General features: G+C 44.3%; 1 protein-coding gene and 1 non-coding gene across 3 annotated transcripts; one reads left to right on the top strand and one right to left on the bottom strand.

Annotated features, from left to right (window-relative positions):
• The first annotated feature begins 5,358 nt into the window (after positions 1–5,358).
• Positions 5,359–5,434, top strand: trnav-uac (transfer RNA valine (anticodon UAC)). Its single transcript has one exon. It is a non-coding gene; the product is annotated as a tRNA-Val (tRNA).
• A 34,960-nt stretch (positions 5,435–40,394) lies between these two features.
• On the bottom strand, positions 40,395–104,579 carry LOC106574325 (neuropilin-2). Of its 2 annotated transcripts, XM_014150167.3 has the most exons (17): positions 103,771–104,579; positions 94,995–95,172; positions 87,341–87,522; positions 81,316–81,546; positions 79,474–79,629; positions 78,984–79,153; positions 78,052–78,207; positions 66,530–66,674; positions 64,753–65,102; positions 64,446–64,590; positions 55,992–56,072; positions 55,690–55,851; positions 50,771–51,036; positions 49,817–49,913; positions 48,380–48,412; positions 42,976–43,035; positions 40,395–42,792 (listed from the first exon to the last, which is right to left on the bottom strand). In XM_014150167.3, exons 1-17 carry the CDS (start codon positions 103,841–103,843, stop codon positions 42,476–42,478), a joined length of 2,802 nt encoding a protein of 933 aa, XP_014005642.1. In that variant the 5' UTR covers positions 103,844–104,579; the 3' UTR covers positions 40,395–42,475. The 2 variants fall into 2 exon arrangements, with proteins under 2 accessions (XP_014005642.1, XP_014005643.1); XM_014150168.3 differs by lacking the exons at positions 40,395–42,792; positions 42,976–43,035 and adding an exon at positions 43,245–46,423.
• Between the last annotated feature and the right edge of the window lie 14,521 nt (positions 104,580–119,100).

Below are 119,100 nucleotides of genomic sequence, written 5' to 3'. Positions count from 1 at the left end.
GCATCGGTACTGCTTACGACATTTTTAGGGCCTTCCTCTGACACAGCCTGGTATAGAGGACATGGATGGGCCGTATTCACTACCCTCTGTAGCGCCTTGCGGTTGCCATCACAAGCGGTGATGCAGCCATTCAAGATGCTCTCACTGGTGCAGCTGTAGAACTTTTTGAGGATCTGAGGGCCCATGCCAAATCTTTTCAGCCTCCTGAGGGGGAAGAGGTGTCGTCGTGCCCTCTTCACGACTGTGTTGGTGTGTATGGACCATGATAGATCCTTAGTGATGTGGACACCGAGGAACTTTAAGCTCTCGACCCACTCCACTACAGCCCGTTCGATGTGACTGGGGCGTCCTCGGCCCTTCGTGTCCTGTAGTCCACGATCAGCTCCTTTATCTTGCTGATGTGGAGGGAGAGGTTGTTGTCCTGGCACTACACTGCCAGGTTTCTGACTTCCTCCTTATAAGCGGTCTCATTGTCATCAGTGATCAGGCCTGCCACTGTCGTGTCATCAGCACTCTTAATGATGGTGTTGGAGTCATGCGCAGCCACGTAGACGTGGGTGAACGGGGAGTACAGGAAGAGACTAAACCACACCCCTAAGAGGCACCAGTGTTGAGGTTCTGCATAGTGGATGTGTTGTTGCCTACCCTCACCACCTGGGGGCAGCCCATCAGGAAGTCCAGAATCTAGTTGCAGAAGGCTGTGTTCAGTCCCAGGGTCCTTACCTTAGTGAAGAGCATGGATGGCACTGTGGTATTGAACGCTGAGCTGTGAATGAACAGAATTCTCACATAGGTGTTCCTCTTGTGCAGGTGAGAGAGGGCAGTGTGGAGTGTAATAGAGATTGCGTCATGTGTGGATCTGTTTGGACGGTATGCGAAATGGAGTGGATCCATGGTATCTAGGATGGTGGTGTTAATGTGAGCCCTGACCAGCCTTTCAAAACCTTTTTATGAATACAGATGTGAGTACTAGTTACAGTGCTGTGAAAAAGTATTTGCCCACTTTCAAATGTTTTCTACTTTTACGTATTTTTGATATTGAATGTTGTCAGATTTTCAACCAAAACCTAATATTAGATAAAGGGAACCTGAATGAACAAATAACACAACAATTACATACTTATTCCATAAACAAAGTTATGCAACATCCAATGCCCTTGTGTGAGAAAAGTAATTGCCCCTTTACAATCAGTAATTGGTTGTGCCACCTTTAGCTGCAATGACTCCAAACAAACACTTCCTGTAGTTGTTGATCAGTCGCTCACATCGCAGTGGGGGAATTTTAGCCCACTCTTTCATGCAGAAATACTTTAACTCATCGACATTTTGGGTTTTTAAGCATGAACTGCTCGTTTCAAGTCCTGCCACATCTCAATTGGGATTATGTCTGGACTTTGTCTAGGCCGTTCCAAAACCTCAAATTTGTTGCTTTTTAGCTATTTTCATATAGACTTGATTGTGTGTTTTGGATCATTGTCTTATTTCTTAAATATTTTTATATATATAATTATTTATTACAAAAAACACAAGGAAGGGGTAACATTAAAGTATTAGAACATGAAGGACAAACAATACAGCATCAAGACACTATCAAACATGTATCAGTTTTTCCGCAACAGAGCCATCCTTATGTGTGAGGGTGCGTGTGTCACGTCCTGACCAGTAAAAGGGGTTGTTTGTTATTGTAGTTTGGTCAGGGCGTGGCAGGGGGTGTTTGTTTAGTGTGTTTCGGGGATTTTTGGTTAATGTTCTATGTTAGTATGTTTCTATGTTCGTTCCAGTTTTTCTATTTCTATGTTTAGTTTATTGGGTTGACCTTCAATTGGAGGCAGCTGTTCCTCGTTGCCTCTAATTGAAGGTCCTATTTAGTAGGGGTGTTTTTCCATGGGTTTTGTGGGTAGTTGTTCCGTGTTTAGCTGTGTGCCTTACAGGACTGGTTTTCGTCGTTGTTTTTGATTAAGTGTTTGTTTTGATTTTCTTCGTAATAAAGAAGATGAGTATTCACATTCCCGCTGCGTTTTGGTCCCATCCTTACGACGAACGTGACAGTGTGCATGATAGTGATATAAAATATATGTCATAGTTTCCTTTTTCATGATCACAATCTTGTGAAACCCGAACCCTCCAAGTTCCCCAATAGCTGTCCCTCAACCATTCGAGACCCCTCCCACAGTCCCCCCCCCGGAAGAAAATAAATAAAAAATACAATTAATTCCATTCCCCACCCCCAAGAACCCCCCAATGCACCAACAACCAAGAGAATGAACTAAAGAGAAAAAAGGAAAAGACAGAAGAAAACAGCAAACAACAATGCACTTTTTTTATAATAAATTTAAAACAAAGGACATCAAGGACAACTGAAATCATACAGCAATGCCTACTTGATATGTTTGTGTGCATGTCTGGCACTATTACATGTATGTGTGTGTTCTTGTATGTGTTTATTTGAATGAGAGTGTGTGTATATGCATGTGTACAAACACCTGCATGTCATCAGCCTCATTAGTTGTAAAAACACTGCCACTTAGTGTCATTCAAATGTACTTTTATTATGTTTTATTTGGACTTTTTCCCCCTTTATCTTTTGCCCATCATTCTCTCTCACACACAGCAACTCCACTCCCACTTGTCTCCAATTTCACATACCAACCCTCAGCTTCCCTCAGCCCATCCCATCTATCTCTGCTGGCCACCCACTTCGTGTTTCTACGCAACACATATCTTTCAACTATGCTATGATGTTTAACGTACAATTTCAATCTATCTAATCGAATAGAATCTACAGATTGATTGTTGAAGATAAATACTTCTACTAAGAGTATTAGTATATTAGTAACTGACTGACCCGGTCTCTCCAGATCTCCTAACAGTACTATTTCTATTTCTAACAATACCTGGTAAAACCCTTTTAATTCTGAATGCTATGCATTTTGCTAGTATTTCTGCATCACAACATTGAAGTGTAAGGGGCCTCCAGTTTTTTAGATAGTGTCACGATTCCCACCAACGGTGGCACCCCCTCCTGCTCGGGTGGCGCTCGACGGTCGTCGTCACCGGCCTATTAGCTACCACTGATTCCCTTTTTTGGTTTTCCCTTTTTTTTGGTTTTGTGCACCTGTGGTTAGTTTGGGTAATTAGCGGGGCTATTTATTTTAGCTGGTCCGCTTCCGTGTTGTGCGGGATTATTTCGGTACTGACGGCTCATGTTCGTGTCGGCGCTGTTTTACGCCGTGTGTGTTTTCTCCCCTGTGTTTGGGAATATTTGTTTTATGTGTGAGTGTAAATTAAATACGCCACTAGCCTGTGCTCGCTGCTTCCTGTGCCTCATTCCTTCACCACGACTACCAACCCGTTACAGATAGCCCGGGTCTTTATATTTGCCATCTGGGTCTTGTTTTAATAATAGAGAAATCAGACCTACCTGCTGAGTACCTGACAGACTACCATTTCTATAGGAGTAGTTAAAACAATCTAACAATGGAGCTTTTAGTATATAAAAAAATACTTGATATACCTCTACTGGTATGCCATCAAGCCCTGGGGTTTTTCCAGACTGAAAGGATTTAATAGCCTCAAAAAGTTCTTCCTCTGTAATTTGGCCTTCGCACTGATCTTTCTGTACATTTGTTAATTTTCCATTTTTTAGATTATTTGGAAAGAATTCCTTATCGTAATTTTCATTCAGTGCGAGAGGATGAGAAGGAAAAGAGAACATCTGCCTAAAATAATTAGCTTCCTCTTTTAAAATATAATTCGGAGAATCATAGATGACTCCGTCTTCAGTAACGAGTTTGTGAAAATATTTTTGTTAGTGTTCCTGTATTGGAGATTCAGGAAGAATTTTGTGCATTTTTCTCCATATTCCATCCAGTTTGATTTATTTTTGTAATAGATTACATTAGATAATTCTTGAATAAGTTTGTCAAGTTCTTTTTGTTTTTCCTATGACTTATTTTGTATCTCTGTAGTATCATTTTTATTGCTATCTACCTGTACTATTAGTTCATGGATTTCCCTTGTTAGTCTTGTTTCTTTAGCCAGAAACTGCTTTTTATTATTGATGAATATTGAATTGAATGACCCCTGAAGGTACATTTAAAGGCATCCCAAACAATAAGGGGATTTGCTGAACCTATATTATACTGGAAAAATTCAGTTCTAAATTATTTTTGTCTTAGTTAAAAATAAGTTGTCCTCCAGTAAACTTTGATTCAATTTCCAATATCCCCGTCCACGTGGAAAATCTATAAGAGTTTTATGTGAATGCCAATTAGATGATGATCCGATCGCATTCTGTCTCCTATTAAAACTTTTTTAACCTTTGATGCAAAAGTGAAAGAGACAAAAAAGTAGTCAAGACGACTAGCTTGATTAAGTCTCCTCCATGTATATCTCACTAGGTCGGGGTTTTTTAGTCTCCAAATATCCACTATTTCTAATGTGCCCATAATATTTGTGATTTCCTTAAGGGCACGGTGATGATAGTTTGTAGAGTGATTACCTTTACGGTCCAGAGGTACTTAACACTGTGTTATAGTCTCCTACCATAATGATTAGATCATTTGTTGCCTGTAAGTTCAATAAATTGGTATAAGTGTTTTCGAAGAAGTGTGGATCATCCTGATTTGGACCATATAGATTAATGAGCCAAATCTCTTTTTCGTCCACTTTCATATTCAAAAGGATCCACCTTCCTTGCGAATCATTCCTGATTATTTCCACATTCAGATCAAAATGTTTGTTAATTAATATCATCACACCCTTTGAGTTCCTTTGTCCATGACAGAAAATTATTTAATCTAAGGATGTAGAGTGAGTTTCCTGTAAATAGTATATGTTATATGACTTTTCTTTTAGCCAAGTAAAGACTGATCTTCTTTTTTTATAATCTGCCAAACCGTTACAATTATAACTAGCTATACTTATTTCACCCCTTACCATAACTAGATACTATTCTCAGGCTAAATTGACCACAATTACTGCTTGTAAAGTTACTGCCATCAGAGGTATTATCAAGGTCAAATGTCTGATATTTAGAATTCAAGAAATAGGTTCTAGCATTATTTTTTTGTATTCCCTTCCCTGTTTGCCTGTTTGCATTGAGCCAATGCCACAGATGTTAGAAAATTGAGACAAATTATGTGTGTAACAAATCTGAGTAGGTTGATGTGTATGATATTGGATATGATATAATGAGAGTGTGTATGATGTCTAAATAAGAGTAAGACTATAATGTGTGATGTCCAAATAAATAATAACTCTGCCAATTTGCATGTTTGAGTGTCTATGTGTGTAACATGTAGTGCGTATAGCCTTAATATTCATAATTGTAATCCATATCGTATCACCATCATAGTAGCCTTCCCTGTAGCTCAGTTGGTAGAGCATGGTGTTTACAACACCAGGGTTGTGGGTTCGATTCCCACGGGGGGCCAGCACAGAAAAAAAATTGTATGCATTCACTACTGTAAGTCGCTCTGGATAAGAGCGTCTGCTAAATGACTAAAATGTAAAATGTAAATCATAATTACCTTTAACATAATTGAAAAACACATCCCAGCATTTCCATAGCAATTGACATTTCACATGATCATGAAAGAGACCTTGCATTACTCTAGAGACGGCTTCACTACAGTACAAATATATTCCGTACAATATGTTATTATTCCCCAATGCCCCTATTTTGATGTCTTCCCCTTGCTTGTTGTAAACATATATAAACTTGTAGACAAATACATAAAAAAGATAGACAAACAATAAACACATTAAATTATAAAACAGTTCTTGACAATAGAGAGAGAGGGAGAGAGGAGAAGAGAAGAGAAAAGAGAGAAAGAGAGAGTGAGAGAAGAGAGCGAGATCAGGTGTGTGTGTGTGTATGTATAAGTCCGTATGTGTAAGCAAGCATGTAGTTCAGTACGTGTGTGTTCATATCCACTTCATAGTGTTCAGATATTTTAAACAGTTCCCATAGCTTATTTTTTTTCGTAACCTGAAGTCCCTGTAGAATTTAGTACAGCCACGGTGTTATGGAGCTGTCTCGGAATAGCTGTCCATCTATAAGGAGTTTGTCCACAATGATAAAGACACGCTTACCATTCTCCCTTTGTTGTCTTTTTACCGGATACAGTCTCTTACGACGTTCGTTTATCTCCCTTGGAAATTGGTCATTGAGACAGAATTTAGTCCCTTTAAGCTCGCTTCCCCTGCTTTTGATCAGCTCCTTTTGTTGGTAGTGTTCAAATTTTGCGATGATCGGTCGGAGACCCTTGGTCTTGTCGCTCCGAGCTCCAAGTCTGTGTACTCGGTGGAAAGCCGCCTTGTTTACAGTCTCTATTGGAAGTTTCAAGGCGGATTGCATGAATTCTCTGATCGCGCCCTCTGGATTATTGGATGCGTCTCAGGAATCCCAGAAGAAAATTGATTTTCACACATGCTACGACTTTGTATGTCTAGTAGCGTCTCCTTCATCACCCTGTTTTCCCTGAGTAGACAATCCATGTTGGAATCGTGGATTTTTACCTTGGCTGTGAGTGTCTCGTTTTCTCTTTGGAGCGTGAGAATTTCACTCTGGCTGAACTCCAAGCTCCCCCTCAGCCCTGCCACCTCCTCACACAACTTTTCCAGTGTTGCATGAATTCCAACCAGAGCACTAGCCATACCTCAATGGTAAGTAAATCGTCCGTGTCTGTAGATGAATCTGTTTTTCTTTTTTTTGTCGGGTTAAAGTTATTTTGTGAGGTGGTCGGATCTTTCCACGAAGGAGTATGTTGTTCCTCCATACCGTAAAGCTGTTGGTACTCGTCAATTTCCCTCAGGATCTGCTTGGTATCCAGATTGGCTCTATACTGCAATCAGTTGTTTTACAAAAAGATAACAATGAGTCTTTCCCACGATGACGACAGGTGTCTGTAGTACAGCCAGCTAGCACTCGCGGAATCCATGCAAAAAAAATGGAAAATTGCAGTCCCAGCCGTAAAGGCTAAGCGCGTTGTGGAATAACCAAACTTTAGTTCAGATTAAAATCAATTTAATTAAAAAGTTTTAATGTAAACAACAAACCGAGTGTAGACAGTACAGTGTCCTGTTGTGCGCTCTGATGATGTCGCTCTCTCGTAACATAACGTAGCGTTCTTGATTTGGATCTAAAAGGCCAAACTAGATCAGCACTCCAACTGAGAATGTGAATACAGCTCACTTAAACAAACCTGATGGTCTACTTCCATGTATAAAAACAAATCTTCAAACGGTAGTGGAATGGGATAATGTGTCACGCCTTGATCTGTTTCACCTGTTCCTGTGATTGTCTCCATCCCCTATTCTCAAGACCAACTCCAGGTATCGTCGACAAGCAGACCGTTGCCGGATCCCAGCTCCCCACTACCGCATTGGGCAGAGGGTATGGCTTTACACTCGGGATCTGCCCCTTCGGGTAGAGTCCCACAAGCTGTCTCCCCAGTTCATTGGTCTTTTTCCCATCTCCAGAGTCCTGAGTTCCACTGCTGTCCGTCTTGTGTTACCTCGTACCCTCCATATTCACCCTACCTTCCATGTGTCTAGGATTAAGCCTGTGTCTCACTGTCCTTTGTCTTCTGTCTCCAGGCCCATCCCTCCCTCCCGGGTCATTGGTGGCCAGCCAGCGTATACAGTGAGACACCTCCTGAAGTTTTGACCACGGGGCAGGGGATCCAATACCTGGTTGACTGGGAGGGTTATGGCCCGGAAGAGAGGTGCTGGGTCCCTGCTAAAGACATCTTGGACCCGGCCCCCATCGCCCGATTTCCACGCCGACACCCCAGTCAGCCAGGTATGTCCCCAGGTATGACGCCAGGTGGTGGGTGGGGGGGTTGCGGTACTGTCATGCCCTGATCTGTTTCACCTTTTCCTGTGATTGTCTCCACCCTCTCCAGGTGTCGCTTATTTTCCCCAGTGTATTCATCCCTGTGTTTCCTGTCTCTCTGTGCCAGTTCGTCTTGTATGTTTCACCGTACGCCTTTTGCTATTCTCTTTTTGATAGTCTTCCGGTTTTGACCCCTGCCTGACTCTGGACTACTTTCCCACCCGCCTGATCATCCTGCCTACCCTGACCTTGATTCTGCTTGCCCTTCGGTACCTTTTGAACTCTGAACTGGTTTTGTCCCTTTTGCCTGTCCACGACCATTCTCTTGCCTTACCCTATTGGATTAATAAATATTGTAAGACACCAACCTTCTGCCTCCTGTGTCTGCATCTGGGTCTTGCCTTGTGCACTTATATAATGTCTTAGTGTGGTGTGTGAAGAAACCATTTGCGTGCGGTACAAATCCCATTACTGTGAATTAGGCAGTTTTTTTGTCTTTAATAACCTTATAGTTTGGGTTATGATGATAGGGTAAGAAAGTTGTACTAAGCTTATGAGGCATTATATTCAATTAGCTGGGTATATAACATTAATTGAAATGACAAATCAAATGAAGGACATCTTCTAGATTGTGGCTGTAGCAAAATTCCTTAAAATAAACTTAACATAGAACTATTAACAAAATCCTTGAACGCAATTTTACATAGAAGTAACACATTATTAAGGTAAAGCAACATTTTTGTGGAGCTATTTTTAATGAGTGGACCTATCGAAACTTACTCAATATCAATGCTTTATGTCTAAAAAAACAAACGGTGTACATTCATATATCCAAACTCCTAGACAAAGTCACTGTACAGGTTATTTTGGAAATACTTAAAAGGATTATTATATATCTTTTTTGCGCTAAGGTATAACTGCCCTACACAATTACATTAGCTTTGTTACATGCACAAAAATACTGTCCATTTTTTTTTTAAGCCGAATGTGCACTTTAAACCTATCTGGATCGATTGAGCAAGTGAAAAAACAGATAAAATGTTAAAGTCCTCTCTTTATTCTTCACTTTCTTTTCTCTTCAGTATCCTCTCTCTCTCTTCCCTTTATTCACTCTCCTCTTCCACTCTGCTGTTCTGCTGCCCAGCGTCTTGGCTGCAGACTTCATGATCTTCAGGGGAAGCCTGGTAACTTCTCCTGGTCTTTATGGAAGCCTGGTCTCTTCTCCTGGTCTTAAGGTTCACAGTGATCACAGAAAAGTCCATCCCCATAGCACAGCCCAGCAGTGAAGAGTACACAGCATAGAATGTGGAGTCGATGCCAAACGGGTCTCTCTACCCTTCAATCAAGAAGGTTGTAGTTATTGATAAACAGACCATGTTCTTCTGGTCAGAGATGGGAGCACACCAGTGTCCCACTGTCCTCTGGTGAGAGGTTAGAGAGGACCAGAGAGACCTAAGGGTGAAATACATTCATTCTGCCCTCCAAAACATCAGGGAATTGTTTATACTTAGCCATACATATTGTGTCCAGAATAACATTGCCCACCTTTGTAGTCTTCCTCTACCACTTCACCCTGTCATACTGTAGGACATCAGCTGCATGTGAGGGCAACCTCTCCTCCCTCTGAGAAGAACTCTTCGAGGGGCTCAGACTTAGGGCACACCATTAGACAATATGATATGATGACTCTTGATGGCGGCTTCTTCTGGCAATCATAAAACCCTGAGTGGTTGAGCATCAGTGATGGGATGACTAGGGAGTAATTTCCTTACAATCTTTCATTCACGACGTACGATGTCTGCTTCCCTTGATGACTGAGGATTCTCCCCCACCATGTCTTTGTCCCATTGGGGTCAGGGTTGAAACAGGGAAGCACAGCCTTTTTTCCAACATAATGGTGACTTAACACTGCCTTATACAGTAGATCGTTAACATGGTTTGACTGTAAACACAACGCTGTCTCTCCACTACCCGGCATTAAATGTGAAGTTGGTCATATGGAGAGAGGATCCGTTGTCAGGCAGCAGCACCCGGCCCCTTACTTCCTCCATGAAGGGCTTTGCGGATTTGTTCATGTCCCAAAAGTGCTTGCGGAGCCATCTGACTGTAAAGTTACCATCCCTCCAAGAATCCCCACACTGCAGGTCCAATTTCCCTCCCAAATGAGCATACATACGTATAAACTGATTATACAGCTTCAGTAGTGCAGACACTGAGGTTGATGCTTTTCTGGAGTTTCACCTTGCCAGCTGTCCAGCACTCGGCCCAATATAGTCCAGTGTCTGACAGCGATGTTCTGGATCAGGATAGTTGAAATGTTATGAATCAATTTCGATCCCTTAATTCGGCATTCACTGTGGAATTTTCAGATGAAGTGTTAGAAGAGTTCCACAAAAACAGGCTCTCTTCAGCTTCGGATTTAAAGATCAAACAGTTGTAAAAAGCAAGATTGTTGTAAAAAGCATAATTTTAATCTAATAGATTTCTTAGACATCATGGATGTTTTCCATCAGAACAGCCAGTAGAATGTTCAGCTTTGTGACAGAAGTCATTGTACACGTTCTGTCTCTGCTAATGTGTTGTGACAAACGACTAGCTTTATATCTGCTTTTGCTCAGTTATCGTATGAGAGGAGAGAACAGAGTGCAGTGGAAAGGTCACTGATAGGTTAAAAGATCAGAGATTGAAAATGCTGATGTGAACTATGATTGCATCATGGGCCTGTTTCTTGCTTCAGTAGCACGTTTCATTTACATATCTAGAACAGCCAGTAGCACTTTTCATATCTGCTTTTGGGTCGTTTCTCGAACAGAGTACGTTTTGTGTTCCTTTGTTATTTAAATTTAAATAATTTCTCTGAAATGCTGAGTGCTTGTGATGAGAGAGCAGAGTGCAGTGGTAAAGGTCACTGATTAAAACATAACAGATTGAAAATACTGATGTGAACCATTATTGCATCATGGGCCTGTTTCTTGCTTCTTGACAACTGAAGGTTTCCACATACATTTTTTGATGTTCTAATGTGAAAATGCTCTTTCTTACTTCTAACCTGACTAGGTGCTTCTTTATCCACTCCATCCCTGTCACAGAGACATCATTGTAACAATATGTGTTTTTGTGCATTCACATTACCCAAGAGCATTATTTAGCAGATGCTCTCATCCAGACCAATTTACAGTAAGTGGGTGTGCAGGCTTATGTTCTTGCCCATCACTAACACACCTGATTCAGGTATTGTACTGAGCAAAGTACAATACTTCTCTCTGGACCATAAAACACAATCAGGTGTGTTACTGCAGATCTGGACCTAAAGCCTGCACACCCAGTAGCCCAGGAGTGAAGTTATACAATTTTTTGAATAATTGTAATAATTTACAACCTTATATTTTGGGTTATGATAGGATAAGACAGATGTAATAAACTCATGAGGCATTTAGTAGTAGTTATATTCTCCAAGAATCAATGGGTACTGTTGCAGAGCAGTAGGTTAGGTCCATAAGGTGTCAACAATTTACTGTTAGTGGTGTTGAGGATTGGAAAAAAAGTAAATTCAATGTGGCAGAAGAACAACACATGATATTACATTTATTGGCAGTTTTATGCTTTTTAAGAAGATACCTGCAATTAGATATTTCTGATGTGTAAGTATGCTTTATATTCTACAGAATGCAGCAGAATGCACCTAATCCTGGAGGATATCGGAGTATATCGACTTTTTCATGATGAGGGCCACACTTTAAGCCCTATAGCCTATCACCAGTATCCTGCTTTCAATTCAGCCAAGGGACAAAGGAGACCAGAGATTAAATGAAAAGGCAGCTGTCACATCTGAGCTGCTTAAAAAGAAGGGGAATAAAAGAACCTTTAAAAAAACTTATGTCCATCGCCATGCAGCATACACACATAAGTAGGAATCGAAAAGGGAAATCTTATCATTTGGCCCGCTCACAAAAGGTCTAGAGAGTGGCTTATCTGCTTCATCTCTCCAGTCTTTTGTGCGAGTGGAAATGGGCCCTCTGTCAATCAGCTGCCTCTCACACGTCTCCTTTGTCCCCAATGAATTCGATGGCTGCCATGGCCTGTCTGTCACAATGTGCGTCCCAAATGTCAACCTATGGGCTCTGGTCAAAAGTAGTGCACTACATAGGGAAAAAGGTGCTATTTGGGACACACACTCACAGTGCTCATATCTCCTGTTCATTGTGGGGGCTGGCTCAACCTCACTGTGCAGCACAGCAGGACCGTAAAGGCCTCTTTTAGGTCCATATTTTATTTATTTCATTCTTCTCCCTTTTCTTTTTCCCTCTCCATGTTGTTGCTTTCCGTCTGAACTGAAGTGGGTTGACTGACAGTTTGATGGGCAGAGTGAGAGAAGGATAGGGGGTGTATCAATCTAAAGCTTTGGCACAGCGGTAAAATGGTAGGCCTATATTCTTGCACTTTGGAGCATGGAGAAATGTTACATTCAGATCTCAACAGGGACCAAAGGGATAACAGTTTATAAACCCATTCAACTTTGTGTTATATCTTTCTTTGGAGGGGAGGGTTGTTTTGTTTTCAGATCATGTCCTCAGTTGAATCAGTTGAGATTGTGATATTAACACCTTTGGTTGTTCTCATTGTACACAGTTTGTGTAGATGTTCCATCCCAAAAATGGCAATGTCAAATTTCAGAATCTCAGAAAGAGCAGGACATCATGTTTAGCACCACAAATGCCACAGGCTTTTATAAATCTACCCAGAAAATATGGAAAAATCTTTTTCTACTTCTATCTTTGAATAAGTACGGTAGGAGAGCACTCCAAATGTCTTTCTTAATATTTACTTGAACTCCTCCAGAAGAGACAAGCCAGTCTGCCAGCATCAACTCTCTGTAAGATCATAATAAACATCATTGCCTTGACAAACCAACTTAGATAATGTCGGTTTCCACTGTGAGGGTAATCTACTATCTTGTTTTAAACACAATATCCTGTCTAAAATTCTTAAAGTATTTGTTAATATTTTTATTGGACAGGAGACAAAGGGAATAATAGGAATAGAGTGTTTCATAGGAAGTGGGTCGGAACGTGAATCGTAGACACTGGTACATGAGTGGTGTAGGTACGGCACTAACCACTATACCACATCCTTTAGGTATTCAATAGACTTTACACCCAGGTGAAATGGTTTAGAAGGACACGTCATTGGTCCCTGTAAGCACTGTCCTCTTAATTGAGGAGTGTGAGAGGAAGGGAAAGGAGGAGAGAGGAGAGGAAGAAAGAGGAGGGGTGAAAAGAGGAGATGGGAGCGGAGGAGAAGAGGAAAGGATGGGGTGAAGAGGGGAGAAGAGGAAAGGAAGGAGAAGAGGGAAGTGGGAGAAGATCTCTCTGTCAGTCAGGCTGTCGCTGACAAACACAGACACTTTCTGCAAACACTAAACCTTTACCACACTTCTTGTAAATAAGAATTTGTTCTTAACTGACTTGCTGAGTTAAATAAAGGTTTAATACATTCTCAAGAGAGAGTAAGAGAGGGGGGAGAGGAAGAGAGAGATAGAAGGGGGAGTTGGTGAGAGAGACTCACATAGACAAAGAGCCAGAAAGGGAGATATGAAGAGAGAGAAGAAGGGAAGAGTGAGAGATAGTGCCACAGTTAAGACAAGCTTAATGAACACGTCAGTGAGCGTGGCTGTGAGAGAGACAAAAATAAAAGTAGCTTGAACGAGCGATGCATTAACTCCACTGTATATGAGTGGGTGGGTAGCACAGTAAGGTAGTATGCCATGGACTTCTTCTTGACAAGCAGCAGCTTTCGTACATCTTTACTCATTTGAGTACTATGTCTATCATGCAACAGTGCGTTTTGGTCACCAGGGGCAGTCTCGTATCATAGCTAGAGTGACTCCGAGGCTTTCTGTAACCAAAGGTCTGAAAGCACTGGCAGCTGGCAAGGGAAAGAATACATTTGCAGGACTCCTCTGTCAGAATGACAACCTTTCTGTCTGCCTGCCATTGACCTGCTATGGGCCTATAGTTTTGGTGAAATATTGAAAACAATCACACTTATGACAAGCAGCAGTGGTAACTATACTGTTTTGTTGACTGTCATCTTGGGTGTTGTCATACGACATTGTATTCAAAACATTTATGTTCCAGTAGTTACAGTGTAGGAGTATCACAGATTCTTTTATTATTAAAAAGGGACATCCCACCAGAATTTCTGCGAACAGAATACAGTGTTTTCAGAAAGTAGTCACACCCCTTACATTTGTCCACATTGTGCTGTGTTACAGCCTGAATTTAAAACGGATTAAACTGAGATTTGTCACTGGCTGGACAAATTGCTGGAAAGGAAAGAAACCGCTCACCATGAGGCCAATCGTGACTTTAAGTAAAACAGTTACAAAATGTAACGGCTGGGATGGGAGAAAACTGAGGATGGATCAACAACATTCTAGTTACTAATAATAATAACCTAACTGACAGAGTGAAAAGAAGGAAACTATACAGAATAAAAAATATTCTACAACATGCATCCTGTTGGCAACAAAGCACTAAAGTAATACTGCAAGAAATGTGGCAAAGCAATTCACTTTTTTCCCTGAATACAAAGTGTTATGTTTGGGGCAAACCCAGTACAACACATTAGTAAGTACCAAAAAAATTCCCACAATAAGTTGGGTGAATTTTGACCCATTCCTCCTGACAGAGCTGGTGTAACTGAGTCAGGTTTGTAGGCCTCCTTGCTCGCACACACACACTAATTTTCTATAGGATTGAGGTCAGGGCTTTGTGATGGACTCTCCAATACCTTGACCTTGTTGTCCTTAAGCCATTTTGCCACAAATTTGGAAGTATGCTTGGGGTCATTGTCCATTTGGCAGACCCATTTGCGACCAAGCCTTAACTTCCTGACTTATGTCTTGAGATGTTGCTTCAATATATCCACATAATTTCCCCCCCTCATGATGCCATCTATTTTGTGACATGCACCAGTCCCTCCTGCAGCAAAGCACCCCCACAACATGATGCTGCTACCCCCATGCTTCACGGTTGGGATGGTGTTCTTCGGCTTGCAAGCCTCCCCCTTTTTCCTCCAAACATAACGATGGTCATTATGGCCAAACAGTTATATTTTTGTTTCATCAGACCAGAGGACATTTCTCCAAAAAGTACAATCTTTGTCCTCATGTGCAGTTGCAAACCGTAGTCTGGCTTTTTTTATGGCGATTTTAGAGCAGTGGCTTCTTCCTTGCTGAGCGGCCTTTCAGGTTATGTCGATATAGGACTCGTTTTACTGTGGATATAGATACTTTTGTACATGTTTCCTCCAGCATCTTCACAAGATCTTTTGCTGTTGTTCTGGGATTGATTTGCACTTTTCGCACCATCTCTAGGAGACAGAATGCGTCTCCTTCCTGCGCGGTATGACGGCTGCGCAGTCCCATGGTGTTTACACTTGCATACTATTGTTTGTACAGATGAACGTGGTACCTTCAGGCATTTGGAAATTGCTTCCAAGGATGAACCAGACTTGTGGAGGTCTACAAATGTATTTCTGAGGTCTTGGCTCAGTGAGCTATAACTGTAAAGTCTTTGAAATTGTTGCTTGTTGCGTTTATATTGTTGTTCAGTGTAGATGTATAGGCTACAGCATCTTGATGATCACATTGGTGGCCTCTCCAACCCCTCAAGAAGGCTAGCATGTGAGCTAGCATAGCACACCACTACGGTCTGACTTTGCCTTGATGTACTGGGTTGCCTTGAACATTACTTTCATTTCTATCATTATGCGCTTTTACAGATACAGCCTACATCTAGTAGTAGTTCAGAATATAATAATATATGCCATTTTGCGGATGCTTTTATTCAAAACAATTTACAATGGCTCGTGCATGCATTTTCAGTTGAGGGATTTTAACGCACAATCATGACATTGAAGAGTCATGCTTTACCAACTGAGCCACACAGTTCAGGGTCCTCAAAGTGAGCATACAGTGGGGGAAAAAAGTATTTGATCCCCTGCTGATTTTGTACGTTTGCCCACTGTCAAAGAAAGGATCAGTCTATAATTTTAATGGTAGGTTTATTTGAACAGTGAGAGACAGAATAACAACAAAAGAATCCAGAAAAATGCATGCTAGAAATGTTAGAAATTGATTTGCATTTTAATGAGGGAAATAAGTATTTGACCCCCTCTCAATCAGAAAGATTTCTGGCTCCCAGTGTCACAGTTGTCGTAGGGTTGAGACCAAGATGCAGCGGGAAAATGTACACTCATCTTCTTTTATTTATGTGAAGAAGGAAAAAACACCAAAAACGTATACAAAACACAAAACGAACTTGACAGTCTTGTCAGGCTCACATAGCTAAACAAGAACAATCTCCCACAAAATACTAACACAAGCACATACCTATTTATAGGACCCTCAATCAGAGGCAACTAGAAAACACCTGCCTCCAATTGAGAGTCCAACCCCCAATTACCTAAACATAGAAATACAAATGACTAGACTAAACATAGAAATCCATTAACATAGAACAGTGCACAAAACCCGGAATAATAAATCAAACACCCAACTACTAACACAACCAGCCCGAACCACATAAAACAAATACCCCCTGCCACGTCCTGACCAAACTACAATAACAAATAACCCCCTTTACTGGTCAGGACGTGACACCCAGGTGTCTTTTATACAGGTAACGAGCTAAGATTAGGAGCACACTCTTAAAGGGAGTGCTCCTAACCGCAGCTTGTTACCTGTAAAAAAGACACCTGTCCACAGAAGCAATCAATCAATCAGATTCCAAACTCTCCACCATGGCCAAGACCAAAGAGCTCTCCAAGGATGTCAGGGACAAGATTGTAGACCTACACAAGGCTGGAATTGGCTGCAAGACCATCGCCAAGCAGCTTGGTGAGAAGGTGACAACAGTTGGTGCGATTATTCGCAACTGGAAGAAACACAAAAGAACTGTCAATATCCCTTGGCCTGGGGCTCCATGCAAGATCTCACCTCGTGGAGTTGCAATGATCATGAGAACGGTGAGGAATCAGCCCAGAACTACACGGGAGGATCTTGTCAATGATCTCAAGGCAGCTGGGACCATAGTCACCAAGAAAACAATTGGTAACACACTACGCCGTGAAGGACTGAAATCCTGCAGCGCCCGCAAGGTCCCCCTGCTCAAGAATACATATACATGCCTGTCTGAAGTTTGCCAGTAAATATCTGAATGACTCAGAGGACAACTGGTGAAAGTGTTGTGGTCAGATGAGACCAAAATGGAGCTCTTTGACATCAACTCAACTCGCCGTGTTTGGATGAGGAGGAATGCTGCCTATGACTCCAAGAACACCATCTGTGGAGGGAGCTGAAGGTTCGAGTTGCCAAACGTCAGCCTTGAAACCTTAATGACTTGGAGAAGATCTGCAAAGAGGAGTGGGACAAAATCCCTCCTGAGATGTGTGCAAACCTGGTGGCCAACTACAAGAAACGTCTGACCTCTGTGATTGCCAACAAGGGTTTATCACCAAGTACTAAGTAATGTTTTGCAGAGGGGTCAAATACTTATTTCCCTCATTAAAATGCAAATCATTTTATAACATTTTTGACATGCGTTTTTCTGGATTTTTGTTGTTGTTATTCTGTCTCTCACTGTTCAAATAAACCTACTATTAAAATTATAGACTGATCATTTCTTTGTAAGTGGGCAAACGTACAAAATCAGCAGGGGATCAAATATTCCCCCCCCCCCCCCCCCCCCCACTGTACATTGTCCCAATCATAGCAACTATGAATAATGAACTATAAGAACTGTAGGAAGTGTTCAATTAAGTATAAGGGTTGTGATCTGGCACCCGGGGAGCACTCGGAGGAGGGGTATCTTCTTTCCGCAAGAGTGGGTCCTACTCCCAGTCTGGCAGGTGGCTGGAGAAACTGCCGGAAAGTAAGTGTAAAACATTTAGTCACATATATTGTTTGTCTGTATGTTTTTGGATAAAGACAGAGGTGAAAGAGAGATAGAGAGATTGCTGAAAGTGCAGTGCGCTGGATTTAAACCCATGCTGGCAGTTCGCTAGGCCACCCCAGGCCACGTAAGCGTCAATTTTAAAAAGAGCTACTACCTCTGCCTCGGGACAGACCGTGACAGATATTGCATTTATGCATTACCGAGTCAGGATAGCCATCCATCATGTTGGTGTGTGATCATTTGCAGGCAATGCGATCCCCCTCTGGGTGTCTGTCTGTGGGGTTGGTGGGGATGGGGAGGCCTTGTGTAGTGCAGATGGATACAAGACAGACAGGCAGGCGTGTGTGTGTGTGTGTGTGTGTGTGTGTGTGTGTGTGTGTGTGTGTGTGTGTGTGTGTGTGTGTGTGTGTGTGTGTGTGTGTGTGTGTGTGACACGCCAGGTCAGAGCATCTGGAGACAAGGGGCTCTCACTCTGTCAAACAGGGCCGATTATTTATTTGGTTGGGGGCTTGGGAATTTGGGAAACATCTACTGTTTGATGAATAACGGTGTGTCCGGCTGGCATGTTCCCCTGCCAATATGTTTCATGTTACGGTACCACACGAACATACATGGAATCACCCAAGTACATGTACACATACACACAATCACGCAGTACATAGATGATGTCACACGGACAAGAATGCACACACACTGATCTTATTTGCCCGTACTCTTTCTTACAAACATTGAATGCAGCAGATTTCATGAGTCATATTCGTAGGGATAATTTTTCTATGGTACGTCTCTGAGTTTTCGACACCCTCGCCCAGACTAAGCCCAGCAGGGAGCCAGTGTCTGGAGTAGAGCGAAACTGAGTTTCTTTCCTAGTCTGTTGGGGAATGATCTGTTGTTTCCACTACTATGTGAAAATCACCTTGAATAGCTCAAAGGGCTATTGATGTTTTACACAAATATGCACATATTTAACTCAGCAGTTACAATTTGTGTATTCAAAGAGTTGGAACATCTGGAAGAAATATATATATTTTTTGTACTAATGTTGCATGCCAGATGGGCCATTTCTGGGCACACATTTCTTCTTTAAATGTGATACTGATGGTTAAGCTTGACTCACCACTGACCTCTGTTCTTATGTTATTTTGTTCATAGGAAATCACAGTGTCCCTTTCTTTCCTACTGTACAACTGCATTCATTATAACAGCCATTGTTGTTTCTACAAGTACAGGTTGGACGGCTCCCACTCAAAATACAGAGCTCAGGATATCACTGAATATGCACGAATGAACACACGTGTGTGTGCGCATATACACGTGCACACACATACAGTCCCCCCAGATACAACCCCCGCTCACACACACACACGTGTGAAGTCTGTGTTTCCCCCCCACATTTGTTTGCAGGACAGGCCAGGCAGTTGGTGGCGAGTCCAAGGGTCCCTTCACTGGGCATTCACACAAATAAGCCTAGGGTGACGCCTTTTTAAACAGTTTCAAAAATAAAGACCGGATATTGATGCATTATGTGGTATTTGGGGAGATATATTTTGCCCGGCGCCGGGGTGGGGGGGGGGGCGGTGCGCCTCTTTGTGTGCGGTCTATTCATGAGAGGAAGGCCTTTTGTGAGGCTTGCTTATCCTACAGAGAACTGTTTACAGCTAGTGTCCCACTGTCCCAGTGCTGTTTTGTCTTTGTCCTAAATGGCACCCTATTCCCTACACTCTTAGAAAAAAGGGTTCCAAAGGGGTTCTTTGGCTGTACCCATAGGGAAAAACGTTTTGGGTTCCATGTAGAACCCTCTGTGGAAATGGTTCTACATTGAACCTAAAAGGGTTCTACCTGGAACAGAAAAGGGTTCTTCAAAGGGTTCTCCTATGGGGACAGCCGAAGAACACTTTCAGGTTCTATTTTTTATTTTTTTTACCAGTGCCAATATTGAATAGGGTGCCATTTGGGATGAAAACTTTGTCTCAGAGGCCCTGCAAAATAAAATCTTGAGAGAGACTGATAACAGCATTGGGCCCTATTTCCTATCAATTATATTTTACTTTATTACAAAAATTAAACAAGACTTTATGACCTTTCCTCTGTCTTCTCTCTCCGTTACTTTCATCCCCAGCTATTTCTTTCATCCTTGCACCGTCTTCTAGCTATCTTCAACCCCCTCCTCTCTTAGTGTGTGCGCTTCTATGTATTTGTGTGTGTGTGTGTGTGTGTGTGTGTGTGTGTGTGTGTGCGTGTGTGTGTGTGTGTGTGCGGAGTCTCACCACACTGTGCCTAGAGATTCCTTTCTCCTGTACTGGGCATAATCATCTTCTCGCTAAAACAATACCATGCAGGAACATTCCTGGGATTTGCAAAGATAAATTCTACATTCCATATGTCTTCCATAAATTCCTCATGACCACTTCCATATCATCATTCATAAGTGATTGAAAGAGGTTCTGATTTGGGTGCACGTATGCGTGCGTATGCTTACCTGTGTGAGTGCACGTGTAGGTGCATGCTTTCATGTGTATGTGCGTACCTGAGTGTGTTTAAGTGCACGTGTGTGCACGTAGGAGGCAGTTGTTTGAATGACGCTAAGCTTAGTCTTTGAGCAGCTGACGGGTTGTAAATCCTCTCTCCCCTGGGTGCTGTTACTTAGAGCAGCACAGAACTATCAGCCGAGAGGGGTATCATCACGGTCATTACATAAAGTACACTCACACACGGGCAAACACACACGCGGGCACTTGTCCACGTGGACAAAAGTGTGCGTGTTTATGTGCGCGCACGCATGCAGGCACGCAGACACACACTGTCAAGGTCTGTGAACATACCTCCTACAAGGCATGGGAACGTCCGTCAACAAAACCCCTGCTCACTCAGTGAGCGAAAATGAACAGAACAAACCATCAGTCAACATTAAAAGAGTACATAAAGTAAACATTTTTACATTTTAGTCATTTAGCAGACGCTCTTATCCAGAGCGACTTACAGTAGTGAATGCATACATTTCATACATTTTTTCCTGTATTGGTCCCCCGCGGGAATCAAACCCACAACCTTGGCGTTGCAAACACCATGCTCTACCAACTGAGCCACACGGGACCACGTTCGCTTCTGTCGGCATGGCTAGACAGCACCTGCATAGGCACCACTAGTCTGCCCGTGGCTCCCCATCGCTGCTTGCTGGTCTCGCAATTCTTGTTCTCGCTGTCTCAACTCCTCTTCACTGTATTCCGGCTCAAATGATGTTAGTATGTAAAAGAACATTACAAATATCTAGAGAAAATGATAAAGCGCTTTCTTCTGAAACTCATCAGTCTATTCTTGTTCTGAGAATTGAATTTCTCAATGCGAGAAATTGCCAAGAATCTGAAGATCTCGTACAGCGCAGTGTAATACTCCCTTCAAAGAACAGCGCAAACTGGCTCTACCAGAATAGAAAGAGGAGTGGTAGGCCCCGGTGCACAACTGAGCAAGAGGACAAGTACATTAGAGTGTCTAGTTTGAGAAACAGATGCCCCACAAGTCCTCAACTGGCAGCCCCACCAAACAGCACCCGCAAAACACCAGTCCCAACGCCAACAGCGAAACGTACCCATACCAGCCCCTTCATACTGCAGAAACATATTCACCCAAGCTTCTCACTCTAAAAATTATTAAACCGTTGGAATATGACTAGATTGGCTAAATAATGCAGATTGGGTAAATCATTTGTTGAAGAAGAGTGAATTCAGATGCAGATTATTTATGGGCAAACTTTATAGGCTCAAAAAAAAAAATGTTGTAACAACATTGTCAATTATTCTGAAACATATTGAAGTGCTATTGAATTTTATTATCGCTTCAATGGAGTCTGTAATGAAAGAGAAGTAATTTGAGGGAAATTATGAGAAGGCCATTTGAATTATTATTCACAAAACAAAAGACAAAAATTTGCCTGCCACATAATACAAACAAAAGAAAGATCTTGAGAACAATTGGCTGAATGATGGGCCTCAAGTTGTGTTCAGTGCATTCCGTTGTTTAGGCTGACTCATTTCTATTGAATGTAAAGGATTTTCGTTTTTTACATACTTGATTGCTGGTTTTCAATATGAAATACAGTATGTCACTTTGTTTTTCACCCAGATTCATACTGACTCACTCCCTTTTAAATAATTGGATAATAATATGGCAACCAGACCTGGACAGAAAATAGTTGTATTTTGTGGTTTATTAAAAAATACCAACTTTCAAATACTCAAAGTAGTCAAATATACAGTACCAGTCAAAAGTTTAGACACACCGACTTATTCAAGGGTTTTCCTTTATTTGTACTATTTTCTACATTGTAGAATAATAGTGAAGACAACAAAAACCCCCCACCACCTGCCAACCCCTCTTTTACGCTACTGCTACTCTCTGTTCATCATATATGCATAGTCACTTTAACCATATCTACATGTACAGACTACCTCAATCAGCCTGACTAACCGGTGTCTGTATGTAGCCTCGCTACTTTTATATCCTCGCTACTGTATATAGCCTGTCTTTTTACTGTTGTTTTATTTCTTTACCTACCTATTGTTCACCTAATACCTTTTTTGCACTATTGGTTAGAGCCTGTAAGTAAGCATTTCACTGTAAGGTCTACACCTGTTGTATTCGGCGCACGTGACAAATACACTTTGATTTGATTAAAACTATGAAATAACACATATGGAAGCAAAAAGGCAGTAACTGCTCATAGCGCGGAACTGAGAAAAATGTCTTCAAAGTTTTTTAATTGTCCAGACAAATTAATTCTAGGGAGATCATTGGAGATGTAATGATCTGTTGCCTTACTATGAGTAAATGTTTTATGAATGTTGACCCTGACCTCTGACATGACCTTTGACCCTTAAACGGCAGTTACTGCCTTCTTCCTTGGCATGACATGTTATAAATTGCAGGGTAATACCAAAGCAAAGAGCAATATCTGCCATTTTCATTTGTTAGTTTACTATACTTCTCATTTATGCTATTAATACAAGAGCAGTGTAATTACTGACAGTGTAACAGAGTTGAAACTGCATCCTTTGTGTGTCTTCCACTAAGATACCAGTTGCATTTACATACACGTAGAGATGTAGGTTTTGCGTCAGTCACATTACATGCTGTGTTTGACAAGTAGCCCATGTCTTGTTATAAGAATGAATATGAAAATCAGCAATGGAATTGTTTGAATTACATGAAATGATTACCTGTCTTGTAATATATAATGATGGAACGTGATAGAAGTATGACGTAGGGTAATACTAATTTAAAAAAATTACCATGAGATTGCTAATAAAAACATTTTATTTGTATTTTTTCAAATGACACTTTTGAATGAATAAATAACAGCTTTAAGAATACATTTTAAACATATTTACATGTTCATATTCATAAGAGGACACAAATGACATTTAGCTACAATTGATAAAATGCTGAATAGTTACATTTCATTTTTAAGTAACATTTCATTTAAGTAAAACAACTTCAGCGCTATTCCATATCCCTCCTCATCCTCAGCAATGCTGTTCACAGCTAAGGCATTCAAGAACTGCCTTCGATTTGCAGGCATCAGAGGACATAGCTTGGTGATTATGTCCATCTTCTTGGACTCGTCTATCCCTCTATCCTGTGTACGTAGCGTCGAGGCTGTCTCTAGAGTGACTTTCTTCGTGGTAAAGTCAAGCTCTGTGAAGTCCTTTTCTTCATGGGAGACTTTGTAGACGAGGCTCCTGGATCCACGCCTCAACTGGATCTCAGCCATCTCTGCCAGCTTTGGTGCTGCTGCCTTCTTCAGCTTGACGAAGGAATGGCCAGCTTTCCATGCCAGGATGTTTTCCTTTTCATTTCGACCACCTCCACCTTGCCTGCATTGGAAGTGGCGACCACATGGAGGAAGTCCCTGAAGTCATACACCACACCTCCAGGTCGAGCTTTCATTTCCTGTTCCACACCATGGTGGAAACTGTCTGCACTCATGAAGGTGTGTCCCGGCTTGAAGAACTTGAGGGTGATGTCTTCCATCAAGGTTGAGTCAGCATTGACAACACTCACCAGTGATGTTAGGAGGCACCAGTTTTTGTTTTGAGAAGTGCAGTTATCCACCCAATACACTGCATGCTTGACATCGCTCTCCCCCTCTCTTCATCTTCAATCTTCAGATTGTTTTCTTCTTCTTTTGAGACTTCTTTCCAATGGTGGCGAATGTCTCATGATAGGCAACAATTCTTCTTGTGAACAATGCTGTTTTCACACCTGGCATGCGAGGGCGCATGATGACTTTTTGCATATCAACACTCCTCACAGACCAGTCCTCAGGACAATCTTTCTGTGCATCAGCCTGGTAATGGCTTCTGCTCTTCCCTGCATACTTCTTATGTTCCTCATATTTCCTACATTGCATGCAGTCTGGGTTGGTGATGGTGAATTCAGGTGCTGCATGGCTGTTGTCTTGGCAGGTTTGGGTTTCCATGGCCTCATTCTCCCTGTGCTCCATCTTCAGATGATGACCCTGCACCAAACAGAGCTCGCTCTCCTCCTCTCCAAGCTTCACAAAGCAGATGTTCCTTCCTTTTACCGCCTTGCGATAGGTCTCGTAACCGCAGTTAGCATCTTTGTAGTCATTATGCTTGAACCGAATATTGACGTCACTCGGGAGGTAGAGGCGATGTGAGGCATGCTCTCGTCTGTTGTGGCTGATTTGGGGATGGAAGGACTCAATGTGTTGCAGGATTGGAATCATGTTCAATTTGCTTGCTGAAGCTTTCCCCTCTGATGCTTTGGTGGAATCAGTTTGGTGGTGATTGACTTGCCCATCATTGTGACAATCAGCTTGTCATTTTTGGGGTGGTAGCCCAATGTTGTCAGAAAAAACACTTTGCACACCTGTTGTGCAGAACCACTCTGGTTTGGAAGATGGTACAGAAACGACCTGCAGCGTTGACTGTCAGCGCCAACAGTGATATTCTTCTTAGATTGCTGTGCCACCATGAAGAAGATCCATGTCCTCTTCTTCTTATACTTCATCTCCCAATACTTTTCCCATATTTCCCTTTGCCTACCCTCTGAAATATTCTGAGTACATTACCGCTTGCATTTGTGTCACGGATGTCGTAGGGTGTAGACCAAAACGCAGCGGGAAAATGTATACTCATCTTCTTTTTATTTAGTGAAGAAGGAAAACACAAACAACGTATACAAAAAACAAACGAACTGGACAGTCTCGTCAGGCACACAGCTAAACAAGAAACAATCTCCCACAATTCCCAAAACAAACACACTCCTAAATATAGGACCTTCAATCAGAGGCAACGATAGACAGCTGCCTCCAATTGAAGGCCCCAATCCCCATTACCAAAACATAGAAATACAAACGCCTAGACAGAACATAGAAATAAACTAACATAGAATGATAACCCAAAAACCCCGGAATACATATATCAAATACCCCTCTACATACACAACCACCCTGAACCATATAAACCAAATACCCCCTCTACATGAACACATACACAAACACACCCTGAACCACATAAAACAAATACCCCCTGCCGGTCCTGACCAAACTATAAGAACAAATAACCCCTTTACTGGTCAGGACATGACAATTTGGGACCACATGGCTTACTCATTGGTGAAATCTTGGATTTCTTGTTTGTTGGGTTGTCTGGAGTTGTGTCCACGGGCTCAGCTGCGACTTGTGCTGGAACATCCAACTCTGAAGGTGGATGATAATCTTCATCATAATCATCATTGGCAGTTGATTTCTCATCTGATAGACTGATGGCTAAGGAGTCAGACACCACCAAATGGTTCTCTATTTCATCAAATAGTGTTGACACTGTGACTTCAGTTAAAGGGGGTAGGTCAGCAATTACATTTTACATTTTAGTCATTTAGCAGACGCTCTTATCCAGAGCGACTTACAGTAGTGAATGCATACATTTCATACATTTTTTTTCTCCGTACTTGTTCCCCGTGGGAATCAAACCCACAACCCTGGCGTTGCAAACACCATGCTCTACCAACTGAGCCACACATTCCAATCTTTGTTGGAATGTGGCCCTCAAACTCAACTGAAATAAATAGAGCAAATAATCATGGACGTGCATCCTAATGATTCTATTCTGTCATGGATGATAATAATTGATAATGACATGTGGTGTGCAAACATGATCATAATCCTTTTCAGTTATTCTATAATATAGGATATAATCAACGTTGATTTTACCTTGTGCAAACATTATCATAATCATTTTCACTGTCATAACTCAGTTCATCTATTCATTTCTTACCTGCTCCATAAAAGGCTCTTAAATTTGCATCTTTATTTACAAATACAAAACAATTGCATGGATGGACATTGACAGGAATAAAACCTAGTACTGACGTGGTTGTACTGTCCTAATACACCCTCACATTGCAACTTTGATCCGCATAGATGCCAATCATCTAGACCACAGGGATTGGTTGAAGTCATTTTGGCAAAACAGTTTTTTCCGCATTCATGTAATGATGGCACTGAAGCAGACACATTGAGCACACATTTGGCATGTCAAAGCTTGTTGTACTAATTACATATGCCACCAAAAAAGGTTATGGATACAATTTGGGATTTTAACTTTCCTGACCGGTACAGTCACGCAATACTGGAATATAAAAGAAAACCAGAAACATGTGAGTAGCTATATTATTAATGAGCTAGCAATGCTGTGTGTGTCCCCACCCGGAAAACGAGTGTGCATGGCTTTTGACAATTCAGTATGGGGTGCACGTCCAACTGACTGTCAGCTGGCTAGAGATCGTGTGTGTGGTGTAACGTTACTGATTCAAATAACTCATTAAATGTCACAATACAACTATAGGGATTGTAGTCATTCCAGATATAATAGATTGAAGCTAGTATAAACTGCTGATCACCTCTTATGGGAGCATGTAGCACAAATCTGTTGCTTCAAGCTAATGCTAGCTAGGTAGGTTTTGACATTTTGGTAGGGGAGCGTCAGTTTTAGCTAGGTGGCTGTCACGGGCTAGAAATCGTGTGTATGGTGTACTGATTCAAAGAAACCATCAGATGAAATTTCTGAAAGTAATTCATTATATGGCTAATAGATTGAAGTTATTATCAATTGCAGATCTCCTCTTATGAGAGCAGGTAGCATTGGTCTATGCTCACTAGCTAGTTAGCTAGCTTGCTAGCTAATTAATTTTGATCTCAGATTTACTTAGCAAGCTAAAAGAAGAAGAAGAAAGAAATTCTACTTAGCTAGCTAGTTCTTACCAGTGTCTGAATGTCGCCGTTTCAGAGCAAGTTCAAACATAATTTTCCCCCTGGAATGCTGTGCCATCGTGTTGTATCCCAGAGGTTTACATACACCTTAGCCAAAGACATTTAAACTGAGTTTTTCACAATTCCTGACATTTAATCCTAGTAAAAATGCAGTGTTTAGGTCAGTTAGGAAAGATAAAATATACATTGCTCAAAAAAATAAAGGGAACACTTAAACAACACATCCTAGATCTGAATGAAAGAAATAATCTTATTAAATACTTTTTTCTTTACATAGTTGAATGTGCTGACAACAAAATCACACAAAAATAATCAATGGAAATCCAATTTATCAACCCATGGAGGTCTGGATTTGGAGTCACACTCAAAATTAAAGTGGAAAACCACACTACAGGGTGATCCAACTTTGATGTAATGTCCTTAAAACAAGTCAAAATGAGGCTCAGTAGTGTGTGTGGCCTCCACTTGCCTGTATGACCTCCCTACAACGCCTTGGCATGCTCCTGATGAGGTGGCGGATGGTCTCCTGAGGGATCTCCTCCCAGACCTGGACTAAAGCATCCGCCAACTCCTGGACAGTCTGTGGTGCAACGTGGCGTTGGTGGATGGAGCGAGACATGATGTCCCAGATGTGCTCAATTGGATTCAGGTCTGGGGAACGGGCGGGCCAGTCCATAGCATCAATGCCTTCCTCTTGCAGGAACTGCTGACACACTCCAGCCACATGAGGTCTAGCATTGTCTTGCATTAGGAGGAACCCAAGGCCAACCGCACCAGCATATGGTCTCACAAGGGGTCTGAGGATCTCATCTCGGTACCTAATGGCAGTCAGGCTACCTCTGGCGAGCACATGGAGGGCTGTGCGGCCCCCCAAAGAAATGCCACCCCACACCATGACTGACCCACCGCCAAACCGGTCAAGCTGGAGGATGTTGCAGGCAGCAGAACGTTCTCCAGACTCTGTCACGTCTGTCATGTGCTCAGTTTGAACCTGCTTTCATCTGTGAAGAGCACAGGGCACCAGTGGCGAATTTGCCAGTCTTGGTGTTCTCTGGCAAATGCCAAACGTCCTGCACAGTGTTGGGCTGTAAGCACAACCCCCACCTGTGGACGTCGGGCCCTCATACCACCCTCATGGAGTCTGTTTCTGACCGTTTGAGCAGACACATGCACATTTGTGGCCTGCTGGAGGTCATTTTGCAGGGCTCTGGCAGTGCTCCTCCTGCTCCTCCTTGCACAAAGGCGGAGGTAGCAGTCCTGCTGCTGGGTTGTTGCCCTCCTACGGCCTCCTCCACGTCTCCTGATGTACTGGCCTGTCTCCTGGTAGCGCCTCCATGCTCTGGACACTACGCTGACAGACACAGCAAACCTTCTTGCCACAGCTCGCATTGATGTGCTATCCTGGATGAGCTGCACTACCTGAGCCACTTGTGTGGGTTGTAGACTCCGTCTCATGCTACCACTAGATTGAAAGCACCACCAGCATTCAAAAGTGACCAAAACATCAGCCAGGAAGCATAGGAACTGAGAAGTGGTCTGTGGTCACCCCCTGCAGAACCACTCCTTTATTGGGGGTGTCTTGCTTATTGCCTATAATTTCCACCTGTTGTCTATTCCATTTGCACAACACCATGTGAAATGTATTGTCAATCAGTGTTGCTTCCTAAGTGGACAGTTTGATTTCACAGAAGTGTGATTAACTTGGAGTTACATTGTGTTGTTTAAGTGTTCCCTTTATTTTTTTGAGCAGTATATTTTGATTTGTTTAACAATTTTTGGTTACTACATGATTCCATATGTGTTATTTCATAGTTTTGATGTCTTCACTATTATTCTACAAAGTAGAAAACAGTAAAAATAAAGAAAAACCCTTCAATGAGTTGGTACTATACAGTCGTGGCCAAAGGTATTGAGAATGACACAAATATTACTTCACAAAGTCTACTGCCTCAGTTTGTATGATGGCAATTTGCATATACGCCAGAATGTTATGAAGAGTGATCAGATGAATTGCAATTAATTGCAAAGTCCCTCAAATTAACTGAATCCCCAAAAAACATTTCCACTGCATTTCAGCCCTGCCACAAAAGGACCAGCTGACATCATGTCAGTGATTCTCTCGTTAACACAGGTGTGAGTGTTGACGAAGACAAGGCTGGAGATCCCTCTGTCATGCTGATTGAATTCGAATAATAGACTGGAAGCTTCAGAAGGAGGGTGGTGCTTGGAATCATTGTTCTTCCTCTGTCAAACATGGTTACCTGCAAGGAAACATGTGCCGTTATCATTGCTTTGCACAAAAAGGGCTTCACAGGCAAAGATATTGCTGCCAGTAAGATTGCACCTAAATCAACCATTTATCAGATCATCAAGATCTTCAAGGAGAGCGGTTCAAATGTTGTGAAGAAGGCTTCAGGGCACCCAAGAAAGTCCAGCAAGTGTCAGGACTGTCTCCTAAAGTTGATTCAGCTGCGGGATCGGGGCACCACCAGTACAGAGCTTGCTCAGGAATGGCAGCAGGCAGGTGTGAGTGCATCTGCACGCACAGTGAGGCAAAGACTTTTGGAGGATGGCCTGGTGTCAAGAAGGGCAGCAAAGAAGCTACTTCTCTCCAGGAAAAACATCAGGCTGATATTCTGCAAAAGGTACAGGGATTGGACTGCTGAGGACTGTGGTAAAGTCATTTTCTCTGATGAATCCCCTTTCCGATTGTTTGGGGCATCCCGAAAAAAGCTTGTCCGGAGAAGACAAGGTGAGCGCTACCATCAGTCCTATGTTATGCCAACAGTAAAGCATCCTGAGACCATTCATGTGTGGGGTTGCTTCTCAGCCAAAGGAGTGGGCTCACTCACAATTTGGCCTAAGAACACAGCCATGAATAAAGAATGGTACCAACACATCCTCCGAGAGCAACTTCTCCCAACCATCCAGGAACAGTTTGGTGACGAACAATGCCTTTTCCAGGATGATGGAGCACCTTGCCATAAGGCAAAAGTAAAAACTAAGTGGCTCGGGGAACAAAATATCGATATTTTGGGTCCATGGCCAGGAAACCCCCCAGACCTTAATCCCATTGAGAACTTGTGGTCAATCCTCAAATAAAAAAACCAAAATTCTGACAAACTCCAAGCATTGATTATGCAAGAACGGGCTGCCATCAGTCAGGATGTGGACCAGAAGTTAATTGACAGCATGCCAGGGTGGATTGCAGAGGTCTTGAAAAAAGCCAGAGGCCAGTGCGTAGCTGGTGTGGAGGAGTCAGGTTGCAGGACAGCAGAAATGAGTAAGGAATGTAATTTACTCAAGGAATCAAAAAATACAACACAATAAACTAGCCCACAATAACGGACCGTATACATACAAACAATCACTCACAAAAAACCATGGGGGAACAGAGGGTTAAATAATGAACAAGTAATTGGGTAAGTGAAACCAGGTGTGTAAAACAAAGACAAAACAAATGGAAAATGAAAAGTGGATCGGCGATGGCTAGAAGGCCGGTGACGTCGACCGCTGAACGCCGCCCGAACAAGGAGAGGGACCGACTTCGGCGGAAGTCGTGACACAACACTGCAAATATTGACTCTTTGCATCAACTTCATGTAATTGTCAATAAAAGCCATTGACACTTATGAAATGCTTGTACTTATATACTCCATAGTAACATCTGACAAAAATATCTAAAGACACTGAAGCAGCAAACTTTGTGAAAATTTATATTTGTGTCATTCTCAAATCTTTTGGCCATGACTGTACATACTGTAGTTTATATAGAGTTTCAACTAAAAGGCAACTATTTTATTCGATATTCAAATAGAGGTCTCAGAAAAACAAATAATACTTGAAAGTATTTTGAATACCTCTCAGAAAACCAAATAATATTTGAAGGTATTTGAATGTATGCAAAACTATTTGATGGCTGCCAAATGTTTGATGAAGAACCAAAAACTACAACAGTTAGTTGAATTTGTCTAAATATATTATCATAAGCACATGGTTTGGAAGGCCCTTAGATATGAATCTTAATAATATTAGAATTAAATACATGAAGGACATGGAATCACTGCAACACACCTCAACCACTTTTGCAGCATCAAAATTACTATCAAGTATTTTCTTAATGAGTAAGACATGAAGTAATACAGTAACACTTGACATCAAGTTCTTACACATTGGTAGTAACTTTGTGATTATTACAGTAGCAACATTGTCGTTACATAGGATTTTGGAAATTGCTTTATATTTGCATATTAATGGAGTTAATACATAAATCGAATAAAAAACATTCCTCGTGTACAGTAGTTACAAAAACTCTCAGCTCATTATGTATGCAATTAAATGTAATTAGAAAAGTATTATGTAACAATATCCTAATAAAACATGCTCCAAAAGTAATTGCAATTTTATTACACAGGCACAAGAACAGTTTAATGTTAAGTGTTACTGAGAATACTAACAGTAACAAAATATGGCTATTAAGTGTCTAAACGAAACCAAATATCCCAAAACTGCATTCTTGAATCAACTACAGCCAAGGTAGGTGGGAAATCATGTTAGTTTGTGTTCTGGGTAAATTATCCATTTAAATATAGTGTAGTGTGTGTTTGAAACAAGAACACTTACCCTCAGATGGAAAAAGATGCTCAAAGTTGATTGCAGCTTTCAACCTCTTCAGTGGCATGTTGAGAGTCATACAGTATTTGAGCATAACGTATTTCTACTTATCTGTACAAAATATAATTGGTTTGACTTTATAATGTACACCTGGGACAATGGACATTCAGAATGGACATTTACAGAATGTTTCGATAGAAATGTATTGTGTCGACCAAATATGACTGTCAGATAGATTGGAATAATATAGGAGATTGTGTGTACTCTATTCTATCTATTTCGATCTTCATCATGCGTTTCCAGATACAGCCTTGCCATTAGTTGAATGCAGCGAATCCAATAGTTTCTCAAAAGTTACTTTCTGAGATCAGTGTTCAAATCAGGGGTTGGAACCAGTTCAAGGAACAGAACCGAAAACTGGAAAAATTGTATTTTAATTCTGGTGCCGCTCTGCACACACAAGCTTGTTAGCTAGCTTGGTAGTCCAAAGTCAAGCCAACTCGAAATTCTTTCATAGAAGCCGCTCCTCCGTAGGTATGATTCTGTGGGCCTAATCGGATGATTGGGACGCTAGCGTCCCGCCTCGACAACATCCAGTGAAATTGCAGAGCGCGAAATTCAAAAAACAAAAGTAGTAATATTAAACATTCATAAAAATACAAGTGTTATACACCATACTTTAGCTTAGAATCTTGGTAATCGAACCGCTTTACGGCGAAAGCATAGCATTTGATTGTCTGAGGACAGCACCTCACCCACTTCCTGCATTAACATGAATTCATAACCTGCACAGGTGTCACAAAACTCAAAAATAGCGATAAAATAAATCACTTACTTTTGAAGATCTTCATCTTTTTGCAATCCAAAGGGTCCCAATTACACAATGAATGGTCATTTTGTTCAATAAAGTCCTTTTTTATATCCCCAAAAATTAAGTTTAGTTGGTGCGCTTCATTCAATAATCCATCAGTTTCCCCTCGTTCAAAATGCATACAAAATGAATCCCAAACGTTACCAATATACCTCATCCAAACAAGTCAAACAATGTTCCTAATCAATCCTCAGGTACCCTAATATGTAAATAAACAATCAAATTTAAGACGGAAAATAGTATGTTCATTCCCAGAGATAAATAACGAAGTGCGCGCCCTCACTGGAGCGCGCCACAAACATTTTCCAACCAAGCAGAGGCATAACGAAAGTCAGAAATAGCGATAAAATAAATCACTTACTTCTGAAGATCTTCATCTTTTTGCAATCCAAAGGGTCCCAGTTACACAATGAATGGTTGTTTTGTTCGATAAAGTCCTTCTTTATATCCCAAAAATGTCCATTTATTTGGCTCGTTTGATTCAGAAATACACCTGTTCCAACTCGCCCAACATGCCTACAAAGGAATCTAAAAAGTTCCCTGTAAACTTCGTCAAAACAATGAAAACATTGTTTCTAATCCAATTTCAGGTACTCTAATATGTAAATATTCGATAAAATTTAAGACGGAATAAACTGTGTTCAATACCGGAGAAAAAGAACGAGGAGCGCGCACTCATTCACGCGCGCCAAAAGACTAGAGTCCTTCTGAGGGATACTTCGAAAGAATACGAATACTTCTTCATTTTTCAAAAAACAAGCCTGAAACAATTTCTAAAGACTGTTGACATCTAGTGGAAGCCATAGGAACTGCAATCTGGGTCCTAATTATTAGACTTTCCCATAGAAAAGCATTGAAAAGTCCAATGACCTCAAAGAAAATAGAGTGTTTTCTATCCAATACTACCATACATATGAATATCCTAGCTTCTGGGCACCAGTTTACTTTGGGCACCTCAGTCATCCAAACTTCCGAATACTGCACCCTAGCCTTAAAAAGTTTTAAGATAATCCATGTCTTAATAACAACAAGTTGCCCAGTGTTTCAATTATATCTGTCACGTCCTGACCAGTATAAGGGTTAATTGGTATTGTAGTTTGGTCAGGACGTGGCAGAGGGTATTTGTTTTATGGTATTCGGGGTGGTGTGTTTGTTGTAGGGGATTTGATTTGTGTATTCCGGGGTTTTTGGGCACTGTTCCTTGTTATGTATGTCTATGATTGATCTAGCTGTTGTATATCTATGTGTGGTCAATTGGGGTTGGGACTCTCAATTGAAGGCAGGTGTTGTCCATTTGCCTTTGATTGAAAGTCCCATATATTAGGGTGTGTTTGTATGTGTCTTTTGTGGGAGATTGTTGTGTGCACTGCGTTTGTTTGAGCCTGCCACACTGTTGCCGTTGTGAGTATTGTTTATTGTTTTGTTTTTCTTCAAGTGGATACCTTACCTGTTTTTATCAGGAATAAACATGAGTGTCCACAATCCCGCTGCATTTTGGTCCTCCTTTCCTCAACACAACGAAATACGTGACAATATCTTCCTCCTCCACTCTCTCTCTCTCTCTCTCTCTCTCTCTCTCTCTCTCTCTCTCTCTCTCTCTCTCTCTCTCCCCCCACCCACCCGGTAAATGACCGAGGTAAAGACAGTTTCAAGTTGGATATTCGAAGGATATTCACGCTTTCAAACCTCAATAGCTTTCAAACCACTTGAGCCACAGACTCCAAACAAGTGTCATGTTGGAAAAATTGCGCACAACATTGCACAGGTCTTATTTTCACGATTTGGACATTAATTCGCTTTCCAAAGCTAATAAACATGTGGAAATGTGAGCAGCATTTTGTATTCCTAGTTGAATTAGTTAGGGAGCGTAAACAAAGTACAAACTTTTTTTACATTGAAATTTCAATAGCTCCTTGGTCATGTGACCTAATGACTTCAAACAAGGTTCAGTATGTCCACTGACTAGCCTTCTATATTGCACACCCTTTAGTTTGTCAATTTTCATATCACATGGTTTTACATTAATTTTTCCAAATGTATAATTTCAATAGCTCCTTGGTCATGTGACCTAGTGACTTCAAACAAGGTTCAGAATGTCCACTCAGTAGGCCTACATATTGCACACCCTTTAGTTTGTCCATTTTCATCTCATATGGTTTTACATGAATTGTTCAACATTTTGAATTTCAATAGTTCCTTAGTCATGTGACCTGGTGACTTGAAACAAGGTTCAGAATGTTTTTTTTTTGAATGGACCATTATCATGTAACTGTCTCGAAACAGGCAGCAGAAAAAATACATGTCATCTGTGCACTTAAATAGCGAATGGAGGACGCTTTTCCCTGTGGTTTATTTTCATGCCAGCCAGGTAGGCTATACTCCTGTTGTAAAGATAAGCAATGTGCTTAATATTAGCAAAGTTGAGAAGTAAATATAGTAGGCCTAGCCTATAGAAAGCTGATGGGAACCTCCTCTTTTTAATAGAGGCCATCACTCTGTTTTCTCACGCAATTGCATAGCCTATAGAAATGTTGTGCAACATGAGCTCATGGGCTCTCATGAAGTGTTTGATTAGATTAGAGGGACAATAGAGTGCTGAGTACCAGGCAGTTAGCAAGTTTGGTAGGCTACTAATGACCATCAGCAGCATCAGAGCTTGGAGAAGCTTAATTACCGTGACTAAATGGTCACGTGGAATTTGACTACTGTTATGACTCGTGACTGCTGGTGTGACGGTAATATGGTCACTGTAACAGCCCTAATCACAACCAGTGTATCAAATGGTTTGTACATCAGTTGTACAACATGAGTGTGTATGGGGCCAGAGTGAAATATTGTCTGTGGTGGCAGCTGACATGTTGCATTGAGAAGAGGAGCACATTAAGCTGGTGACTTTGTGCAGACAACTGAGGACCGATTTTTTTTGTCACAAACAGACAGTGAATGTAGCGACAAAAGGTTATCTCAAATCTATGTAATCCCAAAAATGTATTTATCATGAGGGGCATAAACAATTTCTAGTATTGCTGCATACTTCAATAAAGGTTAAAATCTCACCTTTCTGGTGAAAATAGTCATACAATGCTGAGGTGTAATCACCTTTGAGGACACAAGCTCAAGTACACAGTGCAAATATGATACACAGTGCAAATATATCATATTTTAATATTTTTTATTTCCTATTCAACAAAACTGTATGAATAAATGTGCATATTTTCTAAATCCTTGACTTGGTCATTTACAAAATACACTCGACTCAGCAAACTGGATGCAGCCTATCACAGTGCCATCTGTTTTGTCACCAAAGCCCCATATACTACCCACCACTGCAACCTGTATGCTCTCGTTGGCTGGCCCTCACTACATATCCGTTGTCAAACCCACTGGATCCAAGTCATCTATAAGTCATTGTTAGGTAAAGCCCCGCCTTATCTCAGCTCACTGGTCACCATAGCAGCACCCACCCATAGCATGCGCTCCAGCAGGTATATCTCACCCCCAAAGCCAATTCCTCCGCCTTTCCTTTCAGTTCTCTGCAGCCAATGACTGGAACGAACTGCAAAAATCACTGAAGCTGGAGACTAATTTCTTCCTCACTAACTTTAAGCACAGCTATCAGAGCAGCTCACAGATCACTGCACCTGTACTGTACATAACCCATCTGTAAATAGCCCATCCAACTACCTCATCCCCCATACTGTTATTTATTTTATTAATTTTGCTCCTTTGCACCCCAGTATCTCTACTTGCACACTCATCTTCTGCACATCTATCACTCCAGTGTTTAATTGCTATATTGTAATTATTTCGCCACTATGGCCTATTTATTGCCTTAACTCCCTTATCCTACCTCATTTGCACACACTGTATATAGACTTTTTCTATTGTATTATTGACTGCATGTTTGTTTATTCCATCTGTAACTCCGTGTTGTTGTTTGTGTCGCACTACTTTGCTTCATCTTGGCCAGGTCGCAGTTGTAAATGAGAACTTGTTCTCAACTAGCCTACATGGTTAAATAAAGGTGAAATAAATAAATAAAAATAAAAAGGTCTCTCTTAAACAAAAGTCTTCCCCCACCGCTGTGAACGTCACACAGAGCTCCAGCTTGGCTTCCTGAACTCGTTAGGAACTTGCCTTTCATCTCATATTAATCATGTCCATCTATGACAAACAGAACATGTTTTTTGTTTAAAATCTCTGAATTATTTTAGATTACTTGGCTTTAAATCAGTCTCTGAATGTGCTAGAGTGACCAAAGCACTCTCCCCTGCTGCTCTATGATGTAATGGTGCTTTCAAGACAACTGGAAACTCTGGAAAAAAAACTTTGTCAAATCATGATGTCTGTGATATCCAGGTCAGAAATTCGGAGCTCTAGAAAGATGCCAGTGTTTCCGACTTGGAATTCCGAGTTGGATGACCCTTCAAAACGATTTATCTCAGTCGGAGCTAGTATTTTTCCCAGTTGTCTTGAATGCACTGAAGTCGGAGTTCCCAGTTGCTTTGAATGTGGCATAAGGATTGCAGGCATGTGCTTAATCAGTGGCTTTAATGTAGCCAGAAGTTGATGGACAGTCATAAGAGCGAATTAAATGGTTGGAGGGAAATCCCAGCTTCAAGTGGTGTCAGATTTCACATCCTACGTGACACAGGCGGAAGAGATATACTTCTGTGTCCGTGAGAACCAGGGCTACCGCTTCGATCTACAGTGTCCACAGATCTATGTACAAGCAATAATGTTGGTCGGAACCAGTACCAAAACCACACAGGTCTCTAAACAGTGGACTTTATATCTATGAGGTTGTTTTTATTTTTTAAATGTAACCTTTATTTAACTAGGCAAGTCAGTTAAGAACAAATTCTTACTTACAATGACGGCCTACCCCGGCCAAACCTGGACGACGCTGGGCCAATTGTGCGCCGCCCTATGGGACTCCCAATCACAACCAGATGTGTTGCAGCCTGGATTCAAACCAGGAACTGCATTGACGCCTGAGATACAGTGTCTTAGCCCACTGCGCCACTCGGGAGCCCCATAGATATTAGATCTTTATGAAAAACATTTGACCTCAAAGGTCAACTAATAACTTGAGAAATTACCATCTGAATGGTAATCACAAACAGAGCAATACATTGACAATTGAAGGTTTCCTCTTGGAGTGCTGTCAGCTTTAAGAGCGCATCATTCAATCAGCTCACAGGGAATATGTATATTGAGTGAATTTCCTCCATGATGACCTTCCATGACAGGGGAGCGAGAACCAGGTTGCGTCCCAAATGGCAATCTATTCCCTATATAGTGGTGTACTTACACTACTACAAAGTTGTGCACTATGCAGGGAATAGGGTTACATTTGGGACACAGTCCCACATTGAGTCTGGCCTAGTTTGAGCTCACAAACAGAGATAGTCTATGTTCTTGTTCTAATATTTCCTCCATTTATTTGTTTTCAGAAGCCATATCCTGTAGTGGCAGAGACGAGAATGAATCGTCAGGAAAGAGGGACAGCCCGTCTTTCTGTAAATGTTTAGATAGGTGGCTGTGGATGTCACTGGGTTTGGGCGATAGCAGTCATAGAAATATAATTACTAGAAGGGAAGTAATTAGGTTAGTCCATGGAAATACTCCTATGGGTACACTCAATGTGGCCGTCGGTCCACCCATCACAGAACATTGACTTGAATGGGATAATCTATTCTAGAATCTAATTCCATTTCTATGGCAGCAGCTGCCCGGATCCCCTGTACACCCCTCTTCTGACCCAGATATAAGCTTTGAACCATTGGCACACAGGACATGACAGGCAGGGATGTGACTGGGCTGACTTCCCAGCGAGCCTTGTGAGACAGGGGAGCTGCTCAGTGGAAGGGAGAAGGAGTGTGTGTGGGGGAGGGAGGGAGTGATGTGAAGGTTCTGGATACTGCTGAAAGGGATACTGGGTCAGTCTCTTGGTGCTTCTCTGGGATCTGCTCCTGTTCATCACTGATGGGGAGAATGGACTGTCACTCCATCTCGATCAGATCCAACTCGCCCAGACTGTCAATAGGTCTATGTCTCATCTGTCGATTCAGTCACAGAGAAGATCCACTCAAACCAACTAACCTACATTCAACAAATACACCAACAACCAACAAAATATACAGCAACACCCGATCACACCACACAACACTCTCCTCTCTACATATAATCAAGATACAAATAAATGATTGGACCTACAAAGTCCCGCAGCATAATCGCAAAACTTTTAGTGGAGCAACCACTGTAGCCCTCACGCAGACACTGTGATTACAGAATGAGTAATGAGCTGTGCGTCCACTACTGGCGCTGCCGCTCTTAATCTGGCCCTATCAGTTTACAGATGCTTTGAAGGCTGGTCTGGCCGGGTGCAACGTTAGAAGCGAGACGTCTCTCTGATGTCAGGAAAGGAAAAAGCTCATGTGGAGTATTCCATTTCCAACTCAAAGACAAAAGGGAAAAAACATAATTTGGCAAAACATTATTTTCTTTTTTATAATTTGAGTCTTAAGAACAGAGACCCCCCCCCCCCCCCTCCTGCACAGAACAACGACAATCAGGCTTCTTTGGTAATTTCTTGTTGACGGTTCGGTCATGGTTTGTGTCTGGTGTGCTCGTTTCTGCTGGGATCAATCACACTTGCTCGCTAGCTAACAGATGGTGGTGTGCTCCTCTGTTGGTTCGGGTGTTGCGTTTAGGGACCATAATTGGGCTGTTATGTTGCACCGCAGAGCGTGCTAACAGCCGCGCACCCACTTTGACTGGGTAACAACATGTGTCGAGGCTCTGAATCACTGGTTGTGGAGCAGTGGGTATTACACCGTCAGTAAAGAGCCCACTCAAAGCTGAGCCACGGTTCCCAGGAAGTAGCTAACAGTGAATGTTGTCAATCCATTGTGAGGGTTAAGATATGAGACAATTACCTTTTTGGTCTGTTGTGAGACAAATTTCTCCCTTCAAGGGATAGTTTAGCAAATTAACGTAATTGAATTAAAACTTCCCTTTAAATTCAATACACAGTCTATTCATATTATGACTGTATCCATTTCCTCCCTCTTACCAATGCCAGCCAGAGAAATCCTTGAAATCACGGATATGTTACAGGCCATACCTTCTGGTTGTGTTAGTGTTTAGGTATGAGGGCTGACATGGCCAAACAAAACCATGTGTAGGAGATGGGGAGCCATGTAAATGGAGGAAGCAGAGTAATCGTGTGTGTGTGTGTGTGTGTGTGTGTGTGTGTGTGTGTGTGTGTGTGTGTGTGTGTGTGTGTGTGTGTGTGTGTGTGTGTGTGTGTGTGTGTGTGTGTGTGTGTGTGTGTGTGTGTGTGTGTGTGTGTGTGTGTGTGTGTGTGTGTGTGTGTGTGTGTGTGTGTGTGTGTGTGTGTGAGAGAGACGCTGGGCTCTTCAAAGCTTTGATGTTGGAGCTCCTGAACAAGGGCGACTAGAGGTCTGGGCTAATGGGAGGCCATGGAGAGATGAGAGGAAAACTATGGCTGGCTGACACTGTGTGTATGCATGTCTGTTTTCATGTTTGTGTTTGAAAGCCTGTGTGTGTGACCTATACAGAGAGTTTATGAATACAAACGGTGTACAGTGTGTGAATAGAAATGTGCCTGTAAGGGTGTTTGTTAGAGTGTACAAGTGTGTACATGGCTATGGACGATACAATGTACTGTGTGTGCGTGCGGGTGTGTATAAGCCGAGGTTACCTCAGTGTCCTCATACTAACAAACCCATCTGAAACTCACACAAAGCAAGACAAATGACCACATCCAGTGATGACCACCAACATTCTCTGTATGGTATAAATCCTTTATTAAATAATCATAATAACAATATTAATAACAATCATAAAAAGCAAATTTCTGTACAAAGCCCCCAAGCAACAATTAGGTCTGACCAGCGTCAGGGTCGTCCTTGTGAGGTTTAGCCCCTCTCTTGCCCAGAGGGGTGAGTTTGACTCATTCTTGCCCAGGGAGGTGTGTTTTAGCCCCTCCTGCCCAGACAGATTGGGCTACTGTTCTGTATCTGTAATCTGATATGGGCTACAAAGGCAAGCTGGATCACAGAAGCTCCAAGGCACTTGGAAGAGAGTCAGTGGGGTCCAGTGATGGGAGCCTCTGGGATAGGAGAGGGAATGTGGGTTGGTGGGGGTGGAGGGGAGAAGGGGATAGACTCTACCTCACGGCCCAGCGACCCCCCCCAACAACCTGGGCCTCTCGGTCAGCACAAGCCTGGGTCCACTCCAGCGCATCCAGACGCACACAGCCCTATACATGCCCATCATTGCATCACAATGACCAGGATACTCTTTCTTCGGTGTGTGTGTGTGTGTGTGTGCTAGCATGTGCACGCTGTGTATGCATGTGTGTGTGTGTAAGTGAGAAGTCTGAGGTACAGTGGAAAGATTTACTGTTCTCTTTCCCACTCCTCCTTCACAAGGATCGAGAGTCCAGAGGGAGCAGATGTGTGTGTAAATCCTCCTGATTTACCTCTCCCCATAAACCTGTTTCCTGTTAAAACGCCAGCCTCACCGTGACAACGCAAAATGGAGTCAAAGTGTGAAAAAAAGAGCAACAAACATCAAACGAGGAGAGCACAAGTGAAGAACCATGACACCAAGACCGCATTGGTCCACTCTGAGGAAATGGTGTCCTTCCATTGGTGTTTCCTCTACCAATCGCTGACTTCAAGCTCAGATGTGTGTCCACTGTCAAGTAATGACCTAGAATATATATCTTTTTTTTTTGTAACCCACTTTGCGTTTTATCGTCGATTCTTTCCTGATCCAACACACAGAGTATATTGTCCCCAGAGAGGTTGATTTAGGACTTTGTGCTCCATTGATTCATATTTTAGTTTTTTTATTCTCTCTTCGTCAGTTCTCATTTGTAGACGGCTATTCAGTCTCTGCCTGGATTTCCCAGCAATCCATAGGTTGCACTGACCAAAACCATCTTCACCTTAACCTTTTACTTCACCTAGCCACAGTTTACTGTAAACACGACCGTCAACCTTCTTTTCGATACAAACCCACCGGCAACAACAGCCTGAAACTAAATCTAACAATAAACTCCCTCGCTTTCTATCTTCAAACAGAACACGTTTAGAAGAGAACATGATTAGAACCTCCCCTTCTCTCCCCATTCCCTCCTTTCTTTATCAGCATTCACAGGCTGGCAACGGGCCAAAACCAGAAAGAAAACAGAGAAGAATTGAACAAATAACAAAAAGACACACGGTGATTAGTCTAAAAATACCCCGGACCTGTCAGAAAATGGGGTGGAGAACTGAGGCTGATGTGTTACAGAGACGCAAGAGTCTAACTCAACAAAAACACTTCATAAAGAATTCACTTCACTAGGTTCTAGGCCACTGGGTCCACGTGATAGAGAAATACTATCTAAGCACTGCATGAACACCTGCCTAAGGCGTTTTCTGTGTCAAGGAGTTTAGCATAACATCTTTCCAGTTTAAAAACTAGACCTAGAAAACTATGATGTATTTATATGGAATTCTCAATTTTGGGGGGGATAGTAGGTATTGATATGTGTTGATATTTGAACTCCCCTGGCAATGGAACAGTCCGCTACAGGGACCACTTTGGGAAATACCCAGTCCTTCCCTCATTGGTTTTGGTCCAGAAAACCCCACCCTGGACTGCACCACTTTGATTGAAGCAGGGTGGAGGGGTCTCAAGATCAGTCTAAAAAGTGTTTTTTCCCCAAAATGTCCTTCCATCTGGCAGGTGTAGTCCTTCAGCTCAGAAAGGAAATTCACGTTCCAAGCAAAGGAGAGAAAACAAAGGAGAAGATAATCTCCTCAAAATGGCCGCCTCTCTCCTTTCCTCTACCCCTCTCCTCTCTCTCCTCTTTCTCCTCATGCCTCGGTGCAGCAGCGCTGCTGGTTGAGCTTCACCTTGTGCTTGAGGCCATCATACAGCTCAAAGTTGTAGTTCTCCAGCGTGGTAGAACTACGCGATGACAGGCCACTGTAGGAGCACGTGCAGTAGAGCAGCATGCCGGCGCACACAGCGCCCAGCAGCACGCCCAGGGAGCTCATAACGATGATGGTGACCAGGATGGGGTCCAGCGTGTACAGCCACGAGTTGTCCTTGTCTGCTGAGGAGGAGACGCGCGTCTCCAGTGGCTCGGAGGACGGGGCCGCCGTACTCAACTCCTCGGGGAACACCCAGCCTGGACGACAGGAGAAAAAGGGAGGGAGAGGGAGGAGAGAGAGAAGAGAGAGGGGAGATGAGAGAGAGAGGAGAGGAGGGAGAGAGAGAGAAAGGAGTAGAGAAGGAGAGATGCTTATTAGAAACTAGGTGTTTTTTCAGTAATGGACACATGAAATACATTCTAGTTGATGGAAGCACTTACCTCCATCTAGCTGGTCCCTGCCATTAAAAAGTCTGCTGTCTCCAAACTCTGGTCTCTTATCTATGAGAGAAGAAGATACAAAAGAACAATTGCACAAAGTATGTACAACGCCAAGCATCCATCCATACAGTACATTTTGGTTTCATGCAATAATGTAAGCTGTCTATGTCAAATCTTCCTTCACTGTAATTAATAATTACAGTAATGAATTACTATAATATGTGTTGGGGCTGCTAAAGTCCAATGGCATACAGACACATACCACAACGTAGAAAAATATCACTTTATTATCACAGATCATACTATATTCACATTCATTTAACTATTTCAAACACACTTTCGACATAGCTCACAAAGAGGTGCAAAGCCCAAGTAAAGTATCAGCAAACAATTTTACCATCATCATCATCATCATCATCCAAATAGATTATGCATTGAGCGCTAAACAGACAGAGATAATCAAACACAGTTCCCTCCTGGCTTCCACCCACTGCATTGTGATGTGGTGTGATCATCCTGAGATACCAATGAGTATCAGCACTGAGAGTGGTCCTTAAGAGTGCATAAGCCTAGCCCTCCGTTCAACGCCCCAAAATCCACCCCGACGCTGTTTTTGAAAACGGCACTTTAACTTCAGGTTGATTTTCATCTTGAGAGGTGTGTGCGCAACACTTGGCATGTGGACAGAGGTTGGGAGTAAGTGCTTGGCAGGAACACCTTAACTGGAGCCCTCAACGAGAATCATTAATATTGTCTCCAGGGGCAACTGCTGTTGGCTGCTGGTGTGTGTGTGTGTGTGTGTGGGGGGGGGGGGGGGGGGGGGGTGCAGTGTGTGTCGGGGGAGGGGTGCATGTGTGAGAGAGACTGCATGTGGGCGTGTGTGTCTGCGTGAGAGATTGTGTCTGTGTTGTGCAGGAGATGGGGAAAAGAGAAAAGTGCTTACTACAGCCTAAATAAATGTTATCGCTCCATTACCTAATTAGAGATATTAAGAGCTTGGAGCGGACCTACGGTGAGGTGGACAGAGTGGGGTGCCCAACCCCCAGTTGATTTAAAAGCACATAGTGAGTGGATGCCAAAAAACTCCTCTTCACTCTGAGAAAAGTAAAAAGCCTGATTGCCACACACATTCACCCAACTCAATGGGAAGACTATGGTCCTTATAGCCTTCTTCAAAACCCCCCAGATAACATGGTGGCTTCCATAGAAATGCTCTATTTAATTCCGCGGAGGCATCACTCTAACCCAAACACGGTTGTCCTACTTAAAGGGACAGTTCATTCCAAACTCAAAGTTTGTCAGATGCTTTCAGACCTGGGAATTGGTCTTATGTTGAGATAAGTTCACAATCCCAGGCCACCGGTTGTAAATGGAAGCACCATCATTTGCTGATTTTATTTGGTGTTTATCTTTTCCACTCATTCGGGTTTGAGGCATATAGCTGGATCTACACAACTATGGGACGTGGACTCATCTCATAGACTACTTTTGAGATCGGAAAACACCTTTGACATATTTGGTGGTTAAATGGGTTAAATGGGCAGGTATTGAACTAAACTACCCCTGGATGTACAATAATGGTGAGATAGATAACTGTTTATCATTAAAGGGATAGTTCACCCAAACTACACAATTAATTTAAAAAATCTTCCCCTGAAAGCAGTCTATAGAAACCATGCTTAGGCTTTGTTTACATGGCCACTGTTTTGTAATTTGGGTGAACCTCCCCTTTAAGGGACATCTGATTCTCAGAGCTCTACATAATCCCTAACAAACCAACCAACTTAAATATGTGCTAACTATTATCATAATTGGGCCTGGTCCCATTTTAAACATATTTCCAATTCTCTTGGCCACCGGTTGTTATACCATTACATTCTTTTCCATTTTGTTTATACCCTCAGTGTTCTAATGAGGGATGCATCCCGCCAGCATCCACCTTAAGTTATAGAGAAGCATCGTTTTGTAGTTTGTCTCTGGTTTCCATGATGTTTTGGTGCATTCTCAACTAAGAGCACACGCAACAGATTTTTTGTTGTTGCCTTACAGCTGTTTGAGAGTATTGCATAGAGTTGGATGTGGGGCTTACCAGCCACATGTTTTCACATGGGTGACGCCATTGAGGACCTTCCAAGATAGAACACAAACAATGTGGGAATGAGCATTAATCACTGATGATGATGATGATGATGATATTATAAAGACAGGGACTCTGCTCACAGACTGACTGAGGGGTCATATTCAATCAAAAGCTTGATGCAGGGTTTCCGGTGTGGGACTACTAAAATATTATTCTTGAGCTGCGTGGATGAGATTGATTCCTCAGGTCAATAAGAGTGACACAAAAATGCTCAACTTCATATTCAAACATGCTTTAAGTCTTACACTGGAATACCCAATAACCCGGCCCACTCATAATAAACAAAACACACATAATCGTTACAGTGTATATATTTAACATCTCCTTCAGTAATAGTAACACTAACATCTTAGCAGCCTGTCCTGAAGCGCTATCTTGATAATGAAGCCGCTCCTGTGGCACATCCATTGTCTCTGACTCTAACATTCCCCCTCCTCTCGCTCTTCTCTCTTCTCAGAGTGTTCCAGTGGAGCTGTCAGTAAGACAGTATCTCTCGCTTGTCTGTTTGTGGTCTGACAGCGCTGGAGGTTTTACATGGCTGAACTACTACACCCACACCGGGCCGGGAGGTTAGCCCACACTGAGTGTGTCCGTGCTGGTGTGATTTCAGGAAGCCCCGGGGAGTAGGAACCAGAACTAGAACCAATAGTCCTGTAAAGGCTGGGTTTGAAACGGGCCACTCACATAGATCGCTTCATCTCTCTCTGAATCACATCACCGCAGCTTGAAGTGTGAAATGTCAACGACCGACTCCCCCATAAACACAGTGAGCAAAACTACATCCATAGTCCGTAGACAGATTCAAATGATAGAAATAGTGTTCGAAGAGTTAGTCTGTGAACAACAACATCCGCTGCTGATGAAAGCAGGACCCAACAGAAAATGTCACTGTCAATACCACTCCGATCCTTGTCCCCCGTTGCATCATCCATGATCCATGCCATCAAAAGGGGAGGTGTTTAGCTGTAAGCCCCACCGCTTCCTTTCAGCAGAGGGCATATGTTTGGTGGCCGTGGTTGTCTAGCCTCACGGTGAGCACGGGCTCCGTCCCTGGAGCGGCCGTTACCGGGTTACTGGCTGAGCACTGGGAGTACTGAAAGTACTGGGATTGGCTGTGGTAGGCCACAGAGAGCTGGCTCTTCTTCGCTGCCAGCCTTCGTCGATGGCAACAGAGCGCCCGTACCAAGATGGCCACTGCGAGGAGTATCAGGGCACCCCCGGCGGCCACGAGGTAGTACCAGAGGGTGGGTATGAGTGGCAGCGCCAACGTGTCTACTGTGGGGTCACTCCCGCCAGGAACACCTCCCCCTGGTGGAGAGATAAGGAATATGTTGGCTCAGGGGGGGAGTAGAGAGGAGGCAAGCTAAGCACATCCAATGGACTGCTTTGTTTTGGTGTTTATTTCTCCCCTGTGGCTTTCCATCACATGAACAGCAGGCGTACGAGCACATGGGCATGCACAAGCATGCCAGCTCAAACGGGGAAAAAAAGTTATTCATCACAGATAATGGCTAAAACAAATCAAATGCATCAGGGTTTTTTTATTTTTATCTGAGGATTGAAGCTTGGGTTGCAGTCGATGGTGAGAGAGGTGATTTTCACACTAAGAGCAGTGAAGTATAGCTACAGATTTTAAATGAGTCTGTGGGACTGAATTGATCCAATGCTCCAATGAATAAAGGTCTCATGTAATAACTTGGGTGTGAAACAAAGGGTGTGATAATTAGCTGTAACAGAACGGACGCACGCACGCACACGCACACACTGAGAGACCCACTGGACAGAGACATCTGAACCATATGAATTGATACCTAATTAACTTGACAACAAACATCAATTCGGTTTGAAAGAAATGAAACCACAGAGGTTTCAAGCCCTGTGGTTGATTTATGATTGAAACCTGGTTTGGATCAAGACACAAACTGTGTAAGTTGTTGACTTTTTGTACATTCAATTGAAAAGTCACTGATGCAATGTTACGTGACTGCGCTGATGAAGTCAAATCTATTTTTCCCCCAATGAGGAGCCACTACTTTCTGTTGGTACAGGAAATTCCAGTGCTCCACTGACCAATCATTAAGACCCCATGGAGCCTTCATAGGAATGTTCTGGATTGTTGTCTCTTTAATTTGGAGACAGTGATGGAATTTGTTTGGCAGGTTGAAATGGATTTATTTGGAAGACACATTGCTGTTCTGTTCTAGTCTTTGTTGCTCTCTTGGTCAGTTCTTTCCTCTTCAAGCCAAGAAGTATCTCAGTGGAGACCCTCCTCTACTAACACAGCTCCTCTACTTCAATCCTATGAACCCCTCTCACATTCTTTGCGCAATCGTCCTAACAACGTCTTCCTATTCATACAGGTCTGTGAAATCATACGCCGACAACAGTTTCCAAGCACCCTTAGGTCTAAGCTAAGAAAATTGACCAAAACCAGCAGTTTAAGGGCCCGAGAGAGAGGGAGAGAGAGAAAGTGAGAGATCGCTGAGAGACTCCATGTACGGTGTAGAGTTGAAGCCACCCGGAGTATGCGACCATGTCACATAATTACAGAGGGATATGGTGCGTGTACCTGCCACTGCACTGTGCACACGCTCATTAGACAGAGCTGAGAGGATGAGAGAGACACCGGCGTCGCAGCTGAGTCACTCTATTTGATTACGTTTCACTAGGAAGTGTGTATGTGTGAGTTTTTGTATGTGTGGTTTTGTGTGTCTGTGTGGGTGTACGTGCATGTGTGTGTGGTTGTGTATATGAGTCTGTGTGTGTCTGTGTGTATGTTTGCGTGCGTCACGGTGGAGGAAGAAATTGCACACATCACACACACAAATTCCCAAGCTCTTATCTTATTGGAATCAGCAGCCAAAAACGCTATATCAAGCAATAACATCAATCCCCTATAGCTCTCCCAATATTTCTATTGAGGCAGACAGTTATTTTAAAACCATGGATGTCAAAGCAATAGTATGAAGTTCTCTGCAATAAACTGGATTCTGCTGGATTCAGTGGGCTCTGATGTCGTTTGATGATGTCTGGATGCTGATGATGATGATTTTGGGAATCGTTTGTCACCAAGGCAGCATTAATCAAGTGGCGAACACAGCTCTTGCACACCCATTTCTTTTGATTGGACTGGGCTTGTCACATGGGTGCCATCAAGCAAAGCTCCCATTAGCCAAAGCTGTACAGTGCAGTGCAGCGAGCAGGAAGCGGAAACATTTGCACAGGAAGTGACATCATTACACGGCTAAAGGGGCGCAAACTCACCTGTCATGTCGGGAGGGACGGAAGCAAAGGGTTCTGAAAGAGAGAAACAAGACTTTATAACCTGAACAATAGCTAGGAAAGTAAGCCAAAAACATTTAAACAAATTTAATTCGGATTCAATTTCTGTTGGCACTGATATCAGCCTATTGACAACTTTCTCAGTACTGCAACTCAAAATAAATAGAATGAAAGAGCCTGTAGGTATGTATGTTCTTGGGGTAGAATGCAATGTCAAAGAGTGTGTTATTGTGAGTTGGGAGACTTGGAGGGCGACTGTGTGAAGTTTGAGTCATTCAAAGTTGTGGAGTCCAGTTGAGCTGGGGAAGGTTGCTGTCTGGCTGGCTGACTGCACACACAACGTTCAGTCTGATTGACTTGGAATGGCAACAAAAAGAATTGGGGCCTGCGAGAGGGGTGACTTGGGAAGTGGAGCCTTTTTGGCTGTAACACCAATGTGCTGTGAACAAACTCGACTGCGCTGGTTGATAAGAGCACTCCCAGCATGCCTTGGGAATGAGGAAGAAGGAGAAAATGGGTAGAGAGGGGGAGAGGCACTTCCACACCGGTTGACAGAGGGAGGACGGGTTTTCATCTTTCGTCTCACAACCACACTACCGTACACACGCACTAACCCCCCCACCCCACCCACCCACACACACAGCCCAACTCTATGAAGTCAAACTCGATGATGGCAGGTTTTTGGCTCAGAACCCACGGTCTGTCTGTGATCTGTTTAAGACCCACTCCTAAACCCCCCTGCTCTGGCTAGATTAAAAAGCCCAGCACACACACACACTCACACACACACCTGTGCCGGATCTATTGCTTTGACGGCTCTGGAAAGCTCTGTTTACATATACGAGAGGAGAAGAAGAAATCTAACGAAACATAGATTAGCATCGCGGGGGCCCACGGGGCGTTTCTGGCCTACTTTCTATTCTTCCTTTCTTTTTCTGGCAGAGGAATAACACTCCACTCTTTCGTTCATTCTCTCTCCTTTCATCTCTTCGCCCCAGCTTTCAGAAGTACCAGTCAGTCTATCCCCGAGATTCTGATGAAGGAACTTGGGGTGTGTGTTTGTGTGTGTGTGTGTGTGTGTGTGTGTGTGTGTGTGTGTGTGTGGTGTGTGTGTGGTGTGGTGTGTGTGTGTGTGTGTGTGGGGGGGGGGTGTTTAAAGCACAACTGGAGTGACAGGTCGGGGACCCCAAGGGAGGAGAGGAGGAGGAGGAGGAGACGGAGGTAGAGAAGGAATGAGAGAGAGAGAGATAGAGGGGGGAACAGAAGTTGAGTGGTGTGGTGGTGGGATGACGGAGGAAAATAACTGGGCACTGGAGGGTCAGGTGTGTGTATATACATGTATGTATGTGTGTGTATGCACATGTATGTATATGTGGCAGTGAGTGTGTGTACACATGTTTGTATAATCTGCAGACTTACGTGTGCACTCCTCCAAAGGTGTACCAGAACTCATGCGGATGTTGTCGATCATGATATGGCCCTTGGTTCCGTGGTCAAAGAAGCCTTCCATAACCACCTGAGAGGAGGAGGAAGAGTAGGGGAAGGGGGAGGAGGAGGAGGAAGAGTAGGGGAAGGAGGAGGAAGAGGAGGAAGAGTAGGGGAAGGAGGAGGAGGAAGAGTAAGGGAAGGAGGAGGAGGAAGAGTAAGGGAAGGAGGAGGAGGAAGAGTAAGGGAAGGAGGAGGAGGAAGAGTAAGGGAATGAGGAGGAGGAAGAGTAAGGGAATGAGGAGGAGGAAGAATAGGGGAAGGAGGAGGAGGAAGAGGAAGGGAATGAGGAGGAGGAAGATTAGGGGAAGGAGGAGGAAGAAGGAAATTACCTACATGTAGATGCAGGGATACATCTTATACATGGAATCAATAACCATGAATATGGACCACTGCAACACATAACCACTAGTAATATACTTCTAGTTGTTTCTCCAGCTAACTCTTCTCCAGCTAACTCTTCATTAGCTAACTCTTCTCCAGCTAACTCTTCTCCAGCTAACTCTTCATTAGCTAACTCTTCTCCAACTAACTCTTCATTAGCTAACTCTTCTCCAGCTAACGCTTCTCCAGCTAACTCTTCTCCAGCTAACTCTTCATTAGCTAACTCTTCATTAGCTAACTCTTCATTAGCTAACTCTTCTCCAGCTAACTCTTCATTAGCTAACTCTCCATTAGCTAACTCTTCTCCAGCTAACTCTTCTCCAGCTAACTCTTCTCCAACTAACTCTTCTCCAACTAACTCTTCATTAGCTAACTCTTCATTAGCTAACTCTTCATTAGCTAACTCTTCTCCAGCTAACTCTTCTCCAGCTAACTCTTCTCCAGCTAACTCCAACAGACCATTTTTATGGAAGGGGAGAGGGGAGCATGCTGACGCCCGAATACCTGGAACTCTTTGGGGGATCGGGGCAGGATGGTGCGACCCTCCTTCCAAACGGGGCCCTGGTCGCCGCGGAGTGCCCAGAGAAGGGTCTCCTTGTGATGGGCATCGCGGAGAAGGATGCGCAGGGTGCCCTGGGCCTCTCCCCACAGCTGGTAGGAGAAGAGCAGGCAGAGAGGCCCCGTGTCGGGTCCCACCATGGGGCTTAGGATCCTGGCTCGCTGCCGCTCCGTCTTGGGGTTGGCTTCGATGTACAGGTAGCTATTCAGGTCTGTGTGGGGCAGGGAGACAATGCAGTGGTGGGTTTACAGACTTGAGATGTTGCAGTGAGGGGAACACAGTATGTATAGACACGTATGGGAAATACATACACATAGGCACACGTGCACACACACGAGGGAGTGTACACACACACACACACACACGTGCGCACATCAGCGCATCTGCACACACAAGAATAAAACCACACAATACCACAACTACAAGGTCAGACTTACAATAGCACAGGGATATGATACATACCAAAACACGCCTAACAGAAGAATAGGGTCAGTGAGAGAGTCAAGCACTAAGGGAAGGTGATGCATTCACAGCCAACCCAAGGGAGCCATTCCCATTGGTATTCAGGTAGACCCATTACATAATAGCATTGGGTTCAACACAGACAGTTGTTCATAGAAGAGGATGTTTAGTTAGTAAATTGGATGTGGACTTTGGAATCCTTTGTGGGAATGAACCTGACAGGGTGTGGGTGTGTGTGTGTGTAGAGTTAAGTGGGCTACGGACCAGTATCAACACATTGCTGACAAGATCACCTGTGCTTTATCGCAGTGTGTGTTAGAGCAGTTAGGTGAGGGAACTACAGATAAAAATCATTTTGTGTGTGTGTGTGTGTGTGTGTGTGTGTGTGTGTGTGTGTGTGTGTGTGTGTGTGTGTGTGTGTGTGTGTGTGTGTGTGTGCGTGTGTGTGTGTGTGTGTGTGTGTGTGAGTGAATATTGTCCAAGAGGCACTAGGTACAATGAAGTTATGGATATTAGCATCACCATATTCCAGCTGAATGTTCATGTATAAACCGTTATATATTACAAACTGACATGGAATTATGTAATATATATAAATAGTATATGTTATGCCCCGTGTACTCAGGCAACAGGTGTAAATTGAAAACAATGTCTATCTTCAAAATATGATTAAAATGATCATTTTGACCCAATGGACTTTCAGTCCGTGCATCTATAGCTCCGTATACGAATTGTTTGGTGATTACGTTTCGCCAGCTTCATAGAAAACATTTATTTTATCTATTTCATAGAAAACACATTTTTATTAAGGAATGGCCTTCATTGCTTTTTAGTTGAAGCTGGACCATAGAAATAGAATTCGAAGAACTTGAGAACAGTGCACAATGTCATAGTCCTCGATTGTGATGCATCTGTGATGTCATCAGAACACCTGTGAAGCAACGTTCTAGAGGTCAACCAAATCATTTAGGCACTTGAAAGCATTGCCTATCACATTGCTATCTGCTCTGAACAATTAAAAAATATATAATTACTCCCAAATTCTTTCAATAATGGACTATCTCCAATATCTGAGCCAGTTTGGGCCCCTCCATCCCTTCCCTTTGGACCAGTTCATCTGGTTAGTGTTGAGGATGGACCTTCTCGCCTCATGGCTGATCACACAGATGACTGGAGGACCTCCCGTGCCTGGAGTGGCTACCTACCAGGACCTGAACCAGGTTTGTTTGGCCTAGATTATAGTGAGTAGTCTGAAATGGCAACTTATCCCCTATATAGCTAGTGAAATACTTTTGACCAGAGCCCTGGGCCTAGGCCGGGTTACTCTAAAACACGTTGTGACAAATGTTGATGTAAAAAGGGCTTTATAAGTACAATGTGATTTATTGATTGATTCGTTGCAGGGACAATGGCAAAGTGGATTTTTGAATACCCAACCTGCATGCCCGTTCCAGCCCAACTCAGCCCCTGCCACCTTCCAGCTAAACTCCAGCTATGGACAAGACCAGGAAACTTTTATGGACTGGAAAGAGGGGCCCCAGATCAACAACAACAATCAAGTGCATTGTCATCAGGATGTGGAGCCAATGGATGTCAATGTTGCTGTGGAGGTGAAAGACAACAGCCAATCAGTAGCCACTTGGCAGGCAACAGTCTGGCCCAGCCAATCAGCAGCCACTACCAAGACAACAGTCTGGCCCAGCCAATCAGCAGCCACTACCAAGACAACAGTCTGGCCCAGCCAATCAGCAGCCACTACCAAGACAACAGTCTGGCCCAGCCAATCAGCAGCCACTACCAAGACAACAGTCTGGCCCAGCCAATCAGCAGCCGCTACATTTTGGTCATCTAGCCAGCAGAATGCCGCTATATTTTGGCCATCGAGCCAGACAACCACTAAACAATTATCCACTAGCCAGACAGCAGTCTCCAACAGCCAATCAGCAGCCTTCACTAAGAGACATGGTGGCGACATGAGGAGCAGCAGCACTTGCCAGGTGTTTGACCCCAAGAGGAGGAGGATGTAAATGTGAGAGACTCTTAAGGGTCATTTTTCCCGAAAATGGAGGGTCTGTGTCACAGCCAAAAGACTCAGTCCATCACAGAGACTTTGATGTGTGGATCACAGCATAAGAAGCTGTAGAACCACAAGCTTGACTATTTTTCATAGAAAAATAAATGTTGGATTGATTGCAAACTAAATTCAGCATGGCTCTTTTGTGTCCAAGTTATGGTGGTTACTGTGGCTACATGTTCGTCGTAAAAGAATGTGCTGTCGTGGAGGGAACTAAATCATTTATTTGATTATATTAAAGGTTTAGACCACCTGTATAAGGACAGCAATCAGTATCCATGATGTAAATGCAGATAACTCACTTGTAATGAATTTAACACTTTATCAAGGAAATGTACACTCTACAATTTGTACCTAACTTAAATCTGGGGGACGACTGAAGTTTGTATTGTATGTGAGAGGGAGAGAAAGCTTGAGTACATTCAAGTGTGTATTATACTGTGCAGTATGTGCATGTGTGTGTAGCCACCCTAATAGTCTGTCACGATGACAGCCCCCCTCTGCTCTCTAGTGTGTGTGTCACATCAGTGTGTGTGTGTTTGTAAGGAGCCCTCCCATGCAGCACCATACAGCACTGTCTATTGGTGTCTGTGTGTGAGTGTGTGCGTGCGCGAGTGTGTGAATGCAAGTGTGTGTGTGTGACTGTGTGTATATGTGTGTACGAGTGTGTGTGCGCGAGTGCGTGCATGCGTCCGTACGTCTGCACGTGTGTATGTGTGTGTCTTCACCACACAGAAAACATCCCCACTTTATCAAACGGATCTTAATGCGTTCGCAGAGGCCCCCCTCTCCCTACACCTCGGGTGAACCCGGCGTCTCTGAAAGCTCCCCCCATTGTTCCGCAGCTTGTTCAGCAGACAGCTCATAATCGAGAGGGGCGCATTCACGTGATATGATGCAACAGCATTATTAATCCATTTTCTCAGCAGTCTCCTGCAGCGAGCGAAGACAAAAATAACTCAATCTACAAACACAGGCCTCATTATCGACGCCGCAGGCACCACGCGTTGATATGCTACGGGGCTAGTTCTCCAGCTGTTATGTTTTTACATTTTAGAGAGAGAGATCAAGAGGTTACTGGGTCTGGGTTTTCTGGATCACGAGAGAGACAAAGGAAGGGAGGGAGGGAGAGAGGGGGAGGGAGAGAGAGAAAGGGGGGGGAGTGTGGGACAGTGAGAGAGAGAGAGAGAATGGGAGAATGAGAGAGATAGAAAGGGAAATGAGAGCGATAGAAAGGGAAATGAGAGAGATAGAAAGGGAAATGAGAGCGAAAGAAAGGGAGAATGAGTGATAGAGAGAGAGAGAACCTCTCTCTTAGGCTAACCACTAACAGAGCGATCCGATTGGATGATTTGGCTACAATCCTCGACCTACATACCCAGGGATCCCCCGATCTAAAGCCCAGGTGACATCAGAGATTCCGAACCACTTTGAGCGCGAGCAGGTCCTGAAACTCCCCCTTTAATTCTTCACAGCTGCAGCTTGTTAAATATTTCATGGGCCCCATTCGAAATATAGCAAAACCAATGAATTTTAAAACAAGGTCAGGATAACAATCCCTTTAACCCCCATTTGGCGGAGTCCCAAATGGCCCCCTATTCCCTATTATAGTGCACTACTTTTGACCAGGACCCATAGGACCGGCTCATAGGGACCTGGTCAAGAGTAGTGCCCTATATAGGGAATAGGATGCCATTTATAGCACGGTCAGTGTAAGAAAACCTAAAAGAAAAACTCCAAACTGCTCATATCTTTAATTAATATGCCAAAAGCTTCACTCTTTTTTGATCTGCGGGGTATGTATAAAGGGAACTTAATAATTGCTCTAAGTACATGGGAGGCTACTTAGGGAGCCAGAGATTTGCCTGCAAGGTAATCGAGGGGCAGGAATGCGCGGCTGGGAATATGGTTTTCCTGGTTTTTCCTCTGGAATCTCTTGCCTCTGTAGTTAATAAGTGCTACCGGTTCTTTTTCCTGCCCAGAACGCTACCGGAACAACCCGTTAGCATCACAGAGTTGTCGCGCAGTCACATAGAGCAGAGTGGATGAGTTACACGTCATAAGTGTGTGCGTGTGTGTGTGTGTAGGTCTATGTGGTTGTGTGTGTTTATAAGTCACAAAATCAGCCTCGGCTGGGGCTCAAACAGAGTTTTTGTACATCCACATGTTTACAAACACCAAGCAAGTTCTTTACTGTACATCAAGCTAAATGAGGCCAAGTGGCTATATAACCTCTTTCTTGCCTTCTGAACATGGTCGTTGTGAACCACCATTGCCAACCCTGACTTATGGGGGGAAGCTAGCTGTGCTATGCTCAGGGAGACTCACCGGTGGGGGGCAGAGCGAGGTCCAGGCTGGGGCCCTGGGCTGGGGCTTTGGAGCTGCTGTGGAGGGACCAATGGAGCGGGGCGCTGAGGTCGTGAGTCCAGCCACACAGACTCTGCTCAAAGTCACACACACCACCCATTGACGGAGGGGAGGAGCTAGCTCCTGGAGAGAACGGGTGGGAGAGGGACGGAGAAAGACACAGAGAGAGAGAGAGACATCAATCATCAAACATTCTATAATATTATACAAACATAAAGTATCTATATGCAACATTTCCACACAGCATGCTTACAGACACTCACCTCTGCCCGCCCGCTGGGCAGTGCTACTCTCCATTGGACCAGACAAAGTCGGCGTGGCTGTGTCAGCCAGCGTGCTGGTTTCTATGGAGGCACAACACATAAGTGTTGTCAGTTACATCCAAGACGCTCAAAATTAAACACACTCAATGAAGCATACTCAATGAAACAACACCGCACTGTGAATGTGACCACAGCTTTCTGCCTAATCAACAGTTTGCCCATGAATACATTTTCTCAATCTCTGCTTCTCATAGACTAGTGCTTACTCCACATACCTAGATAAGAGTCTGAGGTCATCTCCCACGCTCCTTCCCTCCCTCCCTCCCTCCCTCCCTCCCAGACGAAGTGACTGGCTCATCTCCCTCCCTCCATGGGTCTGTTAGCCCAGACATCTCCCTCCCTCCATGGGTCTGTTAGCCCAGACATCTCCCTCCCTCCATGGGTCTGTTAGCCCAGACATCTCCCTCCTTCCATGGGTCTGTTAGCCCAGACATCTCCCTCCTTCCATGGGTCTGTTAGCCCAGACATCTCCCTCCCTCCATGGGTCTGTTAGCCCAGACATCTCCCTCCTTCCATGGGTCTGTTAGCCCAGACATCTCCCTCCTTCCATGGGTCTGTTAGCCCAGACATCTCCCTCCTTCCATGGGTCTGTTAGCCCAGACATCTCCCTCCCTCCATGGGTCTGTTAGCCCAGACATCTCCCTCCCTCCATGGGTCTGTTAGCCCAGACATCTCCCTCCCTCCATGGGTCTCTTAGCCCAGACATCTCCCTCCCTCCATGGGTCTGTTAGCCCAGACATCTCCCTCCCTCCATGGGTCTGTTAGCCCAGACATCTCCCTCCCTCCATGGGTCTGTTAGCCCAGACATCTCCCTCCTTCCATGGGTCTGTTAGCCCAGACATCTCCCTCCTTCCATGGGTCTGTTAGCCCAGACATCTCCCTCCCTCCATGGGTCTGTTAGCCCAGACATCTCCCTCCCTCCATGGGTCTCGACCGTCTCCACTGTCTCCACCTCCATCCACAGCCCAGTCAGACCATTGGCTGGGGCCCAGTCAGGACAGGCCAGACACCACTGGCTCCATGGGTGATGAATGGGCCTAGCTAGTTCACCTTCGAATGGATGATCACACACACACACACACACACACACACACACACACACACACACACACGAGCATGCACGTACACACACACACACACACACACACACACACACACACACACACACACACACACACACACACACACACACACACACACACACACACACACACCACACACACACACACACACACACACACACACACACACACACACACACCTTCCAGCGGCACATGGTCTACAGACTGCAATAGGAATGTTATTGTGATAAGTGGCCATGCTATTGGGACCAGATGGGACAACCCTGGTTCCGTTATGCAATGACAGAGGGGAAAGGTTTGTGTCATCTCTGCTTTCTAACCACAATCTAACCAAGGTCCTAATCATATTATCATGCATCATGGAAATGTGTGGAAACTCTATTCCAGACTCTGTTCCAGAAGTCTGGGAACCTCTGCCTTAGAGTATAATGTACGTTCAACTTGTGCTTTCTGTTCATTTCTATGTAAAAATCTGTATCCAAGATGGCAAAACCTTTTTTTCCCCCCCAAGCATTCATACTTTCCCCAAGATGTCATTTAGGAGAGTGCAATGACTAGAGAGACACACCAAACTCGAACATCTGGAAAGCAACACTGCTAGCGCAGAATCTGGATGCATCTGCAGTCCAAAAACATAGCTGCTAGCTAATTGCTACGTCAGTGTGATGATGCTTCCTGGGCATGGCTATTAGCGTTTAGCGGCGTTTGAGAAACACAGACGTCAACAAACACGGAGGGAAGTTGATGACGTTGTCCATATCAGGACAGGTTGAAACGAGTCCTGCTGGGACTGAGGCTGTCCTAATACGGACACCATAGTTGACTGATCCTTTGACATTTTACCGTGACACAACCGCTTGTGAGGAAAAAAACACAGCTAAAATAGCGCAACATGAAAGAATAGCGCCCAGCTGTTGAGGTCTCTGACTGCGTGACATTAGGCTAACATTAATGTCACACCCTTTACTGAGGCAATTAGTTGGCCGATCAGATTTTAATCACCAAGGAGCTATGGGGACCCCACCGGAAATACGTTAACCCCCTACTCCTCCCTAACCTTTTTCACATCCGAGGACCGTGTATCCTGTTATTTTATCTCTCTTAGTGCAAGCCTTTCCTCCAAGCCATTGCATCTCTGTGCTTTCAAAGGTCAGGCCTTGTCACAGTGGAAACGGCTTGACCTTTGTGGGGTGTGACAGGGGTGTGTGTGTTTCTCTGTGTCTGTGTGTGCGTGTATGACAGAGGTGTCAGGGGTAACGGGAGAGAGACGAGGAGCTATGACCTGCCTGCCTCTCCCCGAGGGCTCGCCACTCCTTGACACGTGTGAGGAAACAGCTACAGAGCTGCACCGAGAGGCCGGCCCTTATACAGTACCACTGTCCTTTCTCCTTGTGCAGAAGGCCTCCTCGTGCAGGACGGCCTCCTCATGCAGCAGAAGCAGGAGAAGGACTAATTGTGCAGGGAGAGGATCCCCTCATGCGGGAGAAGGCCTCCTTATTCAGGTAGAGAGTCCCCTCATGCATCAGAAGGCCTCCTCATGCAGGGAGAGGGACCCTCATGTAGGAACAGCCCCTTCAAATCAAATGTGATTTGTCACATGCGCCGAATACAACAGGTGACCTTACAGTGAAATGCTTACTTACAAGCCCTTAACCAACAATGCTTTAAGTAGTTCTTAAGGAAAAAGTGTTAAGTAAAAAAAATGTTTTTTAAGTAACAAATAATTAAACAGCATTAGTAAAATAACAATAGGGAAGCCATATACAGGGGGTACTGCGCAGTCGAGGAGGATGAGGAAGCGACTTTTTTTTTAGGATCTACTCAGCCCTCAAACTATGTTATGTCATTTACTGTGATCTAAAATGAAAAACCCGATCCTAAATCAGCAGTCCTACAGATACAAACGGCACCAGGGGAACTGTCATGTTACAGAGAATACAGTGAACAACGCTCCACCCCCTTCCCCTTTCTCACTGTTCTCAATCCCCCCCAGCCCCCTACTCTGCTCCTTCTCTTCTGGAAAACAGCCATAGCTCTCTCTGAACAATCTGACTCAACAAAATTTGAGCAAGAAAAAAAAAAAGTCAATTATGTAAAGAGCCTCTGTAAAACACACACACACACACACACACACGCACGCACACGCACACACACACGCACGCACGCACGCATTAAACCAGCGCAATTGTCAAACGCACGCTCTTTTGCAATTTCGACCTGATAAAGCCGGCGCTCTTCTATTTTCAAACCCTAGCGCCAGGATTGGTCATTTACCTGGTTTATATGAGCTTGCTTGTGCTGAGGTGGGAGGGGTGTCAATATTTTAGCTGTGTCCTTAAAAACGTGCGCCAAAGTGCCAATTTCAGGCGGCGTTCGTGGGGATATTTAAGACCAACCAAAAGCTGGTTTTAGCAATAACACGATTGTTTATGGCATGGATTTTGACAGCAGAAATGCAGCCATGACGCACAGTACCCATATGCGTATGGAAAACAAGATATATGTACTTTTTGTGCCCGTAAGCGTTTTTTTCCCCATTTAATTTTATTAAAAACCAAGCATAGCCTCAGGTTTTTTTTTGTCCTGCCCAATCCATTCGCTCACTTTTAAATAAATCTTAATCACCAAAGCTTTATTAAAACATCAAGTTTGGGAGCAGCAAAACAGTGAGCAGACATCCCCTTTTTAATCTATGTACTATTGTACATTATTTTAGCCAGCTCCTGTTATTATTTTGGATGTGCGTAAAAACCCCTCCACGCAGGCTACATACCCATCATGGAAAGATAGATTATATAATCCGAAGACAATCATATTTAGAAACACTTAAATTAGGTTCCTGTAACAATTGCTTGTTTTCTGTTTAGTTTGATTAAAAAACAAGCCCTTATAGGCCAACTTTACCCTACTATAACGAAAGCTGGTCCTACAGCAATTTGTCTGGTGTCTTTCTTATCCTGGCCATGCATTAGCCAAGTAGCCTATCCATAAAAGGTTTCTAAATGTTTTTTAATTTTTTTTATTTAACCTTTATTTAACTAGGCAAGTCAGTTAAGAACAAAATGTTATTTACAATGTCGGCCTACATTGCTGTTTCGTTATAGTAGGGTAAGGGTAGCCTATATGGGCTTGTTTTTTAATCAAACTAAACAGAAAACAAGCAATTGTTACAGGAATCTGTTTCTAAATACGATTGTCACCGGATTATCTAATCTATCTTTCCATGATGGGCATATAGCCTGCGTGGACGGTTAACTGTCTGGTTCAGGGGCAGAAGGACAGATTTTTTACCTTGTCAGCTCGGGGATTTGATCCAGCAACCTTTCGGTTAATGGCCCAACGCTTTAACCGTTAGGCTACCTGCTGCCCCTGAAATGTTTCACTCTTAGTCATCTTGCTTTTGCATTATTCCCAATTCACATAGGCCTACCTGTAGTGCATAGACAACTCTGTTCGGCTTATATACATCCCCATTCCAAAGAGCACATCTTGTCCAGTTAGCAAAGATGCACTCCTCCAAACATATTCAAATGATTCAGTCCTATAACGCCATATCAACGGTAGGCCCAGGCGACATATTGCTTATTGAGAACGTGCCTCACACACACAAGACAATTCACAGGAGCCTAATATTACTATTTTTTTGAAGTGCGATGCGTAAAGGCCTTTATTCATTGACGCCAATTACAACAATTATGACCGTCAACACTCCAAACATATTGAGCAAACACCAGCTGTTTTTTTGTTTTTTTTTACTGTTGCTATTACTCATTACTGTAGCCTATGCTATTCAATCCACAAACGGACTAGGAAAATAATATTCCGTGCCACCTGCCTAATTGTAGTTGATGACAAGGCAACCGGAGACAACAGCATGCAGTATTAAGCCATGAAATGTGTTGACAGGCCAATTTATTTATTCATCAAAACCCAGAATGTTATTCATATATTTCAGAAATTCATAATTAATCAACATTATTTTTTTTTAAATGCCCCAAAATATGTCCAACTTTTTTTTCTTCTTGTGATGTATATAAAGTGTAAATAAATCGAATACATTTCAACTTTATATCTGACATGGTGTCTTCTTTTACAGGGGGCTTTTTTTGAAAGCCCATAACCATGTGTGTGAGGTGGGGGGGGGGGATGAGAAACAGCAGAGGAGAGTGGAGGAAATAAGAAGAAGAAAAACATTTACAGACCCACGCACTATGCCTAAGGGTGGGAACAGAGAGGAGAGGAGAGAACAGAGCCATGTGTGGGATTTAACAGCGAGAGAGAGAGAGAGAGAGAGAGAGAGAGAGAGAGAGAGGAGAGAGAGAGAAAAGGAGGGGTGACAAAAGATTTACAATCCTCCCTCCTGTGTTACGAGGCACAGCACTCCAACCCTCCCACTCAAGCACTGTGAACACTTGTGGACCAAATGCTCTGTTGAACGCCAGTGTGGTGTTAAACTCCTCCATCTCTCTGGGATATCCTCCATGTCCAATAAAGAGAAGCCTGTGACGGATTGCTTTAACACAGGGCTTTCACCTGGTCTCAATGCCTTTTACATGTGGCAGGGTTAACATCGGGATGGCTGTGGCCTCAAGGTGAAGGGTTGCCGGTTTGAATCCCAGGGCCTATGTGTAGACCCCACTGGGGGCAGCAGCAGGAAGTGATGGGGTGAGGAGGGAGTGACATAGGACAGCAAGGCGAGAGAGATGTAGGGAGGGGAGGAAAGCAGCTCATTGGTCAGTCATTCATGTAGGCCAATCATAGGTGTGGTACTGAGGGTCCCTAACAAAAGGCACTAGCCTGTTATTCTGACAGAGAGAGAGCGTGTGTGTGTTTGTGTCCTCTTGTTCTGTGTTAATGGAGGGTTCCGGTCTTGTTTCTCCTCTCTAATGGCATAGTGAGTGAGTCAGAGAAGAGTGGGATGAAATATTAAGAGGTCCACATCCTCCTTACACCACCGAACAGGGCTTGTGTACCTTACGCACAGACGCGCAAGTACGCACACACAAGCTCTCCCCTAACACTGATTACAGTGTGCAGGTGTAGGTGTTGAGACTCCAGCACAGACGTCCTGTGTAGGCCCATTAGGAGCCATTACAGTGTCTGTCTGTGTGTGTTTATGCGTATGTGTTGAACATCCTAGTCAGGGTGGGAACAGAGAGAGGAGCCTAGAACCAGCTCAGGGGAGATGAGGTGTGTGTGAGTGTGTGTGTGTGTGTGTGTGTGTGTGTGTGTGTGTGTGTGTGTGTGTGTGTGTGTGTGTGTGTGTGTGTGTGTGTGTACTGTATGCTTGCAGTGAGGGTGTGTGTGTTTGTGTGATAGGTGGAGCCAAGGTGTTGTGTTGTGTGTGTGTGTGTGTGTGTGTGTGTGTGTGTGTGTGTGTGTGTGTGTGTGTGTGTGTGTGTGTGTGTGTGTGTGCGTGTGTGTGCGTGTGTGCGCTGAGCCCACTGTCTGGTGCTGCAGCTCAGGTGTCCTGCGTAGGCCCAGTGGGAGCAGTGAGCAGTGAGAGACCAGATGTGTCTACTACCTCACATCTGGATAGCAGACCATACCAGCAGTGTGTGCGTGCATGGTACCCTTGAGACAGATTGCTCAAAACCCGTCCAACCCTTTCTCCACTCCCTGTAACTTTAACCTTCACTCTTTCCAAGACTCCCCTGATTTTTCCACTTCCACTTGCTTTCCAACTCCCTAATTGTGTATCCAGTAGACTCACAGATGATATATAGTACACGCACGCACACACACTTTTTAAAAATATACCCTACCGTTCAAAAGTTTGGGGTCACTTAGAAATGTCCTTGATTTTGAAAGAAAAGCACATTTTTTGTCCATTAAAATAACATCAGATTGATCAGAAATACAGTGTAGACATTGTTCATGTTGTAAATGACTATTGTAGCTGGAAACAGCAGATTAAAGAAGCAATAAAACTGGACTTCTTTAGACTAGTTGAGTATCTGGAGCATCAGTTTTTGTGGGTTTGATTACAGGCTCAAAATGGCCAGAAACAAAGACCTTTCTTCTGAAACTCGTCAGTCTATTCTTGTTCTGAGAAATTAAGGCTATTCCATGCGAGAAATTGCCAAGAAACTGAAGATCTCGTACAACACTGTGTACTACTCTATTCACAGAACAGTGCAAACTGTCTTTAACCAGAATAGAAAGAGGAGTGGGAGGCCCCGGTGCACAACTGAGCAAGAGGACAAGTACATTAGAGTGTCTAGTTTGAGAAACAGACGCCTCACAAGTCCTCAACTGGCAGCTTCATTAAATAGTACCCGCAAAACACCAGTCTGAACATCAACAGTGAAGAGGCGACTCCGGGATGCTGGATTTCTAGGCAGAGTTCCTCTGTCCAGTCTCTGTGTTCTTTTGCCCATCTTAATCTTTTCTTTTTATTGGCCAGTCTGAGATATGGCTTTTTCTTTGCAACTCTGCTTAGAAGGCCAGCATCCCGGAGTCGCCTCTTCACTGTTGACGTTGCAGGTACTATTTAATGAAGCTGCCAGTTGAGGACTTGTGAGGCATTTATTTCTCAAACTAGACACTCTAATGTACTTGTACTCTTGCTCAGTTGTGCACCGGGGCCTCCCACTCCTCTTTCTATTCTGGTTAGAGCTGTTCTGTGAATTGAGAAGTACACAGCGTTGTACGAGATCTTCAGTTTCTTGGCAATTTCTCGCATGGAATAGCCTTCCTTTCTCAGAACAAGAATAGACTGACGAGTTTCAGAAGGAAGGTCTTTGTTTCTGGCCATTTTGAGCCTGTAATCGAACCCACAAATGCTGATGCTCCAGATACTCAACTAGTCTAAAGAAGGCAAGTTTTATTGCTTCTTTAATCAGATCAACAGTTTTCAGCTGTGCTAACATAATTGCAAAAGGGTTTTCTACTGATCAATTAGCCTTTTAAAATGATAAACTTGGATTAGCTAACACAACGTGCCATTGGAACACAGGAGTGATGGTTGCTGATAATGAGCCTCTGTACGCCTAAGTCGATATCCATTAAAAAAAAAATCAGCCGTTTCCAGCTAATTTAGTTATTTACAACATTAACAATGTCTACATTGCATTTCTGATCAATTTGATGTTATTTGAATGGAAATTGTTTTGTTGCTTTTCTTTCAAAAACAAGGACATTTCTAAAGTGACCCCAAACTTTTGAACGGTAGTGTATATTTGTAGGATATTTTGGCAGTTATGAGAAACAGATTGAACGTTTGGAGCGGGGATTGAACCCCGGTCTCCGGTGGGGAGAGGAGTGTACATGTGTCTAAGCCGGGAATGTTAATAGAATACCGCGGGCTTACCTGGCACATCACAGCCCAATATTTCCACTCTCATCCCGATCCCGGCCGGAGACCACCTCTCTGGATAGATCCTGATGAACTGGGCCAGGGTCTCCTCAAAACGCCGTAGCTCAGGGGTGTCGTAGTGGGTATTCCCCTCAAATATCTGCAACACACACACAGAAATAAAGCAGAAATATTGAAATGTACTGTGGCAAAAATCTGTATGTAGATTATTTAAATGAGTATAATCCATACTTTACACTGACACACACACAACCCCAACATCACCCCCACCCCTACACACGTCCCCCTCCCCCACACCCACCTTGGGCAGGCTGGTCTTGCTGTCCATAACGAACCCCCAGTCCTTCCCATCTAGACTGTGAGCCACGCGGTACTTCCTCACAAAGGCCCTGTTGTCCGTGCTGCTTGTCCCCTCTCCGCCCCTCGCCCCCTGGGTGATCATCCCCCCGACAGTCTTGGGGACACCCAGGTCCACTTGGAGCCACTCCTCCCCAGCCAGGGGCTGAGCGGGGCCGGGGAACCAGCCTGAGTGGCTGCCCACCAGGCGGGCATTCCCTGGGGACCACAGCATGTCTCGAGCTGACGAGGCTGAGATCTGGGCGTCGGGGAGCAGGCCAGAGAGGAGGCCCTGCATCTCTGAACACGGAGCATCTGAAGTTAGGGAAGAAGATGAGTGGGGAGAGGGACGGGGAAGGGAGGGGGAGTGGGGAGGGAAATTATTTATCAAAATCCCCTTTATTGGGTCAATGTCATACATTACACAAAACTATCACATTTCAACCCTCACATATTATCTGTAAAAGAAGCAATGAGAGAGAAGGTGGGAGAGAAGGGGAGGGGTTACAGGAGATGATACAATAAAATAAAAAATAAAAAAAGGAGGAGGAGAGAGAGGTGGAACTAGGAGAGAGAAGAAAGAAAGAGCGAGGGAGAATGGTAGGGGAAAGAGAGAGAGAAAGAGGACAGTAGAGGAGATTAGCGAGGAAGAGACCCGAGGGAGAAACAGGGGAGAGAAGACCAGAGACAAGACGAGACAGAGGGAGTGAGACCGAGAGAGGAGAAAGCGAGAGAGGAGGAGAAGAGAGGAGAGCATTAGTAGGGTTGACGGTTTAAGAGCACACAGATCAAAGTTTCATGCTGTTATGTCACAGCACTCGCAACGAATGTAAATTATGGATAAATGGCAACAGAAATGTATGTGTGTGTGTGTATGCATCGACGTGAGGTCATCATGCTTGTCTTCAAGTGACTATGTGTGCACCTGAACGGTGAGAGCCAGTCTAACATGCACTTGCAATACTAGCTAACGCGTGGTACTCTCTCTCCCTCTGTGAATCACAGTTCAAGATTTACAAGTGAACAAGAGTGTCATGAATGATTGATTGTGACCCTTTCTTGTGACATACTGCATCTGCGAGATTGTAGGGGTTGAGAGAAAGTAGGTTGATATCCTGAAGTCAAAAACAGTTTAAAGGGCAGGAGAGGGAGCGGAGGAGGGAAAAGGGGAGAGACGGAGAATTATTCAGAGGGAAAGAAAGGCTATTGATAGAGAGAATTGGAGTAGGTGGAGAGGGAGCGAGAGAGGGAGAAAGAGTGAAAAGCAAGAACAGAGTATGGAATGAGAGAGAAAATGAAAGTGAGAGAAAATAATGATTACGAGGGAGAAATTTAGGAGGGGGAAGGAGAGCAGAATCATAGTGGAAAGATCGAGAGAATGAGAGCGAGGGAAAAGATGAAGTGATTGGAGATGTGCTGGCTGGCTGAGAACAGAGTAAAACTTTGATTAGACTAATGCTCTGGTTGCTGTCGGAAGTTCTTATGTATGCGTGTGTGTGTGTGTGTGTGTGCGCTCATGTTACTGCGTAGTTAATGCATAAACTGGCTGGCATTTCTTCTAAGGGGATTTTATTAAGTTTCTTCACTGACAGAGCAAGAGATGCTGGAACACATTTTGTCTCTCAAAAAGACTCTGTTTTGACGTGCAGTGGGACAGAGGATAGAATGTAAAGGATGCCTCAAGTATCTGAGGCAAAATAACTGAAACATCTCTTTTCCCCGTGGCTCCCTCTCACACACACCTATGATCTGGCAGCCGTAGAGCTCGAAACGCAGGGCAATGCCGTTCTTCCAGGTCTGAGGCCGGATGCGTACGAAGCGGGCTAAGACGGGCTGGGGTATGCGGTTCAACACCACCTCAGATGGGTCTGTGTTCGCATGGAACATCTGGAGAACACACAGAGAGAGGTATATGGTTAGACGTTTATACCAATCCGTAGATACCACGCACATTTTATACCACACACACACACACACACACACACACACACACACACACACACACACACACACACACACACACACACACACACACACACACACACACACACACACACACACACACACACACACACACACACACACCGAGCAGTGCTAGGGCACAGTGTTGAAGATGGCCAAGCACCAACAGAAGTGGGTAGCCTTTGTTGCTGCCCGATGCATCAGCCGGCGCGATGGGGATGAGTGAATGAGTGAGTGACACAGTGAAAGGAGATGATTGCTGCGCTCAATTTCTTGACCGTAAATCGCTCTGGATAAGAGCATCTGCTAAATTACCAACATGTAAATGTAAACTAAATCTGCAGGTGCGTGGAGCTATGAGCTGTGCGTGTCAAAAAGAGGGGATTTTTGTCTTCACATTCCAAACAACAATCTTGGGACTTTATTCTTTACAAAAAGTGAAAAAGTGTGCGACCAAGTTTTCAGTTCTCTCTTCCTCGCAATCTCTCTCTACCTCACACATCCATAGCCCGCAGTGAGTCTCGCTTCGCTGCACACACACAGAGCCCCAGCTAAGCACAGACAACCTAAACACAGATCCAATGACACCCACCCAGCTGTCTGTCTGTGTTTGTGGGGCAAAAGGTGAGGGATGGTAGGGGTTTGGAAGGGCAGACACACACACGCAACGAACACACACACATCCCAAACACACACCCACAACCGCACGCACGCACGCACGCACGCACGCACGCACGCACGCACGCACGCACGCACGCACGCACCACGCACGCACGCACACACACACACACACACACACACACACACCACACACACACACACACACACACACACACACACACACTCCCCTTCCCACACCGCCCACACACACTACCACCCTGGGGGGACTGAACAGTGGACAGAAATGCTTGATGGACATGACAGGGCAAGGTCGGACAGGATTGGGCGTTCTGTAACAATAACAGGAAGTCTCCGCAGGAGGGCAGGACAAGACCAGGGATTACTTCCTGTGGCATGCGTCCTGAACGTCCACCCCACTCCTTACACCTCCCTTCCTCTCTTGACCCCTCAGGGAGAGAGGTTAGAGGTCAGAGGGTAAATGTGACTGTAGGAGAGTTTAGGGGAAGGACACAGACAGACAACAGACGTCCCCTCATGCTCGTGGAAGGAACCAATGGTGAGAGACGTCTGACCCACCTCATGTCCTATCCCTCTATCCGGTCTGGAGGTCTTCCACCAATCACACCCCATCAAAACATCTCTCTCTCTCTCTCTCTCTCTCTCTCTACTCTCTCTCTACTCTCTCTCTACTCGCTCTCCATTCTCTGTCCACCTCCCCCTCTTTCTCTCCGGTGAGGCTCATTGCCAGTCTGAAACCACAGAGAGACACAGGAAACCACAAGACCGTCCTCTGGGATGCGATAACACACCCAGACCCCCCAGTTTGGACGGTCCAGCTCCAGATATAAGAGGAACTCAGAGGAAGAAAGGACCACAGGCAAAAGCTTAATATCAGTTAAAGCAGACACTGACTGTGTTCCAAATGGGACTCTATGTCCTATGTAGTGCACTACATTTGACCAGGGCCCTACAAAGGCAATAGAGTGCCATTTGGGACACAGACACTGTAGAAACATGTATTGTGGCCTAAAATGCACCAGATTGACAGCCATGGAGAGTCGTTACACCATCTGACCACAGAGGGCGCCAGAGCAAGAGGTTTTAATAAGTCTTATTTAAAGCCATGTTTTTGCATGAAATGCCGGCCTATTGCCATATGCAATGCAGGCCTATAGTCAAATACTTGAATGTGCTTTCAATGCGTCTCTTTCGCTCTTCTCCTTTGTGTCTGTGTCTATGGCAATTCTCTCGCTTTCCCTCTCTATAACCTTCCTTGTCTTTTCTTCTCTCTGACTATTTGTAATATATTTTCCTCTCCTCTCTTTTCTCTTCTCTCTATGTATCTGAGGCTATAATCATTCTACCAACCTTTCCTTCACTCTCTCTTCCTCCATCTCTCTTCCTCATTACAGTCTTTTCACTCTCTCTATCTCTTCCGATCTTCCTCTCCCTGTGTCCGAGGCCACTCTGTCCCCCGGTATTTTGTTTGGCCCTGTGTACTGTGTATGCTCATACGCATGTGTGTGTGTGTGTTAACCTAACACCCATGAGTCCAAACCACAAACCGCCCTCCAGAAGTAAACATAGCCAGTTCTCACCTACTGCCAGATGGTATAGAGATAATGTCCCTTGTCTTTTAACGGCCCAAACCACCATTCGCCACACAGATTTGTCCTCAGACTTAAAACTACATTTTAGAACTTCATTTTGTGATGTCAGACACATTCAACATTATTTTTGTATTTTTTTTTGGGGGGGGGGGGCATGAGGGCGAGTTTTTAGAAAATAAAGAAGGATATGAGAGAGGGAGAAACACACACAGAGAGAGAGAGAGAGAGAGAGAGAGAGAGAGAGAGAGAGAGAGAGAGAGAGAGAGAGAGAGAGAGAGAGAGCAGAGAGAGAGAGAGAGAGAGAGAGAGAGAGAGAGAGAGAGAGAGAGAGAGAGAGAGAGAGAGAGAGAGAGAGAGAGAGAGAGAGAGAGAGAGAGAGAGAGAGAGAGGAGAGACAGAGAGAGAGAGAGAGAGAGAGAGAGACAGAGAGAGAGAGAGAGAGACAGAGAGACAGAGAGACAGAGAGAGAGAGGAGAGAGAGAGAGAGAGACAGAGAGAGAGAGAGAGAGAGAGAGAGAGAGAGAGAGAGAGGAGAGAGAGAGAGAGATAGGAGAAGGAGAGTCGTGCTGCAGACATCCCCAGTCCCCTCTGTTTCCTCTTCCTCTCTCTAGTTACATCCTTACCCCTGACCTCAATTACCCTATCAGCAGGGTCAAAGGTCATTCAGCTCATTAGACACCTGGACATTTGCTGGAAACAGGTGAAGGGTCATAAAGTTTTGTGTGTGTGTGTGTGTGTGTGTGTGTGTGTGTGTGTGTGTGTGTGTGTGTGTGTGTGTGTGTGTGTGTGTGTGGGTTAGAGTTGATGTTTGGGTATATGAGTGTGCATGAGTTTTTGTTAGAGCATGTGTATGCTCTATGCACATCATATGTGTTCATGCAAATGACATGAGTGTGTTATTGTATGTGATGGTATGGGATGTGCCATTGTTGCTCTGGCAGACTGTGGGTGTCATTCAGCCAGTCGTCTGGGCAAACCTTGTAATCTGCCTGACGACGGGAAGGAATAGGGGGGGTAACCAGTCTAGCTCCGCCCCTACTCAGCACACAGGGCAAAGAGGGCTAAATAATTAACATCGCATGTTGTCTCCTCGTGTGGCAGGTCATGAAATTATAACGAACCCCCCGAACGAACCCCTTGACCCACCCTACCCTAGCCCTACTGCACCACTTCACACATATACACACCCCGGAACCCCTCCCACATTTATGTGACGGTCAAAATGCCTGGAGCGGATGGACACCGGCGGGACAGAGGCACCATGGATATTTAACTATTGATGACCCTCCGGAGAAGAATGGGGTCACCGCGAAAGAGAGGGAGTGTGTGTGAGTGTGTGCAGAGCAGTGGAAGGAGATAGCGTCAGACTGGGCTGAGTCTCCCAGATGAAAAACACTTCTCTAAAAACAAGATGGAGAGAAAACAAAGAATAACAAATGGAGACCTACTGTAGAGAGAGAGAGAGAGAGAGAGAGAGAGAGAGAGAGAGAGAGAAAGAGAAAAAGTAGCGAGAGAAGCTCAACTCATCCTGAGATGATCCATTTGCCTTCTCTCTGTCCCTCTCTCTCTCTGTCCCGGTGCTTGTGCTTTTGGCACAACGCTGCCGTCTCTGCTGTGTTTCCCTTGAAGCTGATGGCACCACAGGGAGATGTGTCCGAGCTCTGCACAAGACATTCTCTCTGTCTTTCTATCCATCCCCCTCCCTCCCTCCTGCCTTCCGTTTCTCGCTCCGTATGAAGATGTTGACAATTGGTTCCAACTGGCTGCTTTCCACTAGTGGCTTGAAGAGGGGGCCAGCAGGGCTGTGGAGTGTGAGTGTGTGTGTGTGTGTGTGTGTGCTGAGGTACAGCACTCCTTTGAAATGGTCTCCCACCCCCTCACACAGTTGTTTTTGTCAATGTCTCCCACTCTGCCCCACTTCCCTCATTTCTCTCTCATCACACTGCAAGTGTGTGCGTGGGCTAGTGTGTGGGTGAGTGTGTGTGTGTTAGGTGTATGTGTGTCTACATGCCTATGTGTGTATGTCTATGTGCTTGAGTGTGTAGACATGCCTGCGTATATGTTTGTGTGTGTGTGTGTGTGTCTACGTGCCTGTGTAAATGCGTGTGTTTTTCCTTTCGAGTGTGTGTGTGTGTGTGTGTTTGACACAGCTAGTGTGTGTGACTGAGAGTAACAGGCTGTAACTGCAGAGTGGGCTGTTTTCTCCCAGGTTACAGAGTGGCAGATTTAGCACAGTAAGACAATGCATTTCCGCGAAAACACCACGTCTGTTTATTATTTGGGCTAATGTGATTCCCCCATTTAGGCACAATGTGTGTGTGCGCGCGAATGTGAATGCATGTGTGTATGTGAGAGAGCTGTGTCAAGTAACGATGTGCATGTGTGAGAAGCATGATGCCTATTTAATAAATCACACATGCTCCAATAATAAACTGCCAGTCACACACAGAGGAAGAGGAATAGCAATTTGGCACAAAAGGAACTCTATGCTATGATGGAATTTCAGTCAAAATCATAGACATGGGGTGTATTTACTAGGAACCAAACTGAAGCAAACAGGCTGAAAAGGGGAGGGAGCCTACTGAATTTGTCCAATAAGAATTGCTTATTTTCGTTTTTCTGTTTGCGACGGTGTGCACTAATGAACAAGACCCTGGTGTTACTTGCGTGATTCTTCAGATTCGCTTTATGAGAACTGCTGATGTTTCCAACCTTCTTTCGCTCAATAAGGAACAATGACTAGAGACCTCCAGCTGCTGTATCCGTGTGTCGGCACCCTGCTCCCACACATACTTTGACACACGCACACGCACACACACAAACCAACACACACAGGCACACATACAAACCAACACACACAGGCACACATACAAACCAACACACACAGACACACATACAGCTCTGGAAATAATTACAAGACATATTGCAAAATTATCAGTTTCTCTGGTTTTACCATTTATAGGTACAGTTGAAGTCAGAAGTTTACATACACCTTAGGCAAATACATTTAAACTCAGTTTTTCACAATCCCTGACATTTAATCCTAGTAAAAAATTCCATGTCTTAGGTCAGTTAGGATCACCACTTTATTTTAAGAATGTGAAATGTCAGAATAATAGTAGAGAAGGATTTATTTCAGCTTTTATTTCTTTCATCACATTCCCAGTGGGTCAGAAGATTACATACACTCAATTAGCATTTGGCAGCATTGCCTTTCAATTGTTTAACTTGGGTCCAACATTTCGGGTAGCCTTCCACAAGCTTCCCACAATAAGTTGGGTGAATTTTGGCCCATTCCTCCTGACTGAGCTGGTGTAACTGAGTCAGGTTCGTAGGCCTCCTGGCTCGCACACGCTTTCTCAGTTCTGCCCAAACATTTTCTATAGGATTGAGGTCAGGGCATTGTGATGGCCACTCCAATACCTTGACTTTGTTGTCCTTAAGCCATTTTGCCACAACTTTGGAAGTATGCTTGGGGTCATTGTCCATTTGAAAGACCCATTTGCGAACAAGCTTTAACTTCCTGACTGATGTCTTGAGATGTTTCCTAAATATATCCACATAATTTTCCCTCCCTCATGATGCCATCTATTTTGTGAAGTGCACCAGTCCCTCCTGCAGCAAAGCACCCCCACAACATGATGCTGCCACCCCCGTGCTTCACGGTTGGGATGATGTTCTTCGCTTGAAAGCCTCCCCCTTTTTCCTCCAAACATAATGATGGTCATTATGGCCAAACAGTTCTATTTTTGTTTCATCAGACCAGAGGACATTTCTCCAAAAAGTACAATCTTTGTCCCCATGTGCAGTTGCAAACCGTAGGCTGGCTTTTTTATTGGCGGTTTTGGAGCAGTGGCTTCTTCCTTGCTGAGCGGCCTTTCGGGTTATGTTCGATATAGGACTCGTTTTACTGTGGATATAGATACTTTTGTACCCGTTTCCTCCAGCATCTTCACAAGGTCCGTTGCTGTTGTTCTGGGATTGATTTGCACTTTTTGCACCAAAGTACATTCATCTCTAGGAGACAGAACGCGTCTCCTTCCTGAGCGGTATGACGACTGCGTGGTCCCATGGTGTTTATACTTGCGTACTATTGTTTGTACAGATGAACGTGGTACCTTCAGGCGTTTGGAAATTGCTCCCAAGGATGAACCAGACTTGTGGAGGTCTTTCCCATGATGTCAAGCAAAGAGGCACTGAGCATGAAGGTAGGCCTTGAAATACATCCGCAGGTACACCTCCAATTGCCTCAAATGATGTCAATTAGCTATCAGAAGCTTCTAAGCCATGACATCATTTTCTGGAATTTTCCAGGCTGTTTACAGGCACAGTCAACTTAGTGTATGTAAACTTCTGACCCACTGGAATTGTGATACAGTGAGTTATAAGTGAAATAATCTGTCTGTAAACAATTTTTGGAAAAATGTACTTGTGTCATGCACAAAGTAGATGTCCAAACCGACTTGCCAAAAATATAGTTTGTTAACAAGAAATGTATGGAGTTGTTGAAAAATGAGTTTTAATGACTCCAAATGTATGTAAACTTCCGACTTCAACTGTATGTGTTTGGGTAAAATTAACATTTTTACACCAGGAACGCACAATCCCTCCATCAGTGCTCAGGCTGTCGCAATAGGCTGAGAGAGGCTGGACTGAGGGCTTGTAGGCCTGTTGTAAGGCAGGTCCTCACCAGACATCACCGGCAACAACGTTGCCTATGGGCACAAAACCACCGTCGTTGGACCAGACAGGACTAGCAAAAAGTGCTCTTCCCTGGTTTAAACACAGTGTCTCGCACCCACTGTGAAATTTGGTGGAGGATCGGTGATGATCTGGAGGTGCTTCAGCAAGGCTGGAATCGGGCAGATTTGTCTTTGTGAATGACGCATGAATCAAGCCACGTACAAGGTTGTCTTGGAAGAAAACATGCTTCCTTCTGCTCTGACAATACTCCCCAACTCTGAGGATTGGTTTTTCCAGCAGGACAATGCTCCATGCCACACAGCCAGGCCAATCAAGGTGTAGATGGAGGACCACCAGATCAAGACCCTATCATGGCCAGCCCAATCTCCAGACCTGAACCCCATTGAAAACCTCTGGAATGTGATAAAGAGGAAGAAGGATGGTCACAAGCCATCAAACAAAGTCAAGCTGCTTGAATTTTTGAGCCAGGAGTGGCATAGTCACCCAACATCAATGTGAATGACTGGTGGAGAGCATGTCAAGACGCATGAAAGCTGTGATTGAAAATCAGGGTTATTCCACCAAATATTCATTTCTGAACTCTTCCTCAGTTAAAACATTAGTATTGTGTTGTTTAAAAATGAATATGAACTTATTGTCTTTGCATTATTCGAGATCTGACAACACTACATCTTTTGTTATTTTGACCAGTTGTCATTTTCTGCAAATAAATGCTCTAAATGACAATATTATTTGGGGGAATTTGGGAGAAATGTTGTCAGTAGTTTATAGAATAAAACAAAAATGTTCATTTTACCCAAACACATACCTATAAATAGTAAAACCAGAGAAACTGATCATTTTGCAGTGGTCTCTTCATTTTTTCCAGAGCTGTATAGGCACACATACAGGCACACATCCTCACACACGCACACACTTCTGCACATAAATAAATACACACGCAGACATGCACAGATTCATAGACAAAGACATCCTGCAAACACACACACACGCTCAGCAGACGGACAGGAAGTCCCAATCCCTTTACTCATACTGTAGTTGACGTATACCTGACGACATATCACCAGTGTGACATGCGCGTGCGCACGCACACACACACATTCCCCCCACACACACATTCCCCCCACACACACATACTCAGACACTCCCATAACCAGCCCATTAGTTTAGCTAGAAACTAACTGTTAAATGACAATCAGAAGGGCAAATCTCCTTTCATTGCCATGCCCCCCATCGTGTTCCCTGGTTTAAACACTTAAAGGATCTCTAAGGGCTTAGGGCCTTAGGGCCAGGCTAACTCGAACTCTGTGTGTCTGTCAGACGCCACCATTGTCGGATTAACTGTCACGGAACATACATATGGACAGGGGACGTTCTATCTTGTACGGCTCCAGATAACGTCCACTGAGAGGGCATTGAAAGAGGCGGTTAGAATGAGTATCATGGCATGTTTCTACGAGGTTTAGGGTGTGCATGTGTGTGTACCAGACCTGTGCGTGTGTATGAACCAATAGAATAGTCTAAAATGAACAAACCCCGCCCATCTATTTAAACTTACGTCTGGTATGCACATACTGTATGTGTGTCTGTATGTAAATGTACGTTCTGGATATTACTAGACAGACTGTGACCTCCCCCAACCCTACACACACACACCCCAGTCCAGACAGTCCGCTCTAAGGTCAGCGGTGGTGTGTGTGCGGGGGGGGGAGGGGGGGATTTCCAGCTGTTGAGTTTTTTAAATTTAATTCTAAATCCATTTCCTCAAATAATCGCCTCACAGACATTGTATGCCCCCCACTGCCACCCAAAGCTGAAACAGACACACAGGGGCCCCAAAGCTAAAACAGACACACAGGGGCCCCAAAGGGAGAAAGGAGGTTGGGATTAAAAAGCAGATGACTCTCCCCCTCTCTACAGTCCACGGTGGCTTTAACATAAACTCAGCAAAAAAAGAAACGTCCCTTTTTTAGGACCCAGTCAAAGATAATTCGTAAAAATCCAAATAACTTCACAGATCTTCATTATAAAGGGTTTAAACACTGTTTCCCATGCTTGTTCAATGAACCATAAACAATTAATGAACAGGCACCTGTGGAACGTCGTTAAGACACTAACAGCTTACAGACGGTAGGCAATTAAGGTCACAGTTCTGAAAACTTAGGAGACTATAGAGGCCTTTCTACTGACTGAAAAACAGCAAAAGAAAGATACTCAGGGTCCCTGCTCATCTGCGTGAATGTGCCTTAGGCATGCTGCAAGGAGGCATGAGGACTGCAGATGTGGCCAGCGCAATTAATTGCAATGTCCGTACTGTGAGACGCTTAAGACAGGCTACAGGGAGACAGGACAGACAGCTGATTGTCCTCGCAGTGTCAGACCACGTGTAACAACACCTGCACAGGATCGGTACATCCGAACATCACACCTGCGGGACCAGTACAGGATGGCAACAACAACTGCCTGAGTTACACCAGGAACGCACAATCCCTCCATCAGTGCTCAGACTGTCGCAATAGGCTGAGAGAGGCTGGACTGAGGGCTTGTAGGCCTGTTGTAAGGCAGGTCCTCACCAAACATCACCGGCAACAACGTTGCCTATGGGCACAAAACCACCGTCGTTGGACCAGACAGGACTAGCAAAAAGTGCTCTTCACTGACGAGTCGCGGCTTTGTCTCACCAGGGGTGATGGTCGGATTCGTGTTTATCGTCGAAGGAATGAGCGTTACACTGAGGCCTGTACTCTGGAGCGGGATTGAGGTGAAGGGTCCGTCATGGTCTGGGGCGGTGTGTCACAGCATCATCGGACTGAGCTTGTTGTCATTGCAGGCAATCTCAATGCTGTGCGTTACAAGGAAGACATCCTCATCCCTCATGTGGTACCCTTCCTGCAGGCTCATCCTGACATGACCCTCCAGCATGACAATGCCACCAGCCATACTGCTCGTTCTGTGCGTGATTTCCTGCAAGACAGGAATGTCAGTGTTCTGCCATGGCCAGTGAAGAGCCCAGATCTCAATCCCATTGAACACGTTTGGGACCTGTTGGATCGGAGGGTGAGGGCTAGGGCCATTCCCACCAGAAATGTCTGGGAACTTGCAGGTGCCTTGGGGTAACATCTCACAGCAAAAACTGGCAAATCTGGTGCAATCCATGAGGAGGAAATGCACTGCAGTACTTAATGCAGCTGGTGGCCACACCAGATACTGACTGTTACTTTTGATTTTGACCCCCCCCCCCCCCCATCTTTGTTCAGGGACACGTTATTCCATTTCTGTTAGTCACGTCTGTGGAACTTGTTCAGTTTATGTCTCAGTTGTTGAGTCTTGTTATGTTCATACAAATATTTACACGTTAAGTTTGCTGAAAATAAATGCAGTTGACAGTGAGAGGACGTTTCTTTTTTGGCTGAGTTTACATATCTGGGTCAAAGTTCGCGTTTACATTGAGTATGAGTACTATATTCATACGTTATCCCATTGACAACCATAAACAAACTCAAGCACGCACGCACGCACGCGCACACACACACACAAACCTCTTCCACACTCCAGCTGTGTTTACAACCCCATTGGTGTGTGTTTGTGTGTGTGTAAAAGGGATGATGAATTGCAGAGATAGATATGGGCACACAGAGGACTCTATTGTTCATGTTTGGTAGGTTCCTCCCTCCTTCCCTCCTTTCTCAATCTATCAGGAAGACACTTCATGGGATAGGGACATGACTCATGTCAATACACATTCCCAACAGGAATCTCAAAATAATTCCCAGTCATTCCCACAGTATCATCGGAAGAGCAGCAACAGAGCAGCTAACTCTCCTGGCCTTGACAACTGGGATATATTTCAGACAAATTAAGAACGTTTTAATCTAGTTTTAGTCTGTATATTTGAATTAAACAGCCCCAATACAACAGCTTCAATACCTCCTCACTTAGGGCCAAACTACTCCCATTTTCAATGTGGTTTAAATGGTTGGGTCAATCACACAAGCTTAATAGAGATTTGTCTTGGGAGCAGTGTACTTTTGTATTACATGACCCATGTGGGAATTACATTACAATAACATTTGAGTAATTTAAATGTCTGGATAGGACATGCTTATCCAGAGCAAATTGAACCAGCTTGTCTCCCAGAGGGCAAAACTGTTAGAAATTACGTCATTACAACCAATTTCACATTCCTTACGATGTTGTTTCAACCAGTTTTGCAAGCTAGGCTACAGTTGAAAAAACTGATATATAACCAACTGAGACTTTGAGAACTGGGTTCCACATTGGAATTCTAGGTTTTAGGTTCCACATTTGGTTCTAGGTTTCACATTTGGGTTCTAGGTTCCAGGTGCTACATTGGGGTTTTAGATTACCTTGTGATTCTTGCCGTAGCGATAGGTCATCCAGTCCTCTCCATTGGTGCTGACCTCCAGCTTGAAGGTGGACACGAAGTAGGACTTCTGCGTCTCCTTGGAGACCGCTCCCTGGGTGGCGATGCCTGTCAGCACCTTGAGGAAGTGGAGGTCCACCTGGGAGGGAGAGAGGGAGAGAGGGAGAGAGGGAGAGAGAGAGAGAGTGGTAGAAGGGGGAAGAGAGGGGCCGAAATTTAAAATAATGAGATACATTTCAGAAGAAGCGGAAGAAACATTTCCATTTATTACAACTATATGACAATAAAGTATCTATTTATTTGATTCAATTAAATTCTATTCTGCTCTATTCTACCTTCCACCATTTCCCCAGGCACAGAGAGAGAACGAGAGACCTAGTAGGTAAGGTTATTGGTTCAATAGAGATATGAAGTAACTACGCAGATCCTGCACTCCTTTAAGTCATATACCCCCATAGATGGATCTAGACATCACTGTCAGGTTAAGAGCTATGTCCATCTGTCACAAAGACAGTGGGGAGTGCTGCCAGACCCTATGAGGCTACTGTTGAGGAGGGAGAGCGGGATAAGGGAGAGGAGGAGGTAAAAATCAATGGCACACTCTTCCACTGCTAACAGCGCATTCCTGAGTAGCAAACTAATCTATCAAGTGACAGATAGCATCCTGCATCTGCTCCGCACACTGCATATTATCAAAACAGTGTTTGATTGTGTGTGTGTGTGTGTGTGTGTGTGTGTGTGTGTGTGGTGTGTGTGTGTGTGTGTGTGTGTGTGTGTGTGTGTGTGTGTGTGTGTGTGTGTGTGTGTGTGTGTGTGTGTGTGTGTGTGGTAGGGGAGGGTGTGTGTGTGTATCTCTGTCTCTCGCTCTCCCTCTCTCTCGGTCTCCCTCACTGTGTCTCTTTTTGACTGTCTGACCTGGATGTACTCCTTGGGGCTGTCCTCGCTGGGTGTCCAGGCGTTGTCGATGTTGTTGAGCCTGGCCTGGCGAGGGGACCAGCGGCCGTCGTAGAAGGAGGACGAGGCTGAGATCTGGTCATCCGAAATCTTCCCTGACTCCAGACCAAACGCTGTACTGCAGTGGAACGCTGTGGAGAGAGAGGGGGGGGGGGGGGGGTAAGGGGGGGGGGGGGGGGTAAGAGAAAAGGGCCAGGTGAGAGAGGGTGTGGTTAGGAGACAGAGAGTTTGGGGGAAAGAAAGAGAGAGAGGAGGGAGTGAAAGGGAGATCAAGAGAGGTAGAGAGATAGAACGTGACTATGCAGACAAAAGGACACATATAGAATGGTAGAGGGAGAGAGAGATGGAAGGAGAGAGAGAGAAAAACAAAGGGATATAGAATGCGAGAACAGGAGAACGAGAAAACAAAAGACAGATGGGCGGACAGAGACAGAGGGGTTGGGCTACTTACTGTCACTGACTTCTTTGTGCGTCATGTTGTAGCGGGCTGAGAAGCCATCTTTGGCCACAGCCATGTCCGTGTGGAAGGACAGAGACAGTAGACCAGACGACGACTTGATCTCAGGAGGAATCTTAGTACCACAGTAACGACCAATCAGAGGGCCCACTGGAAACCCAGACAGACACAAATAGTTAGGAGGGATCTGTGTTTGCCATAAACTGAAGAAAATACTTGGTAGACCTTTTAACGTATGTATTTCATGAAATAAAATAAAAACTTGCACGTTTATTCGATATCATCAAATGATTCCTACACGCCTTTCAAAAAGCAAACTCGTATGTGTTTCCTATTTTTTATATATTTATTTCAGGATTTAACATGTTTTATTAGCATCGGTGTATTTTATGGAATGTGAGCATCTCCATTGAAAGTGCTTTTTAGTCCAGACATAGGCTTAAACTGGAGTAAGCAACTAATGAAAACGCTGAAGGTCTGTGTCTCAGCGTGAGACTCTCCCTCTCGTGTGGTTTAGGCTGGGATTAAGACCCACTGTGGGGGAAGCCTTTAGATTATACACTGCTGTCACCCAATCTTCTCAAACCCACCCAATCCCACGCAACTCCCCTGGATTACAGACACACACACAATGTTCCTGAAGATTCCTCAAATCAGCTTTCCATTCCTTTCCTTCAGATCTAAAGACTCTTCAGTGTTCCGACTAATGTGCTTGATGGGGTTGGGCTCAATTCCATTTCAGTTCAGACAATCAAGGTAGTTAATTGAAATTCTTACTTCAAGTCATGAAAAATCCCTTGCTCAAAAAAATATATTCTTGAATTGGAATTTCAATGCATTTCAACGAATATTGTCTCTCTTCTCTGAGTTAAAATGGAACTGATGCCCAATACTTTCATTTTATTATGTATAGTTTTAGTCTGTAAATGAATGTAATTCCCACATGGGTCATGTAATACAAAAGTACACTGCTCCCAAGACAAATCTCTATTAAGCTTGTGTGATTGACCCAACCATTTAAACCACGTTGAAAATGGGAGTAGTTTGGCCCTAAGTGAGGAGGTATTGAAGCTGTTGTATTGGGGCCGCCATTTCAAGTTGAAAATATTTGAGCAAGTGAGAGTCAAAATTCTCCTCTCTACTAATCTAACATCATCTTGCTCCCAGCCTCAGCGGTAGATACGAAGCGCTTTGATCCCGCTCTCCAGAGCTTTCTCCCGCTAGTGTGTTCCCCTTCCCTTCCTTTCCTGATCTCTCCTGATACCACTAGCATGTAGCTATGGTGCATTATGTAACTCCGCCCACAGGCGCCTCACCGCCACAGCAACCGATACCCCTCATGCACTGCACTCTCACTTTCGCTTCAGTGTGAAGTTTCCCCTAGGAACAGATCTAGGATTAGCTTCCCCTCCCCCAATCCTAACCTTAACTATTTGTGAGAAAAATGCTAAACTGACCCAAGAACAGTATCTAGGGGGAACTTCGCCATACTCCCTATTCCCAAACAGGAAGAAAGTGCTGTGTGATAAGGGTAGATTGAAGCGAGGGGGAAATGGGGCAAAGTAGGTGTGATGAAGGGGATGAATGGGAAACAGGTCATGGGAAAGTCCTGGCTGGTGTAGAATGGCTAATGCAGGAATGGGATAGTTCCGGGATTGTTATTGAGACAAAGGCTGCAGGAAAAGCTTCATTGAGGTATTGTAGATGACGTGTGTGCGTATGTGTGTGTTTGTGTTCAAATACATGCAGGTACCTCATATAGTGTGTATGTATGAAAGTGTATGTGTGAATGTGTGTGTAGACATGCATGCGTGCATGTGTCTGGTAAGCACTCACCCTGGGGCAGCCCGTCCCACACGTCCAGCCAGTCGTACTTGCAGTCTCCCTCTCCTGACAGCAAGGGATCGTTCTCCAGGTCAAAGGTCAAAAAGGTCAGGGTCACGTCCATGTGGGGCGGAGTTATGATGATGTAAGAACATTCCAGGTTGTGGGGGTACTTGTCAGGGAAGCCGGGGGACTCGATCACTCCGGAAGGACTGGTGAAATTCCGGAAACAGAATTCCGATCCTATGGAGAACACAGACATGAGCAATTTACCACAGAAAAGCAATCATTTTTTTTTACTAGTAGGGTATTTTTTTTTAAAGAAAATACATTTGTCACTGCAAGACAGCAATAATAGAATCCAGGTGCAGTTCATTGGGTACCACACATTCACACGCACTCACACACACACACACACACACACACACACACATACACTGGGTGGCAGGTACCCTAGTGGTTAAGAGAGTTGGGCCAGTAACCGAAAAGGTCGCTGGTTCCGAGCTGACTCTGTGAAAAATCTGTCGATGTGCCCTTGAACAAGGTACTTAACCCTAATTGCTTCAGGGTCGCCGTCAATAATGGCAGATCCCTGGCTATGACCCCACTCTCCGAGGGCGTCTCAGGGGGAGTTGGGATATAAACATTTAAAAAAAAACATTTCCATTTCACACCTCACACTCGTACAGGTTACCTTTCTTGTACATGCAGCGAAACAGGACAAATATAAGCGCCCCCATTTGACCTTTGACACACACGCGCCTCAACGTAAACCTCATAACCGTCCCCACAACCCACAGCCCAGTAAGCTCTGCGTTTACTCCCTTGCTTCCAAAAAAAAGAAAAGAAAGAAGAGTAAAGAAAAACACATGCCAAAACAAACGGGAGTGAGCTCGCTAAGCGGCCCGGCGTGTCGGCAGCTCATTAGCTATGCAGATTTATGCGCCCTGGGCGGCTCACCTTGAGCTCGCCGACAGATGTGCCTCCCATATAAACTTCCCCCTGAGTTGCGGAGTGTTTATGGACGTGCACATTAATGATTTGCGATGTGCACATCTCTCTCTCTCTCTCATTTATTCGAAGCACGGATCATATATACCTGCACCTTACAATCCCCAAACTCTCTGTGCTCCCACCTCTCACCCTCTCGCTCTGTCTCTCTCTCTCTCTCTCTCTCTCTCTCTCTTTTCTTCCCTCTCCTCTACCTCTCTTGTTATTCAAAACATTGCTGGGTCACACACATATACTCATACTTACACGCAAACTGTGAATACACAGACAAGCTCTACCAACAGCACATAGCAATGATTCTGTGAGGGGCATGGCAAACAGAAAGAGCAGCAAGGAGGAAGAGGCAGGGAAAGGAATACAATGGGATGAAAGTGGAAAGAGGGAATGGAAGACTAGATAAGCAACAGCAAACAGACAAGCACTCTACACATCTTGGTGACTCCTAACGCAAAGCCCCCCCCAGATCTGGTTTGACCTTGTATGACCGTACTTCAACCACATCACAACAACCACAACCATCACCACAACCATCACCACGTGTAGTGTCTGAATGTTCTCACTATGTGTCTCCTAAGGCCTTTGTGTGTTGCGTGTGTGTGTGCTTGCGCATGTGTGTTGTCCGTCCATGCATGTGTACATGTATGTGTGTGTGTGTGTGTGTGTGTGTGTGTGTGTGTGTGTGTGTGTGTGTGTGTGTGCGTGTGCGTGCGTGTGCGCGCGCGCGTGTTTGTGTCTCCTGTGCCTCCATTGGTCAGTCAGACCCTCTCGTTTAACGAGTAGAGGCAAGGCCAGTGTGATGCCTGCCTTAACCCGTCACTATGCCGACACACTTTTATAGACCTCCGTGGAGATGGGGACTGCTGCCTTTCACCGCAGGAAGAGAGGAAACACACACACGCACGCACACACACAAACAACAGACAAGTCCAGGAGAAAGCATGCTAAAGCACTACTCCAGCCAGGTCTACTACTGCTCATTGACTGCCCCTCACTGAATAGGGAATGCTGTGTGTGTGTTTGTGTAGAAGAACATGTGTGACACTGTGAAAGTGTGTGTGATTGAACAAAAACGCATACTGCATTCTATATAGGTTTTGTGGTTTATGATAGACAGGGTATGTGTTTGTGAATGAAAGTGTGCCTCATTGTGTGTGTGTGTGTGTGTGTGTGTGTGTGTGTGTGTGTGTGTGTGTGTGTGTGGTAAGCCTCAGCATGTTGTGTGAGACACACTGGCCCAGTTATCCTCAATACTGGGTCAGGGTGCACTAGACTGTTACCCAGGCAGAGGAAAGAGGGCTTCAATCACACCATTGCATGTCTATATTAGCCCAGTGTGTGTTACCACCCGTCTCGCACGCTCACATCGTCACATGCCAAATATGTGTGTGGCGTGTGTGAGAGATGGTGTGTATGCATGAGTACTCTCCCTTTTGTTAGTGCTTATTAGTTCAAGTATATGAACATTCCAAAAACAAGCCCCTCTTCCCCTCACACACACACACACACACACACACAGACACAAGTCTGGCACAGCAGCCACTCGCCTGACTTGCACATTTCACCACGAGCAGCCATTTGGCAAGAGCTGTCTGCCGGCGGGGGGGTTGAGGAGGGGGGAGTGGGTGAGTTGCTGGGTAAAAACGCATCGGCGCTTTCCGCTCGAGTGCCTGACGGAGTAGTCTCTGCACATGTTGTGTCAGGGAATCCCCCCTCCCTCCCACGCTCCATTCCTTCACCCCCCCCCCCATCCCTAGGAGGAATGCGCAGTCTGTTCATTCACCCTCTTCCCCCTCCTCCTTTTTTCATCTTCCTCTCACTCTCCTCACGCACCCCATGCTGTGAGAGTTCACCTCCACATTTGCGCCCGTCTGTTGCACATTACAACCTCTTTAACACTCTCTCTCTCACTCTTTCTCTCCCTCTCTATCTTTCTCTCTCACTCACTCTCTATCTTTCTCTTTCTCTCTCTGTCTCGCAGCCCACTCTTGCTGGAGTCAACTCAAGGGTTTCACAGAAATACACTTGAGGCGTGTGTGTTGTTTGTGTGTCTGGAGGGGAGGGGGGGCAAGAAAAGCAAAACAGGAAACCCTAGAAAAGCAAAACAACATTGTGAGCGTACCACAGCTTGGCAAGTTAAGACACCGCAGTCTATTTACGCGTGCATGTATGCTCGCACGACCACTGGATCAGAGAACACTACACTGAAGCCATGCTTTATTCAGTTAGGAAGGGGTCACAGCCAGGTCAGTCACCCTGGTCAATCTGGGCTACATTCCACTACATTCCAAAGGCAACCCGACAGACTGGGTTAGGGGGGAGCGACCATGACCCCAAGGGGAACCACAGAAAGACGAATCACGATTGGTTCTGCTAGTGCTAGAGGCCGGAGGAGGTCGCTTGGCAGGAAGTCTTCCCGCACTAGCCGTGGTAACAGCGTCACAGTAACAGAGTCACGTGACAGGGGGCGGAGTGGGGGGCTGGTTTGGTAAGAGGGGTTAATACGCCAGTGTGTGTGAGGAAAGTAGGGCACAACAATAATGGGGGGAGGGAGGGCAGTGGGTGTACATTCACTACTGTGGGGTTATGGTGCGTGCGTGTGGGATGGGGGTGGGGTGGGTTTGGGTTGTTGTTTTGGGGCACACGTTCCCTCAGGGGGATGGGATGGGGGCTCAGGGTAAAAGGGATTTGGGAATACAGTTAAGGGTGAGAAGTCAAATATCTTATTGCTGTTTATTATCCCTGTATCCATTATCGGCACTGGACATAGGAAGGTGGGCACAGTATACACAAACGCATATGCATGTCTGCACACACACACACACACACACACACACACACACACACACACACACACACACACACACTGCTTACTTAACTGTGTATTCTCTGAATCAAGCTACAGCATACTCCTCATCATTAACCCTGGGTGCTGATGGCAGTCTAGGAGAAGAGATATACTGCAGGGCCGTGTTCATTTGGCACCAAACGGAAGAAAACAGACTGAAACAGGAAGGGACTATTACCTGGACTTGCCCAATAAGAAACACTGATTTTAGTTTCAGTTGCAAACTATTTTGAAACGTTGTCCATTGTGTAATGAACACGACCCTGATCAGCAGCGAAAGGAGGACTGAAGGGTCAGGCTCTGGCGGAGGACAACCGCCAGCCGGACAGACACACCTCCAAGCTGTGTATTGACCTAAGATCATATCTCCACTAGTGACGCCCTCCTTCAAAACACATACGGACTAGAGCGTGTACACAGACACTCGCGCGTGCGCGCGCACACACACAGCAAGTGCACACGAATAAGACAAGAACGCACATCCCTCATGCACAAACATCAGTGTAAATAAACAACAGCTCTCTCACTGGGTTGTGCCTGGCAGACTCTAATGCTCTCCCAGAACTGGTAAACTACTGAGGTTTGCGGAACTATTTGGCCCGAGCCTGACTTGTTCAAATAAACAACCATGATGGGTGTAGGATGCGAAGGGAGAGAAGACTGCACTCCAAAACATACGCTCTGCCTGTCGATCTCTCTCACACAGAAACACACACACACATCTATACGCCTACATAGACACAAACAGAATCCTATAACGCCCAAGCACACTGTAACCACCCACGAACACATATCACACATACATAAATACGCACCTACACACGCATACCATTGTTTTTGCACCCCAAATGCACGGCAGGCTCTTGTTAAAACCATGGCAACAGCATACCCATCCATTCTGTTGCAGAGTGTGTGTATGCGTGTATAATATTAGCCCTATCACATCATCATATCATTGTGCTGGTGGCCTTGGTAACCGAGTTAAATGACAAAACTGGGCCACGTTCAAAACGGTTGTTTTTCAAATCACGTTTAAAAACGTTTTGAAACAGAGGAGGTACTACTACCTGAATCCCACCCAAACAAATCAATGTCAATGGGATCTTACAAGCAAAACACAGCTCAGTACAGAGTGTATCAGTACAGCTCAGTACAGTGTATCAGCACACTACCGCAAGTGTACTGTATGTCAAGTACACTTCCTCTTATGCACTACCACCACCAGCACCATCGTTAAACTCAAATCCCAGCCCAACCCTACCCCCTCTCCCAGTAATCATCCCCTCACCGCCTGTAGCCCCTCTCAATCACCCTTGCCCATCCTGCCCCTCCTCCTCCTCAACCCTCCCTCCTCATCATCTCCCTATACAGCCTGTAACCTCTCTCCATCACCCCCCCCATTCCCCCCCCTCTAGATGAAGCAGATCCCAGGCCAGTTAAAAGAGGCATTCCTGAGATGCTTTTCAGACAGGATGAAAAGAGTTAAGGCTTTTTTTTCCCCCTTTCCTGTAAAACCATGTTTATTTTTCCTCCCTGCCTCTTTTGAAGTTAATTGGTCGGGGTGTGTGTGAGTTTGCGAGGTGAGTGAGTGTGTGTATGGGTGTGCGGTGTGTGAGGTAGACTCCCCCACGTGAAGGTGAAGGTTATCATAGGTCCTTCTGCCCAAGGCATCCATAGCAAGAACTCAGTCAACCATCCAACCGTTCCACAAGGCTAGTTAGCTAGTTAGCTAGTTAGCTAGTTAGGGGAACGGCCACCCAGAGCCATTGGAGAGTTTGGCCATTGTGGTTTCAACCCAAAAATGTATTAGGATGAACTTAGATCGCATTACATGGTTTGATGAAAGCCATGTTAGCGCCTCACGGGCAATATTGACCAATAGCAGTCCACAGGTTTATAAATACACATTTTATTGAATAAATAAAATGCTCAGAAGCAACAACTTGGCATCCATCTAAGATTGGCCGAAGTCTCTCTACATATGTCTCCTTCCCAACCTATTAGCAACCAGTCAAACATCAACGTCGAAATCACACAACCAATAATACCCCCGCCCCCAACGATCAACAACCAATCAAAACACCCCAATAAGAGCTCATCAGGCAGAATTAGAGAATTCACTCACCTGTCTTAAAGATCATGAACCCCCCCACCCGGACATAATTTTGAGTATTGGCTCACCTGTCTTGAAGATCTCGTAGCGTAGTGAGAAGCCAGCCCCCTGGTGGGCGTAGTCTGAGACAAACTTGATGTGCAGGGCAGTGCCAGAGGAGATGATGGCTGGGGGGGCGATGTTACTGCAGTGTTTACCCAGCAGCTCAGCCGAGTCCGAACCACCATCACGGATCTCAATGAAATCATACCTGAGAATGAGATACAGAGAATTTCATGAAAAATCGTTGAAATGTTTTTATGTGCGGCGTCCATATTAGGACAGCCTCAGGAATTGTTTCAATCTCAGCAGGAGTCTCAGGAAGAGCTGTTTAATCAAAACTAAGACTGTCCTCATATGGACATCTTACCTATGGATTTATTTAATCATGTATATGTTAAAAGAGGTGCTTCGAGAAGGATGTATTGATTTCAGGAGGATGTTGAATGGATGATTCAAGCTTAAAACCAAGGACAAAGAGAAGAATAGAGAAAAAACGGCTTTGGGGCTCAATGTGATTGAACTCTAGTCCATATGACCTTCGACCTAAGACCTATTGACCTCCCTGAACTAACCCAAATTCTTAACTGTCATTTCAGAGACAGAGAGAGGGGAAACTTGGACTCAGACAAATCCCACCTGCCTCTCCAAAATTAGCCAACTCAACAGAAACGAGTCACTGACACTTAAGAAACTAGGAAAGGGGCATACCTGAGAATGAGATACTGTGTGTGTGTGTGTGTGTGTGTGTGTGTGTGTGTGTGTGTGTGTGTGTGTGTGTGTGTGTGTGTGTGCGTGCTTGCGTGTGCGTGTGGGTGTGCCTGTGTGTTCTTCTACGTGGAAGATCATAAGAAATCCCAGGACATAGAGTTGCTGTCACAACCGCCGAACTCCACACAGTTGTCACTGACTAGTTGGATATTCATTTCCCAGTGAGCAAACAATTTCTGTACTTTTTTTCCCTGAATTTTTTTGATCAGGTTTTTGCTTGGCAGACCTTATATCTTTATTGACATGGGTCAGTAAAATTCATGAATGCAACTGTTCATGTCAAATTGTTTATCAACTTGTAGCCCTGGTTGTCCTGTAAGGAAAAAGGTAAAACACTTCAACGTGAGGCTAAATATGAGGGCAGAGCAAGCAGATTCATGAAAATAGTGAATTTCAGCATTTCCACAGTGGACTTCCTGGGACGGATAATTAATAAGCGTCCCCCTCAAACCCTCTCTTGGATATGTGACGGAGCCGTCAAACAAGAGCCGTTGAAACAGTCTCACATCTAATTACAATGAAAGGCCTTCAGCAGCCTTCAGCACAGCACTGGATCACTGTTCTGTGTTGGACCCACGTGTGCACGCGCACACACATGCACACAGACACGCAAACACAAGAGCACGCATACACACACACACGCGCGCAAATAATACAGCCCCATACACTGTTATTGGGAGCAGGAATGTTTAGATTGACATAGTCTCTAGAGATCAGTGGCCGTTAATGGTTGTTCTGGGAGCCTCACAGTGTGTGCACATATTCGTTAGAGCCTAGCACTAACACTCCTGATTTAACTCATCAAGGGCTTGACGATTTTGTTGATGAGTTGAAGTGAAGTGTGTTTGCGCTGGGCTGGAACAAAAACCTGCACGGGCCCAGGATCAAACTACACTAATGTGAGGGCCTTGATCCAATTCACACACATTCCTACCTAATGCTACATCACGGTGGCTATTAAAAGAGGATTACTCCAGAGATCGCCTTGGTGAAGCTTAGAAAACTAGCAATCCATGAGTGTGTGTGTGTGTGTGTGTGTGTGTGTGTGTGGTGTGTGTGTGTGTGTGTGTGTGTGTGTGTGTGTGTGTGTACACAAAGTATGTATGTTTTTTGGCTGTAACTGACACATGCTTAAGACAAACACACACACACACACACACACACACACACACACACACACACACACACACACACACACACACACACACACACACACACACACACACACACACACACTGCAGTGTGTACGTAAAAGATAAAAGGCCTGAGAAGGAACTGAGAACCTAATTAGGTTTTAATTGATTTGGGAGTGGGCTCTCTCGCCTGTCGTGGATTAGAAGCGATGACTGAGTGTTTCTCAGATGTGATTATTGACCTGAGCTCTCCGTCTCCCCAGGCCCTGATGAATACATGCATGAAGGCTGGCCGAGTGGGAGAACAGAGTCTCTCACACACACATCCATGTGTGCGCAAACGCACGCAGACAGACAGACAGACAGACAGACAGACAGACAGACAGACAGACAGACAGACAGACAGACAGACAGACAGACAGACAGACAGACAGACAGACAGACAGACAGACAGACAGACAGACAGACAGACAGACAGACAGACAGACAGACAGACCCTAATCCCACTCAGTCCATTAGAGTTCACCTTGCATTTTCTGACTCCTTCCTTTCCCCCTTCTCCCTCACTATGTGACTGGGTCTTCATGGGTTATGGAGTCCTGCTTGTTGGGACCCATGATGGTTTCAACCAGCTCTCCATAGAGGCCAGAAGAAACCCATAAGGGGTGAGCAGTGGAAACTTAAGGAAGTCTTTCAGGGCTGTTGTTCAGCACCAGTCCAGACATGCCTTCGCTCCTCTACTCCTTTCCCCTCATCCTCCTCTCCTCCTCTCAACTGCTAACAGAACCTGCTAATTACCTTTCACACCTTCCTTGTTTTTCTGGGACTTTCCTCCACCTCTGTGCATTCCCTACAGGCGCCAGGCCGGGGACGACCCTCAGACAGATAGCCTCGCCTGGGAGTGTGTGTGTATGCGCATGTGTGCGTGCATGCCTGTGTGTGTGCTTGCATGTGTGTGTCTGGGAGAGGGAGACACAGCAACCAGTCTGAAAACACCATGGTATAACTAGGGTGAAACCATTTCTCCTAACCCTTAGCCCCAGACTGTCAATCTCACCACTGAGAGCAACAACAGAGTCTAGTTCACTTCCACCGCTCTGTAGGATGAGTGTTGCACTTGACAGAAAATGCAAATATCTGTTCCTAAAATAGTGGCAAGGCAGGTGTAATCTACACTCACAACTGAACTGTGTAGTTTATATTGACAAAATGCAATTTTGAGGGGTATACAAAAAATAAAATGGCTAGGAATTTGTGTGCGTGTTGCTTCCAATCCAGACGATATATATTTGTTACCACCATTCACTCTTAATCTAAAGTGCTCAACAACCACAGCGATATCAGGCGCTGACGGTCAACAGCAGGGCTGAGGCCCAGACACTAAAATGAAGTAAGGCTTCTTAGTCTGCCAAGCATAGAGCCACGTCATGCGCCGCATGTACGCCTAATAAGGCATAAGTGCCTCTGAAATATTAAGTAGACGCTGGGAGAGAAATCCCAACAGATTCCCCCGGCTACCGTCTTCAATCTGGCCTTAGAACAAATAGCACTCAGAGCAGCCATCCCCGAGCCGTTGCTTACAGTAACTTTACAGTTACAGATAACTGGGGTGGCGTCCCAAAAGGCACCCCTATTCCTTATATAGTGCACTTCTTTTGACCAGGGCCCATAGGGTGTGCACTATTTAGGGAATAGGGTGCCATTTGGGACACAGCCCGGGGCTAAACCGCTAACAGCTAACCACAAAGAGTCTATATAGGCCTATAGGCTACGGCCCAAGGCTTTTTAAAGGGGCATCACCATCGATCCCGCCAGTCTGGTTGGTGTGAGTATCTACTGCTGGGATGCCCTGTATGACCTTCTTACGACTGTATTAAAAAATATGTTTTTCTCTCTGTCTGTCTGTCTTTCTCCCTCTGAGCATGAGAGAGTATATATGTATTTAAAGACTATGGTCAATTGGAGTGATCGGTTGGTTGACTATTGGTGTGGTCAAGTACACTGGACCGTAAATGTGACCGTAACACAGTGACCATGACTTGTGACTCTGGGCAGATCAGACCTGAAGCAATGACCTCACTAATCTGCCCCCCCCCCCCATATACACATACACACACTCCCCACGTCTATGGCCAATCAATTCCTCATTACAAGCGGAAAACAGCCATTGATCTGATTCCAACAGCTCCCATCTCCCCCCAGGGAGTGTAGCAGACACAGAGGATGATATCACACTCACACGTTGAACCTCTCTATTGTTACGCCTCAATGGCACTTCCCCCGTGATGAAACTAAGTGTACGTCCTAAATGGCACCCTATTCCTTATTGGACCTGATCAAAAGGAGGGCACTAAATATGGAACAGTGTGCCATTTGGGATGCAGACCGAGGCACATTAGTATGGGTTGCCGTTTGTAAAGTTGAATGATCAATTCTACGGAGGAACATGTCTGCAGGCTGATAGAACTGTACGGATATCAAAGCTCTACTAAATCGTCACCTCCAGTTGCCAATGTGGGGCCTGCAATAAAAATGACCTAATAAAACAAAAGCTGCATAAAAACAATATGGGTGGAAAATTGATCTTTGCGAAAGTGTGTGTCAGCTTTTATGGTGTGTGTGTGCGTGCGTGTGTGTGTGTACTGTGTAGGTGTGCCGCAAACATCCTTCAATTAGTTTAATCCCACTGTGCAAAATAAAGTACTTCCATACCAGGGCAGAGAGAGAGAGAGAGAAAGAGAGAAAGAAAGAGAGAGAGAGAGAGAGAGAGAGAGAGAGAGAGAAAGAGAGCTAAGGAGAACGTGGGATGCACCTCCTGCACTCCATATCGGTATCATCCCTTCAGCCCTGGTCCCAGCCAATGGCAGATTGCATTAGAGATATAGGCTTGATATTTCATCTCAGCCTTTATTGCATTTATTCCACATCAATCTACTCTGGGCTTGGAGGTAAAAGCCATTTGGCACCCTGCCGGACTCTGCCTGAAATGAAATTCTGAATTAAAGTGCCACCTCAGATATGTGAAGTCTGCATAACGCTGGATATTTTATTGCTGCAGCAGTGATGATCTGTGCAGTTGAAGCTACCAGAGCCTTTGACTCTTTGAACCCCGGGAAAGTGCTGGTTGGCCGGGAAAGGGATTAATTCATCAGTATGGTTTGGGTTATAAAGTAAGGCTGACCTTAGGTGGGCCAACCGAACACTTTCCTTGAGTTCACATGCTCAGGGTCTCAGAGTAATTTACTCTCAGGAGAGACCATGGCACTGACATAATGTGTATGAGCCATACAAAAGACATGGCTTACATAAAACTGTAATTGTCCATAGATTAAAGCCCTTTACAACTCTCGCAACTTTATCACATATTTACAATAAACACAGTCCATTTGTAATATTTACATTATATATACAGAATATTCAGATTACATTTAAATAATACCCCGACCAAGTGTCCTGCCCCTCCAGTGGTTTATTCACTAAGAACAAAACGGGCCGAAATGAGGAGGGACAAACTTGAACTTGTTCAATAAGAAACTCTTGTTTTCGTTTCAAAATGTTTTCCGTTGCCCAAGAATTGTTACTGTTTGCTACGGTGTGCACTAATGAATACAGTCCAGCATTACCACTCCCTCACCTCAAACCAGACGAGGAAAAACTCCAAGTCTCCCTCCTGTCTCCTCAGTCAGACATACTGCTATGCCTAATCACTCAGGAAGGAGGAAACAACACACAGCTGCACCAGAAACACCAACTGGAAGCTATTTGAACCCAGTCTAAAGCACTCTGTGGGAGATGGGGGGGGGGGGGTGTCGCCCTGTCTGGCTGTACTTTGGCTTTCTCCACTTTGTTTTGTTGCTGTTTTGGCCATGAGGGCCAAGAAACACATCTTCCACAAACTACATCTGCGTGTGTCCCAAATGGCACCCTATTCCCTATACAGTACAGTGTTCTCTGGTCAAAACACCATCCAGGGAATAGGGTGCAATTTGGGACACAACCTACATAAAAAGGCTATAGCAGCATTAGTGAGAAAAGGTCTTTATGAATAAATAACATTGTTGACGTGGCTCTCTTTTCTAATGGGGCTGTAAAGTAGGGGCCTTTTTCTCTGAGGATGGGGGAGAGGATGCGGAATGGATAGTGGTTGCCATGTGTTCCCTGCCGATTACACACACACTCCCAAGCATGTGTGCATGTGCAGATATACACGCATAAATAAGGAAATATACACACAGAGAGAAGCAGGCACGAAGAAACACACACACCCACACACAAACAAACAGAGGCATGTGCACCCACACACAGCGTTTCCAAAAAGCACCCACACACATCTGAGTGGAAGTGTGAGAGGGCAAAAAAAGTAGAGCATTTCTGAGGAGGCTTTTCAATTCTCTCTCTCTCTCTCTCTCTCTCTCTCTCTCTCTCTCTCTCTCTCTCTCCTTAACGATAGTGAGCACATTCATTGTATCCGTCTATCACAGCTATCTATGAGTAGGGGGATTTACGTTACACAAGACCAGATAGGGACATCATCAAGTTCAACAACCACCCGAGCCACATAGAAATGGGAGTTATGGGCCTCCCGAGAGGCGCAGTGGTCTAAGGCACTAGCTGTGCCTGTAGAGATTCTGGGTTCGAGTCCAGGCTCTGTCGCAGCCGGCCGCAACCGGGAGACCCATCAACGTCCGGTTAGGGGAGGATCGCGCACTAGCGACTCCTGTGGCGGGCCGGGTGCAGTGCATGCTGACACGGTCACCAGGTGTACGGTGTTTCCTCCGACACATTGGTGCAGCTGCCTTCCGGGTTAAGTGGGCGTTGTTGGTTGGGTTGTGTTTTCTATAACGACCAATTGGATACCACGAAATTGGGGAGAAAAAGGGGTAAAACAAAAAGAAATAGAAGAAAAAAGGGAGTTCTCTTTCTCATTGAATGCAAGTCTAAGAAGTGGTAGATCTGATTTATGTGTGGAATTTCTACGCTTCCCGTCCTTACGTTTCGTTTTTACGTGTTTTACTTTCAGCTTTGCACACCAGCTTCAAACAGCTGAAAATATTGCTTATGGAAAATATATTTCACAGCGATTTAGACAGTAGAATGATTCTCTACACTAGAATTTCTGCAACCAGGAAATGGCTGAGAAATGTCTTCATACTGCAGCTTTAAGAGAGCAGTAGGAGGCAGGGGTTAAAGCCAGGCCAGAGCATGATGACTGACTGCTATGAGGTCAGAGAGACAATAGAAAAGCATATGATTCATATTATACATCTCTATGAAAGAGGAAACTGACCAAGCTGGTTCCCATCTAGCCTGTAACAGCTCCACTGAACTCTCTCCCTCTCTCAAATCTGTTTTCCTGTAAACTTCACCACGTCACCCCTGTCTTTCTTTTAACCACTCTCTCCATTCTTTCAATCCACGTTCCTTTTCTCCTCCACCCGATCAACCTCATCCTCCTCTCTATTATCAATCAATTATATTCGTTCATCCCCACTCAATATTCAAGTATTAACCGTGACAGTCGTGGCCCTTTCTTACCTACTGTAATGGCCAAAACTGTAACTATGGCTATCTATGAACACTCTGTTACATATGTATAACCAGTTAAAGGCAGATCTGGAGTTAAAACCATCCCTGGTCAATCTCCCTCCTCCTCTCCCTCCCTCTCTCCTTCTCCACCTCCCTCTACCATTTTTCTAGCCTAAGTATATCCAAAAGGCCTCCCTCTCTCCCTTTCCCCCCCATTCACCCCTCTCCCCCTTCTCTCCCTCCTCTCTCTCACCTGCAGTCCAGTCTCTCCAGTTCAAAGTGGGGGTTGAAGTTGAGGACGATGCGCTGGGAGGGCTCCGGGGCCGTGATGACCCACTGGCAATTCTGGTGGGGCGGGTACTCCAGAGGGTAGCCCGGGGACGTGATGTACCCTGCGTCGCTGGCATCCAGGGTGCCCCCACACACCTCACCTGAGAGAGAGAAAGAGCGGGAGAGAGACATATGGTCAATACACAGACTCAAAACATCTACGAATAAAAACCTTGCTATTCAAGTGATAAGTTATTGATTTGAGCATTTGTCTTCTTATTCCATGGCGATGCGATTTGTGATGTAGTGACGCACGATTTGTAATAACATCTGTGTCAGAAATACGTAGTGTTTACAATAATTCTACTATAGCAACAAAATAGACAACCACGCACACGTCCCCCCATGCAGACAAACTAACCCCCCACCATGCCTCTAATCTCTCCTCTGGGAGCATTCTCTAAATGTAATTGTTGTTCTGGCAAGGCAATCTGCAAACATTAGAACACATTCCCTGATCCTATCGGCTCTCTCCCAGGAACAATAGCATCGCTCGGCTGGCCAGACAGGAAGTGACAGTAGACCCCCTGTCTAGGGGTACAAGGGTTCACCCCGAATCTGTAATGAGAAGCCAGAGTAACAAAGCCTTTATTTTCGCCGTACGCCCACGCCTCGCTCGCCATACCCTATCTCACACAAACACGCAAAGCACACACAACCACATCGGCAGACAATACAGTGAGGCCTCTCATCAGTCATTTTACTGCAGTATATGATTTTCCAGTCATTATTATTCTAAATGGAAGGCGAGATTAGGAAGACAAAAATGTCTCTCCACAATGTTCACCATGACAACGATGCTAGGGGTGGTTAACTCTTTCCGTGCTGACAGAGGCTGCGTTACGATTCTTTACCCTTCTCCCGAAGTGTGCACTCATTTACTCCCCCTCACGCATTTGGTGCAAGCATGGCTGGAGGGAGTTTCCACCATTATCCCAACACCAGTTCATTCCTTTTAAATCCATGAGGGGGAGTGTACAAGTGAACAAATCGGAAGAAGAGTAGAGAATCGGAACACAGCCTGACCATCGGAAAAGGAAGACTGAGTGTGAATTTTCTATTTAACCTTTATTTAACTAGGCATATCAGTTAAGAACAAATTCTTATTTACAAAGACGGCCTACCCCGGCCAAACCCGGATGACGCTGGGCCAATTGTGCGCCGCCCTATGGGACACCCAATCACGGCCGGTTGCGATACAGCCTGGATTCAAACCAGGGTGTCTGTAGTGACGCCTCTAGCACTGAGATGCAGTACCATAGACCGCTGCGCCACTCGGCAGCCCAATGAATACATCAATGAAAATGGCGATGACTCAATATTCTGTTTCATCTGCTTCACCTATGTGAGCACATCATCAAAGGAAGTGGGGGAAAAGATTGGAGGGTTGACATATAATAGACTGTTCAAGTGTTGACATTTTCAAGGCTATTGTATTTTAATAAGGCACACTTAGGATTTGGTGACATTTGATATAATAGCGAAACCCTACCATCCTTACTTGGATAGAAACTCACACACACTTATGTATACACACACACCGGTGCATGCACACACACATGCACACACTCCCCCCACATGCCAGTCCAGCCTCAAAACACCTGTCACTCAATACCGCAACCAAAGCTAAATAAAAAGATAACCAAAAGTGAAGAAAAGTCTCTTTATCTCCCCTGGAGGATTCAGACATGCAGGATCATAAAGTCTGCCTATGGCGTTTTCTTCTCTCCCCACCACCTCCATGTCTACATCTTAAATGGCACCCTTATCCCGATTTAGTGCACTACTTTTGACCAGGGCCCATAGGGAATCCCATAGGGTTCTGGTCAAAAGTAGTGCACTATAGAGGGCAAGGGTACTCAAGTACTATTTGAGAAGTTCCGGTCACACAAATTTCCTAGTTGGCAAAGGTCCGGATGGATATTGCTGTTTATCGGCATAGCAACAAACCCCCACCTCACAACCCATGCAACCCCAAACTGTTCACACCCCTCTTGTCGGCAATTATACACATTTTGCATGGGACAGAGTTTTTTTTATGTTTTAAAGCTAATTTCCTGCAATTGCACGCATTCTTCTATGTCTTATGTGTCTTTATATGATACCAGGGGTCAAAGCATGAGCTCGTAAAAACAATATATACACCTACTCATTCCAGGGTTTTTCTTTATTTTGACTATTTTCTACATTGTAGAATAATAGTGAAGACATCAAAACAATGAAATAACACACTTGGAATCATGTCGAAAACAAAAAAGTGTTAAACAAATCAAAATATATTTTATGTTTGAGTCTTCAAAGTAGCCACCCTTTGCCTTGATGACAGCTTTGCACACTCTTGGCATTCTCTCAACCAGCTTCATGAGGTAGTCACCTGGAATGCATTTCAATTAACAGGTGTGCCTTGTTAAAAGTACATTTGTGGAATTTCTTTCCTTCTTAATGTGTTTGAGCCAATCAGTTGTGTTGTGACAAGGTAGGGGTGGTATACAGAAGATAGCCCTATTTGGTGAAAGACCAAGTTCATTTCATGGCAAGAACAGCTCAAATAAGCAAAGAGAAATGACAGTACATCATTACTTTAAGAGATGAAGGTCAGTCAATGCGGAAAATTTCAAGAACTTTGACAGTTTCTTCAAATGCAGTAGCAAAAATCATCATGCGCTATGATGAAACTGGCTCTAATGAGGATCACCACAGGAAAGGAAGACCCAGAGTTACCTCTGCTGCAGCTGCAGAGGATAAGTTCATTAGAGTTAACTGCACCTCAGATTGCAGCCCAAATAAATGCTTCACAGAGTTAAAGTAACAGACATCTCAACATCAACTGTTCAGAGGAGACTGCGTGAATCAGGCCTTCATGGTCAAATTGCTGCAAAGAAACCACTACTAAAGGACACCAATAAGAAGAAGAGACTTGCTTCGTGCAATGGACATTAGACCGGTGGAAATCTGTCCTTTGGTCTGATGAGTCCAAATATGAGATTTTTGGATCCAACCGCCGTGTCTTTGTGAGACGCAGAGTAGGTGAACGGATGATCTCTGCATGTGTGGTTCCCACCGTGAAGCATGGAGGAGGAGGTGTGATGGTGCTTTGCTGGTGATACTGTCTGTGATTTATTTAGAATTCAAGGCACACTTAACCAGCATGGCTACCACAGCATTCTGCAGCAATACGCCATCCAGTCTGGTTTGCGCTTAGTGGGACTATCAATTATTTTTCAACAGGACAATGACCCAACATACCTCCAGCCTGTGTAAGGGCTATCTGACCAAAAAGGAGAGTGATGGAGTGCTGTATCAGATGACCTGGCCTTTAATATCACCTGACCTCAACCCAATTGAGATGGTTTGGGATGAGTTGGAACGCAGAGTGAAGGAACAGCAGCCAACAAGTGCTCAGCATATGTGGGAACTCCTTCAAGACCGTTGGAAAAGCATTCCAGGTGAAGCTGGTTGAGAGAATGCCAAGAGTGTGCAAAGCTGTCATCAAGGCAAAGAGCGGCTACTTTGAAGAATCTAAAATCTATTTGGATTTGTTTAACACTTTTTTGGTTACTACATTATTCCATATGTGTAATTTCATAGTTTTGATGTCTTCACTATTATTGTACAATGTAGAAAATAGTAAAAATTAAGAAAAACCCTTGAATTAGAAGGTGTGTCCAAACTTTTGACTGGTACTATATATATATTTATTTAGTATTTTTTCCTGGACCAGAGGTCCGTATTGACCCAGTTGAGTATGGGGGATATAGGGAATAGGTTGCCATTTAGGACGCAGCCCATGTCTCCTATTGTATTCTCCAAAAGCTGTGCGGAGTTGTCAGTAGTACCGCCAGGGGAAGATTAAGCCATTTGGGAGAATCCTGCAGCCTCAGGACTTTTCCGCTCCCTGAATTGAGCAGACCATTCATGTGCAGCTAAGGAGGAGGGTGACGGGGGGACGGGGGGTGGAGAGAGGGATGCCAGCAGGGAGAAAGGCAGGTAAAGAGGGATAGATGAAGGGGATGAGGATGATGGGGGGGGGGGTGAGGGAGGAGAGGGAGCGAGATGGAGGGAGAGGGACAAAAAAGTGGGCGATAAGAGGGATTGAGAGAGGGGTAGAAGGAATGGAGAGTGGCAGAGAAAGGTTGTGAGACGGAGAAGGATTAAGGCAGAGAAGGAAGGGAGGGAGGTGATTGAGGGGGAGGAAGAAAGAGAGTGTGAGGAGGAGATGGAGAGAGAGAGAGCCTGACGAGGCTCATTAAGACATGACCGTCCCTGTGGGGACTGACCCTGGAGGAGCTGATGGGCTGTCAGTAGGATATACAGTGCATGCAGGGGAGAGGTGTGGGTGTGTGCGCGCGCAATGTGTATGTTATCGACTGGGTACGTCTTTGTTTAAGTCCTCTGTTAGGGTGGAGAATGTGTATGTGAATGTTTGTGTTTTTATGAATATACAGTGTGTTTTTCGGGGCACTATGTCTTATATGTGCATGTGTGTTTGTGTGATAAGGAGGGAGGATGAGGAGGGAGCGTTCAGTAGAGAGGTAGCCTCATGAATTATTGTGTCTGTGCTGGCTCAGGACTCCGTCCATCTCCCCACACGCACAGGCATGCCATAGCGACCTCAACATTTATGAACAATGTTGATATATAGTATATAACATATATGTAGCAATAACAGGTGAGGGCGTGTGTGGGTCTACACATGACGGTGTGTATGCGCATACGTGTGAGTGTGTGTGTGAACTTGGATGCAAGCAAAATGTGTGCTTTAAAGTCTTCAAATCTACTGTGCAAGTCTCCGTTTATATATACAGTGTCCGCATATGACTGCACATCTCTGTGTGTGCATGCACCAATTTCTATTAGCGGTATTATCAGCGTACTGTGGCGTCACACTTTGGGAACAGCTGTGAACGTGTGGAAGGGCCATTATAAATCTCCCCATCATTCTCTCTCTTTTTTGCTCTCTCTATCTTTCTCTCTCTCTCTCTACCACCTTAATTAAAAAGTGCTATCGCTTCGAGAGAGGGAATCAGGGGGACAGAGAGATGAGGCACTATTCGTTCGTCCATTCATCCCTACACAGGGGCAGTGTCCACGACTGTTTTTAATCTAACCACTCCACACAAGACTGGACTGAGGGAGGGAGGGAGGGAGGGAGGGAGGGAGGGAGGGAGGGAGGGAGGGAGGGAGGGAGGGAGGGAGGGAGGGAGGGAGGGAGGGAGGGAGAGAGATTTGTGACTTTCAAAGCTCTTTACTTTAATCATTAGGCACCTACCATAAGGCCCTACCTACCTTTAGATAATATTAAAGTGTCCTGTATGGCTCAGTTGGTAGAGCACAGCACTGACAACGTCAGTATCATGGGTTTGAGTTCCATTGGGGCCACCCATATGAAACTGTATGCACACACTGTAAGTCGCTCTGGATAAAGACATCTGCTAAATGACACATTATAAATGAATATGCAGCAGAAATCGTAGTTATAACATAGCCATTCAAGTGTACACATTTAGACTTCAGTTCCAATATGAACAACACACAGATTCGGTACCCTAATTCACCAATAGCGTTCTAGACTAAAGCCTCCTCTCTCTCCTGAGTTAGAGCACCCATGCATGTCTCTTCATAATAGGCTAAGTGGTTCTGGCTAATCAACTAAATGCATTGGGTTGGGTACAGCAATCAATTCATCAACGGATCAATTGACCACAAGCAGATGGTTGCGTTTCCCTGGGTTTTGCTTTGCTAAAATACTGCTGTCCAGATAAATGGCCTGTGTGTGCCGTGTGTGTGTGTGTGCAGTGTGTGTGCAGTGTGTGCAGTGAGTGTGTGTGCAGTGTGTGTGAGTGTGTGTGCAGTGTGTGTGAGTGTGTGTGCAGTGTGTGTGAGTGTGTGTGCAGTGTGTGTGTGTGTGTGTGTGTGTGTGTGTGCAGTGTGTGTGAGTGTGTGTGCAGTGTGTGTGAGTGTGTGTGCAGTGTGTGTGTGTGCAGTGTGTGTGCAGTGTGTGTGAGTGTGTGCGCAATGTGTGTGCAGTGTGTGTGAGTGCGTGCACACACATCAAGCAGCAGACCGAGGGGCCACCAGCTAGCCGATAGGTGTATTATTTATGGTGACCTTGTTTATAATTTCACCCTAGTCGCCTTGTTCCAGGGGGTTGGCGTGTCCCCCTCCTCCCCCCAGCACCCCAGCCCTTCTCCTGGCCAAGGTATTGAACCACAGCCCCTTTGTTTTTCAGCTCTTAAATGCTAACAACGACAGTCCTGAGCTTGTTTCTCCGCTGCTGATGTGTTATAGGAGTCTGGGGCAGATTAAACAAGATTCTGGAGGAGAGAGAGTGAGAAGGGGGGAAGGGCCGAGAGTGGGCATGGACAGGGAGAGAGTGAGGTGGGGGAGACAAGAGAAAGAAGCGAACGAGGGAGAGAAAGAAGCAAGCAGAGAGAGAGAGGAGGGAAATAAAGCTTTTCATTAATCTGCATTATAACAGATAGAAAGGTAAACATACAGAGACAAAGAAGACACACACTGGTCCTGTATGTTCAATTAATTACTAGTTCATTATTACAAATGACTTAATTATACTAACACAATCATGAGTCACACTGTTGCGGTTACATTATGTGCATCCCAAATGTCACCCTATTCCCTATTGTAGTGCATTACTTCTGACCAGAGCTTATTCCCTCCTTTAGCCCTATGGGCTCTGGTCAAAAGTAGTGCACTAAATACAGAAAAGGGTGCTATTTGGGACAGATACACAGACTTCTCCCTTCTGCTCTCCGACCCCCGGGTGTAGTGTTCATTTTCCCAATATCATCAGTTCCTCTTCCTGCCCTCTGTTCTTAAAACTCAGTGACCCTGCTGTTTGGTACTCAACCCCCTCCTGTCAAATACTGTACCCTTCCTTCTCATCTCTATCTGTTTCTCTCCGCTCTCGCTCTCTCTGGTGTTTGTCCTGAAAAACATGCTCTTGTTCTGCACAACATCTCTGTCACTCTCTCTCTCACAACCTCCTGTCTTTCCCAAATCTCCTTTCTCTCTCTCTCTCGTGCTGCTGTGTGTATGTACAAGATGTGCTGTTTTGAGGAGGACAGGAGAAGGCTGGGACAGTGAGTGCTTTGGCAGGCTGAGGTATCTGAGCAAGCTGGGGGAGAGCTGCCAAAGGCCCACATCTGTCTCTGATCAACGGGCACACAGGCAGCCAACACTGCCAACAGGTCATATTGAATCTCTCAAAATGGCAGGTCCAAAACCACTCTCTCTCACACACACACACACACACACACACACTTAAATGTATGCAAACAAGAATCACACACACACCACACACTTTGGAGCACATTCTAAGGAAGAACCATAGGACTAGTCCGTAAACCAGCCAGGGATGCGACACTGAGTAGGGCACAGAGACAGAAAAGAACGGGAGTGAGAAACCAGACAGTGTTTTAAAGCTCAGGAGAGCTGTAGATCGGGAGTCCTGACTTGGACAAGATTCCAAAACTACAACAACAAAAAAATAACTCTTACGCATGAATTATGGATTCAACTACTGTGACTTAGGAAGCAAGCCAGCAAGCGTCAAATCAGCACGATTCCCTGAATGGAATGGAAGGTGGCATCAGTGGCCTTTTTGTTAAAATGTGTCATCTGGTCTTAACGTTGCAGCGCGACCGGAGAACTGATTGTGTGGCGCCGCCTCGAGCTGCCGAGGCACAAGTGCGATTGAGGCACAAACCATCACCATAATGTTGCAAGACTCTTGAGATAATGAGCGAGTTGTTGTTGGTGTTCCTGTCGATATTAATGATGATGGTGGTGGTTAGTCTAACTAATATTCTTGTCATTATCCACTAACGGCAAAATACCACTTGAGGCGCATTTATTTTGGTTTGGTCAACGGATGATGTTGTCTACAGACGCGTTTAGAGTTTAGCATTCATTCACGAGCTCTATCAAGAAACACAACAACAAAAAGAAAGTAGGTCCGTTTTTCCCCCTTTTTTAATTCTATAATTATTCTGGAATTATCGCCCTACAAAGCAGTCATTGGGCTATTATATGCTAATGTATGTAGGGTTATTCCTTTTTAAATTTTTTTTATCTGTGATCATAAAATTACAAAACCTGCCTAACATGAACGGCAGTGGAACTTTAAAACATGTAGCCCCCATGCTATGGCAACTTTTATTAAATGGTAATGACCTATTTTGGAGCATAATAGAATCGCTTTTGAGTATCAAATAACATATCACCCAGTCATTTCTCATGGGTGGAATATTGTCAAATTACTCTTGGAATACGAAAGAAGTGGAATAGCAATATTGTTCTGGACAAACTAGGATAACGAATGAGAATGGGTTCATCTGTCAAGGCTGAGAGAACATTTTGTGGTAAATAACAGTACGCTTACACTACACATGATAGACATTGTCTGATAACCAGTAGGCTGTCTGATGCCATTCACGGCCTATGTGTTGAAATTCCTGATTTGAAACAGATGGAGCCCGTGCTTTAAAACCAAACGAGTTTTCTAACGCTGAGGAAAACAAGCTATTTTCCCTGTCAGTCTCCAAGACACAGGTCTAATAAAAAAAACGATGTGAGCTTTCAGTTTTAAGCAAATTCAGAATTTAAAATCACCCGTAAAGGGTATTGTCCAGTACATTCGGACACGTTTCTTGACAGCCCATGTGTTGAAGAGAACTTACCCTTGTCTCCACGGACTCCCAGTGTTAGACACATTGCAAGTAAAAATCCAATCAGCGATGATAGCATATCCATTTTGGCAATGTTCAATGTCTTGTTATTTTTAAATGTTACCTCCCAGGATCAAATCAGTTGTCCATCAAGAAAATCCACACCCTTTTTGGCTGAAAATGTAGGGACCCTTTTTTGCAGAAAATGTAGGAACAAATGTTATTACTCCACGTAGACTATTTTACTAAAACAATCAACGAATAATGTTTGTTCCAAGTGTACTTAATTGAATAAAAATGGGCTAAAGACAGCGGTGAACAGCTTTCCCTCCGAAGCAGGCATATAGGCTGGGATGCCACCTTATAACTTTAATATTTTCGTCATGACTGGGTTATCTAGCCTCGTGGAGCAACGTGGATGAAATAAACTCCTCTTAATTCCCCGGTTCCATACAGAGCTTGCCCGCTGATTTGGAACCTCCAGGGGTATTTCCTACAGGGTCTGATAAGCGGCTCTTAGTCTACCTCCAAATACGATTGAAGCGCTTGCCTTTCCCCCCTTCCCTCTCCTGTGCTCGCAGGGAATCCAGGACTCCGGTCATTTACTAGCGATGAGACACAGTTGACTGAACTATCAACCGACAAGAAGTCTCCGTATTTAGGACAAGAATGGAGCGAGAATCATGAGAAGTGTGACGAACATGAATAGAATATCTTCCGAAGGAGAATTCATTCCATCTCTTGGCACCACTCTAGTCTTTCTGTCTGTAGCGGAGTGTCTCTATGTGCTCCAGCGGCGTGTGTATGTGAGTGAGTGAGAGTGTGTGTAATAGCACTTTTGAACAGAGCAGCTATCGCATTACAGTCAGCGCTTGGGCTCCGCCTCCGGTTGGTTGTTGATCATGGAGAGGTGCGCGCACACTCGTAAAACACACAAGCGCGCGGGCACACACACACACTTCACATGACGCCAATAGATAAGGGTTCAACAGATAACGCGCACACTATGAACTCAGGCTCGGGAGTATTTCCACAGGCTATTTTCAAGAGAGAAGAACCAAAAAAAAAAAAAAAAAAAAAAAAAGGGGGGAAAGTGAAGGGGGATAGAGGAAGGGGAGTAGTACATGCATTAGGGCTACCGAGTGGCGCAGAGGTCTAATCAAATCAAACTTTAATTTGTCACATGCACCGAATACAAGTGTAGACCTTACCGTGAAATGCTTACTTACAAGCCCTTAACCAACAGTGCAGTTCAAAAAGATTTAATAAAATATTTACAAAATAAACCAAAGTAAAAAGTAACACAATAACATAATACCGAGGCTATATACAGGGGGTACCGGTGCAGGGGGTACCGGTGCAGGGGTACAGGTTACATGTAGGTAGGGGGGGAAGTGACTATTCATTGATAATAAACAGCAAGTAGCAGCAGTGTACAAAACAAATGCCAATGTAATAGTCCGGTGGCCATTTTATTCATTGTTCAGCAGTCTTATAGCTTGGGGCACTGCATCTCAGTGCAAGAGGCCTCACTACAGTCCCTGGTTTGAGTCCAGGCTGTATCACTTCCGGCCGTGATTGGGAGTCCCATAGGGCGGCGCACAATTGACCCAGCGCCATCCGGGTTTGGCCAGGGTAGGCCGTCGTTGTAAATAAGAATTTGTTAGGCACTTACATTTTTTTTTTTAAAGGCAGCAGCATTTAATCAACAATATATCATACAGTGGCATACAGTGTGTGCATGTGTGTGTGTGTGTATGTGAATGAGTATGAGTGAGTGTTTGTGTGCTCTACAGGTGTGTGTGTGTGCCTCTCTGTACAGCGTCTCTCTCACCCCATTACCACAGCACATATCAAACAGTGGTTCGAGGCTTAAAGCTGCATGGCAAATGTCACCCTATTCCCCATGTAGTAGGTCTCTGGTCAAAAGTAGTGCACTACATTGGGAATATGGTGCCATTTGGGACACAAACAAAGTCATACGTTCCTGCTGCCTCGTGGAGGGAACCCACCAAGACCGGCACAAAACAGCTCGACAATCAGCCTGCCTAAATACAGCCACGTTAGCTTTACATAATAACACACTGCCTGGCCCAAAATAATCTGCTGCCTGAAAAATGCCTCTATGGTCTAACCCAGGCAGATTCCCACTGCTTACAGAACACGAGAGGGTAGCTATGGTCCAGGCAAGGGACAGGAAGGCTTAACATTAGCAGGCTGCACTAACTCCCTGAACCAGAGCTAATTGAAAAGGGACGTACATTAGCCTGGTCCCAGACCGGTCTGTGCTGTCTTGACCAACGACCAGATCTGTTACCAGGCTAATATTAGCTATATTACATGAGAGAATACAGTTTGTCTTTGATGACGCTTTGATATTTCTTTAGAGTCTAAGATGTTGGGGGAGGGAGTGCTAAACTGACATATGGAAATGTTTTAAGATGGTCATACTATGGATTATTTAGATATTTGATTTGAACTATATATAGAAAATATTGATTTTGGCCTTTATTCTGAAGCCAACAGAAACGTATTGAATAACACATTAATGAATGGCAAATGGGACACTCAAAAAATAAATAATCAGAAACAAGGTTTTGAAGTGTCTGTCCTAAATCTAGGAGATATAAAAAGACTCAGGAATTATAAATATATATACGGTTGAAGTCGGAAGTTTACATAAACCTTAGCCAAATACACTTAAACTCAGTTTTTCACCATTCCTGACATTTAATCCTAGTAAAAATTCCCTGTCTTAGGTCAGTTAGGATCACCACTTTATTTTAAGAATGTGAAATGTCAGAATAATAGTAGAGAGAATGATTTATTTAAGATTTTATTTCTGTCATCAGAAGTTTACATACACTCAATTAGCATTTGGCAGCATTGCCTTTAAATTGTTTAACTTGGGTCAAACGTTTCAGGTAGCCTTCCACAAGCTTCCCACAATAAGTTGGGTGAATATTGGCCCATTCCTCCTGACAGAGCTGGTGTAACTGAGTCAGGTTTGTAGGCCTCCTTGCTTGCACACGCTTTTTCAGTTCTGCCCACAAATTTTCTATAGGATTGAGGTCTGGGCTTTATGATGGCCACTTCAATACCTTGACGTTGTTGTCCTTAGTCCATTTTGCCACAACTTTGGAAGTATGCTTGGGGTCATTGTCCATTTGGAAGACCCATTTGCGACCAAGCTTTAACTTCCTGACTGATGTCTTGAGATGTTGCTTATGTCAATATAGGACTCATTTTAGTGTGGCTATAGATACTTTTGTACCTGTTTCTTCCAGCATCTTCACAAGGTCCTTTGCTGTTGTTCTGGGATTGATTTGCACATTTCGCACCAAAGTACGTTAATGTCTAGGAGACAGAACGCGTTTCCTTCCTGAGCTGTATGACAGCTGCACGGTCCCATGGTGTTTATACTTGCGTACTATTGTTTGTACAGATGAACGTGGTACCTTCACGTGTTTGGAAATTGCTCCCAAGGATCAACCAGACTTATGGAGGTCTACAATTTCTTTTCTGAGGTCTTGGCTGATTTCTTTTGATTTTCCCATGATGTCAAGCAAAGAGGCACTGAGGCCTTGAAATACATCCCCAGGTACACCTCCAATTGACTCAAATGATGTCAATTAGCCTATCAGAAGCTTCTAAAGCCATGACATCATTTTCTGTAATTTTCCAAGCTGTTTAAAGGCACAGTCAACTTAGTGTATGTAAACTTCTGACCCACTGGAATTGTGATATAGTGAATTATAAGTTAAATAATCTGTCTGTAAACAATTGTTGGAAAAATTACTTCTGTCATGCACAAAGTAGATGTCCTAACCAACTTGCCAAAACTATAGTTTGTTTAACAAGACATTTGTGGAGTGCTTGAAAAACAAGTTTTAATGACTCCAACCTAAGTGTATGTAAACGTCCGACTTCAACCGTATACAGTACCTGTCCAAAGTTTGAACCCAACTCCTCATTAAAGATTTGTATTTATTTTGACATTGTAGAATAATAGTGAAGACATCAACACTATGAAATAACACATATGGAATCATGTAGTAACCAAAAAAGTGTTAAACAAATCCAAATAGATTTTAGATTCTTCAAGGTAGCCACCCTTTGCCTTGATGACAGCTTTGCACACTCTTGGCATTCTCTCAACCAGCTTCACCTGGAATGCTTTTCCAACAGTCTTGAAGGAGTTCCCACATATGCTGAGCACTTGTTGGCTGCTTTGGGTTGAGGTCAGGTGATTGTGGAGGCCAGGTCATCTGATGCAGCACTCCATCACTCTCCTTCTTGGTCAAATAGCCCTTACACAGCCTGGAGGTCTGTTTTGGGTCATTGTCCTGTTGAAAAACGAATCATAGTCCCACTAAGCGCAAACCAGATGGGATGGCGTATCGCTACAGAATGCTGTGGTAGCCATGCTGGTTAACTCTTTCACGCGTGAGTTCCAAATATCTCTAACGGTCGCCCCAGCGTGAGTTTTTTTATGCACGTGATGTTCGAACGTTCTCTCCATTCCAGGATGTGATTGTTACATAAACAACAACACTGAATGGCTCAGAGTGGGAGTGAGAGGTTACCGTGATTGACTGCCTAAACGCGCAATTTGTATCAATAAATCACTATCAGAAAATGTTTTGTGTGGTATTATTGATATATTTACTATTTTATTTACGTTTTTCAATTACCCGTGATAAATCATGCGTTCCGATTTTTGCATAAATTGTAAAGGGCGCATAGTATGTGTGTAAAATAATGTTTTGAAGGTTGTACTGATTATGATGAGCTAAGCTAATTCCAGCTTTGTGTATGGAGCCATGTTTGTTGACATACAATGCATTCTGGGTTTCACTTGATCGTCTGTCGGACCAAAGATGCTATAACAAAATGAGGTGAGTAAGGGTTCACTCATTTTTTGAGAACATCAGGAAGTGAATGTGGGATGTGAATGATGGTAGACCACACCCCTTCAACAACTCATCTTGTCTTCTCTTATTATCTTCGGTTTCTGTGAGGTAAAAAAGCATGGCTGCGCACTGAAACTAATCGTCAGATTACTTTCGATTTCTAGAAAGTGTTTTACTCAATTATTTTGATCAACGGTGAGCTCACCCGTGATGTGATTAATTGTACATAGTAATTGCTATTAGTGTAACGGCTGTCTACGGAAGAAGTGGACCAAAATGCGGCGGAATTAGGGTTCGTCATTTTTTATGTCACGAACACTATGCAATTCACAAAACAACAAAAACTGACAGCCAACACAGTCCTGTCAGGTGCAACAACAGTGACAAGAACAATTACCCACACCACACAACGGAAACGTAGGCAACTTATGTGTGACTCCCAATCAACCACAACCCTCTACAGCTGTGCTTGATTGGAAGTCACACGGCCAAAATTAAATGAAACAATAAAATACTCACTCCCTTCTGCCACGTCCTGACCCAACTACACCCTCTACTGGTCAGGACGTGACAATTAGCTAATTCATAGTGTAGTTTATGTCAGCCGAGAGTTAGAAAATATGACCGCTTGTGTTGCGTCAATCTTTCCTCAGCGCTAGGACAAATGTAGCCTACATTTTTCCGGTTAGGATGATTGTGTTATGCTATAGATACTTCTGTGAATATCTGAACATTGCATCCAAAAATAAACTGCTCACATTCTGGACATAAATTTGTATGGACTGTGTTTGTGTAAATAGTTTCTGAAAAAAGTGTGGCCAGCTCAAATGTTGTTTGTTGCGTCATTCGAAACTGGCCGTTCTAAATGAGTGTTCTAAATGAGTGTTCTAATCACACAGGGTGTGATCGTACGCTTCAGGGACCACTGTAGAACGATCACACCCCGTGTGATGGTACGTGTGAAAGGGTTAAGTGTGCCTTGAATTCTAAATAAATCACAGACACTGTCACCAGCGAAGCACACCCACACCATCACACCTCCCTCCATGCTTCCCAGTGGGAACCACACATGCAGAGATAATCCGTTCACCTGCTCTGCGTCTCACAACGACACGGCGGTTGGAACCAAAAATCTCAAATTTGGACTCATCAGACCAAAGGACAGATTTCCACCGGTCTAATGTCCATTGCTCGTGTTTCTTGGCCCAAGCAAATCTCTTCTTATTATTGGTGTCCTTTAGTAGTGGTTTCTTTGCAGCAATTCACCTATGAAGGCCTGATTCATGCAGTCTCCTCTGAACAGTTAATGTTGAGATGTGTCTGTTAATTGAACTCTGTGAAGCATTTATTTGTACTGCAATTTCTGAGGCTGGTAACTCTAAAGGACTTATCCTCTGCAGCAGAGGTAACTCTGGATCTTCCTTTCCTCATGAGAGCAAGTTTCATCATAGCGCATGATGGTTTTTGCTACTGCACTTGAAGAAACTGTCAAAGGTCTTGAAATTTTCCGCATTTACTGATCTTCATCTCTTAAAGTAATGATGGACTGTCGTTTGTCTTAGCTTATTTGAGCTGTTCTTACCATAATATGGACTTGGTCTTTTACCAAGTAGGGCTATCTTCTGTATACCACCCCTACCTTGTCACAACACAACTGATTGGCTCAAACACATTAAGAAGGAAAGAAATTCCACAAATGAAATTTTAACAAGGCACAAATGTTAATTGAAGTGCATTCCAGGTGACAACCTCATGAAGCTGGTTGAGAGAATTCCAAGAATGTGCAAAGCTGTCATCAAGGCAAAATGTCGCTACTTTGAAAAGTCTCAAACATAAAATATATTTTGATTTGTTTAACACTTTTTTGGTTACGACATGATTCCATGTGTCATTTTATAGGTTTGACATCTTCACTATTATTCTACAATGTAGAAAATAGTAAAAACAAAGAAAAACCTTGGAATGAGTAGGTGTGTCCAAACCTTTGACTGGCACTGTATATATACATAGTGCATTCAGAAAGTATTCAGACCCCATTACTTTTTACACATCTTGTTACATTACAGTCTTATTCTAAAATGTAAATGTCACATTTCAGTTTTCTCGATTTTAATACATTTGTGGGATATTGTGCATACGTCAACGAGGGACATTTAAAAAAAATCAATTTTATATATATTTTGTTTTTTACACATATTTAACCCCTTTTTTTGGGTAGGCCTCAAAACTGTCTTCATACTTCCATTTGATTTTTAAACCTGTACCGGTTACCTTCAGACAAGTCCCGTGACACCATCCTGTTGGTGAGAGTCAAACCGTTCGGAAGCTACAGATGTTTTTTGTGAGAAGACCAATTTTTAGGATGTCTCATGGTCTGACAAACACTGCTCTAGCTCTGCTACTTTTCAACACAGATGCGGAAGTGCGACACTGGCGGATGACGTGGATAGATTATTTAAACGGACAGATTTTGATAGGTATTTTTTTGTTATGTACGCGTCGGTGCATCAATCGACTCAAGGGGGTTAATCAGTTAGCGAGTCCATTAAGACTCAATGGGAGTGCAGTGTAGAAGTCATGTAGGACATAAGTTAAACATTAGTTGAATGTTTGACCACAATGCCCTTGGTGCAGGTCATGTGACGTGTGTGTGTCATGGCATGTCTGTAGCCTCCGTCTGCTGTCAATCTAAGTTTGCCCTCAAGCACCCAGTCATTTCACAGATTTCTAACACCCTGTCAATCAATGGGGACTCTACCTATAGCCTCAGAGGTTCCTTGTCACATGTGATTGGCTAATTTCAGATCTTGGACGTCGCCACAGACAGGCTGCCAGCCCTTTTGGCCGATGTCGCAGAATTCTGCAGTTATTTGTCGGTGTCTGTATGTTTTATGGCCCCCTACGGATGATGCATTCTGTGTGTGAGCATGTTCACCCACATGTTTATACTGTATATACCACATGTGGTGTTAAGTGTGTGTGTTAACAATTACTTACACCCTCAAAATATATATATAAAAAAATGTAAAATACCTAGAGCGTATATGTACACTACAACTAGCGCATGTGCATTTGTGTTGTTTTGTGTCCAGTTGTGTGTGTGTGTGTGTGTGTGTGTGTGTGTGTGTGTGTGTGTGTTTGCGCGCGCCTATGTGTGTGTAGGCGCCCCATGTCTCTATGAAACAGAAAGCGTCTGTGCTGCGGAGGCATCAGGCCTTCCTCACTCAACAGCCCCCTGCCTTGAGAGAGAGAGAGGAAGAGAGAAAGAGGGAAAGCGAACAGTCCACCAGGACCCTCAGCCTAGGCGAGGTCACTACCTGCTCCGCTCACAGCCTTGAGGTGTCACCTGACCTACGTGACATCCTGACTGTCACCCCACCTCCACACCTCTCCACTCATTCACCCACTACTCCGTCCTCCACCACTCCTTCCCCCCAAAACAAGGGAAGCGCGTCTCTCTCTCTCTCATGTTAGGGACTCATCAGTCAACTTATCAAACACCCTTTCAAATAGTTTGGTCAATGGAGGTTGAGTGAGCATTGTTATCGGCTATCTCTCTCCTCTGAAAGAACAACAGATGTCTTCTAATCTTCCTCAGAGCAGAAGATAAGGCCGGGCTGGACTTCATTTGACCCAAAGTCCTGGGTTAGGCAAGGTTAGGCAGTGTGAGCAAAACAGAGGGAGGTTTTGTTATTCATTGTAAATCAATCACACCACATGCAATGGTCTACTATCTGAACCTCCTCTCCATACTCACAGACCACACATTCCTTTGCATAGCCTCACCGGTCTAAAATACTCCTACTCTCTTTCTTCTTTATTTAGAATGTTTCTTTATGGAGTTATTTTTAAAATCGTAACAGAAATATAGTATTATATTTCTTAAAATATAGCAACATGTGGGAACACTATCTGCATCCGAAGGGAACGCCAATACCCTCTTTATTTGTCCACACATCGCACTGCTTTTTTGACAAAGTCATTTCCAATCCAACACATGCTGATGTCTGATGCGCAAGTTCTCAAGGACCATGAGAATAGACCACGCCCTGGAGCACCCGCCTGTCTACTGTCCAAAACGGCTTCTCTTCACCACGGAATTCCAGCCCACCCACTGCACAGGCCTGCCCAACCCCGGATAATAATTATACACATACACTATCCACTAATCTGCCTGGCGACTGTCTCTACTGTAAGACATGTTCACATCTGGACTGGAGTCAAAAAAAAAAAAATTATCCTACTCCCTGTGTTCTCCTCTCGGCATGGAAAATACCTCCTTCACTGAAGCTAGAAATCCAGTGTGACATCTATAGGTTAGACAGAAATGATTCAATACCTCGCAATCCTACCAAAGTCTTTGTGCTGAAATAGCAACCAGCCAGCCCCACAGTGCTTGACTTAGTTATTTTGCAGATATCCATTGAACCAAAACATGATAACAATATAAGAAATTGTTACAGTTCATCCACTCGCTTGGCTGTGACTATTTGTGGTGCAGTGCATGTTTGGTCCATATGGGGGCAGGCTATTTTTGGAGTGTTCCAAGAAACAGTTCATAGAAGCACCCAAACATGAACAAGTGAGATAAAAATCCTCTACACACCTCTAGACCATCTAAGAATTCAGGAGACCGCAAAGACTTCTCTCGACAATGATAGGCATTCCTTGTCAGATTTCCACTGTTGCTGTTGTTATTAGCCTATTTCCTTAATTACAAGATAGCCACCTCAAATACGTAGTGCCTTGGTCTTATTTACTGTAAACGAACGCTATATCCTGGCACGTCAAGAGGAGAGGAAGAGATAGGGGCTTTATTTATGTTTATCAGGAGCCAATTTTCTCTTGTTTCCTACTCTGTCATCCTGTAGTCTCAGAAGCTCTAGTGAAGTTTCCCCTAGGTACAGATCTAGGATCAGCTTCCCTTTCCACAATCCTAACCTTAACCATTCCCCACCACATAAAAAGGCTCTGTGGAATGTGTACATGTATCTGACATGTTTTTATCAATCAATATTTGTTAAGTGATAATGCCCTAGAAGCCGGTGTTTGGGGGATATATTGGCACGGGTGTTGTTAGGCCGTGCAAACCGGGCCAATATATCCTCCAAACACCAGCTTCGAGGGGATTATAATTTTTATACAATGGGTTACCAACATATTCAAATACTGATTTCCATATTTTCATTATTTTTAGGAATTTATTCATACTATTTCATCCTTCCACAAGATATAGTCCCGACACAAATCTAGGGTTGCTACCCAAGCCGGCTGGTTGTTCGTTCTGTCGGTTCGGTTGCCATAGACGCGACCCAGTCATTCAGTCTTTTTGTTCTGCATCATTCCAATCAGCATTCAGGATTAGACCCACCCGTTGTATAATTTTCAACATTTAGAAGTTGATCATCAAATTTAGAGGCCTTAATTAAATTGGCTATAGATAGCTAGACTGAGTGAAAGAGAGAGAAAAATAGGGAAGGAGAGACCATTGACTTTTTCAAGCTCTTTTTTGTCTTATGCCTATGGGTTGTTCATATGTTCGTTTGTGGGAGTTGTCATATGTTTTCTTGTGTGTTTGTGTGTTACATCGGTGTTATGCCACCTTGCTCCGCAATCACCTTAGAATGGAGATTAAATTAGCTCTACATCTAGGAAGCCAGTCTCCAGCTTCCAGTTAGTCTCCCCAGACTCTCCTACACCTTGTTTGCTCTGTGGGGAGTAGATCACGGGTGCAGCCCTCGACAAACTGGGAGAAGATAACAGTGGAGGCTACAAATGAATGTTAATGATCCCCAGCCCATTCAAGTGGGTGAATCACCAAGTCCTATTGTTTCACTGTGAGGAGGCTGGAATTGCCCCATCACATCCTGTGTGTGTGTGTGTGTGTGTGTGTGTGTGTGTGTGTGTGTGTGTGTGTGGTGTGTGTGTGTGTGTGTGTGTGTGTGTGTGTGTGTGTGTGTGTGTGTGTGTATGAAAGAGAAAGGATAGGGAGATCGTAAGGTCAAGGAAGACACGCACACGCACACACACAGAGAGAGAAAGCGAGAGAGAGCGAGAAGTCAATGAAGTGTTCTGTTTAGGCAGGAAATGAGTAAAGGATCCTCCTTCTTGCTACTTCCTCTGTTAAAGGTGATTTATTGTGGAATTCCACTGCGTTTACAGTTTAGTTTAATGGAGGCTATGGGAACGCCATAGTATTTATGAGTATGTTGTATGTCTGTGATAAACTCCTGTCAGGCGATCTCTACACTTGCTTCTCTCACCCACCTGCCATGTGAGACTGGAGGCTTTGACATATATTGCTCTGGCATTGTCAGTTGAGGATACTGTGGGCAGGGGTGTTCAACTCTTACCCTACGGAGTCTGAAGCTTTTCTGTTCTACCTGATAATGAATTGCACCCACCTGGTGTCCCAATTCTAAATCAGTCCCTGATTAGAGGGGAATAATGAGAAAAAAAAGAGTGGAACTGGCTTCAAGGTCCAGAGTTGAGTTTAAGGGCTGTAGGGTAATACCAATATCTTTCTGTTTCTAACAGGACCGGCTTAACCAGTCTAGTCCATTAACATCCACCTTATCATAGCAATCTCGTAAAAAACGGAAATAACGTGTCTATGGTGCTACGAGGCCATGGTGTGTCTGTCGGGGCCGACAAGGAAACAGGAGATGGCTATGGGAAATGAAGAGAGGGCATTTCAGATTTGATTTAGTGTTAATGGTGTGGTGACGGCTATCTGCCCATCCCCGTGCAGACAAACCTAATCGACTTACAGCGTCTGTCTGAGCATCAAGGTAACATGTGTCACGCATGTACCCCCTTTCCAATCACACGCACATTTTTTACATTACCATTTTAGTCATTTAGCAGACGCTCTTATCCAGAGCGACTTACAGTAGTGAACACATACATTTCATTTCATGCATTTTTTTTCTTCTTCGTACTGGCCCCCCGTGGGAATCAAACCCACAACCCTGGCGTTGCACACACCATGCTGGCGTTGCAAACACCATGCTCTACCAACTGAGCCACAGGGAAGACACACAGGTACAGACAGACGCACACACACACACCACACACACACACACACACACACACACACACACACACACACACACACACACACACACACACACACACACACACACACACACACACACACACACACACACACACACAACGGGTGTAAAGCACTGTTAAACCACAGTATTGTTTGAGATTTCAATTGTTGTGCATTGTATGTGTCAAATAAATGAGTTCATAACACATACATCAATACATACAGACTGTCTGCTGGGAGGCAAATACTGGATCCCACTTCTGACAACCAATGTGGTGTCTCAATATCTGTCTGTCACATCACATCTACACCGAGAGTCAGAGAGAAAGAGGGAGAGAGAGTGGGAGGGAGGGAGGGATAAATGCCTAATTTCAATGGAGACTTACCCCCACACCAGTGTATGGCCAGAGTTTGATGTTACTGTTGGCTCTAGTGTAACTGTATTTCCATTAGGAGTGTGACACTAAGAACTTCGGGAGAACAGAACCAACAACCTCTGCGTCATCAAGACAGTCACTTTGTGAGAAGATGCTGAAGTTCACAGTTGGAGATTGTTATGTAAATGCCAGCTGAAAAGTACCAGTGGCCTGGCTTTGGCCCCAGGTGATAGCAGGTCCGCTGGAGCCATGGCCCAGTGAGACACAGTTTCTGGCCCGCGTAGATCAAAACAGAAAACCCACTGGGCACACACTGGTTGAATCAACGTCGTTTACACGTCATTACAATGGCATTTTGTTGAACCAACGTGGAATAGATGCTCAATTGGGTCTGTGTCCAGTGGGAAGTTTAAACGGTTTTGGTAAAACAATTGGGTAAATCATGTATGGAAATGTACCAAAAGAGAGATAAAAGAGAGAGAGAGAGAGAGAGCAGGTTAAATTGACAAGGAAGGGATGAATCATTATTAGTTGAGGATATAGAATATCAACAATAGGATACAAGACTCGTATCATTATTCTATTATTAAGGGCGAGACGAGAGACGACAGAGATATGCTCCTATCAGACCACCACTCAATCTATCTGAGTGGTAATTCAATAAGAACTTCCTGGTTTTCCCTATAGCCAATCAATTGCACTCGGTGCAAAAACAAATAAGCATTGCCACTCCAATAACCGTCAGTCATAAAAATATTTCAGCTCAACTGACAGTGTTAATCAAAGCTCAATGTCTATTTCACAAATGGCACCCTATTCACAGTAGTGCACTACTTTTGACCAGAGCTCAATGGACCCTGGTCAAAAGTAGTGCACTACATGGGGAAAAGGGTGCAATTTGGGACGATACCCATGTCTCCAGTTTCAGGAAATGTGTAAATTGGAGGGAACGAGTTGACAGTGGTATGTGCCATCACTCCCTGAGGTGGCTAGTGACCAAGATCACATAGATAGTAAAGAGATAGCAGTCACCCCCTGCTACTTGTGAACCCGAGCTTGACCAAGTAAAACAGATTGGGAGATTTACGTTGGCTTGTAAACAAAACAAACAAGTTCATTGAGGAACGAGTACCACAGCTTTCGTAGGCCTAACCCCCACATCACATAGACACACACAGACGCGCCCGCGCCCGCGCACACACACACACACACATACACACACACACACACACACACACAAACAAACAAACACACACACGAGGGAACGAGTTGATGGTGGTATGTGCTATTACCCCCTGAGGTGGCTAGTGACCAAGATAACAGAGAGTAAAGAGAGAGAGATAACAAAGAGATAGCAGTCACCCCCTGCTACGTGTGAACCCGGGCTCGACCAAGTAAAACAGATTGGGTGATTAAGTTGGTTTATAAACGCACAGATACAGAAAGAGGGATATGCCATTTTTATTGTAAGTAGTTGGTTAATCACCTCACAAACACATTGATGACAGGAACGCCACAAAAGCAGTGTATACAGGCAAGCTGGTCTTGTTTACTCTCCCTCTCTCTCCGTCATTACATTTGACATTTTTCTATTTTAAAATAGCTTTATTGGCATGACATAATGTGCATATTGCCAAAGCGTACATTGGAAATGGAATGATTGTCATGAACAATGTTAACATCATTGTCAAAGCTAAAGGACAATTGGTAAAAACAATATAGGACAACATTCTCTCTCCCTCTCTCAATCTCACACATACACCAACATTAACTAGGTGAGAGCCCTTTGATGTTGGCTTGGGTGAGACTAAACCGCTTTGAATGGCCTTCTGAACAATTATTCAGATGAGTACACCAGTGAGTGGAGGGAGGGAGCGGGGGACTCAATGGAAGCTGTCATGGCCCAGTGGTGATAGGGAAGGGGTGCTTCCCTGATTGGAGTTGCCATGGCGATGGCAATAAGTGTGTGTGTGTGTGTGTGTGTGTGTGGGGGGGTTGTTGTGTTTATGTTTTTTTATGAATCTTTCGTATTTGGGTATTAGCAATGTTGTCAATAAAAACTGAGCAAGGGACAGTTTTTTACATTTCTTATGCACGCGAATGATGAAATGCTATGGGTGACAAAGAACTGGCGACGCCGCGGTGGTGTGACAACTGGAGGTGCTTGAAATACTATCTTAATCTCCGGACTGAACACAAGCCATCAAACCCACGTTCAGTTCTATGCAAATGCAATCTTCTATCCATGAGCTGCCACCCACCCCACCAATATGACACAAAAATACGGCATGACGACTCTGTTGATCAAATACATGCTCAGACATGCACGCTCGCTCACACACGTAAATGAGTGTTTCGTTGCTCATTATTTTCCAAAACACTGTTCTGGGGTCAGCCGGTTCATGTGAAAGGTTATTTCTTAATGGCCGCTCTGAGGTCAGCTAGTCATTTGTTGCCAATGCTAAAAGGTTAAACCAACAGCACTATTATGCCATAGTCATTAATACCACTAGTCACAATAAATGATTGTAGACTCCGTCCCATAGCAAGGTAGAGGAAGAAGAAAAAAAAACATGTTGTCCATTTCCTTACTACTTCACTCCTAGAAAAATTGCCCTTGCACAAACCTTTTTCCATATTTGTAGCTGATAGGAGTTGACCCAACAAGATCTAAACCCCACCTCAAACATACTACATACGGGTTGTATTCATTATTGGACACCGTAGCAAACCGTAACGAAACATTTAGCAACAGAAACTGTTTTAGTTATGTTGTAAAATTCTTACACTGAGTAAAGTGAGTAATCTGTTTACGTTGCAAAATAGTTTGCTACGGTTTGAATGCGACTCTGATCTACCAGCACACCTCTGGATAAAGAACAGTTGGTTTAGGGTCTATATTAGGATAGCCTCAGAGTCATAATTGTTAGCACAGTGATGTTCTTCCACTCATCGGTTCACTGTTGTTATCTAATGACATGTGTTGCACGTAAAC

This window comes from Salmo salar, chromosome 16 (assembly GCF_965601325.2).
Source record: "Salmo salar chromosome 16, fSalSal1, whole genome shotgun sequence".
Classification (NCBI taxonomy): Eukaryota; Metazoa; Chordata; class Actinopteri; order Salmoniformes; family Salmonidae; genus Salmo; species Salmo salar.
This window is presented reverse-complemented; position numbering and strand designations above follow the sequence as displayed.

Bases quoted from the DNA above. Each gene is read 5' to 3' on its own strand.
- LOC106574325 (XM_014150167.3), bottom strand. From the start codon at position 103,843: ATGGATATGCTATCATCGCTGATTGGATTTTTACTTGCAATGTGTCTA. The intron at 79,154-79,473 runs GTAAGTAGCCCA...CTCTCTCCACAG, and splicing joins GCACAAAGAAGTCAGTGACA to CGTTCCACTGCAGTACAGCG. The intron at 43,036-48,379 runs GTGAGTTTGCGC...CTTCTCTCATAG, and splicing joins CGTCCCTCCCGACATGACAG to ATAAGAGACCAGAGTTTGGA.